A 141158-nucleotide genomic window follows, 5' to 3' on the forward strand; every position below is an offset into this window, starting at 1 on the left:
CTATGCTCGCGAAAATAAATACATAAACTGCGACACTTATAGAGGCAAATTTGATATAGTCAACCTTTGTTATTAAGTTCATTGAAATTAATTAACTGGGTGCTTAAAAGAGGAATTATTTAAGCAGCTCCAATAGTGGTTTTGATCGAGTCGGCCCATCGTATACATTCGGCACAGCTGTCGAAGCCGGCACACCGCTTGTAGGATCTGTGGGCCCACGCGTTCCACCCCCTCCTCTCGTCAACTAAAAAGTTGGTGACATCTTATCAAAATAAATAAATAAACAGTTGGTGACACGTCTTCCACTTTTATTTAGAATTCTTCTAGTCGTGGGTGCGGTGGTGGGTCCAACTGAATCAATTCAAAAGTCAGACGCCCCTACCGCTTCCAAAGTCCACCACATCAGATGCTCGGCTCTACTACGTCCATCCGACGGCCAGGATATCATGCGAGCTCTTGAACGGTCCTAATCGAGAGTTGTACTTCCAGATATATATTCCGACCCAGTAAAAGGTCGCCACGTGACGGGTTCTGCATGCCAAACGCAGAATGTTTGGTTTAGACACGGTCGGATGCAGTATTAACCCCGTAACTTTGCCTTCACGCTTGTACTGCGTACAGTGGACTGGACAATAGAAAAGGTAGTAACAAATGTCTTGGATTATAGAAAATGATAGGAAAAATAATCACAAAGTTAAGTTTGAGTCGTTTGACTTAACTCAGCTGTAGTTTATAAGTTGGTATTTAATATTTATAGATAGAAAAGGAAACAAATTTCATCCTGCTCGCTGATGAGCAAGTAGCAACCCCCCCCTTTCACGGTGCCTCGTTTTTGACCTTCTCCTTGTAGCATTAGATATCATAAATAATAAATAATTCCATCTTAGCATCACTTCTTTCCATATTTTCCATCTCTTTTTACGCCACCAAAATTATTGAAATCAGACAATTCCCTCTCCTTTCCTTCTCATTTCTTCTCCCAAGACGAACTCGAACGGAGTGTTGCATGGATTAAGGCTCAAAGAAGTATTCCGTAATCAGGCGATGGCGTATGGTCACCGCCCGATGGACTCATCGTTTCTTCCTCTCCTCTTCCTCTTCCTCTCTTCAATCCTCGCCGGAGCACAGGACATAACCTCCGACCGCGCCGCACTTCTCGCCTTCCGAGAGGCCGTGGGCTCATCGCGGATGCCGAGATGGAACATCTCGGCTTCGCCCTGCTCGTGGACGGGCGTCAAATGCTCCGGCGGCCGCGTCACCGAGTTCCGCGTCCCCGGGAATAGCCTCTCCGGCGAGATCCCCTCCGGCACCATCGGAAACCTAACGGCGCTCCGAGTCATCTCTCTTCGCTTCAACTACCTCACCGGCACCCTCCCGTTGGATCTCGCCTCGTGCACGGAGCTCCGCGGCGTTCACCTCGAAAAGAATCGCCTCTCCGGCGAGATCCCGCGGGTGATCTTCGAGCTCAAGCAACTCGTCCGGCTCAATCTTGCCGGGAACCTCCTGTCCGGCGGGATCCCGACGGAGTTGGGATCGCTGGGTCAGCTCAGGACGCTCTACCTGGAGTACAACCAACTCAATGGATCGATCCCTGACATCAATTTCCCGAGTAGTCTAGCTTCCTTTAACGTTTCTTTCAATCCGCTGAACGGCTCGATTCCGGCCGGCCTCCGCCGGTTCCCGAATAGTTCGTTCCTCGGCACGTCGCTCTGTGGCGAACCCCTCTCTCTCTGCCCCCATGAGATCTCTCCGGCTCCGCCGCCGACGAATTCCCCGACAACGAGTAAGAGTAAGATCTCCGCCGGCGGGATCGCGGGGATCGTGATCGGATCCGTGATCGTGTTCTTGATCCTTCTTGCTTTCATCTTCCCCATCTTCCACAGGCGGAGGGAGCGGAGAGACAAGGCCCAATACTCAAAGGCGGTGCCGCAGATGGGGTCGCCGAGCAATGATGTGGTGCCGCCCCCGCTTCCTCAGCAGCGCGTCTCGGCAGCGATGCGACCGGCGCCGCCGGTGGTGACGACGACGATGGGGACTTCGAGCAGTGGTAAGAAGCTGGTGTTCTTTGGAAGCGAGCCTAGGGTTTACGACTTGGAGGCTCTCCTGAGGGCGTCGGCGGAGGTGCTGGGTAAGGGGACGTTTGGGACGGCGTACAAGGCGATGCTGGAGATGGGAGTGGCAGTGGTGGTGAAGCGGCTCAAGGACGTCAATATCCCGGAGAAGGAATTCAAGGAGAGGGCCGCCGCCATCGGGGCTGTCAACCACCCCAATGTGGTACCACTCCAAGCCTACTACTATAGCAGGGATGAGAAGCTTCTTGTCTATGACTTGGTCGATAAGGGAAGCCTCTCCTCCTTACTCCACGGTAAGCTTAATTTCTTTCCTCTCTTAACTCTTCGTTTCATACTATTAAGTTATTTTAAGTTTTTCCCATCCCAATTCTATTTAAAGGTCTATCGATAATTTTTGTATAAAAGACTAAACTATAAAACATAAATCTGACATTTTTTATCGTATAATTCTGAAGAATAAATTTCATATTGAATAGAAATAAAGATAATTATGACACGCTCTTCGTCAATTCTACAGGGAACAGAGGAGTTGGCCGTACCCCACTTGATTGGAACACGAGATACAACATCGCTCTCGCCGCCGCCCGCGGCCTCGAACACATCCACTCCGTCGGTCCCGACTTCTCCCACGGCAACATCAAGTCCTCCAACATCCTCCTCGCCCAATCCTACGTCGCTCGCGTCTCCGACCACGGCCTCGCCTACCTCGCCGGCCCTGCTTCCCAACCCCAACGCACCTACGGCTACCGCGCGCCCGAAGTCGTCGACGTCCGCAAAGTCTCCCAGAAGGCCGATGTCTACAGCTTCGGCGTGCTCCTACTGGAAATCCTCACCGGCAAAGCACCACAACACAGCGTCGTCAACGACGACGCAGTCGATCTGCCGAGGTGGGCCGAGTCAGTCGTAAGCGAGGGGCGGACTCCAGAAGTGTTCGACGCTGGGCTCGAGAGCTTGCAGAATTACCTGCAGGAGATGTCGCGACTGCTGCAGATTGCGATGGAATGCACAACCTCGTTTCCCGACAGCCGTCCGTCAATGGACAAGATTGTGGTACGGATTGAGCAGATTCGCGGGTCGACGACCACAGCGTAACAACCGCTCTGTGCATGACATTTTGACCGAGTACCACGTCATGGATTTGTACTTAATTCTTTGATGGTTAGTCCAAAGGTTGGTTTGTTTGTTATTCTTGGGTTTCTATTCGTTCTGGAAGACTGTTGTTTCAATCCTTGATTCTTCGACATGGTTTTCGGTCTATATACGATGTGTATTTGTAAGTTATTTATGCTGTATTCCTAATCTTCTTCTTTTTCCAACTCTTGAGAGATTTCATTATAGCTAATTCTTTGGGCGATCATGTCAATAATATGAATTGCAGTACTGCTTCTGTTTGATTTTGTCTGGAAACTGGTTGCAAATTTACGTCATTAGCTTCTATTGGAACTTCTAGTATCCAGCTTCTGGGACTGGATGGAGGAGTTATAATAACTATTGGATGGACTCCAATAGTTATTATAACTCCTCTTGTATCAATCACATGAGTTGGGGTCCCATGTCCCAATCATGATGTCGTGCGAGCAAGAATGCCAGATTGCCTTATATCTTTTCCTACATAGACTAGTGGATTTTTTGATCATGCAACGTGCTCATCTGTTAATTAGGCAAAATTAAAGTTGATTATATGCTTTAGGAATTAAACTACCCCTAGGTTTTATTAATGCGTAAATCAGGCCGGTTCTGTTCCAACAATCTTATATTAACGAAACTTTAGTAATATTTTAGCCCAACAACACTAGATTTATATCTCGACAGTTCACAAATTGGACAGTTCAACTTGGAAGTGGTACCTTTCCAGGACTAATTCCCTTGCATAGATATGCTAATAATTCCGGAGGAACTAAGATATCCTAGATGTAATGATCTGGGTTGCATGCACGACATTTTATCTTAATAGAAGGGAAGCTTCCACAGTCGCAATTATAAAATTTCTCCCAATTAAAAAAGAGAAAAGGAACACAAGAAGCATCCGAGTAGTTTCATTATTAGAATGAAGAGAGGAGTAGTTGCATCTAAACCATATTATATATGGTGCATAACCAAGTATAACTTAAATACTTTATTATAAGGCGTATACTCGTTATATACCATTTTTCCAACTGCACTCGGTTTCTTCTATTGGACTCGATCGTTGAGTTGGGAGCCACAAACTTTTTCTTTCTACTACTTACTAAAGCTTAATATGGCTTTAGATGTGGACGGACATGCACTCCACGGCATAGGATAGGCCAAGATGTGACGCTTTGAGATTGTTGCACTCTCGCATAAGAAAAGGAGCAAACGATTTGTTCACCGTTGTGTTAGCTCACACTAAAGTTTAAGAACATCACCAAACTTTCTCGTAGTATTTAGAAACATTTACTATCAAAATTTGTTCTAGATATATATATATATATATATACCACTTTGATGGGAAATAATTTCCTAACTATACTTCCATATAAACCACAAATTCTTATAAACAGACTCCATCTCCACCTATATTTTATCCTAGTAGTTTTAGAACATATCTTGGTCGGCCATGGAAGAAGTATATATTCGAGGACAGTGTTCATAAAGACCTCTCTTTTGGTAGCGTCATCGATCCAAAAGGGTGGGGCGGGACCTTTGCTTTGAGTAGTTTGTATTATGGAAAGTAGTATGAATACTGGAGCTGGGTTAGTACGATTCTGGCTTGTGGTGTTCCTTTTAGATATGGTCTTTGATTGTCGTGGTTAAAAGTTGTAGAAGAAACTGGCGTGGATTAATGTATGCCTAAGTTATTGTTACGTATTAATTTTGGGCCCGAATTGCTCTGTAAATATAATGCATGGCTCTTTTGGGCTTAGAAAGGATGGTAACAATTAGGGTGGGCCGAAAAATTCTGGCCCAACACGAACCATAGCAAATTAAAGTTTGACATCAGCAAAATATGTGCATATATACCCATTATTTATCCGAGTTTAGGAGTGACATAGTTGCCTACAGTCCAATGGAAGAGATAGAATGACCCACCCTTTCCCACAAGTCTTCTACTTGCTTATAATAGCAAGCATCTTAATAAATTAAAATACAATATCAAGTCCTAGGACACAACAAAATACATCGAGAAGATATATATACACTAAGGACCTAATATCAACATACGGTTCCATCGTGATCTGACCGTTATAGGTACACAACTATGTAAATATCTAAAAAGCTAGAGAAGAGTCCAAATATTCAATAGAAAGCTACCATGAAAATAGAAAAATAAGTTAAAATACAAAAACAAGTCAAGAAGCAAAATTAAGAGCCTAACTAACACCTATGACCAGAGGCAGAGTGAGATTATCGTTGACAGCTTGGTGGATGGGTTTGAAGGGGAAGATATCAACGGAGGAGAAAGATGTTGACTATGGTCAGCAGACAATGGTGAGGTGGAAGTGACTGCGAACAACGATGAGGTGGAGATCGGCGATGAGTAGCAAGGGAGGGGGGAGATTAGCAATGAGTTAGGAGGAAGCAATAAAAAACTGCACCAACGATGAATGTTGTAAAGAGTACAATATGAAAATGGAGAAGGTAGAGTGTGGGGCAGACGATGACAAGTGAGGGAGAGGCGGACGAAACTAACAAAGAGAGATGCTTAGGAGGGGGAAGGAAAGAGGAGGATCTTGCTGGTGGCAAGGAAATTAATGACCCTCTAAAGGAAGTGGAGATAACCTACGCTAAACCTCAGCAAAGCTAGGGCCAAGTGAAAATAAAATGAATGAGAGAACTATTGCTTAATTTTACACGCACCTCATCATATCTTTTGTTTTATTGTGCATATTGACTCCCTAAATTATAAAAATATATTATACTCTAGTTGTTAGCAAAAATATCAAATAAGTTATTTTACCCTCAAATTAATTTTTTCCTCTAAAATAAGAATAAAATGATCCTTAATGGGTCAAAATTTAATTACATTATATATACTCACATGTTTTTTTAACAAAAAAAAATATATCAATAACTAAGATAAGAGACATTTCAAAAGTTTTCGAGAATCAATATGTCGTAAAAAATACATATAGGAATTCATATGAAAATAAGCAACATGGTGTCTAGGTGTAAGTATCCCTAAATTTTTATTAAAGTCATCGTTTCTTGCTAGGATCTCATTTGATGCAAGGTAGCATGATGGAGAGTGCAATCATTCACAAGTTTTTTTTTTCTTTTCTATACTTAAAACATTATTCACAAGTTGTTCACAGGTGCATCTTGTCTGTATCCAGTAGACACGTCGGATTGTCCCCCCAAATTGCATTGATTAAAATGCTTCATATTGAAAGAAATCTATGGAGCCGTCAAGAATGCTGTGAATCTAAGACCGTGATATATATATATATATATATATATACACACACGTGAATTAAAAAGATCATGTAAATGATTTGGAAGTAATATATGAATCTGGTCTTCAGGAAGTAGAATAATTAACCATCTAAGACTTATCCACTTGTGCATTAAATGTGCTGTTCATGAACTTTGAAGTCAAATCTACTAGAAGTACGTCATTGTTAAGCCTCAATTATTAGATTTAGCTCCTTATGGATTAAGTTTGTGAAATCCTCATGTGTGGAAACGGGTTATAGCTACGTACAAATGATCACAGGGTTAATTCTTTGGCCATTTACTGTAACAGAGTCTCTTAATTAGTGCTGCTGCGGTTATACTTCTCTCAATAATTGACATCAGAATTCGTTTAGTATTAATTAATGTGGACTAATACACATGCTTAAGCTTTTTTGATTCGACCAAATTTCGATATGCAAATCGAATTTTTCTTCCAGTGCTATTTTGACTTCTAATATGTTGCGATTAGAATTCCCTATTCTTAAGAGTACAAGGGTTTGGATCCTCTCCAACCATGAGAGAAAAAGCCAATAAGAATAAAAAAAAAATACAAACTATGTTCTATTTTTATGTTGACCAAGTACGTGGCAATATGGGACCATGCATGGTTTGCATTTATCTAATTGCATGTTGGAACAAAAGTCCAAGGTATACGAGTCTCCTCGCAATAGACGTACCAATTAATATAGATTGGGTGGGTATACTTGCTTCATGGTCCCCCTAGCCATAGTGTGCAAGAAAAACAAAATAGTTTCAAATGACTCCTTAATTATGAGATCATGACTCCTTATCTTACAAACCCTTGATGCTTTGGCCTTCACCAAAAATCTATGGATAATTCAACGGGACAATCTATTTGCATACAAGTTACAAGTCCACAATATCCAAATTCAAAAACAATCAATTAATATAGGTAGCTATGCATGATAATATTCAAACACCACCAAACCAATGTTAATGATGTAGAACGCGTCATATTTGTAGGTCTCACGGCCTATATAAAGGATCCAATCCTCTCCCACTCCAATCATCCAAAGTTAGTTTTCCAATCGTTGTAAGTTTCATATGGCTAAGCTGTTACAACTTCTCTTTGCCCTATGCCTCCTTGTGACCATTAAGGTTGGAACTAGTGACTCAATACTATCTTGTAGCCAAACTCCTTATCCTCAAGTTTGTAGCTCGATGCTAAGTGGTAGTCCTTTGTTTGTCCAAGCCAAAACCCAAACTGGATTCCGTGACTTGATCCTCCAAGCAACCTTGGACCGAGCCATGCTAAGCCATAAGGTTGCGTTAGCCAAGGATCTTGGCTCGTTTGATGACCGAACTAAGCAGGCATGGCTTGATTGCTTAGAGTTATCTGAAGACACCATTAGCCAACTTAGCCGTTCGATCTCTTCTACGTCTAGTGATGATGCTCAAACGTGGCTAAGTGCTGCGATTGCCAACCAGCAAACTTGTAGGAATGGCTTCCTTGATCTCGATTCTCCTTTCCAATTCCTATCATCACCCTTCCTAGCTAGCAACATAACTGAATCGCTTAGCAACTCATTAGCCGTCAACAAGGCAATGGAAGTGGCTAAGGTTTCCGGCAATAATCGCCGGTTGCTCTCTGATGGCTTCCCGAGGTGGGTCTCGGCCGCGGACCGTAAACTTCTACAGTCATCGTCAGTGAAGGCAAATATAGTGGTGGCGAAAGACGGCTCCGGCGACTACACGACCATCTCAGCCGCCGTGGCGGCGTCGGCGAAGCTGAGGGGCGGCTCCTCGAGATTCGTGATATATGTGAAAGCTGGTGTTTACAATGAGAATGTAGAGATTACGAAATCGATGAAGAATCTCATGATGGTGGGAGATGGAATTGATGCTACTGTTGTTACTGGGAGTAAGAACGTGCAGGATGGCTCAACAACTTTTAGGTCTGCCACCTTTGGTGAGTTCTTTAAACCTATTACCATCTCTTTCGTATATAAATATATGATTTTCTTATCTATGAGAAAAAAAAAGTATATAACAGTCGAGCTCTAAAATATGTTACACACGATAACTAACCTAACGACTTTATACGTCACTCTATTAAAATTCTATAACTTCACTACTTACCTTATTACGTTGTCTTTATCGTTAGAATTTTTATTTAGAAAAGTACAATTTATCCTCCTGTGATTAGGTCGAAATTGAGTCTCTATCTAAACTTTCATTTATGTCACTTAATAATTCCTTGTGATTTTGACCTACTCAATAGACATTATCTTTAATATAAAAGAAAAACAAAATGCTCATTTTGATGTATAACAACTAGTTGGTAAAAATGAATTATTTGTAAAAATTTGTCTTACACTTCTTTCATTTAAAAAAAAGAAAAGAAAATTCTTCTCTTTTTTTCTTTCTTCATGATTTTGATCTCTTTCTCTTGGTTTTAGCTATCGTCGGCGACGGCTTCATCGCCCGGGGCATGACCTTCCAGAACACGGCCGGGCCGCAGAAGCACCAGGCGGTGGCGCTCCGGTCCGGCTCCGACCTCTCAGTCTTCTACCAGTGCAGCTTCAAGGGCTACCAAGACACCCTCTATGTCTACTCCCAGCGCCAGTTCTACCGCAACTGCGACGTCTACGGCACCATCGACTTCATCTTCGGCGACGCCGCCGTGGTTCTCCAGAGCTGCAATATCTACGTAAGAAAGCCTCTAAGCAACCAGAAGAACACCGTGACGGCGCAAGGCCGCACGGACCCTAACGAGAACACCGGCATCTCGATCCACAACTCGGTGATCACGGCTGCGTCGGACCTCAGGCCGTCGCAGGGCTCGGTTAAGAGCTACCTCGGCCGGCCGTGGCAGAAGTACTCGAGGACGGTGGTGATGAAGACGTCGATCGATAGCGTGATCGATCCGGCCGGGTGGCTCGAATGGAGTGGAAGCTTTGCTTTGAGCACCTTGTACTACGGAGAGTACATGAACACCGGCCCGGGGGCCGGCACAAGCCGGAGAGTGACGTGGCCAGGATACCGTGTTATAACGAGCGCATCGGAGGCCGGTAGGTTCACCGTGGGGAGCTTCTTGGGAGGGAATTCATGGATTCCGTCTACGGGAGTTCCTTTCACTTCTGGACTTTGAGATGATTTTATTATCTTAATTAGTGAACTAAAGGTGTAACAGTAATTATCTATTTGTCTGGTAAGTATTCTTACAAGTCAAAGGTGCGAATAGGTTGATTAGTAATTACAGATATATGTTCATTGTGTATAGGGTTCAAAGTGAAAGTACTTAAGTGTTTATTTGTCATGAAATTAGAGTTGTATATGAATACTATTCTCTTATTAAAGTCAATGTTATGGCTCTTCTCTTACAGCATGGGCATCAGTCAAAATAATTGATGGATTAATTAGATGTAATGCTACGTCCTGCACCCACTTGGCTGGTAAACATCTCGTAAAAGACCCACCAACCTCATAGACGTATTGCTATTACTAGGGTGTTGCTAATAGCACGCATGGAAATTAAGATACTCGAGAAGATATAACTCTCCAGTTGTTAACAAGTTGCAATCAACTGACGAATAGTTCAAAATTTCCAATCAATGCATCAAACTGGGACCTTTCTGCTCAAATATTATATATATATATATATGTTATAAAGTCTAATTCCCGAGTGAACTATTGATCTTGATTTTTTTCTCATCTTTTTGCTCACGTCTAGTACTGCAGTCTGCAGACATTAACTCATCAAGTAGTACAGATGGATGTGTGTTAGATGGAGGTAGCTAAGCTAAGAAAGTATATCTACATAAAATATAAATGACGTACGGTATAAATTGAAGATAAGAAACCCGATACGCATTTTCTATTTCATTTGTTGGATGAGCAGTACTTATGCAGTGCTCATCATGAAAACTTCAATTAATAGAGTGGCTTGCTCCTTATATTTTTCATATTTAAGTATGATAAGTGACACCCGATATTTATATATATTACATTCGGACAACTTTAATTAAGGTTATATATGTTTGACTGGTATAAATATTATAGATTCTTACAGAATACTATTCGTTACAGGAGCAATGCATTTAAGGAGTCCAATATAATTATTATCGTGGCAAGAATAATCAGCAAAGTTCAGCCACATTCATAAAATAGTACGTGGCACTTCTATAGAAGTCATAGGCTAGATTTGACCAATTAATGGATTCGTAAATTAAGAAGAAAAAATCGAGGTAGATAGACGTCGATCACTTTCGTTGATAAGGACGCATGCGGACTTGACACCAGCAACAAGTAGACGGAAGAACTGAAGTGCCTCCGCCTCTCCTTTCTTTCTACAGATAAGAGCTGGATGGATATGGATTGACAAAGAGTTCATATAATTAGGGACAAAGATGTGTAGGGTTATTAGTTTAGAGAGAGACAGAGAGAGAGAGAGAGAGGACACCCAACCGATGGATAGATGGGCCGTAACAAATAAGTACACATTAAAGATGTAGATGGATGCGTGATCTGACCTCTTTCTTATGCCTATCCATGTCTCCAGGATAAGAGAGATGGTGGTTAGGTTGCTCCCTTTAGATTCTTAGAGTTGTTGACAAAAATATATCTATATTTTATTTATTAATTAAAATAAATCACTCTTAAATATAAATATTAAAATAGAAAATAGTAGTCCCAAGTAAAATATTAATAAAATAAATATTTTATTAAGCAAAATGTTAAGTTTAGCAACGTTTTTATTAAAACACTTTAGATAATATTTTATCTCTTAGTTTAGAACAGTTCAGCATTTTAATTTAGTATACAGTAAAATAAATCTCATTTAATATTTAAGTTTAAGTGTTATATATTTTAATAAATAAAATTTAAAATATAACTAGTTTGGTCAAAATCTCTAGATCTTTAAAGGCATAGCTGGCGACTACTCTATAGCCAATCCCCTGGATAGACCTGAGTCCATTTAGACATCCCATTTGAGCGGGATGTTCAAATAAAATGTCTGTTACTCAGAAGTTTCAATTTAAATAATATATAAAAGTTTTAGCTTTTTCCCGTGTACGGGCTGCTGACATCCTATGAAAGAAAGCTTTACATGCAATCGTACATGCCCATCAGACTAACTTCTAAGCGTACCCTCCTGGAAGTTACATATCTGGGAAATCTGTATTTAGATCAGTACCCAAATCAAATAATTTGGCAAGTCTTGGTTGCTGCGGCAAACAATCATGTAGAGTATGATTTAGTTGAGCCCATCCTGGGGCTACCTAAAATGAGAATGTGAATTTGCAGGAAGAGAGGCAAAATTATAATCGCATTAATAACGTTATGGTAGAACAGTAAATACATCTAAATTTACAACATTTTCTCTACCAGAACAGTAAATACATTTAAGTTAATTAACAACTACAACTCCTCTACCTGAATAGAAAATCCACATGGGCAACGCTTAGTTCGCACTAAGATCTCTTCATCAAAGCTTTCATTCTCCACGGGAAATACATGCTCGTGTTCATGAGATGTCAAAACATACTTTGCCTTCGGTGCAAGTCGTTCATGTGCTCCTCTTGGAAGAACTTCCCTTTCAGAATGAATCTTACTGGAATGAAGTTGAGGACTATTCTTTTGGTCGTCAGGGGATTTATGCGGATCACATATAGATGAACTCACATAAGAATTCTTCAACCGTTGTCTTGTTATGATGGAGGAAAGCAGCTGAAACCACCTAGAGAGAGCTTGGGCTTCATTTCGCTTTCTCTCTTCACATTCTCTTCTCTCTTCTACTTCTACATAAGCCTAGTGAAAAGAAAGAAAGAGATTTGCTTAAACAATAAGAAAACCCCATCATGTTATGGTTAGATTTAATCTCAATGTATGAGTGTTTGGATGCAATGTGAACATCAAACAAGTATTGGTTAATTAGAAAGACTGTTGTGAACAGAACTATCATGCAATTAATGAATTTGTATGCCCAATCTTGTAGTATACAAAAAGAAGAACTACTCATGCAATAAAATTAGAAAGACTGTTATGAACAGAACTGCACATTCCTCTCTGTAGCTAGGTTTTTTCCAATTATTTGGTCAGTTGGAGAAAGAAATATAAGGCGGACCAGCTGGAGAAAGTAAAATCTATCTAAAGAAATGTGCTTCCCAATTTTCTTTTCGGCGCAATTGAGAAAGAATTCACTTTTTCTTGCTACCTAGAAATTATTTCCCCATATTCCATTACTAGATAATTTCATGCAGTTCCAAACAACTGGAAAATATTTTCTTGGATTTTCTTGACATCCATAGATCCTATGAATCATACTTTTCGTAAGCAAGGCAAATGCAAACATATAAAATTTCATCCTGCTCAAATTTTACCTCCAAAATAGCATCTTTGAACTCTGCACAGACCACAATTCCCTCAAATATTGGGAAAGAACGTCCATTCCGAAATTCAAATCCAACCATAGCAGGTGCATAATCGATTTCGAGCCTCTTTGCTACTGGAACCAATCTTGGTAGCCTCAAGTGTACTGCACCGGGGGGGACACACCTCTCAGACCATACTTCAACTTGACCACGCTCATTCTAGATAAATATTGACGTAATAACCAGTTAGTATTAAATTAATAACTGCTGAAACATTCCCAACTAGTACGGTAGGGAAATGAAAAATAGTGAAGATACTATAGCCCCTCCATATTTGAAGTTAGGTCTTCAACTGATTTAATATCTATGTACGTACATATAGATAGGCATGGCACTCTACAAAAAAAACAAAGCAACACAGTGAAAATCAAAACATAAGAAAAAGATGAAAGAGATAAAATTTAATAATGAGGAATTATGTTATTTCACAGAACTTCAAAAGGCTTATCGACAATATTAGCAGTGAAAATAAAAATCAATATAAATGAAGATTTTGCAAAAATCCACATATTGAATCTATAAAGATGTTGGATGCATAAGACACAAGATTTTCATGACATGGAATAAGAAAACCTTCACTGAGCACAAGTATTGAAGAACTTCAGAAGGTTGGTTGTGAAAAAGAACACTACCAGAATTATACCTTAGGTACAATGCCATTTGCAGCATGAGGAAGTTGGAGTGGTTCCAATTGCCACTTCCCATAAAGTTCTACAGTTGGTTCACCTTCATCTTCTTCAGGAACACTAGGTTCATATGACTGAAATCTGACAATCTGTTTTGAACTTTTTATTATCTGAAGAGAGACAAATAGAAGATTATCTAACAGAAACATAATAAAGGAGAAAAGAAATAATTATTTTTCAGTTGCTGAGACCTTTGCAGGAATTTCATTTGGTCTAACTTGCAATCCCTCTCGTAACCATTTTTGTCTTGTTTGTAGTGTCTGAACGCAAGATCGAGGATAAACAGGATGACCTGAACAATAACCAAGTACAGGACCCTTTGGATGAAAAATTTGATTCTTGGTAAGCCATCTTTCGATAGCATAGAGGTGGTGGTTTTTATAAGCCTGCATCGGTCAAAAGCCAAAACTAATGTTACAACAAGCAATCTTGAACAAAATAAAATAATTACAACTCAACAACTTCAACATGCATACCAGTTGATTGGTAGGAAGTGGCTCAGTTAAAGCCCTGGTTTCAAGTTCCATGTCTTCTATACATGAGATTTCAGGGATTTGAGCTGGAGGTTTGAGACCCCTCGATTTGGTAATCAGCTTAGATGCATCTCCGCCACAGACATCATCCAAGTTGATGCTTGTTGCACATTCTTGAGTTGTACTAGTAGGGTTTCCATAATTCATTTCTGAAGGACAGGGTACTTCAGGTTCCTTACCTTTTAGCTTAGATGAGGTCTCTTCTTGAAATGTTTCTAACTGAACCATAACCCCAGTTGCACTTGATTCCAACTCCTTCAATGGTGCCAACACCTTATCCCACCATTCGGAATTTATCCGCCTTGAGGCAATTTTATACCACTGCATGCAATACCTATGAATTTTTTGAGTAAAATTTCAGTGATGATGCATTAACAGGTATTTCTAAATTCTAACACAATAATATCTTTTGCCCTGCAAAAAATAGTGCTCGGCAGTAGAGAGTTGGGTAGACATTATGAACTTCCAAAATTATTAATTCTAATGAAACTATTTAAAAGATTATATGGACATTCATTATTAAAATTGGTGATTACCACTGTAAAAATAGGACATCTGAAAATTTGATTGAGCACTATCTAATAGTATATTTTCATACCATTAGCTCCCCAATTCCCAGATTAACCCAATAAATATAACCACCCTAAGTAAGAAGTGTTCAATCAATGAAGCTCAGCTTTGGGAACATTATTTCACCTTTAAATACAATCACCAATAGGTTATTTGTTCAAGCAGGGCAGCATTTTAAGAAACCCAACAAGTTGCAAATTCTCAAAATTCTGGGTTTCTCAACCCCCCTCCACAATTAATGCAACTCTATATATATTAAAAAATAACTATTTCTCTTTTTATCAATGTTGACATTTCCATATTTTCATTTTCCCATCTTTCAACACTACCCAAATCATCCAATGTATCACATTTTCTAGTTTGCATCTAGCGCATCTCAAGTTCACAACTTTGTGCAGTCTACAATTAAGTTCATTCATCAACCGAAGAAAAATATTCATCTAATTCATAAATCAATTAAAGTAAGTATCTCCATTGTATCCAAGTCACTGGTTTGTTTCTAAATCACCAATAATGAAACAAGGAGACCAGAAAAATTGAAGGCACCATACAGTAACAATAAATTTTGATTGAAGGCGTATGATCTTCAAGCAAAAGAATGACAAACAAAACTAATGGAGTGACAAAAAAGGATCAAACTTGTATATTGTGAATGCTCATAGCCTCATACATACATACATGATATATGATATATATGTGCATATATGTACATGCACCACAGAATCACATATAGATACTCCATTCACCCTGACACACCACCAGTCCCACATGATTACCAATCACCGCACTATATCACCATGTCAGTGGCTCACCTCAATTCATTCCTCAGCCTACACGGAAAAGAAAAACCCAGAAAAACAACTCCCACCATCAGTCTTGGCAGTATAAAAGACTCCATACCTATCAGAAGAGAGGTTAGTCTGCTGATTATTTGCCAACCTATATTCCAACTTTCACTTCACCGGAAAGACCCTCTAGGTCATTGAATTTTTCATCAACCAAGGGCAGGCACCAGTAAACCAACAAACATTTAGGCGCAACCAATATCTAGACAGGAAAGCCTTTTTCATGTCTTCCCACCAGTAGATGCTATCTCTGTCAGGCCATTACTAACTAAATCCAATATATATAACTATTACAAACTTTCTTATTGGATCAGGATTCAAGTTGGGTTATTACTGTTCTACCATCTATTTATGCCTTGTAGATAAAGTAAGCATGCTAGGCCCAAATATAGACTATTTACATCCCTGATTATACCATGTTATATGTCTTATTCTCGCTGGATTAATCAGTCACTCCTGTGGCAGACTATCTGCACAGATAGTCATTTCTTGTGAAATTACTGAAAGGATTTATATTTTTGCTTTCAACTATTATGTACCAAAATTTCTGACACAAATGCAAGATGAACTTAACATACAAAATTTGCTCCATGGTGAAGGCTAAACTATATAAAACAGATACAAATATTACCATAAATTGTTAAGAAAGCAAACCTGCGTGTCACATCTTTAGCACCATTTCCAGCAAAAGCAATAACATATTTCAAAGGCCTTCTGCAGACAGCAGCAGCAGCTTCCACCTTTTCCTCACCATCAATAATCGCATTTGCAGCATCAACATGCACCCATCTTCCAGTTAATGCCTCCCCACTACAATAGACTTCTGCCCAATATAAAGGAGGTCCTGTTCTTCTAGACCAAATTGCATTTGAGCTACAGAATTTTGACGGTTCTCCAGCTTTACTTTTCCTAGATTTCTTTATAGGCAGAGCGAGAGACGGTGAGCTACCAGTTAACTCATTGATCTGTAAGTCTACCTTATTATCCTGATTCCCCGATGCGGTGGCTGAAAGAGCCATCCCCAATTGCAACTCAAACTCTAGGTCCCCTTTTCTTTTTGGTCCAGCACACTTGGTCTCAGAAGAAGGTGAGTTGTCAATGCATGCTTTGCCTGCTGATGTGTAACTGGTTCCATCATCTAAACTATTACCTGATAAACCTTTATAGCAAATTATTCTTGCAGGTTAAAATGTTACCTTTCTTGTCACATTTATATCCTTCCAATGCCCCATGGGTTGTATTATCTTTTGGACCATCCATTGAATTAACAGGAGATGAATAAATCTGGTTGGTGCTTTCGACAGTAGTTGTAGGAGAAAATATCCTTGTGTCCAGCCTAGGAACATCCTGGTTCAAGATTCCAGGTATATCAGCATCTGGCTTGAGGGACACCACGTCAAGGACAGAAACAAACCTAGAAAGGAAGATATGAGTATCTGGGCCTAGAAAATTTCTCATATCAAAAAGTTGCATATAAGTATATGCAAAGACCCAAATTTACCAATCCTATTCTTAAAAGAGATCTACCCACTGCCAGAACTTTGGAAATGCTTGAGGATTAAACAATGCTGACAGATCTGAAAATTGTGAAGCAAATCGCCAAAAGGAATGAGATTTTGTTCGTAATTATTTGGGCAAATAGCTTCTTTTGGATCAATTTCCCTAACAAAAGAAGTAACAACCATTACCTTTTGCCTTCTATATGAATAATGCTACTGATATTCTGGTAAGAACATCTGAAACTTGATTAATAAAATAATAGACCTATATATGAAAATTGGCACAGAAATCCTAATGTCAGAGAATGGCATTGAGAAAATGCTACCCTAAATGCCTTCTTTGGGGGAAGATCTTAAATTCATTCATGGGACAAGGTATGATATCTCAAATTTGCATGTCAAATTTCTAATTTCAGCAAAACCTACTGTCTTCCTCCTAATATTCACTAGAAACTAGAAAACTCAAGCAGTCAAAGAGGACCCTTAAATGGAGTAACATGCCAATCACCAAATGACCAGAATAAAAGGAACGAAACCCTGACACCAAAAAGAGCGATGTAGAACATATAAAAGATTTCTCGTACTCACTTAGAATGACCTGGCATACCTAGTTGTTAGGTTGAGAGCTCTAAACAGTGCCACTGACAGTGCAGCAACCTGTTCCAAATTATTTGACATAAGATATATGTAGAATGTTAACTATTTAAGACAACCATCATAAAGAATCAAACAAAGAAAAAACTGTAGCAAATACATGTCAAAATATAACATATAGTGAGCTATTTTGAAATTGAAAAGATTTTATATTCCATCCTGATATCTGACATATTCAATCTGAAATATAGTAGTTCAAACTTCAAAGTTTCCAGGCAGGAGGAAATATCTTAAACTATAGTTGTAAATAGAAAATATCTCAAACTATAGTTGTAAATAGAATATGTATGAAGACTTATCACCCCCACTTGTGTGGTCAATATATAGAAAAGATCTAAGAGATCTTTCTCTAATTCAAGACAGATCATATCATCATATACATAGTTACATACAACTCATCAAAAAAGAATAGTGGCAGAATAAGCGTGATACTGTGTAACTCCGTGGATAAATCAAAGAGTCAATCCTAGATAGGCCGAGAAAATGTCATCTGAGAGAAAAAGTGGTCAATTCTGAATGTCAAAACAAGACTGTTAGCCTTCTCTACAGAGTTTATTGTTTTGTGCTAGAGGCTCAAGCCACACGAGAGCAGAAAAAATCAATTAAATTCATCATATGACGCTAAACATAGATGTTCATTTCGTATATTTAAAAATATATCATTATATATTTCTGTTCCTTGGAGGCAAGGAATCTTCAAGGTTGCAAAATGAATCAGTAAAACACCACAAATATAAGGCCCATATTGGGCATAAAGCAATAACATTTGTGTCACTGAGAATAAAGTCATAAACCCACAAAAAGTAATACTTATTATGTGCAAAAGAGGATTCGTCAACTCTGGTAAGCTTCCTTCACTATGCTTCTTTGTTAAATTTCTTGGAGCCTTTTCCTATCTTGCCGTCTAGCTTGACTTAGAGACTCGATAAGTCCTCAATGAATACTATATTAACTAGGCTCTATTTCCTTCATGTCCACAGTTAAAACTCTAATAGGCACGTGCTGGCCACAAATACACATTAAATCAATCTCATCTTATATTTTTTTGAGACAATGTGAAATACCATGGTCATATTATTATTATAATTTCCACTTTGGAGTAACAATCGTGTGCCATCAATAAATTCTAAATTTGTTCCAACATCTCAAAGCTTTTATATTAGTTCATTGAAACCAGCACCATGTGTAGGATGATGGTTCTTTTATGATCTATATCAACCTATCACCTGCTTCTTGCACTATTCTCATGCCATTCCTGTTTCTAACTTGTCCTCTAGCCTTGTTCCAGATAGTAGTAATCTTAAAATTACATTTAAAAATTCATTGTTTAAAAGACTCACATTAGCTATCTAAACTACTGCCAAAGATTTAAACACTCCTATACATGAATATTTTTTATAAGTCTGCATCATTCATATTCCCTATCATTAACTATCCAACTCCTAGCCGATTCTCAAGAATAATTTTAGCCGAAATAAAGACCAAGCTCTTCATAGAAGTGCTTCATAAGGACTATCTAAATTACTGCTAGTAGTGCATGATGTAAAGCACAGCAACTGTCACAATTAAGTATCAACAAAAAACTAGATTAGTCTTGCTATTCTCATGTAATTTAAACATGCATGCAGCTATCCAGAGAAACAAAAGATATCCTTCAGAGCCAAGAAAGTGCATAAACTAGCAGACAAAGTAAGACACCTCTTCAGCAGTTCCCTCATGATTTTGAAGAGCAAAGGCAAGATTTGATTCAAATGATCCCTTATCAATGCATTGTGTCGTTAGATGGAAATTGCTCTGGAACTGCAGGAACAAGTAACACGATTAAAAGGTCAAACTAAATTTGACCACAGCAAGAGGATTTAATGGGTAAAGGAGGGTTAGCAAATGCTATAACAGTACCCAATTCACAAGGGACTCTAGTTTATTAGCTGTCAGTTTTGGAACTTCTGCAATCTTCAGTAAATTAGATGGTAAAAGTGAAAGTATGGAAGCCTGCAACAAAAACAAGCTTTCAGAAGTTCCATAAAGTCATTCTTCCATGGCAAATAAATAAGACAGGGGTTACCAAGCATAAACTATTTCACAGTTCAAGAATATATTGTTAATTAGCTTTTTGGAATAGCAATCATTCTCAGTAGATATTCGCATACCAACTGAGAAATAACAAACCAAAAAACTGAATGAATCTCCAAAAAGATTAGGTATGCCAACAGTATACAGTTCCTGTATTTTGACCAAAGAAGAGCCACAATAGAAGGGCAATGAAGGATCATTTCCAGCAAAACCAGCAACATGCTTTATTTTGAAATGGCAGCTTTAGCTTATTCAATATTAGACAGTCTATGAAGCTTCTCACATAGTACTTCCCAGTTCACATAGTAATTCTAAACTATTTTAAGCAGTCCAAATCAGAATAAAGCAATCAAAAGTTGCAATATGAGACTGGGCACAAGTACAACTGAGGACAATGACAAATCATTTTCTCTAAATCAATCAAAGGGCAATACAAGGAATTATCATAGAAAAGCTTTTAGTCTTGATCTTAAACTGGTCCAGAGATCTCATTTTTACTTAACAGGAAATGTGATCCCTTATAAGAATAGAAAATAAAAAATATATACTCCCACTTTTTTTTTCTTAAAATTTATTTTTTTAAAATAAAAAAATTTGTATATAACACTCTATCTTTTAACGAAATTATAGTTTACACCATACATTTTTACTATTTATAAATCGAGTCATATAATTTAACAAATATATGTAGAAAACACTCTGATGTTAGATCTGTTAATTAAACTTAACTAACTTTTGTGTTAAGTTGACTATACTAAAAAAATTATGAAAATACCTTCAATAAAGTCATACTAAAAAAAATTTAGTTATTTTAAAAATAAAGGTATTTTAGTCATTTTAGAAATAAAATATCTTTATTTAATAAAATATTCTCACAGTATTAGTTCAAATCTAATCCAAAGTGTTTTCTGCACATATTGGCTAAATCATATGACTCGATTTGCAAATAATAAAAATATAGAGTATAAACTACAATATCATTAAAAATCAAAGTGTTATATACAAATTTCTCTTCAAAATAATACTCAAGGTTCCTTCATGAGTGTGTTATGCTGTTTTTAATGAATTCATAATTTTGACAGAAATCTTCACATATGAAATAAAAGTAGCTTGAGATAATATTGGCACATGGTAAGCTACAAGATGTCCGAAAGTTCTCCATCCATGCTAGTCTTTAATTTGCTCACACTATGATTCCCTAAAACTTGTAAAAGAAAATGACAATAAACAACAACCTCGAGGTAGATTAAAAGCTGTCTGCTACACTATTACCTTTTTCCTAAGGAGAATTATAAAAGATATCTGCAATTGTTTTGACCTCACCAGAGATCATTAATGATGCACCTGAATCAAAGGGTCGTTGCAGACCTTGTCAACCATCCTACCCCGTGCTAGTAGACATAGTAGATGAACTTTGTGGACCAGCTCTGCTAATTCCTGAGGAAATAAACAAGAGTTAATCCAAAATAAGAGTAACTGTTTAGTAAAGCACAGATGCCGTCAACATTCTTAACCAAAGATTTCAATGTCCTTGCAATATGGCAGTCAATTGGCTGTTGATACGGCATATGCTGCCGAACACATATCAGCATTCAGCACAATTCGCGCACCCACCACGTGGAGCACTTTCAATGTGTTGACATGGATCAGTACAATCAATAGACACACACAGATCAACCGAGGTACGTTCTTAACTATCATATGTTGATACTTCTGTAACTTACCTTTTCCTCAGCAGAAGCCCTTCGAGAAGTCTTCCTTTCAGCAGATGGTGAATCAGTAAATTCAACAGTTACTTCCTTTCCAAGATCATGGGAATGAACTTCTCTGCATTCTAAACTAGAAATTGTACCCTCTTCCCAATCCATCTCACTTGCGTCAAAATGACCGCTAGCCCCACCATCTTCTTCCTTTAATGTTTCTTCTCTTGCACTCCCACTGCTACATCCTTTCACGCCAGCATCATGACTAAGCTCCGCATTAACTTTCCCCTTGCATTTGATTCTCGGTGGCTCCTCTAAGTTCCGCAATAACTGTCAGAGAAAATATGCAAATATGCATATCAGAATTCATCAATATCTAATCTTACCACAATGAGGACTCGTTCTTTTACCCTCCTAATCAAAGTAATCATTCTCGCACTAAAATGATTTTGGCTCTTGGGTTTTGCACGAACGAGGCATTTACCAACAAGGGGTGCTTCTAGCTCGGTCCAGACTTCAAGATGACTACACAGCCCATCAAAGTTCTATCTTTTATCTCTGATGAGTAAAAAGACACATGGGAAAAGAAAAGGAAAGAAAAAACTAACCTTGTATTTTGACTTCTTGATCAATGGCTTACTTTCACGCCGCTGTTTCGCACCCGATTTTTTCCGAGAGGTATCCTGTTCTTCAGGCATTGATGTCGCTGGAAAGAGAACGAGAAAAAGAAAATAACAACAGTAAGCACAAACCCTAAAAGGAAAAGCAGGAAACCATTGCGAACCTTTCCCGCGGCTTGACCGCACGGCATGATCGTCCAGGTGTTCCGAATCATGTGGACCTTTCGAGAAAAAAGAGCGAGATAGAGGAATTAACAACAGCTAAAGGGTGGTGAGGTCAACGAGTTGGGTAAGGGATGAGACGACGCACCGGATTGGCCTTCGACCAGACGATTGGATCGGCTTCTCGTTCGCATGAAGGTTATCGTCTTCTTTACGGGAAGAAGAAGAAGAAGAAGAAGAAGAAGAGGGCGAAGGTATTCAAGAGGGGCAAAGGATCTTGGCGGTTCGCGCTTCGTCCACGATGGTTAAGTAATTAGCAGTGGGATTCTACAAACGGAACGGACTATTCCAAGCGTAGCCAATTTAATAGGCCTTGGGCCGAGCTCTCTGGCCCACTAATTTCAGGACTTGGGTTGGACTAGAAGATAAGAAAGAACAAAGGAAAAGATTTTATAACATACATCCCGCATCTTGTTTTTCAACTATAAAAGCGTATAATTTGTCTCTTAAACTATTTAAAATGTTATAATATCTATTCACATAAAATGGTATCTAGCGTTATAATTTATACGCTTGGGAAGAAGCGAAGTGTAATTAGACCTATATATAAGTATATCCTGCTTTTATATCGGATGCGGGTCAAGTATATTCTGGTCATCATTACGGCTCAATGCTAATTATATTCCACGTTCCGACTCCAGCTGTGTATGCATATTTATATAAATTCATATTATATGTGAGATCTCGTTCCCAGATTGATGCTTGAGTCTTTGTTCTTTATTCCAACAGCATATTATCCTATTGACCATATATTTTCAAATTTGCAGTCTTTGTCTGCATTAATCGTGATTCATGGACCCTCGTGGGCTAAGAACGTACTTTATATTTCATAGTGGTTCTACAGCGGTGTATCTCAATTCTCAAATAGTTTAAATAACAATTTGTGGACAGATCTACCTTTAATAAAGGCAAGTGTAATTATTTAGAGGTTGGAGCCAGGCAGCCATCATATGAAGCTTACACCCATTAAATATATTTATTAATTTGCAAGCAATTCGCTTCATTTGCTTACCTTATCCGAGTTATCCCCAATCGCATTCGTCGTCCTATTTTTATTTTGCAGGTAGTATCAAAGATTCAAAATCACTATAGCGACTACTTCACCTTTGGTACTGTCTATGTTTAGAAGTTGCCAATAATTGCATAGCGAATGGCTCTAGATTACCCACGCCATCCAACCGTGTGAAACGCGGATTCGCCTTGCTGGGAAACGTGGGCGGCAGACCGTTACTCACTCGTGTTTCACCCCCCACTCGATCTATAAAATTAACAGAGATCTACAGGAGAGAGAGAGAGAGAGAGAGAGAGAGAGAGAGAGAGAGAGAGAGAGAGATGGCGAACGCACTGCCGGCATTTGGGTGGGCTGCAAGAGATGCATCTGGTGTTCTCTCGCCATTTAATTTCACAAGAAGGTCTCTTTCCTCTACTATAGATGTAATTGTTTTACTCCACGCTTTATCTTCTATTGGATTTGCTTCGCTTTGTATCTTTGATGGATCCTTTTTAGGACAGACAAGCTACCGTGATCCAAGACAAGATTCATGACTACGTTTCTCTTGGGGTTTTCTAGTGTTCACCTGTAAGGAAGTGAGTTGGTGCTTATATTCTTGAATCCAAGTTGCAAATGGAGCGATCCGATGAGTGTTCTACGTACCTAGCTCAATTTTGATCCGAATCTGTCAAGTAAAAGAAACCAGCTTCCGTTAATTGAAGGAATTGGTGTCAGTGATCTTGATAATTGGACCTGAAACTACTTTGAGCAAGACGTAGAATGTAGGCTAACTAAGAGCAACACAATTTTTTGTAACAGCACATGGAACAGACGGAGAGACAATTTAGCAGGCTATGTTCCTAAATTACTTCCAGAACTATTTTTAGCTCCATATGTTTATGCGTACTCCTTTTTGTTCTAGTTCTCTCTTTTCTTTTCTTTTTTTTCTTTTTTTGTCTCAAGGTAGGTCCCACTTTTGATCTTTATAATTTGGTAGATAATTTGATCTAGCCTTGATTAGTTTGTCTTTTTAGTATGTGTAGACGTAATTCTATAGAGATATTAACTGGCGTACTGTTAGTCAGTAACTTGTTCATTAAGAGTGTCACTTCAGTATTTTTTGCCAAAAGTTCTAGAAGGAATCAATCGTAGCAGTTCTCAGTCACTGAACTATTTGATCTATTAACTAAAAAATAATTTACATCACTTTTCTATGAATGTATTTTATGAGAGACATTATCAACTGATTATTTGCAACATTGTTCTGCTGAAGTTTTTACTTGCCATAATATTCCCCTATCTTGTGTTGATATTGTTTGCATGACATATATCATGGCAACATTTGTAACGTAGACAAGGCCACTAGCACATTGTCAGGTTCATACTTCATAGAGTCGCGTTGGTATTTCGTATGTATTCCTTTCTGATTCACTTTTTTTTTGTAATTACCATAGGAAAAGACAGAAGCATGTTTAATAGAGTTAATTATTTGGCTATATGTAATTGGCCTAATACCACAGCACTTGACTTGGATATGTTAAATGCTAATTTTCTTGTTACATGGAAGGATTTCATGCCTTTATCTGTGATAGAAGTAATTTATGATATAGGACAGCATAATTTAATACTGATAATAATAAAACAATAGAATGGAATTCTGACTACTTTTCATACTGCTATGCAGGTCCAAGAAGGATGACGATGTTACCTTAAAGATACTCTATTGTGGGATTTGTCACACTGATCTTCACACCATTAAGAATGAATGGGGAAATGCTATGTACCCTGTTGTTCCTGGGTACTCTCAAACATACCTGTATTTCTGTATGGTACAGAAGTATCATTTTATGTTCCTGTTTTCCTATTGCAATGTAGCTTTGTTTGTATTCTTCCACAGGTATTTTCATATCATCTGAACATGTGCAGCTTCTTCCAACATCCAATACTTGTAGTTAAAGTCTGCGAGAACAAAGACTACAGTCGAGTAGCAAGACCTGCTGGTTATTTTGCTACACGATCTTCTTAATTTACTTGAGTGTCTTTCTTTTATGATAACTTAAACCCTGAAGGCAGCTAATAGTTGGTTGAAATAGCGGGTGAAATTTAGAGTATCATCAAGTTCCATTTTTCAACTTTACATGATTTAGTTTTAAGATAATATTCTCATCAGATCAAGGTGCAACTTATTGTTCGTTTCAACTGTAACCATGGTTCAAAGAGATTTATATAGCATTTTTCTCTTCCTTCTGCTATGTAGTTGGGATATTAAGGACTGCACATTGTCCATCTTGATTTCTTCCTGTTCCGAGCATTTTTGCTTTTCTCTTTATATCTCTTCATACAAATGTAGATCTAACGATTTTGTAGATTTGTAGAACATTCTTCTCCTCCTTTTATTATAACTGTTTTTCTCTTATAAAATTCCTGTTCTTGCTTACTGGAGAATAATAGAGTGTTATTCTGATATGATTTGCTTCAGATGATAGCTGGGTGTTGAAGGAACAATGTTAGACAAATGATCTCTGCTGTTGTAGGCACTAATAGTTCCCAGCAGGAACTTAATCATAGCTTTTCCTTCCATAATTCCTTGCAGACATGAAGCTGTTGGAGTTGTGACTGATGTAGGCTGCAATGTTCACAAGTTCAAAGTTGGGGAGAAGGTTGGTGTGGGTTTCATGGTTGGTTCTTGCCTTTCTTGTGACAGCTGCAAGCAGGATTTTGAAAATTACTGCGACAAAATGATAACAACATGTAACGGTATCTACCATGATGGTTTGACAACCTATGGTGGATTTTCTGATATATTGGTTGTAAACGAGCACTTTGTCGTTCGCATTCCTGAAAACCTTCCCCTGGACAAGGCTGCACCATTATTTTGTGCTGGAGTCACAGTGTATAGCCCAATGAAATATTTTGGACTCAATGAGCCAGGGAAGCATTTGGGGGTGGTTGGTCTTGGTGGTCTTGGACATGTGGCTGTAAAGTTCGGCAAGGCTTTTGGAATGAAAGTTACTGTGATAAGCACATCTCCTAAGAAGGAAAAGGAAGCAATTGAACACTTGGGAGCTGATTCATTCTTGGTCAGCCGCGATCCTGATCACATCCAGGTAAAACAATAGTTCAGTTACCTTTGATGCAGTCAACCTTCATTCTTTTATTGTAATCTTTCTCTCGGGTGAAATTTGAAATGCTATGTATTGGTAACAGGCTGCAAGGGGTACCATGGATGGTATCATTGATACAGTCTCTGCTTTCCACCCTATTGCACCCCTGCTCTCATTATTGAAGGCCACGGGAAAGATGATTATGGTGGGAGCCCCAAACAAACCATTGGAACTACCTACTTCCTCCCTAATTCAAGGCAAGTATCAAAATATACACTCGTCGATGAAATATATATACATGTCTAAGGATCGGATGATGGAAATTGACAAGTTCATCTTTGCCAGGTGGGAAAATCTTGGCTGGAAGTTGTGTTGGAGGAATGAAAGACACCCAAGAAATGATAGAATTCGCCGCAAAGCATGGCATAACTGCAGAAGTTGAGGTTATTGGAATGGACTATGTGAACACAGCCATGGAGCGGCTTGCTGCGGGTGATGTGAAATATCGATTTGTTATCGATGTAGCAAACACTCTTAATAGCAGTGGAGGAAGTTCAACTTAGGGGAAGTTTTGTTCATGGTAAATGAAATATTATTTACCTGCACTGTGTTGTTTTCTGCATGCCCTGGCCTGGACCGATATATGAACAATGTATTGGAACTCCTGTTAGCTTAATGTTCTGGGTAATTTTAGATTGCTATCTCGCATGCTTAGGTGCCAGAAAATGATTGGCTTCTCTGTATGTGATCGGATCTGATGTTTTATTAATAAGTACTTGGTTTGGCTATGCCGAACTTACTGGTCTATCCAAAATACGAATATCATTGCAACTTCTGAGGTGGAATGATCATCTATTCAGATCATCTCGTGAATCTAAATTTACATGGTCGTAAACTTCTTGTCACGTGCCCATTATTCTGTAACCTTCGTCAGTCAGTCGTCGCATCAATCGGTTTCCAGAAAAAAAAAAAAAGAATCTGTTTTCATAGCCAGACTTGAAACAGAGAGGGAAGAACCGAGGAGCCCATTTATATTTGATGGCCAAATGAGTAAGGCAATTAAGTGAAGTCATGGTGCACTGGTGGACTACCCATTTTGTGATGTTCCGTCTCACTAAGCTTCTGTGGGTGCAAATTTTTTTATCTTTCGTTCCGTTTCTATGTACTTTCACAGATTTTGGAATGCTGTAGTGGCCTATAGATTATAATTCCTATTGCATATAATTGAGTTGATGTGATTGGCAGGACCAGTGCTATGTATTCACCATAGCTCATTAATAGTTGATAACATTTCAGTTTACACTAGATAGTCTGTGTTTATACTCTCTCTCTCTCTCTCTCTCTCTCTCTCTCCCCTTGTTTACCTGTGATCTTCTTTGTGACGAGAATATGATTGTGTGAATGCTGAACTGATTGCATGACCAAACAGAAAATATATCTTAGTAACAAATTTTATTGGTTGAGTTTTATTTGATAACTGAGATCAGCTTCCATCACAATTTAATCAGTGTTTGCTTCTGAATTGTCCTGACAATGAGTTCAGATATCTTCTCAAATAATAGAACGCATTTTCTTAAATACCACACTTCTATAAAATTACTTGAGGCAATATTAACTTGTAGAAGTATTAAGGCAATGGCAAGAAATTAATGTGGGTTGCAACACTCCTCACAAATTCAGTATTATTTAAACTGAGAAACGGATCTAAGTTTATGTGAATTGCCAGTGATAATCAAATTTTTTACGATTCACTTCAATCACTATAACTCAGCACCATTTAAATTCACTAGAGAGAACAAATAATTAATATCATGAGAGTAAACTACTTGGCATTTGAAATCACTCTTTATGTTGTAATGATCTGTTCTTCCTGAGCATGAATAGTTATCAAAAGATTACAATGAATCAAAAGGAGATAGTGGGCACTTGGAGATTACAAGACTGCATTTGTAGACAAAATAGTAGTAAAATTTCAATTAGGTGCAAAATCACAACTAATCATGCTTCCTCTTTCTGCATGATTGATGCCAACTAGTAGAGAAACCATCAAGTGTCATCTGTAAATGAGATCACTCTTCTGCTGTTGTTTAGTCATTGGCTACAGGAAAGGGTTATCTTTGTTGCTCACACCACTTCCAACAGCAGTCACTTGGCCATTTCAGATGACAAATTTTCCTGGAAGTGTGTCACAGCTTGGCCTTCATCAACCAAATTTGTATTTTTCTGATGAGGTATTAACTATTACGTGTGCTGAGTCAGCCAATTGCGATCCCCTTCACTTCCCTCTTGCTGACTAGCTACCTTATTCGCAACATAAGGTTTAGGTAAGTGCTGAATTGGTTGTTTTCTAACTTAATGTTGACGTAGTACCATTTGCTGGTTGTCTGGTCATATCTTGAGATTAGTATAAACTTCTTTTTCTTTAAATTACTCATCCTATTATGTAATAGATTGATAGTAGAAAAATTATAGATTTAAACGTCGTTTCGTACTCCTGTGGGCCAGAATTTGATTTCAGACTTTGTTCTCTTGTCTATCAGAATCATATTATGATAATGTCAATAACTTTAAGGTTTAGAGAAGCAACTTGAGGCCATATTAGTATACTTCAACATCAAGTTGGAAATTTTTTTTTAACTCATTAAAATATAACAGGTGTATCATATTCATTTTTTAAGCAAATATGCCATGTCCTAGGAAAAAATGAATTGTCCTTTCTATACAAGAAGGAATAATAAGCGCTGGCCATTGGCCCTTATCCCTCAGATTCAAAGTGTGGTACCACCAAACCAATGCCAACTATACTAATTGGTAGGTCGACTTCATAAATAGTAAATGTATCTTCCATTCTCAAGGACAGTTAAGTGGGTCGTTGCATCATACGCGAATCTTTTTGTTCTATCCACCAACCCTTTCTAGCTCAGCTTCCATAGTAGCAGAAAGGCTTTTCCTATATTGGATTCCACTTCCAATACATTTATTATGGATTTGATATTTTAGTGGAAGAAGAGTCATGGGCATTTTTCTAGAACTGCAGGTTGTTTAGCTGCACCAGTGTTTGTTTCAGAATCAGAGTTAGTTGCAAAAATTAGTGTGCAGTTGATTGGATTTGATTGATTTGTGATTCAGCTAGAGTTGGTTTGAAAGGAATCATGGTGGATATAGAGAAGCAATAGGATATCCTTAACCAAACAATATTTTTGCTTCCACCTAACACGTGTTCTTATTGTAAGTCAGATAGTTGACACTAAATGAGGGAAAATTGTCACAAGAGTAGCCTCTTAGGTAAGTTCTAAGAAGACATGCAAAGAAGTCACAACTGGGGCCCTGGAATATAACCTGTTTGCCAAACAACCAAAGTGATTCTGAGTACCTAAAGCTCTGTGCCTCAGGATTTCCACAAACAGGGTATTGTGGAACATAAAGCTCTTAATTTAAATATCGTAAGATTCTAATATCTATTAAGCTGATTTTGACGAATTCATACCAAACCAATTGTAATCTCAATCAAATTTGTGTTAGAAACTTTTGATCGGAGTAGTTGCAATCCTGACAAGCTGGCTGTTTTAGAGATCTACCAAGCACTTGAAGTACGATCACCAAATGAACTAAAAGAATCGTCATGCACAGATAAGTTTATAATCAGATACATCACAAGTAAGCCCTTCATTAAAACAGAATACTTCATAATATCAGTCTGTGTTTCATGGTATTATTATTGGAATGCAATAAACCAAGGCAAGGGGAAACAATGAGTTTTAGATAATAAACCCACTTGCCTGCACACTTGGATGCAAATAGAACATGGATCCCCCCTAACTACAAGCCAGAAAGCCAAATACAATGACAAAGTACCCAACACAATGCAAGGCCCCCACTACTAACAATGCTGCAGAAGATAGCAAGAAGATGCCCACATAACAACTGGAGTGGCCTCAAATCTCATGGTTTCCAGAGTATGGTAGTATCAGCAATCAAGGATGTCACAACATAAGGATCCATGTTGGAAGCTGGCCTCCTATCTTCAAAGTAACCTGAATTGCAAAATGTATCCACATGAGCAATGTGATCTTAGGTAAGATATGTGCATAAAGTTGCTTAAAAAAAGAGCATATTTAACCTTTGCCATTCTGCTCTGTCTCACGGCCAACTCGAATTGATGCTCCACGGTTGGCAACTCCCTGTCAAACGAAGCAAGATGTCTTAGCTAATGCATTCTTCCAGTAGTAAATTTATATTATCCTGTATATTTGCAACTATATGTGGCACATACCCATAGGAAGGTGTTCATATCAGCAGTCTCATGACGGCCAGTGAGGCGGCGCTCATTCCCCTCACCATAAGCTGCAATGTGCTCCTTATGCCTCAATCCAAGCTTTTCGATGGCCTTCTTTATGACTTCGTAGCCTCCATCATTTCTCATGGACTTGGTGCTGAAAGAAACATACGAAATGAATAAGATGAAATGAAGGAATGTTGACAAGGTGTATAATAGAATTCTCTTGCCTTCTAGCCCAGGTGAGTGAAAAGAGGGAAAGATTTAATCAAAAAAAAATCTTTACCTGTAATTAGTGTGAGCACCAGCACCATTCCAGTCACCCTTAACAAATCAGAGAACAGAAAATATATCAGATATAACATATTTAGGAAACAAAGGAGCACATACAATATCTGGATTTGCCAAGGGAAAATAATTACCTGGATTGGTTTCGGGTCAAATGAGAGAACTACACCTGCAATCTCGGTGATCCTCTGTTCAAAGCAGTAAGTAGAAGTATAATTAGCATAGCAGTAATTATGCATATGCAAGTAACTAAAATACATAGGCAATATTTCCAAATTGTGTCCTAAATTACCTCAAGAATGTAGCGAGCAACCCACAGCTCATCACCCGCAGAGATACCAACAGCAGGACCAACTTGGAATTCCCACTGTCGATCACAGAATTAAATTGCTTAAAGAGAGAATTCAAGAAAGAAATGCAATGAACAAATTAAAAAAAATCAATATTACTTGGCCTGGCATGACTTCTCCATTTATACCACTTATGTTGATGCCTGCATAAAGACATGCTTTGTAGTGGGAATCAACAACGTCACGACCGAAGGCTTTGTCTGCGCCTGCAGCGCAATAATAGGGGCCCTAGTACACAAACTCTGGTCAGTTAGTACTTGATTATAAGGGTTAAAGTTATTGCAAAGATAAGGCTTCATGGATACAAATCTGAAATTGTTTGCATGGCAGCAAAATGAACACAGAAATACACATGAAAGCCTACTAGATTAAGCCAGTAGAAATAATCAAATGTAACTACCTGAGGACCAGGGAAACCACCAACAGGCCATCCAAGAGGCCATTTGACATCTTTCTGCAAGAGAGTGTACTCCTGCTCTATTCCATACCTGTTATTTGTTTGCAAAGAGAACAACGACACTAACAACTATCAACATAAGGCTAAAGGAATTAAGAACAATTTTCTTTTTTTGTTATCAGTAACCATAATATATTTTACATCTTAGAATAATTTTTTACCATGGTATTTCAGCAGCAACATCCGGATGATTAAATATCTTAGCAGCATTATATCTTTTGTTGGTCGGAATCGGCTCTCCAGCTGGGGTATAGCAGTCGCACATGACCTATATTCATGTGAATAGTATACGTCTTAATTAAACCAATCTTTGAAAAAGAAACCAACATGAATCAATTAATAGGAATTGAAAGAAAGATAGACTTACAAGAATATTGTTCCCTCTCCTGAAAGGATCCTTGAAAATGGCTTGGGGACTAAATCCACATAAAAGCAAATAAGTAGACAACTCAAGGATATGAATACCAAAAATTTGAAGGGAGTTAGGGAATCCACACTTACTACAAGATCACTTCACTGTCCTCGCCAGGAGCCTGGCCTGTGCTCGAACCATCGTAGTTCCACTTCGGAAGCTTGCTTGGATCAGTGACAGGGCCAGGAAGAGTCTGTTCAAGAATTATGAGTATTGATCAGGGGAAAAAAAGAGATCAAATTCCGAGGGTAGTATACGAATTAAACTAAGCATATTAGAATGATAACGACTATCTCTAAAGCTCGTGAATGAAATCTTACCCTCGCTTTGCTTCGAAGATCCATACCAGATCCTCCAATCCTGACGAACACAATAACAGGCACAAGGTGCAAATGATTATCAGAACAAACAACCATGTTTTGGGAAAAAGAAAAAGAAAAAAAAAACAAGCTTTTCCACAAGATCCGGAACTTAGGAAAATTCCCACAGAACAAAGTTCATTGACTTCAAAAGAACCAGAAAAAAAAAAGAGGAAGAATACATAGTCAAAAAGAAAGAAAAATTCTCCGGAAATAAGAAAAAGGATATATACTATAAAGAGTAAGATGAGTGACACAGAGATGCGAAATAATAAAGATAACTACTAATGTTGAGGAAAGGATCCAAGCCAATAGCGAATCACAGGGAAGAGTTGCATATTTAGAACTGGAAACAGATATAGACCAAAGATCTCCACTCAATTCCAACCACAGTGACATAAGATGGGAGAACAAAACGAAATCAAACCCATGTCATAAAATGATCACATAAACCAGAAAGGAACCTCCTTTACGAATTCTACGAACCATTGAACACTCCTCACGGTATAACTCCAACAAAGAGCAACCAAAAAGAGAAGAAACGGATCAATCGAAGAAGAAACCCACCATATGTACTCGGCTATGATCTTGTCCGTGGTCTCAGAAAGGTTAAGGTTGATGAGATCCGTGAGCGTCGACATGGCTGCGAACGAGAGGAGAGAAGAGAAGCTAGAGAACGCCCAGATCTATCTGAAAGATATGAGCAAAGAGGAGAGGATACCAAGCGTTAATATAAGCGAGATTTTCTCAGATTCCGGACTTTTTTGTTGGAATGATATAAAATAGATTACTATTTGTTATCTTATGTCATAATTTTAATTAGAAAATGAGATGGGGTGGATAATTAATTTTGTGCAATAATTCTCGATTTCCAATTCATTTTATTGTTCGTTTCATTTCTCTTTATACCGGGTGGACTTCTGGGTCGCCGGTTTTACCAAACCTCAACCGGCTGGGCCAGTTTATATGTACTTGTTGTCATGGACCCATCATCACCTATTCTGCTCTATTCACTCTTGGTGATTATAATTTATAAACAATATAATGACGGAAATAATCTTAGTATGGGTAGGTGAGTGGACTTATTAATAATCAAATTTAATTTGACAATTAAAAAACTGAGCTCTATAATTCAACGCTGTACTCACCTAATATATTCAAAGTTTTTTTTTGTTCAATTAATGCGGCGGAATCTTATTTAGTTCAATGAATTCGGAAACCAAAAAGGGAGGAGGATGTCAGATTGGAATAATAATTGGGCTCTCTATTGTTTTGCTCAATTTCTGAAGCTTTTGGAGAGCTAAATCAGCTGATGAAATCTTCAAACGAAATGGGATTGGGAACTCATCACTCCTTCGCACGCAGCCTCGGTTCTCACCGACACGTCTCGTCCAAATCGATCAGTCCATTAGCTATTGGCCTCTCAGTGGGCCCCACCCTCGGAAATGGAACAATTTATCGCTGACGTGGAAAGATTCCCCTCGCACGAAATCCTTTATAATATTCTATTGGATTCCCCGTCGCCACCGTATCTATCTATGCACATATTTTAGATAGTATTTAAAGAAGTTAAAATATGTTATCTTTTAACTTCCTTTTGGAAATTTCAAAATATTCCACATTCGAATTTCCTGTGGTCTTTTTTCCAATTTAATTTAATAATATGATTCAAATAGTCATAATATCTAATCCATTAATGATAAAAAAATTAATTTAATAAATTATAGTATATAGTATAATATTTTTATATTAGTTGATTTTAGTGTTTAATATTATTTTTTTTAAACTAATTTGTCTTTCACTGATAGCTTTCTAAATCAAAAACTAGATATAATTAAATTACAAAAGCCTCAATTCACTAAGCACCAAAAAAAAAAAAAAACCAAAGAATAATCACTTCAACTAATCTTTTCAGCACAAGTATGGTAAAAATTTATATTAGATTCATGGTATGCCAACATCTTCATATATATATATATATATATATGTAAAGAATATGATTATGCTATTAAAGCTTATTATTTACATATCATGAATACACATTCATAATATAAGCTAGAATCTAACACTATAATGTAAGGTAGTGTACAGGTTATAACAGCCAATTAATAATTATCAATATCTACTTTCTTCTTTTGTTTATAAGTCTAATTCAAGCAATCTTGGACAGCTTATGGAGTTCACATTTACCCATATTTATGTCCGCAAACTTCCTTTATTTATTTATATATTTATCCTAGAATGCTTTGGAAACATACATACAATTGAATATTAGGATACATAGAATAATGTAACAACTGTATATATTGTTCTCAGCCTATTGGTTTATTTTGTTTTTATTAAAAAAATATCGCCTATTGGTTGTCGATGCAAACATATATTTCTTATCCGATAAGGTGATAATATTTCTCTCTCATAATCAAATAATTAAAATTAAATAATACTAAATAAAATTAATCAGAAATATTATATGAATCAGAAGTAGTAACTGTCACTTTTTAAATTATAAGAATAAATTAGTCGTATTTTATTTATCTCCCTTAGTTATCCATTTCTAATAAACTAATAAAAGTTGCGCTCCATTATTAAGAAATTTTTTATAAAAATAAACAATAAAAAACTTAAATTCTAAATCTAGTCACATATATAAATCATCTTATATACCCCTTAATTTATAAACCAATCAAAATTATTTTTAATAACTAATGGGTGTGTCCTATATTAGTATTTGGAGACATCATATCACATCCTAATAATATGAAAATGTAGTGTGTGATATGCAAAAAAAAATCCTTCAAAAATAAATAGTTTAATTCGTATCTTTAATATCTGGTCACTGGTTGATTGCAAGTCATGCTTGTGAATTATAGCGTTAGCCACTGTCCTGTCTCGGGATATGAATCCCTCGTTGGATCCTTTATTAGCTGGATAAATATTTCTAGAACTCCAGCAGGAAGTCAAAATACTATCAGGATTATATTTATATCCACAAAAACATCTCAAAAGCTTAACGATCATTAATCCTGACCAAAGAAAACAAAATTGAGATGTTGATTAGAGGGATAAGCATGTCCATCCTTTCTTATTCCTGAACCGGATAGAGTATCTGCGTTAGGATAACTTCATCCGTGATCAACTGATACTTTGTAAAAAAAGTCAGAATAAGTACCTTAATTTATATCTATAGTTGACAAACAATCGATTAAAATATGAGAAATTATATTTTACGCACATATTGTTTGGTTCAATTGTACAAATTTTTTATGTATTTTTAACTTAAGTATTTAATTCTTTTTAATTTGGACGAACGTGCAATATTTTTTTTTTAATATTTGATTAAATTTAACATTGAATTTAATTTTTTTTATTATAAATAAAATTATAAAAGATTGAATAAGCTTTCTAATATATGTAAAAAATATTAATTAAAATTTAAACGATAAAAATATGACAAATATGTTAAACGGATATATATTTATGTCATATATTTATCATCTAGATCCTATTAATTCAAGCAAAGGCTAAATAATTCTAGAATTCGTAGCTGAAAGTCAAAATACTATGAGGATTATATCCAGAAAAACATCTCAAAAGCTTACTGGCCATTAATCCTGACCAAATAAAGAAAAATTGAGATATTGATAAGAGTGATGAGCATGCCCATCCCTTAATTTTTTTTTTCATTATATTTGACTAATATAAAAATTAAATTTGAAAATTTTATTGAGACAAAGTCATAGAGGATTTAATAAAATTTCTAATATGTATTGAATTTTAAATAATAAATATATTAAACATATATATGTTTTATCTTTTTTTGCCACCTAAAAGTCAATATGTATTATTTTATATGTATTAGAAAATTTATTTAATTTTTTATAACTTTGGCTTTAACGAGAGTCTTCAAATTTGACTTTTAGGTTAGTCAAATATGACTAAAAAAATAATAATCGATACTTTAATTTAGATCATAAATAATTAAGTGTTTAAGTTGAAAATATAATAGATTTTCATAGTACCGAAGTGCAATGAACCCGCTAAAAATAACATAGCATAAAAATAAGAATTTGCCAATAAATCTTAAAAAAGTTTAAGTTGCCCAATCAAACCGCAAGTCTAAGCCCACCATTAGCCAGGGCAGGCCTGGCCAAGAGCCAGTTCAAGACCCAAGAGGCCCCCAATTGGCTACATAAGGTGTTACAAGTGAAATAATCTGGAAGGTAATAACAGATCTAATATTTGCCGCATTGTTTGCTAGTTGTCTTGCATAGTGAAGGACTAAAGGGCAATAGAGGAGCTTGTTGTAATGCTCATAAGCATAAATTCAGAAACCAGTTACACTCAAGAGACATGATATGTTAATCCAAACTTATCAGTTCATTTGAAAGCAAGTAGATCTTGCATCTGAAAGGTGATGGCAATATTAGAAGTAACGTATTGCAAATGATATTATCTCAACTACAAAGAGTTTGATATCCTTGTTACATATGTATATCTGAAAGCTGTCACAAGCCCACACCTTTTTTTTTTTTGGCTGTAAGAAAGCTAGTACATGTACAAGACTTCAGTTAAACCAGAAACACAGACAAGCATCTGCATTCTGCAAGTAAAACAACTATACTTGAGCAAGAGGTTGCATCAGCTCACTGACAAAAGAGAAATGAACTTCTGTAGACTATAACTTGATCATGGAACATCACTGCCCTTTGAGGATGTTATACTTGCAAAGAGGGCAGGTTGCATGTATCCGGAGCCATTTGACTATGCACGCTGAATGGAAGTGATGATTGCAGGGAAGAGCATGGAGCTCTACGCCATTCTCATACGATGTGAGACATATACAACATTCCTGAAAAAGGAGGAAAAGAAGAAGAGCAGTTGGAGAAAAGTGTGACCAATAGTTCTGTGCGAAGAAGATATAAATTTCTAGACATGAAGTGCCCCTTCATAGCACTGTGACAGTTGATGATAAAATAGATGTCTCAATAGGTTAAAAAATCAGAAATACATGACATACCTAACAACATATACAGTTAGAACGATTATAAACAAGGCATATCAAATAGATGTGTAAGGAATTGAATCACCTTTGATGCTGAAAATATGCAGCAAAGTTTGCAGGGTAGAAATTCACTAATTTTGAGAATAAACTGAGAAACAAACACTAAATAAAAAATATATTTGAGCACATTATAATACTTATAAATGTAACAATTTCATTTGGTGAGGGGACTATATGCAAGTAGTTATTTACAGAGAAGTATCATAACAACCAACAAAAAGGAAAGAAAAGAAAAGAGACCAAATAAAAAACTTACTGCGTCCTCGTGTAGAAGAACACGTTCATTAGTTGAAGTTCCACTATTGTTGAGAATTGGAATCATTACTCCTCCATCAGTTATCTTTGGCCCATCATCAGAAGACTCAACATACCTATATCTTGGAAGAATACTAACATCTGCATCTGATGCACCGTCCTATTGGTTAATGACAAAAGCAATGAACATCAGTAGCAGTTGCAGAGATCTTGAAAGCACATTCCATTTTGTTTACCATTGGATTTTCTTATTCTTACCTGGCCTGCAACTGCATAGAGAATCGCAATTATACAAGGGAAGCAGCAACAAAGTGCAATACCGATTACGCAAGCCAAAACCACACACAAGATGGCAAAGAGCACATCAAATGCGAGAAAAATTACTGTCAACCTGTGCAAAATCATCATGATAAAGACAGATAATTAGGTTTCCTATCATAGATATAGAGGGATATTGGCTATTAAAACAAATGCATATCAGTTTCATTGCAAAGGTTAACAATCATGTGGATCAACATGAGCTGATAGCTCGATAGGATCTGGAGGAAAAGCAGTGTATGAGACTTTGCAGTAGCTTAGTCACCTTTAACTAAAGAAATAAGTACCTTTTAAATTTTACATAGAAGAATTAAGAGAATTATGAAAGTTTATATATAAAATGTTAGAGAAACTATGATATATTTTAAAACTCCAAAATATGTAGCCAACAAAGGAAAAATCATGGCAGACAATAACAATTGATATTAACAAATTGGAAACTAGGGAACTACACTACACCATCGATGTGAGAATTTTCACTGACAAACTTACACTTTTCAATAGTAGATTTCAAAGGTCATTTTAGGAAAATTGGGTCAACTGGGAGCTTCAGATCCATCTTCTAAACTATTGGACATAGCAGTTGCACACGGTGCTAGTGAGATTTTAGTATATTTAGTCAGATTTTATAGTTATTGTATAGCTGCAATCAAGTTGTCACCAGTCAATAGGATCGGATATCAATATGGGTAAGATTAAATGAGCTTCTTGGTGGCAATTAGTGAAAAAGAAAATTAATAACTAAAAGTTTAATGGTCAATTGGTCATCAGTCACCACACCATTTGTCAGGATACTACTGAGAAAGCATCATCTTACATCCCTGTAATCAATGATTCTGTTAGAGCAAATCCACCAAAAGCTAGGCAGAACAGAAGATAAACTCCTCTCTTTCTTCTAAAGCAACTTGAAACTAAACCAGATGATTGTTTCCCCCTATCAGAAACCCTTCAATTCCTTGTGGACACAATTAGACAACACCTGCCTGCATTTTTCATCTCAACAATGAGAAAATAAACAACTAACTATGGGTCAAGGTTCAGAAAACATCCCACGAACAGGGAAGATAAGAACAATCCTAAATGCCTATTTGAAACTAGGTAATGACTAAGCAAAACAATGAATACCTCATTCATAATGCTAAGGTCTCATGTCTTAAATTTATGATATAAATGTCCAATCATCATACCAGTAAAGTCTTGGAGCATTTTGCATCAGTGCCTCACCACCAGAGACCACCCAATAAAAGCCAATTATCCACCAGAGAAAGGACGCCATTGTATTAAAAGATTCACATCGTTTCGCAAAACTGCCACCAGTCACCACCAATATTAAAAATTGAACAAGTTAAAGCAAAACAAAATCCACATACAGAACCCTCTACTGCTAAGAACATGTTATTTCCTTACTCTTTTGAGATTATGAGAACAACAATTTCCTCAGATAAATTATAGACAAAGTACATACAATCACGCCAAAGTAATATTGACCAAGGGTGACTTATTTTAAGATAATTATCATTTCTAAGATCATAGCTAACAAGAAAGGCTTCTCTAGATGCACATCTCAAGAATTTAGTTTTATACTGCAGAATCTCTTGGTACACTATGTGATAATAATCATATTGGCACTGATCCAGATGGTACAACTCTGCCTAATATTGGATTGTACATTTTTAGTGATCACGCCAACAGTTCTTTCCGCTTTTCTCATTTATACTCGTAGTGCATATGCCCTAGTTTTGTTTCGAAAAATTTACTAATGTTATTGCCGAAGGACAATTTCTATTATATCTTATGATCCAAGAACTTGTTCCGGTGTCTTTAGACAGAAATAGATGCAAGATAAAGGATATTTATACATGAGATACAGGTTGAGCAATCCATGAATGATCAGGCTAAAGTAAGAATTAGCTTTCCAGTGGCCTTCAGCAGAAAATTTCTAAAACTTTTAACCTATTGTCAAATTGGTGCATGTTGTAGATGAAAGATATTTATGGGAATGTAATTTCCTACACGGGTGCAAAAAGAACATAAAGAGGAAAAGAATTAGAATCCCTAACTCCCAACAAACCAAAGAGTAAAGAAAGAAAGAAAGAAAGAAGAAAAAAAGAAAAAAAATCCAAACTAATCACCAAATCAATTAAATTCCATGTCAAAATCCCCCCAACATATTAAATTTCTTTTTCAAATTTCATACCTGGTTTGCTGTCCTCTCGCTTCTCCTACCTCATCTCGATCCTCTTCACCGTTGCCTCTCTCCTCCGCCCCCACCACCCTCCTCTGTTCTCCACCCTCCCCAACCCCTCTCCCCCCACTCCTCGTCCTCCTCTTCCGGTACTCAACCCAAACCAAACCTACATGAATCACGCACTGCAAAGCGTACCCCGCGACCCAAATCCTGACCGGTGTGTTCGGCCTCTCGCTAGTGGTGGCGGCGAGCGTGGCGGCGGAGACGACGACGAAGGCGAGATTCCACGCGATGTCGACCGCCACCACGAGTCGCGAGTAGGCCCACTCGGCCCGCCGTTGTTCTAGATGCAGCGCCGCCGTCTCGCGCACCAGCATCGATGGGCCGCGCCGGCCTGCGGCCCGGCCCATGATCGAAGCCAGCCGGCTCGGCCGCGCCGATTCGGGCGGCGGTTGGACCGGACGGAGGAGTGGCTCGGTCGACGCCGACGCCATTTCCCAGGGTGCTTCGTTGGCTTTTTAGCTGAAGAGAAGTTCAATTCCCCGCATTGGTACCTTTTCGGGATTAAATATTTGTAGGTGAAGGGAAGGATTGAAGTGAAGGTGTGAGACAGTGAGAGGTCCTTTCATTTATTTATTTTTTGTTACCCACCCGGCATCCTTTTCTCTGTCTCTCTAGAACTTTTGCGAATAGCATCCTACATTAGAGATATATTACGAAAGACTAGCTCAGTAGCTCGGTCGGGCTTAGAGGCCACCCAATTAGACGTCGTCGCGTCAACCTGAACTTAACCTGAGCTGGCCCGGTGGATACCAACAACCGGAGATTGACCAACAGATGGGAAGGAAAGGTAGATTTTGGAATTTGAAGGCGCAAAAGATAACTGCGTTTACACATAAGAATTGTTAAACTAACTTTCAGCCTATGGCCTTCACGAGATGGTGTCTAGTTCGGGGGGCTTGACCTACCGTTGGTAAGGTGTGGTTTTACTACATAAGATCTAGGCCGCTTTGTATTCGTGTTTCTTATGTGAAAGAATTGTAGCTATTTTATTGTCGGTTGCAATTTTGCAATTGAATTGTGAGGCGATTGGTTTCAGATCTACCAATGTCAGCTCAACTTTTGGGTCGAAATTGATTGAAGCTTAATTCAGCTTAAGCTTGAGTCGTTTGAGAGTGTTTCGTATATATAAAGACGATTCTTAATTCTGCGTTTCTATGAAAATTTAGAATTTAGATCCATATCATCCATCCTACTTGATATTAAAGTGCATTATCTACCATGCTATAATTATATTACTATAAATTACAAAAAAAACATGGAGCTAATTTAAGCTGAGCTTGAACGAGCTAAAACTTGCTTAGCTCGGCTTGAAAATTGCTCGGTTCCACTCTTTTATAATAAAGTCTAAATAAGAGACTGAATGCACATACCACAGTTATAGGATGTTAATCAAAATGTATGATGCAAAATGTAATCATCCTTGAGAAATGTCAGATCGGGTCCATATATGATATGTCATAAATATAATATTTATACAAACTTGTTGTATGGTACAACCTCCCACAAGTAATAAATTAACAGAAACCACTGAAAGGCCGCTGGCAAGAATCTATTAGTATGAAGCATGATATAAAGAAGCTTATAACATGATCATTTCCCCAACATTAAAATAGCACAACAGCAGGAGAGATGAGATCAAGGTAGGTAACTGACAATTAGTATCTACTATCTGGCACTACACGAGCATTAAATTTAACCTCTTCTATATCCAAGAAGAGAAACCTGTGACTTTCCAAAATTGCAACCACAATCTATATCAGCCAATGATTCCCATAAATGACTTACACTGAACCGAGAACTAGGGCCCCATACCAGAATGCTGACAGAACTGAATCCCCAACGGTTTCCTCAGCTACTTCAAGTATTCTTTGTCAAGCATGACAGTTATCACAAATGCAGACCACCAAGCTGATAGCTAATGGGAAATAAGACGCCATGGCAGCTACTCAGTTCTAGGTGCCTCTTGGACAGCCAAATCCAAATCTTTAATAGCGGACAGACACTTTTTGGCCAGCTTTTCATCGCGCATTGACCAACTACAACAAAAGTATATTGTTGTTCCACCTGAAGATCTATTTTGGTTCAGCCGATACGGGCAATCTTCATCTAAACAAACTCGGATTTGGACAGAGTCTATCTTGAGATGATCAGAAGCCATCAAGATATATTTGCATTTAATTTGGTTTCTCAGTTTCTCCTGCAATAATTGAAGTACAGTATAACTGGTTGATGGATTAATATCTTTTGCTACAACATAATGTGAACTTGCCTCCTCAGTAGACTGTCTTGAACAGCCACCTGAGTGATGCAATAGTTGTTTCCTGTTGCTTAGATCGACTGGGAAACAATGAGCAAACTGGATTGTATGCTGCTCCACACCTAATATCTGTAAAAGCTCATCCTCGCAGACGATCCTTGCAGCCTTGGTCTTCTCCATCATTAGGATGCCTTCAGCTAGCTTTTCATCTCTAACCAACTCTGAGATTTCATAGCCACTCAAACTACAGGTTGACATACAAGGATTATCTAGTGCAATATTTGAGTCACCACCAGAGCAACTTTTAATAAACTTCTTAGTAGCATCTACTTTCACGTTCTGGGTTGTCGGGATGAATACTGTCTCGTTGTTTGCTGGATAATAACATTGAATTCCCAGTTCAGATTGGATTTTTTCCTTCAGAGAAGCCATTTTAGGTTTCTCTCCATGCACAAGAATGACATGTTGTGGGGAAAGAAATCCAACTAAATCCATGATCCCTTTGGAATCCGTGTGAGGACTAAAAGACAGCTGATGAATCTGGTGAAATAATACAGTCAACATGAGAACAAAATAATAACAATTACCGCATTAGAGTCAGGAAACTACAACAAGGTGTTCTGCCAAAAATGGGTACTACATGCTTAATTAGTTAATTTTGTTTCCTTCTACTGCAGAAACTTCAAAAAGCAATGAAATAAGCAAATAGTCCCTCTCCTTGAATCCCCATGAATGTTTTGTGCTTAAAATACTCCAATGCTATAAGTAAGCAAGCAAGCTTGTTTATTTCAAATAACAAGAAAATATATAAAGAACTGACGAACTATGAAAGAAACCCTCAGTACAGGAAAACAAAGAAATTTCTTATCCTTGATGCGCTTACTACAGTGACAATCTTAATTCTGGAGACACTCTTGAACTCTTGATGTACTAGAGGATCATTGAGGATATTGTTTATGTGCCACTGGATGTATTATGATTTATGACCATAGAATTGAATGAGATAAATATAGAAGGGTACAAGGAACTTACATGCATTGTCTTTGTTGAGTATGGGACAAATCTAAGTGAAAGGAAGGCTTTCTAGCAAAATAGCCATTGGCACATATATTGTGAAGATACCTTGACATCTTAATTTTGAGTACAGTTAAGCCGCTTGTATTGAAAAAGAAACCATTGTCAAGTGTGACTAGAAGAGAGAAGGGGCAAGGACACCATAACACCACAGAATTTTAGGAACTACAAGACTTTTTAAAAGCCATATGATTAAAGTATGTTTCCTATCCCTTTAAATCCCAATTTATACCCAACTGATTTAGCTATTCAAATCCCAATTAATTAGAATAACTTTCCTAATTAGTAAGCTATTCAAATTCTGGTTTGGGTAAGTTCCTTTCATAGTTAGTTTATCCATTGAAATTCCAATTGATTAATTGGTTTAGAATTCCTAAAATTTCTCTCTTCCTGAATTAAAATCCTATGTTTCCTCATTGGTTAATAAGGCCTAAAATCTCTCTTTTAGATTTCTCATTTGCATAATTAATTCAAGTTATTATTATACTTAGAAAGGGAGGAGACAAAGTGTTATATCCAAAAAAGATGGGCTTTCTTCTCCCTCTGGGAGAAGTCTTGCGTGCAATTTCTTCGACGGATCCATCGAGGAGAAATTGTGCTGATCTCTTAAACCCTCTTCTATAAAAACCCTAGCCTACTTCCTTTCTCCCTAGCCGCAATTGTCCTCTTCCTCTTATTCTTCTTCTTCTTCTTCTTCCTTTCCCCTCACCAGAGTATGAGCTATTGGAGTCGAATGCCTGAGCACCGGCGGAGTGATTGGAGAGCACCACGATATCCACATGAGGGTCTTTCATCTATCACAGCTAATTTCAGTATAATTAGGTAGTTTCTTAATTATGTAGTTTCTTAGGAGTTGAATGTCTGAGCATCAACGGAGTGATTGGAGAGCACCACGATATCTGCCTGTGGGTCTTTCATCTATCACAATTAATTTCAATTTAATTAGGTAGTTTCTTAGTGGGTACCTTCCTCGGGCACTCTAGGCATCTAGGGGAGGCTACACCATGTAGCCTCCCAACAATATGTTCCTTTCTTGCATCTGGCCGTCAGCAGCGGTATCGATCACGTCCACCCATTTGGATCGGTTATCCTCCTTGTGAGGAGTCTATTGAATCCTTTTTGGGTAATTCTCCTTTCACCCCTTAAACTATTACCATTTTCTATGATGATCCCCTGAATATTTTTTTGGTACATAATAACCCCATGACTTTCTTTGGTATATAATGATCCCCTAACGGAAGGGGTCAAGTGAGGTATTTCTAATATTTTAGGGGGTCATTATGTACTAAAAAAAACTTACAAAGTCATTGTGAAAAATGGGTGATAGTTTAGGGGGTGAAAAAAAAATATCCCATCTTTTTTTCGATATTCTTGTGGTTTTGTTGGAGAATTCGATCATTGCCTTCGCTGACTTCCCTCCATCTCGTGTGGGTTATTGGGGTTGCAAGATTTGCATTAGCATTGTCAATTTAGGGCTAGAGTCCCAATAGAGGGCTTGTTAGCTTGCATCCTCCCCCTCTCCTTATCCATCAAGAGAGAACAATTATAGTTTAGGATCAAATGTCTCAACTTGCAAGTGGTTTTGCCTAAACCCAAGTTGGGTTTGGGTGAGCTTGGTGATTGGGGGCTTAGAAGGGCCCAATCTGGGCTGAGATTAGCAACCCAACCCAATTTGGTTTCAGTTTGGGCCTTGGGCCCAACCAATTATAGAGTGTTGTGGGTTACGAGCCAGTCAAGTATTGGGCTTTATTTTAGCACAATTAAAAACTAAGCATTTATCGTTAATTCTAGAATTGATGTTTATTGTTAAATTATAGTATAAATTTTATTGTGAATAAAGGTGAAGAATTTTACGTCGATTATTGATTTGAGCTATTCCACTAAGACCTCAAGTGAGTGGATTCACTAACATATTTAATTGTTTCGTAATATGTCATGTATTTCATGCTATTATACCATTGTACTATATTTTTGCAGTATTATACTTCGTGCCATACACTATTACATGAAATATAATAGCTCATGAAATGCTATGTTCATGTATTATTATTTTCATGTAAGTGGCAAATATTTTCTATCATGGATAGCTAGCAAAACAATAGTAATAACTAATAAGTAGGTAATATTTGAGAATAGTTTCAGGCTAGATTTTCTCTATGCATATCTCTATGATGACTTAAACCTATCTTGAAATCCAGAAAACAGACCTATGATCCGTAGGTGACTTTAGTGAGGTTAATGAATACTCACATGCTGGACTAAAAATCTCCTTAAGGTGACTTCAATCTTTCTCAACGATTAGTGAAAAATATAAATTAAGTTTATCACGTGATGACACCTCTTAATGATCCTAACCAGATCAGCTATGAGAAAAAGACTTAAACGCCATCTCGATATGACTTACAGTTGATGTGGATCAACGAGCATAGTCTCGAAATGAGACATTTGACATTATTGAGATTGAAAAGTTATGCATAATAAAATTGAGCATGTTATCAACTTATTAATTAAATTATTGTTACTTGTGCTTATTATTCACATTATGAGCATGCTAGTTATTGTTATTAATTGTCGAGTTCTGGTTAATATCGTATCATATAAACTTTGGTTTTACTGGCTTTTGGGTGGATTCACCCACTAAGTTTAAGTTGTTAGCTTGTTAAGCTTATTTAATATTTTAGATTGTAGTAGTTTTAATTTTAAATTTTAGAAACTATTTGTTGCCTTAGTTTCATTTGGAAAATATTGATCGTATAACTTGAATATCTTTATATCTTTAGAAGCATTTAGAGTTATTAAATAAATTTTGAATTCTTTATATTATGGAGTTTAACAGTTACTGTTAAAACGTTGTGTATCTCAAGCCTATTCGGGTACATCGCCGGTCATAATTCCAAAATCAAGTTGACACAAAGCTTCTAAATTTTAAGTACGTGCTTATTAATTTCCATGGGAAATTTTGCATTTGCTTCTTTATGCCATAATCAATAGTCTTCCAATTACTTGGTTATCTTTCTTTGGACAGCTTGTTGTGGCATGGAATGTACTAGGTAGATATCCCTCCTTCCCTCTCTCCCCTAAATGACAACCATCTTCTTAAAGGAAAAGAGAAAGAAGTAAAGAGAAGCAAAGAGTTAAGAGGTTATTTGGGGGGGTCGTATATAAAGGTAGGAATTTAATACGAGTAGTTAAATGATACTTTAAGCATAGTATATTTATGTTGATTTATGAATTGTACCTAGAGAGTTATTATAGTCATATTGTATTTATTTATTTGGATTTGTATAAATAGGGCTAAGGCCCCTTTTTTCATTATATATATAATAATTTTCACCAAATTCTCTCTTCTCATTCTCTCCTCTTAACCCATTCTAGAATTAAGCCTCATATTGTTTCATAGTATCAAAGCTTCTCGATCTCTAGGGATATCTTCCTTAAGTTAGATCTCTCATTATCCAACAACCTCTCAATATTCACTACTTGAAATCCCTCTTCGATTTATTTTCCTTCACCCTCATCGAGCTTGAGAGCTGCCACCAACTTCGTTAGAAGCATGTCCAGCCTCCTCAAGCTCACCAGCAGCTACAGCCGCAGCAATTGTGAGTTTTTCAGCCTCATCAAGCTCGAGAGCTGCCACCAACTTCGTCCGGTCTTCTTGCTGCCTTCCTCCCCCTTGGTTGAAGTTTGGGCATCTCGTCATGAGCTTTCCAACCTCTTCAAGCTCAGTCGAAGTCGAGGCATCTCGTCATGAGCTTTCCAATCTCCTTCGGCTCAGCTGAAGTCAAAGCATCCTGCCACTTTCTCTCTCTGCGCGTGCTCTATTCCTCACCGTTCTTTGAAAGTGTAGCAAGAACCGCTGCAGCTGTAGCAACCACTGTGTTCAGCACAGCACAGCCACCATTCTCTGTCCAGCCGCAGCAGCACACAACAGCCTTTCCAATAACCACCACAGCTGTCATTTATTATCGAGCAGCCACCGTGGTCTTGTTTCTTCTTTTCAGCAGCAATACCACTGTTTTCAAGGAGTGCCCACCAAATCTTCGAGAAAATTTCACTGCGTCAAACTTTTATTTTTCAGCAGCTCTGTTTTGAGCAAGTGCTCACCAAATGTTCGACAAAAGTAGCTCTCTTTTAGCAGCACTATTCAAAGTTTATGCTCATAAATGTTCGACTAAAGGCTTGAGTAGGAAAATTTCAAGATGTTTGATAAATTGCCATCTCTTCCATTGGTGTCTCATGTTCCAGTCGATTATGAGAGCTTATTCTTGGTTGGCTTTCTACTTGTCACTCAAAGTGATTGGATCACATGGATATCCTCTATTGAGATAGTCCTCTGTGCGCGATGTCTCTTCGGGCACATTGACGGCATCTCTGTGGGATGTGCACCCCCTCGTACTACCATTCAAACCATCACTATGACTTCTATTGAGTCTGACACCCCTAAAATTGTTCAATCGGAGAATCCTTCCCCTGAGTATGCCGAGTGGACTCTACATGACATGGAGGTTTACACCTATCTCATCTTGTAGGTCGACTGATCGGTTCGACCTCAATTTCAAACATTACCTTCAACTCAAGCTGTCTGGACTCATCTCGGTCGACGATTCAATCAATCGAGTCTAGTTTGTTGGTTTCAGCTCCGTCACAACATCCTGAAGGCTAGACATGGTTAACTCTCTATTCAGTAATTTTAGGCTCACATGATTGACATTTAGCATGAGCTTACATTAATGAAGCCTACTCCATGCTCCTCTGACTCCGTGGCTGCATAGTGCCACCACTGCGAGGATCGATTGATGGATTTATTAGCAGCTCTATGTCCAATGTTTTGGGATCTGAATCGCCATCTGTTGCACTGCTCCTCGAGCTTGGAAAGTGTCATCGCTCATCTACAGGCTGAGGAGCTTAGGCAACTTCTTCTTAGCAGGTCTTCTATACTCCACCTTTTGCTATCAGAAAGAGTGTGCTAGGTGTTTCTCTTGCTCCTCTACTAATCATGACTCATGACTCATGACTAATATTCCCACTACTACTTGCGCCACTCATGTGTGATGAAACCATCGCTCATCGCGCCCCTTTGTGCACTCGTTGTGGTCATCTTAGTCATCTTGCTGCTCATCGCTACCGTTTTCATCCTAAGCTCGCTCTCCACTCTGGCAAAGGAGGATGAAGCAAGGATGAGAATTGCTTGACTCCTTTAATCGATGCCCCAAGAATCGATTCATCGGATCTTTCCACTAGTTTCGCCTTCAGCAATGCAAAGCTACAGCAAATTCAACAGCTCATTCACAGAGCTCTCGGCTTTACTGGTGCCTCTAATTCTGATTCTACTGCCTCTAGTATGACTAAACCCTGAGTTTTTATTCTAACGCTTCACATTATATGATTGGTGGCTTCTATTTTCACTAGTCTCACCCCTACTCCTCTCGTACTTCCTCATGTTCACACTGTTGATAGGACCTATTACCTGACCTTACATTGGTTACATTACCCCCACCACGGATATCACTAGCCATTTTACTTTAGCCGATGTCCTGCTTTTTGGTCTTACCATGAGTTTTGTTTCTATTACTCAAATTTCTGACTTGTTACATTGCGTCTTTCACTTCTACTTCTTGTGTTGCGCAAGACTCATCTACAGGCCAAAAGATTCACGGGCTTTACAACTTCGATCAACTTCATCTTCCTCTACTTCGTCCCACAGCTTGTCTTGTCACTCGTCTCTCTCTTTCAAACTTGTGGTATTAGCATTTAGATTATGTATCGAGTAGGTATCTCAAGACCTTATCCCTGTTTAAGTCCTTAGGTAGTAATCGTTTTTCTTATTTGTCTCCTTGTACTGGTTGTAGGTTGGCAAAATACCAGGCTCTCACTTTTCGTCTTAGTGAGTACTTTTCCTCTACCTACCCTTATCTTTCGTTCCCTTAGATGTCCCTAGTCCAACCCCACCATTTGCCCCTCACATGCTTGATACTCCTCTTCCCATGGACACTCTCTCTCTACAATTTTTCTTTGCCCCTCCAGACCGCTCTCTTATTGAGTCCCTCACCCTTCATGAGTAACTTTATTTTATTGGCAATTATGTGAACAAAATTCTATTTTATTTGTATCGATAGATTTTTATAAAGAGCATGGTATAATAGAATTGTTTAAAAGTCACCGTCAAAATGTTCTAGTGTTTAGGCGTTCAAACGGCCTTTGGAGGCGTTCAAACGCAATATCCCGAGAGGAGCAGTTCAATAGGCATTCGAACAAAACTAGAAGCGTTCGAAAATATTTTCCCGAGAGCAGCGGCATTTAACTAGCATTCAAACGGCCTCAAAAGCATTTGAACATGTTTTTCCCGAGAGCAGTGGCATTTAACAGGCGTTTGAACGATGTGAGAAGCATTCGAACGCGTGTTCCCGAGAGAAGTGGGGTTTAATTGGCGTTTGAACGCGCCTTGCGGGCATTAGAACGACCTTGGCTGTTTGGACTACTTATGCTATGTGTGTTTGAACGGTTCTTCTTGCGTTCAAATGCACCTACGAAGTTGATCTATTTTGGGCTGACTTAAATTAGGTTTCTCATCTATCCTTGGAAACCTATATAAGTCTTAAGAGCCTTGAAGATGAGAAATGATTAGAGAACGAGAATTGAAGCTTTGGAAAAGATTTGAGTGGAAGTTCTTCATTGATCAAGAAGCTACATGTTTTGAGCATTCAAAGATTGTTCTTTATCGTTGCAGCGTCGTGCAACTTGTCTTGAGGGTTACTAAGATAAGATTCAGTTTAATCTCAAGGGTCAAAGAGATTGGAGTCATCCACCACTAGAAGCAACTCATCGCGGGATCTAGCAAACAAGAGATCTTCAAATATAGCTGTGGGTTTCAGCGAATAATATGTAAACAGTTCTTGTACTTGCTTTTGATTAGTGGTTGATTTGATCCTAGCGTAAAAGATCTTCAAATATCATCGCGGGATCTAGCAAACAAGAGATCTTCAAATATAGCTGTGGGTTTCAGCGAATAATATGTAAACAGTTCTTGTACTTGCTTTTGATTAGTGGTTGATTTGATCCTAGCGTAAAAGATCCCTAGTTTTTACCCTAGTTTGGGGTTTTCCACGTAAATCGTGCGTGTTTGTGTTGTTTTTTTAGCTTTCTTTTTATTCATCGCCAAGTTTACTAGTTAAAGGTTCTATAGTTGAGATTAGGGTTTGCCCTGAAGCTTTTTTCTCAAGCTCATTATGTTGCTCTCATGCGTATTTTTCGATATCTTCATGGCACCATCAATTGCCCTCTTTTCATGCTATCAACTTTCATTTTGGTATCACGCGTTTATTCCGATGCAAATTATATTGGTGACAAATCTGATCAAAAGTCTACTACTAGCTTATGTATTTTTCTTGGAGACTCTGTGATTTTCTAGCATAGCAAGAAGCAGAATGTTGTCCCTCCAAAACTAATTCTGAGTATCGTGTTGTGTTGTGACTAAGGACATTTTTTTGGCTCCATCGCCTCCTTAGTGACATAGGTGTTCTCTTGCCACTCCCAACTCTTCATGTCGACAATGACAATGCTAAAATGCTCGCTGAGAAGTCTAATTTTCATGAGAGGATGAAGCACATTGAAATCGATATACACTACACTTGCCAAGAGTACCGGGCTGGCATAATTTCTCTCCACTGCCTCACGCTGAGGACCAAATTGCAGACCACGAAATCTTCCTCTTCCGCGTTTTGAGCGTCGTCTTAGGAAACTCGATTTATGATCCACATCACTTTTTTTTTTAGGTTTTTAGAGGGGGTGTATTAGAGTTATTAGTCATATTTTATTTATTTATTTGGATACATGGTGGTGTGGTATAAATGAGGTATGGGCAGCAAAATTTAACCCGACCCAATAACTCGACTCTTAATTGGATTTGGATTTAGTATAGTCGAGTTTGAGTCGTGTTCGAGTTTATATTATTGACCCGTTTAAGTATACGGGTCGGGTCGGGTCAACCCGCTAACCCGAACCCATATATACATATAAAGTAACTAAAAAATAAAAACCCTAACTATTCTACCCTACCAAACCAACTAAGCTATCCTCCACTCTCTAGCCGCAGCATCCAAACTTTCAAAATGGGGAAAAATTTTCCTGTTGCCTCCTCTCTCGCCAATCTCTACAGCCGCCCCTATCTACCGCTCTCGTCATCTTCTCCAGCTGAGGCAAGCTCTACGAGTTTGGAAGTGTTGGGTAAAACCCTATGATTCGTCTAGCTTTCGCTTTCATAATTTGAAAAGTTTTTATTGCTTCTTTTGTCTGAACTACTTTGATCTTTTCTTTTAGCATCCTTGTCTAGGGTTCCTAGCTCAATTTATTTAGTTGTTCTGATGAAAAGATAACAGCTCTCTTGCTACCTTTTTACTCATTTTTTCTTGAGAAAGAAGAGCTAAGATGAGTTATGGAGTAGCTTGCCTCCTTGTGTGTTTCTTTTTCAGATGTATCATCTAGTATCGCTTTATTTACTCACAACAATCTAGGTTAGCTGTTCATGTTGTCATTGCTAGATCAGAAATCTTTCCTCCTCCGATCTGTAAACACTAAACTTATGTTTTCTTTTCTCTTCTTTGTGTACTAAAAATGAGCGGCTAGCAGTAAGTAGCTCATCTTCTATGATCTTGTCGTGGTAAGTGGTAACAAATGTGAAATGCCCCGCAAGAAAAGAAAAGAAAAGGCGGCAGATGTTCTTTTTTTCTTATATATTGGTGTCTTGATTGTTCTCAGGTCATTTATGACCACACGGAATTTGTTGACTCTTATAACATAAATCTTGGCTTCACTTTAGTAACCATTTTAAATATATGAGACAGTCCAAAGCTGGCTTAATTTGTTTACGCACGCCTATTTTTAAATAATTTCTTTGTTCTTAATTACCACTATAAGGTAAGGATATCCCACGAGTGGAAGGTCAATCCCCTATAGTTTTTCATCTGACAACAATTTCAATATTTGTTTCTTGAAGTTCATGTTTATGCCTTTTGTTTTTGCCATGTTTATTACTGAGAAAAAGATCAAGTACTATATTTGCATTTGGTTACTCTATTGTGCCATATATCAGATTTGCTCATCATTCTCAATTTGGTATCAGAATCTCAATTTTGCCTCTCTTTATCTTATATTTTGGTTATTTATGTTCTCTTTTTTTTTTTGACAAGGTGAAACGAACCGGACTGATGAGGGATATGTTGGATATTCAGATTGAAGGGAGTTCTTGATGGTGATGGGAGTGGTAGAAGAAGATATCTGGATAGGGATATTTGCGCTTAGAGAAGGGAATCAGACGAAGGGAAAGAAGAGTCGCTCCTAGAAGAAGTAGGGCTGCGACTGTAACACTCCAATTTAAATTAAAAAAAAATATCCCTGACGCACGCGCAGAGCCTGCCACCCCCCGTTCTCTCTTCTCCTTTCTTCTTCTTTTTCCCTTGCCGTGCACGCCACCCTCCCCACCTCCATTATCTCCTTCCCCTCACCGCAGCCATCCCAACTCCCATCTTCTCCCCCCATCTCACTACCTCTCTCCCTCTTCTCTCTCTCGGGTTGCCGACGTCGGAGCCACCGAAGCCGAGCGCGCGGATCGCGGTAAGCCTCAACCTCGTCATTAAAAATTCGGTAGCTAGTTCCCCTCCCTCTCGCCATCACCTCGGCGGTCGAGGACCCCGCGTCGGTCTGAGATCTCCGGGAAAGGGGCTCTCTGGACGGGCTTCGAGCCTTTGTGTTGGAAGGAGAGACCTCCATGGCCGCCGGCCATGGAGCTCATCTCGCTGCCTCGTCGGCCACCACAACCGCGGGGCGAGCTTCTCCCGCTCCCCCGTAGGCGAGGAGGACGGGCGGTGGCTCCTCCGCGCCGTGGGTTACGCCCGTCGAGCCCTCCTCTTTTCCTTCCCTTCCCTCCTCGTCGGCCACCACAGCCGCGGGGCGAGCTTCTCCCGCTCCCCCGTAGGCGGGGAGGACGGGCGGTGGCTCCTCCGCGGCGTGGGTTACGCCCGTCGAGCCCTCCTCTTTTCCTTCCCTTCCCTCCTCAAATGGGTTGCGAGCTGCCGACCCGAGGGCGGGCTACCGGCAGCGTGGGCCACCGACAGCGCTGAGCCTCCGCTTCTCGTCTCCTCTGTCTCCCCAAGGCTCTTTTGCCTATTGGATTAGGTTTGAGCCTAGCCCAATTGGGACCAATTGGACCTTATAACCCTATTTATCTACTTCCACTTGATTAATCAGCCTAACCACCCCCCGTAATGACAATTTATTATCATGTGAAATTTAGAATTGACACTGTGTGAGGAGAATTTTGGTATTCCGGAGGAGCCGGCTGGCTGAGGAGATTTAATGTACTGTGGAGACCTCCAAGCGAGTAAAGTTGATACAAGTCTAGAATAATATAGTTACAGTTATTATACCTTCCATGATATTGCAGGAATGTTAGTATTAGTACATGCATTTAGTGTACTATGATGTATCTTGACATGTGCAGTTATTGATAGATTACTCATCATGATTTTATGAGAATGCTAGCATATGCATTAGTAATGATGCTCTACATGTATCTTGTATGATATACCCTTGCATAAATATCTATTGTGAATATAAAATGTAACGATCATGATGACTATGACATACCTTATACACTTACAGACACTGCACCACTTTCACCTATCATTAGTAGTTAAGTTCTGACTAGGCAGTGCCCCTACTCACTCATCCCAGGGTTAAGGGTAGAGTGTATCTTATATGACTATACTATTAGCGACCTACACCTGAGGTCGGGAGCCTGTGTGGCGTTCAGATAATTATACTGCATAGTCAGGACTAGATTATAATGATAGAAGAACATGATTGTGAGACGGGGATATATCTCTAGTAGTACCCGACGACACAATGTTAGGGTGTTCGTTGATGAGCCGAGGGCTCCCGATTCTCCCGCTGAGGGCGGTGATGATTTAGAGAGAGTGAGATATGGGCTTACGACCGGGGTCCTTAGTCTAATGGCCACAGACAACCGGTCACATGTAGTGCCGCCATACACGTGTAGATGGCGGTAATGCATTACCGCTAGATGTGTATATATCCCCCCTCGATGTATGAGATGATGGATGGTTATGTGATGGATAATTTTCTTGAGAGTATTTATCCTGTGTGGTAAATAGCTCGGTGAGCTATGATAAATATGATTAATGCTTTGGTAGGCATGACATGACTAAAATACTCTTTTATTGCTATGCATAACATGTAAATACTATGATTGAGATTTGTATGAATAAGAGATTGTATCAAGCCGTATACATCTGTGTGGACTTATCCTGATACGTTTATGAACTAACATGTTCAAGGATAGTGACTGGTAATATTTATCGATTGCATTGATTTAGTAACTCATGATAAGTCATTTCAACAAGCATATTGTTATTGCTAGCAAATATAGGCATACATTGGATATGCACATGTGATTTCATTATTTTATATTATATGGATCCTACTCGTTGGGCTGTGAGCTCGCCACCTCTTGGTGGCATTATTTCAGAGTTAGGGGACGTAGGTATGGGTAGCGAGGAGTAAATGTCTTTCTATTTAGTATGTCTATTAGTTTTATTGAGCCCCTGCGAGGGCGTTATGGTTGACAATGTATTTTGGACTTTAGCATTATATTTTGGATGTGTATCTAGAAGGCTTATTGTGGCCTGTGGAACTTGTATACAGACTCTTATGGCTGAGTTTATTTATGGTATGAATTTGTGTTGTTGTGTGCCTTGTGTGAAATCCTATTACTGACAGGTCATGTGATACACTGTGTGGGGGAATTTACCCACGCGGTTTACACGTGTATTTGGAGGTTTTGGTGTTTCAGCGACAAATGAGAAGGATCTAACCAATGTAGGCTAAGGGAAGATAAAAAGTTAAGGCAAGAACAGAAGGAGAGAGAGAGAGGGAGAAAGAAAATTGTTTTCATAACATAACCTAACTAGGGTGCTCTCCACAATACTTAGAGGCTACCCTTTGGACCCAAACAACAAAAATAAAGCTCTAAAAATAAAGTGTTCTAGCCGCGACGCATTCGAACACGCCTGAGGCCTTTCAAATGTTAAATTTCCGTTGTCTGTCTTTGTGAATGTGTGTAGGCGTTCGAATAAGGCCGTTCGAACGCACAAATTCCATTCTCTATTTTTGTAAATGCATGCAGGCGCTCGCATAGTGCGTTCGAATGCGGTCCTAGGCGTTCGAACGCCCCATGACAAAAAGCCTTATTTTCTTCTAAAATAAATTTATTTCTTCCAATACAACTTGATCCAGCTCTAGTTATATCAATCCACTACGCTTCCGTCACCTTGACCTCAAGGTGAGATGTTCGGAAAGTGTTCCATGATGTCCTCCTCAGACTCCCATGTCGCCTTGTTGGAATGCCGTCCGAGCCACTCCACTAAAATCTTAGTCTCTAGTCGACCTTTCCGATGACGCCTCCATCTCGCCAACACATGCACTGGCTTGTATGCCTGTATCTCCTCCACTGGATCGGGTATCAGTGTGCTCACTGCCTGATCCCCCCTACTCTCGCTCGCAGTAGCGATACATGAAACAGTGATAGGAGCATGAAAGCTTTGGGAGGAGGTCAAATTACCTCCTGGGAATTCATGCTGGTCGTTCGGATAGGATGATGATTGGTATTCATGATTACAAGTTAGAGGTTCTAGATAGCGTGAATTTTAAAAATGCTATGGCAATGCATGTGATGAACAGAGATAATAAAATGGAATGGGTATTGGCAAATGTGTATGGGCCGCAGTCTTGGGAGGAAAAGATCACTATATGGGAGGAATTGAATAAAATAAAAGAGTGGATAGGAGAGAAGTGGATTATTGGTGGTGATTTTAATGCCCACCAGATTCAGCACAGATAGAAAAGGTAGGGCAGGTGGTAGAAAGGAGAGGAAGTATTTTAACAAAGCATTAAATGATCAGAAATTGATTGAGCTTAAGCTGTGTGGAAGGAAATTTATGTGGTGAAACATGAGAGGGCCTCGGTGCCGGCCTTGTTGGATAGAGTTTTTGTGACAAATGATTGGAGCATTATGTATCCTATAACTTTGCTCAAGGCTTTGCCACGCATTTGCTCTGATCATGTTTACTAGTTGATACTGGGTTGAAGGGATAAAAAAGTAATATTTTTATATAATTGAGAATTATTGGTTTCGTAAGGAAGATTTTGAGGAACTTGTGAGAAAATGGTGGATAAATGTAGTTCCTGAGGGAGGTCATCTGGCTATTGAAAATTGGACGATGAGAATAAAGAAAGTTCGATAAGGACTTAGAGGGTGGAGTAAAAATAACAGGAAAAAGGATCAGGCTCAAAAAAAAAATTGGCTTGAGAGCCTGAATGGTATGGAAATTATTGAGGAGAGGCAACTTACTAAAGAGGAGTTTGATTTCAAGGCTGATTTAATCCTTAGATTAAATCAGCTTTATAAAGAAGAGGAATTGCTTTGGCAGCAGAGATCTAGACATAAGTGGCTGTTGGAAGGTGATAATAACACTACTTATTTTCATATGATTGCAAATGGTAGGAGATGGAAAAATACTATTTGTTCAATGTTAATAGATGAAGTGTATGTGAATGACATGAGTATAATTAAAAGTCATATAATTGGGTATTACCAAAAGTTATTTGGTGAGGTTGATATCTGGAGACTCAAATTGAATGAGGATATTTGGGAGAATGGGAAGTTAAACGAGGATAAAAGCAGGCTGATTCAGCCTTTTATGGAGGAGGTTAATAAAGTTGTTTTTGATATGGCTGCTAATAAAGCTCCTGGCACTGATGGCTTCAATATGAAATTCTGTCACAAATTCTGGGGTCTGCTAAAGGAAGATTTATTGAAGATCTTTCAGGATTTACTTGAAGGAAAGAAAGGATTGCATAGATTAAACTATGCAATGTTGGTGTTAATTCCTAAGAGAGTTGGGGTTGAGAAAGTAGAGGAATACAGGCCAATTAGTTTACTAAACTGCAACTATAAAATTGTGACTAAAGTTCCGACTACTAGACTCTGCAAGGTCAATGGTGGGCTGGTTTATAGAAGATTACCAGAGTGCTTTCATCAAATAAAGATATATTTTAGATGGAAAAGCATGTGCGCATGAAATTATTTTTGAGGCTAAGAAGAAAAAGGAGGAAGGTATTTTACTGAAATTGGACTTTGAGAAAGCATATGATAAAGTTAGGTGGGATTATCTGAGTGATATTCTGGTTGGAAGAGGGTTTCCGAAAGATTGGATTATGTGGGTGATGCAGGTAGTGACTACTGATTGGTCAGCAGTTATGCTTAATGGGGATGCAGGCAGTGACTACTGGTTGGTCAGCAGTTATGCTTAATGGGGAGTTAGGCAATTACTTTCGATGCAAAAATGGTTTGAGGCAAGGGGATCCATTATCCTCTTATCTCTTTGTCTTAGCTGCGGATGGCCTGAAGAGGCAAGGCAAAAGAGGCAGGTTTGCTGAGAGGTTTTGGAGAGGATGTGACGCCTAAGAGCAACTTCAACCGGGCTCTAAATTTCAAATTTGGAGTCCGGTTGAGCTCCAATGGGGCTCTAAACCTAGCTCCAAATTTGGAGCTAGGAATAGTGGGGCTCCAAATTTGGAGCCCCACCATGAAAATGGAGCCGGGCTCCATTTGTCATATGAACTTTTTGAAAATGCCAAAATTGCTCAATACTTGTTATATTCAATAATTTTAATTCCATTGGTATCCTTTATTAAATAATTTAGTTAGTTAAACAGAGTATATAATTAGTTTTACTAATCGGTTTTTAACAAAAATAATACCATTAGAAAGGTCTCATCGAGACCTTTAGAATGAGTCTAATATTAAATTATTTTTGAGTTAATTTAAATTTTAAATTTTTTATTATTTATAAAAATGAGTCTAATAAATTATGTATCCTAAAATATAATTACTCAAAATTATCCCCAATGTAAATATTAAAAATTAAAATACATTAGATATGAAATACATCAAACATGAAATACGTTAAAAATAAAATACATCAAATAAAAATTACATTAAAATTTATATTCATTCATTCCCGTGCCTCTGCCATAAGTGTTCAATTAGTGCATTTCGAAGCTCAAAATAAGCCTATCTTGGATCTTCCTATGTCGAGCATGTAATTTCGATGCGTTTAATTAAAAAATTAGTAATTTAAAATTACTTCTAAAACTATTGAATATTAGTCTTATTTTAAAGATCTCGATGAGAATTTTCTAACCATATATTTTTTACTAAAAAATAATAACGCTAAGATGGTCTATTAAGTAATTTAAAATAGCTAATATAATAATATATATTATATTATTATTTTAACATATATAGAGCCCGGTGCGTTGGAGTGCACCAGGCTCTTGCTCCATTTTTGGCTCAATATTTGGAGCCTCTCCAAATATAGAGCCAGCATTAGAGATGCTCCAAAGTGATTATAAATTTACAATATGCTGATGATACTCTGATTTTCTTGAGAGCGGATGAAAAAGAAATTGGAGTGCTGAAATTTATTTTATACTGCTTTGAATCTGCATCGAGTTTGAAAATAAATTTTGCCAAGAGCTCTTTGAGGGTTTGAAAATAAATTTTGCCAAGAGCTCTTTGAGGGTTTGAAAATAAATTTTGCCAAGAGCTCTTTGATTTACATGGGTAATAGCCCTAAGCAAGAGAGAAAGTTTGCAAACTTACTCAATTGTAAAGTGGAAAAGTTGCCTATAAAATATTTAGGTTTGCCTTTGCATGGCAACAAGTTGAGAAAGCAAGATTGGCTCCCTGTAATTGAGAAGATTGAGAAGAGGCATGCGGGCTAGAAGGGGAAGTTATTGTCCCTTGGGGGAAGAATTACTCTAATCAATTCGGTTTTAAGTGCTACCCCTTTATATTATCTTTCCTTCTTCAATAATCTAGTGTGGGTGAAAAATAGAGTTGATAACTGAGAAGAAATTTCCTGTGGAAAGAGACGTAGGAAGAAAAGAAAGGATACTCTCTTGTTAATTGGAAAATGGTGTGTAAGAAGAAAGAGTTTGGTGGGCTGGGAATTGGGGATTGGATATGAATAAGGCTTTACTGGAGATTGCTCAAATCTGATAAGTAGTTGTGGGCTGAAATAATCATGCAAAGGTACTATCAAAAGAAAAAAGTGGTGGATTTCAATCCGATCAACTCTCAAAGGGTCTCTCCATTCTGGAGGGGAATCTTGCAAACAAGCAAAAATTTTCAAATTGGGGCTAGTAGGGAGGGGTCAAGAATGGTAAAAACACTAGATTTTGGACTAATATTTGGTGTGGGGAGTGTAGTATGGCTAGTAGGGAGGTCAAGAATGGTAAAAACACTAGAGTATAACTTTTTGATATTGTTTGGGAGAATAAGGTTAAGGTAAATGAGGTCTTTGATGGAATTAATTGGAAGCTTTGATATAGAAGGCAACTCACAGAACAGAACAAGAGGGATGAGCAGGATATGATAGATATGGTGGAAAGTAGGGAGGATGAGATAAAGTGGAGGTTCCCGAGTAATAGTGTTTATATTGTTAGATCCCTTCATTAGTTCTTAAATAATGGTGGTATTATATCTTCGGCGTACCAAAGAATTTGGAAGATGAAAATCCCATTGAAAGTCAGGGCCTTCCTTTGGCTAATGTGTCAAAATAGGATCCTAACTAAGAATAATTTGCATAAAAAGGGATTGACTAGTAATATAGGCTGTATGTTTTGCTCAAAAGAGGAGACGGTGGATCATCTTTTTGGTCGGTGTAAATATGCAAAGAAGCTTATTGGTTGGGTGGTGATGACCACAGGAATGACTTGTATTCCGAGTCATGCAAAAGACTGGTTTGTGGAGGATATAAAGATTAAGAACAAGGAGTTGAAAAAATGGATAACTATTTGGGTTGCGGCCCTTATATGGAGCATTTGGTTGGGACGTAACAGTAGAATGTTTACTAGAAAGTCCTGAAATTGGAACGAGATCCGATAGAAAATAACCTCGCTCTTCTTTTCCTGGGCACGGTTACGAGGAGAAGAAGGGATAAATAAGGCAAAGAAACTGGTTAAGGAGGTAGACATCTCGAATTAGAAGGTGGATTTTGCACCAGCATAATCGGGAAGGATGTTGCTTTGGTTGCAGACTATGTGTTTTGTTGTTGTTTGAAACTAAATAGTTTGGGTATATGTTGCTGGGATTTTTGGTTCCCCTGTTTTGGTTGTTTGAATTTTGAATATGTTTGATATATTTTGTAGTAGGGGATATTCGGTAGTTTGCTGGTACCCTTTTGAACTGTTAAGTTCAGGGTCTCTTGTGTTGTTATGGTTTGGTTAGTTTGTTTCAATGAAGCAGGGCTCTTGCCTTTTGTCAAAAAATAATAATAATATACCAACTCTATTGGATTAATAAAGGTAAGAATTTTTGGATGAACCTACTCAAACCTATATCGGATGTTAGTAGGGTTATTTAATTATTCAGTGGTAGAATTGTTATGCTCATATTTTATTACTTTCATTATCGAGATGGACTCCGTGCTATGCAAGGATGATCCGTGGCGCGATTGAAGTTGATTAACTTGAAAACTTGTCAGACAAGTAAATTCTCTGTAGTCTAAGAATAGTGTAACATTGATGTGATGTTGACTTTATGAATTCATGACATGCAAATCACACGTGTGCAAATATTTAGTTATTGTTCAGCATAATTATATTTACTTTACTGCTTCATAGTTATTCATGGATTGTCAGTGCATACCTGAGTATGATAACTTGATGTACATGCCATATGATTGATAATGTTGATCATTGCACTACTTGCACGTATTACCACGTAGTTAATTCCTGACTAGGCAGTGCTCCTCACTAACTAAACCCGAGGTTAAGGGTAGAGTTCATTGTATGGTGCCTATGAGATAAATGATCTATGTCTGAGGTCGTTAGCTTGAATGGTATTCAGGCAATCACACTGCCCTGTCAAAACTAGACACTGGTGATATGAAACTATGATTGGGAGGTAAGGGTTTTAGACCTAGCGGTACCCTATGACGCAGGGTCATGGCGTCCATTGATGAGCTGAGGGCTCTTGACTATCCCGCTGTGGGCGGTGATGATTGTAGAGAGGGAAATATGTGTCTACGATTGGGGTCCTTAGTCTGTTGGCCACAGACAACCAGTCATATGCAACGTCGCCAGGCATGAGATATAATGCAATTGATTGGTTGAATAATGATCCTCAAGTGTATGAGGTCTTCCTAGGTAAAGGATTAACTTGGGAGATGGTGACAGAAGCATCAAGTGCGGGAGAATTTTTATCATCAAGGAGTGCTAGAGCTACTGCTAGTAGCACTCCTTCCACTTCTCTAGATGAGCAATTGATCCAGTCAGATGAGGAAACAGACTGTTATGAATTTGATAAATTAATCTTTGATCATGTTATTTGTTTTGGATATTTAGTTGTGATATTTGTCAGAATCAGGAAAAAAAAATTGAGGTTGAGAGAGGAGGGTGCACATGCTCTGCACGTGCAGCCTCTCTTCTCTCTCTCCCTCTCCGGCACGCGATGAGGCGCAGAGAAGATTTTCTCTAATCCGAATCGGATTAGAGTTGATCTTCTTATAATCTACAAATTAAAACCCTAAAAATTATTTCCCCTGCTAAACCATCACAGCCCCCCTTCTCTCTCTTTTTCCTCCCCTCTTTCGCTTTCTTCTTCCTTACCATCGGAGTCACGCAGTGGAATCGGCCTGCCGGAGCGTCGCTAGAATCAGTGGAGACCACCACGTGACTCCTTGGTAAGCCTTCTCCCACCCCTCAAGTTTAATTAAAGAATAATAAGATTTAGCGAAAATACCTAATTTGGGGGTTCTTCGGCTTCATCAGCAAAGTTGGCCGGCCGACGGCTTCGGGTCACAGCCGCTCCGTCTGGAAGCGTCTTGCCGTTGGCCTCGTGCCGTGGGCATTCACCGTTGGAGCCCTCGTGGCTCCGGTCGCCGTCGGTCATGGGATCGACCGCCGTTCGCGGGTTCTCCCCCACCTCGCGAGGACGGCGACACTGTATGGGTGTTGGGAAGCTGGGGGTGCGGCCGGCGAACCGTCGCCGCGGTGGCCGCCAGCGTCTTCCTCTTTCTCTTTTCCTTTCTCTCTCTTTTCCTCTCTCTTTTTCTCTCGCTCTCTTCGGCTTGGAGAAGACAGACTCGGGCAACCTGAGTCTGGTCTTCTCTCTTTTAGTGTTTGGATTCGGGTCAGGTTGGATCCGAATCCAAGGAACCCGACCCGGTTCCATTAGCTAATTGGATTGGGCCTTGGCCCAATCCATTTAGGTGATAGTTGGGTGGGTTGTGGGCCAATTGCAGCCCAGCCCAACTGATTTGGACTTATTTTAGCCCAAATTAATTAATTTTGGGTTAAATTGTAGAAAGATTTTAATATTTGTTTTAATTAAAAATGTTATTGTTATTTATTATTAAAGGTGGTGATTTTTTTAGCACGTGAGCTAGAGATTTGAGATTTCGGTTGTCTTGCCTAGACTTAGGTGAGTGGGTTCACTCACATATTTATTTTATTATATTTCATACCTCTGTCAGACCATGTAAATTTTCTACGTGCAAATTATTTATTTCACCCTTACGTGCAAAAATTTAATTATTACAATTCTTGTATGCAAATCTATTCATTTTATCCGTACGTGCAAAAATTTAATTGTTATATTTTCTTTGTGCATTTAATCAGTATACTCAATGCATCACCGTATTTCGTGCAAATATTGAAATTTGTGAAAAGAAAAATGAGACTAGTATTGATACGACTTAGAGAACAGTCCCGGTATAAATCGCTTGCGATTTTCCGTGGTGACTCAAGTCTATCTGGAAGTCCAGGGGAAAGTCCTAAATTAGATCACTGCGGTGACTTTCTTAGGTGACTCTAGCGGAGTTAGGAAACAGTCCTAGAATGAATGAGAAAATTTCCTATGTGACTCTAACTTCTCTCAACGGTTAGAGGAAAAGACAGAGTGTGTTGATCACAAGGTGACACCATCTGATGACCCTAACCGGATCAGCTATGAAGAAAAGTCCCGAGCGTCATCTCGATGTGACTTCTAGTTGATGTGGATCCACAGGGTTTAGACCTATTGAGACATATGACAGTACAAATAGTAAAAGATGTTAATATGTTGAAAACGTGCAAGGTTACAAGTTATGACATCTCTCTATTGTTATCATTGTTATTATTTAGAGAGCATGTCTATTGCATATTGTTATGGATATTATTGCTCTTAGTTTAATTTATTCAGCATTAATATGATTTAAAATTTATTTGGTTTTCAAGTGGATTCCACTCACTGAGCTATAGTTGTTAGCTCATGGATTCTATTTTTTTTTTGTATTTGTTTATTTATTTCAGGTAATAGTCAGCGGAGCGACCGAGCGAGATGTACTTGGACTCCACCTCCACTTAGGATTCACCTATTTATTTTTCCGCTCCTTTAGATTTTATGCTTTAGATTAGAAGTTTTATTTATTTAGTTTAGAGACTCAAAAATATTAACATTGTTTTATCTTTATTGCAATTAATTTTAAAATTTAATAAAGCAGATCTTCATTTTATTTATTTATTTTGCCATCGTACACGTAGAAAGTACTAATAAGGCTTCGTGTATCTCAAGTATATTGAGATGCATGGCCGATCATGATTCCTATTTTGGGTCGTGACAATATTTGTGAACTTATTATAGTTATGAATTGTGATTATGTTATTTGATATTGTGGCACAGTGCATCATTACAAATTATATATATATTAAATTAGTATTAAAAATTATAGATATATATTATATTTATTTAATTATTTATTTTTATATAAAAATGCTAGATCGCATTGTCACTTGCCTTCCACCTTGGAGCTAGGCGGTGGGGTGACCGCTCGCCATCCGCGGCCGCCTTTTAAAACATTGTGGAAGATACACAAATTTAGCTTCATATGAATGAAAAGGCACTGTAAATGCATTGTTTACACCATAATAAAAAAAGTACTTAATTAGGATCACGAATAATAGTGTCCCACGAATAATAGCGTCCCACTAAATCCGCGGCTGCCTTTCAAAACATTGTGGAAGATACACAAATTTAGCTTCATATGAATGAAAAGGCTCTGTAAATGCATTGTTTACACCATAATAAAAAAAGTACTTAATTAGGATCATGAATAATAGTGTCCCACTAAATATAGCTGACACTAGGATTTGAATCTGGGAACCCTCAAATAATATGAGCTCCTTTAATTATCGGAGTACTATCACATTGACAGTTATGAGTTTTTATAATCAAATAAAGGATTGAAGCTTGACCTAACTTATATGATATTTGACTATCTGGCTTGGCTTAAGTTAATATGTTTAACACTAAAACAACTTCAGCAGGATTAGAGTTCAAGATATTAAGATTTTGAAGACAACCTGACATCTCACATCGATATGTGTATCTTTGTCCAAATCAATTCTGGTAGGTTTACCTGACATCAGTTTATGGCCTATTGTTCCAGCAACACAATATCTGCAAGAATAAAACAGATATAAAGATCAACTAATGGACTACTAACCTAGTTGCATAAACAGAAGTAGGAAAATGACTTGGTAACAAGTTATAAAATGTTTGATTGCTGCCATTTGTAAAACTCCATGGTAGGTACAGCAAAGAAATGTTCTACAGGTCATAAACAAGAACCATGATAGCATCATTTTTAACAATTGAGGCAGGTCAACTCCATGGTAAGTATACCAAATAAAGTAGTTCCATCATATGATAATTTAATATTACACAATAATAAGGATGGTTGTGCTGGTTGCATGCCCCACGCCAAATCTCTAACACTCTGTTTAGATGGAGAGAAAAAGAGAAAAGAAAAGAGAAGAGAAGAAAAAAGAAGAGAAAAGAACTATCTCATTTTGTTTGGATGTAATCGAGAGAAGAGAAGAGAAAAATAAGTTTATTATGTTTGGTTAAAGGATAGAATATAACAAAAAATAGCATGTTTACCATTATACCCTATATCTAATATATAAACTAGCACAAGTTATAATATCCATAAGATTACTCTTTAAAATAAATAAAAGTAGCATAAACAAGTTATAATATCCATAAGTTATAATATCCGGCACAAATTATACTATTTAATATTTGATTATTCTCCTTTAAATTTGTAAATAGAATCTCAAAAGATTAAGTAAATAGTATAATAGAATAGGAGCATATTTGGAATGTTAAAATATAAAAAGCGTATGTTTCTTTTCTCTTCCTTTCTCTCTACTTTTAGAAAGAAGAAAAAAGTGACCATTAGAGGATTTTTTTTTTCTCTTCCTTTGTTCCTTTCTCTCCCTTTCTCCTAAAAATTCAATCCAAATAAGAGAAAATCATTCTGTCCTAATTTTCTCTCCTATTTTCTCCTATTCTCTCCATCCAAAGAGGGTGCAACTCCAAGGTCATTTTTAACAAATGAGGCAGGTCAACTCCATGGTAATTTATTCTCACTCTCTCTCTCTCTCCCACTCTCTAACTCCACCAGTTACAGTGTTTTCTTTTTGGTTTTTTTCTCCACATTTTTTCTCCCTTTTTCTCTCTCTCATAGTCTCTAACTCCCCGTACTTATCTTTCTCAGCATCCGCCAAATAGTTCTCCCCTTCTTTCTCCATCTCCCACTCTCTAACTTAGCTTCTATGGTAGTTTTTTTTTTCATTTCTTCTCTCTCCCATTTCACTAACTACCCCTTTCTTTCTCTATAGTGATGAAGAGAGAGGGGGAAAGAGCTTTATCTTCATCTCAATTCTGCATAACAGAAATCTCTTATTTCTTCCTTTTTAATCTCAGTTCTACAACAGTAAATCTTTCTCTTCTTAATATTCATCAACATTTTGAGTAAATAAATACTTTATTTGTTTTTAGACTTCATATATGAGTACTTTTTTATTTTTTTATTTTTCTGCCATTTTTTCTAAATTTTTAGAATTTTTTTATATATTTACAAATAATATTTAAATTTTTACATAATTAAAAAATAGTCTAATCCAATATGAGCATCCATTCCTGAGTTTAAGAACTTTGGTTGTAAATATATATATGCATACATATATGTACACATACAAACATATAGAAACATACATAAATATACATGTAAGCCTCATCGAATAATAGATATGATTTTCTATGGTTGTGCTTTTTTAATAACTAAATTATTGTCATATCATGTGATGTATCTATTAACAAAGCTAACCATTTATAACAAATTGTCACTTAAAGAGCTAAAAAAATTGATTTATAAATCATGAGCTGATTGTGTCATGAAATCCAAATATGTCTGTATGATACAGCAAGTATCTGTTCTTCTAGACCAACAAGTGCCAGAGTGTATGTCATATAGTAAGTATGCTATAACTGACAAAAGAGATTTCATCAAAAGAAAAGTACCTTAATATCTAGGGTCTAGACAAGCTTCTATCACAAGAAAAGGCAGTTACGATATTTATACTCCATAGATACTCTACCAGTATATATGACTTCACATTTCACAAGTTGAGCATTTATAGAATAATAATATAACAAAACACAGGCAAATAATCATCCAATAATTTAGCTTACCCATTGGCCTCTACTATTTTAGTCATCTTGGTAGCTATGAGCCATATATATTACAGATCTAAGAAAAATAAATGAATGAAAAGTGACAATAGAGTACCCAGGAAGTGTAACCAGGTTCCTTTCAGATGGAGCCCATTGCTTGAATACCTCAAGGGAAAATCCTCCACTAATCATACCAGGTGTCGCAAAAAGAACGCAAGGTCCAGGTGCATTTACAAGAGAACGTTCAAAAGAGCAAACTGTAATATCAAGAACGATCGACTTAATCTTAACTGAGAAAAATGAAACAAAACCCATTAAAAAAATTAGATCTTGCTATATCTTATCAATTTCTTGTAGTTCTACAAAGAAAGAGGATAACAATGAAATTGAACCCTACATAACATGACTAAAATTATTAGTTGAAAATAGAAAAGTTTAAGAAGTATCTTGGGTTTGCAGAATAACACTTCAAAGCAAATGCATCATATAAAAGAACAAAAAATAAATGAAAATAAAATAGCAGTAGCCATGTAATTGACTGCCAAGATTCTAAATATCTTGATATTCCAATCAACAGGCTCCAGTACCAAATGCCCCAGAGGATGCAGCAGGAGGGAAAAGTAAAGCAGTGTGCTTATGGGAAGATCGATGCCTTTTACTAACCTAAACACTCATATGTTACTAACCAACTTCCTATTATTTAATTCGCTTATATTCTAGCTTAAAAGATTGCTGAGTTACTAAAAACAATTAAATCTACAACATTTAGTGATGAAATAGATCTAAAGTCACTAGATCTGTGTCACAAAATTCTTCATAGTTAGCGAGTCATATATCTCAGTACTAGATCTAGGTAATTCTTAAATTCTTTGTAGTAAGCAAGTTACATCAGGTCAAAAGTTCTAAATAAGACAACAGAAAATGAATTCGATCTGGAACTTTCAATTAACCAAGAATACGCCCGAAAAAAAGATACTATGCTTCCTAATTCAATACTTTGATATTATATTTGTTAGCTAAATGGCATCTAATTATTTATTTTAAGAAAGTACCATGCTTGAAGTCAAATGGGTTCCGTATTGTGTAACTATCTTTGATCTTTTGGCTGGTCCATCCAATAAGCATTTTGTAGTACATATTGGCTTGAATAGTCAAACCTGCAAAATACCATGAGAGAATTAGTCAAGATTACGAGAACAAGGCATGGTGGGTAAAAGGGGGCAATTTGGATATGCTAACTCATACTAGATCTATCTAGTACAGCAGTGCCACTGCAAAGAATATTATTGATAGTTGACTACAAAATATACACTAACTTTAAATTCTACTCCTTTGATCTATTTGCATCTATCAAGGCATTACAAAGGTTCTAAAATTCGATATCAGGATTGGGATCGGCTATTCGGAAAAACGATACGTATCGACCATATCGGTGATATCGACTGTCCGTCGGATCGGATTATTTTTTTAATCATATCAATTATAAATATTATTTTAAAATACGGATTTTTTTTAATTAGAAAATTATAAAAATAATAATTATTATTTACATATGAAGTCTAAAAACTAAAAATTACATTAACTTATTCAAAATTTTAATGAATAGCGAGTTGGCTCTCTTTTCTTTTTCCTTATCTCTCTTTTCCTCCCTTTCTCTATTACTACCAAGGCAAATTTAATTTTTTCTAATTTTGTTTCCTTTCTTCTCTCTTATTGCCACAAGGTAAATTTTTTTTTTATTTCTTCTCTCCGTTCTCTTTTTTTTTTCTCTTTTTTTTTTCATTTCTTCCCTTTCTCCTTTCTCTTTCCTTCTCAATCTCTTCCTCATTCTCTCTGTTACTCCCTCTCAATCTCTTCCTCCTCCTCTCTATCTCACTCTCTGTTATTGCAGCAGATTTTCTGCTGCAGTAACAAAGACTGAAAAAAAAAGAGAGACAGAGAGAGATTGGAGAAAAAAGAGGAAAAGGAAGAGGAAGAGAAAGGGAGATGCTAGAGAAAGAGAGTAGAGAGAAATTAGAGAGATGGGGCACTTGAGAGAGAAGAGAGATAGATTGAAGGAAGAGAAAGGGAGAGCCCATATCGAGTATCGACCGATCCCACTCGGGATTAGCCAAAACTTAGTACCATGGGCAGTACTAAACAATGGATATCTAGATCACATCCTGAAGAATTGAAAATCTCATTTATTATCATGTATTCAGCAACCTAGAAGGTTGTGGGTAGAGTGAGACAGAATTAAGTTCTTAAGAGAGACTGAACAATTGGTGAAAATAAATGTGTAACTGCACATAGTTTGTATTAGAATAAGATATTGACATAATGCGAGACAATAAATGAGTTCCATGACCATAACAAGACAATCAGACTTCTCATTGATCTGCACTTTCAGATGATTCTGCTCTATGGATGCTTAAGTTTCATTTCAAAAGGTTGTACATCTAATTTCTGTAATCTGTTGTAAGCACTAAGCATCTCTTTCTTTCTTCTTTCTTTCTTTCTTTCTTTCTTCTCTTGTTTTCTTTTCTTTTTTTCAATTTTTTGATTGCTTTTGCAATAGGCTGATTGGACTGGACAATGTAAACCAAAAGCTTTAAGAGTTTGGGAAAAAAAGGATAACCAAACATTGCATCACTATGAGTATTGGTTCATAATACTTGATTGGTACAAAATCAAGTCTGCATGAAGATTCAAGTGAAGCCATGACCATGATCAATGCATCCTCATTCTGTCCAAAATCCTCGTGGCCGATAACGATAAGTGGCTTGATCCAAAGTGGGGTACTTTGTAATGAAAAATATATGTTTAGGGGTATTAACTTATGCAATGTATTATATATATAATAAATTTAAGTAAAAATAGGTGATACACACAGATACGAGGGAAAATCTAAGTTACACTCCTAGCATATCTAGGATGAGAATGGTCCAAAATCTGAACAACAATCAGTCACTCCGAAAAAACTAAATGAATAGAAAAGCTTAGCACAAGAGTACCATACCGGCAGACAAGTAAATAGGAACCTTTAAGTTCATTCTTTCCCAATAGTCATCCAACAATATGCAAAGCTCCTGATACACATTAAAATTAACAGAGTACCAACTACAAGATATAGAAAAGCAAGTAGAAGTGCCTAACGAGAAATGGCATCTTTTTGCCTCTAATGTCTCAAAAGTTCTGCCGAACAGTTTTGTTGAACAAAATCCTATTTACTGAAAGAAAAATATTGACAATAGTAGAGAGTTACTGAGGTATATAACTAGCAATGCTTGTAAAAATATTTATGGATGTACTTCTCACATAGAAAATACTAAAAAGCAGGTTGAAGTGTTATACAAGAAAAAGAAAGATTTGTACCACTGACAGTTCCGTCACTATCTACAACACCTGGACAAATAGATCAAGTCTAGTTGATGGCTATGATGCATGGCATGCTGCTGGAAACACAAGTATCATAGAGAGCCATGCAAGCTTTGTCGAGGCATTGACTCAAGCTGTCATCGTATCGCGGCATCACACCATGAAAAAGGAGGCCCCCCTTTGCAACAAGACCTTCCACCTCCTCCGACACATGATGGACGACCCTTAAGGCATACACTACCACAAAGGAAACCCTCGTAGCCCACACCAACAGCTAGGGGTCCCATAGTGGCCACCAATCGCCGCCAACCTCCGCCCAAGCCACCAATGGAGGGCATGGACTATTAAAAAGATTTCGAGGATCCGATACCTCAACAACTCTACCCCTAGGGCCATGGCCACCTCCTCACTGTGGACACGCCCTTGCAGGCCTTGGATGCGCCACTGGTCCAGCGGCTCGAACCAGCCCACGCGCACACCCATCAGCCCAACCGAAACTTCTCCTTGCGTTTGGGTCTTGCTAGAGTCTAAATGAGCTGAGTCATAGTCTAAAACTCACCAATGTGCGCACTCCAATCATCCCACTAACAGGTCTAGACTCACCCTTTTTGACCGACTATTTGCATTCAAATTGATCGCATTCATGGCCTACCGAGTTCACCAGCTGAGTCCGAGATCGATCCACCATCTCCCTTGAGTCAAAAACTACTCCAGCCCTTCCGAGGAGTTCACCCTTTTTGACCGACTATTTGCATCCAAATTGATCGCATTCATGGCCTACCGAGTTCACCAGCTGAGTCCGAGATCGATCCACCATCTCCCTTGAGTCAAAAACTACTCCAGCCCTTCCGAGGATGGTGTCAACCACTCTCAGCCACTCATAACCCAAGGACATAGCCGCATGGACTCAAGATGCTTGGATTAATCGTGATCTATCCTACCGAGCTCATTTCAAATCTAGACATTGGTTGTCTCTCAGATCAATTAAGTCCAGAGTATGGTTATACCTTCACTTTGCTCATAACCAAGATTACTACCATTGGCGGACACCTTCCAAGCCGAAGTGGGAGCGGTTCGACCATAGTTACATGCGGAGCACTTCCACACGGTTAGGATGATAGTAGAGAAGCTTTTGAGATGAAAGGCTAGAAACTATAGATGTTGTGCCGACTAGCATGGGGGCGTGCGGCGGCGTACCAACACATGGCACGATGGGTGTCACACGGCACCCCTCCTAGTAGCTTCACCACTCGTCATTGACCTCGTTGTCGAGCTCTGATCCAGATCTACAACTTAAATTTTTAATCTCTCTCGACCTTTCTTCCTCCCTCGAGCTAGGGCACCCGATGAGTGGGGGGGGGTGTGAGCTCGAGCGATGGCGACTCATCGCACAGTAACGGCGAAGGTGAGTAGCCCCTTACCTTTTTCTCTCCCTCTCTTACAGGATGTGCCGTGCCGACCGGTAGTCGATACAGTCCATGCTTGTGGCATAGCCATCGTTGTTAGAAACTACCATGGACACCTTGAGGACAAGGTGGTTGAAAACATGGTGGAATGATATGATCCAAGTTTGGATTAAAATCGAGTGCGAAATTAGTACAAATCCCAAAATTGCAAAAATTTACAATATGCACAATTTTTAAAAATATTCATCTAATGTCTGAATAATATAAAACCAAATGAATTAGATTGATGACATCATTATCTATACTTTTTGTATTCTAACTTTCAATAGATTTAGATTCTATCTAGGGCACAACAGTCATCAAATCTGATGGAGAGATGAAAGATGGATGGATAGGATTAATTTTTAGTTTGTTTTAGTTAACTAACAACTTTTTATTTTATTCTCTATAAATAAAGCCTTATGGGCTTGTATCTTAGGCATGAATAAATGATTATTGAATCATCTCCATCTCTATCTCCTCTCTATCTTGTCCCCATCTCCCTCAAGCCCCATAGAGCCAACCTCCATCTTCTTCTCTAATTTCAGATATACCCACCACGCCACCTCCATCGACCACACCATCTCCCTAACCTAAACCGCATCGCCCCCACCACTGCCCTACTTCATCCGCACCATCTTCCACCAATCCACTCTAGGATCGGCCCACAAGTCCATCCCCCCTAGGTCAGTCCATATTAGATAGCAGGATATCAACATATGATCTAAATCTAGATAAGTTTGATATATCTATATACAAATCAGAGAAGTTCTCCAGATTCGAGTTCGAGTTGGATATCAACATATAATCAGATAGCATGATATCAACATATGATCTAAATCTAGATAAGTTTGATATATCTATATACAGATAAGAGAAGTTCTCCAGATTCGAGTTGGATGGGATAATATGTGTCCCATTTTCACCCAACATTTTCTATTGGAAATGCTACTTGAGATATCACACTCCAGAGACAAGGCAATTTCATAGCGCAATACAATAAGACTAATCACATAAGAATGAATGAGTATGTAGCTATACAAAACGCTAGAGGTCTAAAAGAATTAACTAATTAAGGAGTCCTATATGTAAGATCTTACCATCACATTAGAAGTACACTCACTCGGTTGTCGTTTTATCATAAGAATGAATGAGTATGTAGTTATACAAAACGCTAGAGGTCTAAAAGAATTAACTAATTAAGGAGTCCTATATGTAAGATCTTACCATCACATTAGAAGTACACTCTCACTCGGTTGTCGTTTTATCATAAAGCCCTTTAAGGATACAAAATGTCTTCGAAGAAAAAGTTGCCTAAGTTGTAAACTGTATGTGCCCAATTGAAGTCATCTATAGATGGCTCCATTTGAAAGTAATTAACCTAAAGTGGTTGCACTAAATGAGAACTTAGACCTTTGAAAATTGTTTTTCTATCAATTGTCGAAAGGCATAATTCTAAAGAAAGAGATTCATATATGCACAAAAAAATACCAACAAAAACACAAAACTGATGATACTGAAACTTAGTCAACATACTGTTTCTCTATTCAAGAGAAAGAAATGATGGTTCAGCATAAGTTGGATACATTTTAAAAGGAAATGACAATTACGAGAATAACAAGTATGCAACAAGAGAGGAGCAAAAATAAGAAGATTTGGAGTATCACTACCTGTGCTCTCCCCAAGGCAAATGTTGGAATTAGAACTTTTCCTCCTCCAGCGACACATTTATGAACCTAAAAGACAGGAATTACCATTCAAACCAACAAAAAAAGTAATGGAACCATATAACTAACATTTCTAGAATTTTGTTACAAAAATATTAGCAATATTGATTCAAATTCTATTGTATTGTGTTTACCTGTACAACATAATCTCTAAGTTATTAATAGCTAGAAGAGAAGGCTATATTCAAGTCATTTTAGGACTAAATAGACCATCTATCATCAAAGAAAATTTTTCTACGGGGGACTCCCAGAATCTAACAAACATTACATGCACAATCATGCTTATTTTACTATTTTAGCATTAGGTTTTAAGACTTAAGAGAATAATCACATGAGCACATAGGTAAAGTTCTACGTACAGCTTTCAAGAACTCCCTCTCTCGAGCATATTTTGAATCCCGTATAGTTGTTGCATATGTGGATCTACAAGAAAGGGAAAAAAACAAAGAAAGTGAAAAAAAAAACATGGCCAAAAATATGCTACCAATAGGACAGTCTTAAAATGCAAGTAATAAAGATTAAAGATGTCACTAAATGGATCTGACATATATGAAAGAAAAACAAAAGGAATTCACTATATAAATCTGCATACTCATCAATAACTACAAACAACAACTATTTAGTTTACTCGATTCTTCGTTGCCTCACATCATTTCATTTGTTTCTTTCCAGGATCCAAACAAATCAATCTTTATTATAAGGTGAGTAGACAAAATTTTAGATATATTTTGTTGCAAAGATATATTTTAGACAAAATTTTCAGTTAATTTGCATGGTATCTAGTAATCATCAGAATATCATTGTCTTTGAACATTGTGAATAGAAGCAAATAGATGAGGTAAGATGAGGTAAAATGTCTATATTTCTGTTTACTGTTTTTGCAAAGTAAAATGTCTGATTTTGTACTCTGTTATAAGCAGATCCAAGTGCAAACGATCAATTTGAGCAGCCCCAAGATGTCTATCTGGTGTCATGTTATAATCCCCAGTGTAGACCATAGCAATATTTCCAACTTCTGCATAAATCATTGCAGCTCCTAGGACCTTGCATTTGATACAATCAATCAAAAGTTTAGAAGAAATAAACAACCATAACAAAATCTGATTTTCAGAAAAAGGTCAATAAAGAAAGAGGACATCAGCAATCAATTATTTATAAAAATAACCATGTCACTAAGGCTATAGAAGTGGTCAAGCCAAGACTATACAAAAATTGCAAAGCATACTTTTGTTTAGATTATAGTCTACGAAGAAATTTCTCATTCTCCTGTTCTGATCAACTAACCAGAGAAAATATAGGTCTGCAATACATTCCAAGCTACCGAATATGATAAGCAATATTTCCGTACTTCCTAAAAAACTTTGCAACAGCTGACAGATTTCTTGAGACACACGTACATGTCTGCATGAGCACACATGCAAAAGGCATGACGATTGAAATCAGAAGCATGTAAACCATCACAAATAATTTCTATCCAGGCAAGCAGTAGACTTCTAGATAGCAGTAGAGTCATAGATGATGTCAAGAACCATAAAAGGAAAGATTATCTAAATAAAATGGCATCATCAATCTGGAATACGATACTCTAGATCTTCTTTGGTCATATATAAAAAGCATGAAATTACCTAATTAAGTATATGAGGAAATAAATATGCCATAACCAAAGCTCCAATTAGATGAAGGAGATTGTAAGAGAACATCATACATGCCCAGCATAGTAAGCACGAATCTGAAGATCTTTATCAACATGAATCGTCTGCTTCAAGTCTATTGGTGTAACTGCAAGAAAATACTATACAGTTATATCTTACAAGTTAATCTAAGCATGCAGATGGATATGTAACAGAAGACATAATTATAGTAGTAACTAAAATGTCTTGAACCTGCTACCTGTGAGCATACACAAATCTTTTTCTTGTAAACTTCATCAATCTCTTTACAACAAGATAAGAATATGTAATCAAGGTAGAAGAACATAATTTGAATGTAAGTAACATACACTGTGAATGCAGAATGCAAGATGAAATTTCACTTACCTATCAGGATCAAAGCATGAATAAAATTATATGATCTATTATCGTGTTACAAAATAGTCTTATAATTTATGGCTTGTCATGTGTTAGTCACAATAGTCATGCCTACAATAGCCATGTCTTAATCATGAATGGCCGTGTCGACGGTGTACCGCCACATGGCACAAGGGGTGCCGCACGACACCCATCCTAGTAGCTTCGTCGCGACCTCGTCGTCGAGCTTGCCGTCACCGATCGTCACTCTCTGAGTCGCCGCTCGTCGCCCGAGTTCGCACCCCCGTCGGGTGCCCTAGCCAAAGGGGGAGAGAGAGAGAGAGAGAAAATGCAGGTGAGTAGTACCTTACCTTTTTCTCTCCCTCTCTTACGACACGGCCGGTAAGTGCTGTGACACGGTTGGTGCCTGTGGCACAACCATCGTTGGTCTTAATCACAGAATTGCCACATATTAGTCATAGTATCATATCTAAAGATAAAAGATTAATGGGCTAAATTGAACAAGAAAAATCTTGTCACATCAATATTTTCTAAATTCAATCTTTTGCAGTTTCGTGCATGAACCAATGTATAATCTCACAACTACATAACCTACTTGGAAAAACTACCCTCAAGGGGAAGTGAATAGACATTGGCAAATTCTATTGAACATTATTTAGTAGAAAGGACTGTTTGAAAGCATAACTAAGTAGCAAAAGTGATTGCTTAGGTAGTCACTATATAACAATAGAATGCAAGAAAAAGATGATTACGACAAACAAAAATTAGTGATCTCTTTACTTGCCAGAAATATATAAGAGGAGGTTACCAAGAAAATCTAATAGGAAGTGCAGGAAGTTACCACAATGCAAAAGGATACGTAAATATTAGAAAGGAAAAAAAAGACCAATTAAACAGTAAATCCAACTCCACAACCTATGCAGAATTCATCCACAGATGGTTGACAGTTGTTTGCTACAACAAATGAAGATTTAAAACAAAAGAAAACTGGCAATTCTATTGAACATTATTTAGTAGAAAGGACCGTTTGAAAGCATAACTAAGTAGCAAAAGTGATTGCTTAGGTAGTCACTATATAACAATAGAATGCAAGAAAAAGATGATTACGACAAACAAAAATTAGTGATCTCTTTACTTGCCAGAAATATATAAGAAGAGGTTACCAAGAAAATCTAATAGGAAGTGCAGGAAGTTACCACAATGCAAAAGGATACGTAAATATTAGAAAGGGAAAAAAAAAGACCAATTAAACAGTAAATCCAACTCCACAACCTATGCAGAATTCATCCACAGATGGTTGACAGTTGTTTGCTACAACAAATGAAGATTTAAAACAAAAGAAAACTGGCAATTACCTTTTTTCATACATTCTACAATATGAGCATAACTAAATTGCTCTTCCTCTCCTCTCCGTTCTACCATAACTTTTCGGTAATCTTCTAACATTAATGGGGCCAAAGCCTTAGTTGGATACTGCTTTAAAATAACAAAGACAAAGCATTATCATGGATATAACTGATCAAGCAAGGTGTAATTTCCAAACTTCAACCCAAAAGATAAGGACAAAGGTAAGAAAAAGAATATTATCCTAAACAAATATATGGATAATGATATATTGTTACATAAACATCTCTTGATGTGCAGAAGGATGTGAAATGGCAGTGACAGACTCCAAAATTAAGCACTCATTTAAAATGACAGCAACAAAAAAGCATTGAAGTTTCATTGTTCATTAAAAATGCCTCAGTTGCTCATCGTTTGCAGTCACACGACCCATTAATTTCCATCCGCATTTGTAATTAGCAACTTACTGGGAACACCAGCTTATTTGCCCACTCAATAAGACCTTTCAAGGCATTATCGATAGGAAACATGTGGCCGCTTTTCTATCGAACAACAAGAATTCAACTAAAAATAAGGCAAAATATCAGGAATAAAAAAACTAAAAGAGATAAAAACATAAAGACAAAGGAGATAAATAGGCCTTCTAATCTTGAAGAATTATCAGAAAAAAGATAAAAGAGTTAATACATGAGATCTAATCACTTCTCATTAATTTCATTTGTAACAATAAACAATAGAATAAAATATTAGAAAAAGAATATAAATGCTATAAAAATAATAACGCAAAAATAGACTACTAATCCAAGCAAAGATAAGAAGAGTACAACAAACTAACACTAAGAACTACAGTTGATACTTGATACAGTAAGAAATTACAAGTTAACTATGAACACACTGTGCAAGGACAGAAATTTCAGACAAAACCCTAAACGAATGAAAATGAGAGAACACAAGAAAAAAATTTACATAATTTAAAGGACAGCAGAAAAGAATAAAAGAAACTAAAACAAAAGGGCAACACAGGTAGAGTTCAAAAAGAAGGTAAAAGAATAATGCAAAACAAGGAGGATAATAGTATCAGAAAGAACATATATGTAAAATAAGTCAAACAGCACGAGGCACAAAACAAAATATAATTACACAGAAAATGTGAAGTAGAAGACAGCTGAAAGAATATATTTACAAGAAACAGAAGAAAATGAGACATGAAAAGAAAGGAACCAAAGAAGACAAGAAGTACATTTACTTGGTTAAAACATTAAAGCTTGAAATTTTAACAAAGGAAACATACAGCCCTAGAGCTTTTAGTTCCAACTATTTCAGTTGGCTAAAAGTAAAACCATAACAAACAAGTATAAAATAGAACCAAATTTCAAAACAAATTAAAACATAGAAGAAAAGAGTTTGATATAAGCCAGTCAAAAAAAAAAAAAGATTTTTAACGAAGGTAAGGCAAAGACAGATATTAAGTATAATCTGCAAAAAAATATCAGATCACATAATGCAAAATGGCAGGCAGGACAAAAATAGATGAAAGGAAGGAAAAGAGAAAAGAAATTAGAAAAACAGATAGCTAGTAAAAGAATAATTAAATAAATTAAGGAAAAAGGGAGGGCAAAAGAAAACGATAAAACACTAAAATAACCTAGACAGATATTAAAAGCTAGTAAATTCAAATAAATAGTAACACAAAAGGGAAAAAAAAAAGGAATAATATAGAGGGACAAAGATGGACAACATCATTTAATTCAATAACTCAAACATCAATTTTCATTAGTAATAGAAATTAGCAAATATAGAATATCCAGCAAATCTGGAAGAAAAATGTTATACTCAAAGTAAGAGAGCAACGGAAAGGTCAAGTAGTCTGAAATGAATTTATGAATGATCAGGACAGCTAATAAATTTATACACAAAAAAAAGGAAATAAAATTAAAAATTAACACAACAGTAAGTGATCCATAGAATAGTGACCAGACAACGGAAAAGTAAAGTAAATTTAACCAGAAAAAACAATGACCAGTGAGAATAATAGTTACCAACAAATGATGTTATGAACGCATCCACATAGAGAACAAAAAAGAACGGACCACCAAAAGGAAAGAAATGAGAAAGAACGAGAAATTTATATTAAAAAATCACAAATTTAAAAAAAAAGTCAAAAGAATAGATAGAAAAGTAGAGGTGGAAATCATAACAAATGAAAATAATTAATAGACAAAAGGAAACAAACATAAATAAAAATGTTTAAAAATCAATAGATACAAGATAAATAATTGAATAGAACAATAGAAGTAGAAACCAAAAGATTTAAAAAGAGATCAAAAGAGAAAATAATGCTTAGAAGTGAATGGAATATATTTAAACATGAGTTCAGTAAACGCACAAAAAGAGAATGCCCAAAAAAATGTATAAAAAAAGAGCAAAAGAAACATACATAAAGAGAAAAAGGGACATTTGGTTCCATATATTTATAGATGCTGCATATGTAACTCTAATGACAAATATGAGCAAAAACCTTATTTTATTCCTTCTTTTCATCACACTCAAGATTGAGAAACTGTGTTTTGACATCCCTTTGATTTAAGTGGATGCCAAGATGATAAATATAAACCCAACTTAGCACTTGGGAGACTGACTTTTCATATTGCACATATGATGAATGCATGCAGCTTTTTCAAGTACATGAAACCAAACAACCCCGAAGTGGAAGATAAATGAATCATTAAAATAGAATAAGTTTCAAGAAATTTTGAATGAAAATCATACATTGATATAAAAGATAACATAAAAATAGAAGAGAAATGCAAAAAAGGAAAAAACATTTCAAAGGAAGAAAATTATGGAACAAAAAAGATAAATCAAAAACAAATTGGAAAATGAAACAAATACAACAAAAGAAGAAAGCCTGAAGATGATTAAAGGATAGCATCCAACCGAATGAGAGAAGCTCAATAACACAAGAAAATAAAGAGATAGAAAGAAAGTAATGAAAGTAATTACTTTTCACTTAATTCAAGCATAAAAAAATCAATCAATTAGCAATCCCAAAAGATTGTAAAAAGATAATATAGAATTTTGTAAACAGAACAAGTATTAATCAATTAAAATTCATGAAACTTGAAATTAAACACGAATGGAAAAATTGACGCACGAAAGGAGAATAGATAAAGATGGAAAGAAAATGATAACAAGCGTAAGGTAAGTGCCAAATGGAAAATAAAATATGATAAAAAAATGTTTTAAGGAAAATAATGCATAAGCACCAAATAAAAAAGAGAAGAAAATAAGAAAATAACGGACAATAAATTAATTAAAGAAAAGAAAAATAAAGAAATAAAATAGATTTAAGAATCTAAAATAAAATAAAATATGTTAGAGAAGAGAGACATTACAATTCAAACCACCAATTGATGTCTCAGTGTGAGTAGCCACAAAAACGAGTAGCAAGAGGAGACATAGTCTTATATAAAATAAAAGGTCGGATTAGTAGTGAGTGGCACAGAATTGGTGAAAAATTAAGATTGAAATAGTAATAATAGGACAACAAATTAGTGAAAAATTAAGTAAAGTGAGAAAATGATAAATTAAGAAAAAAATAAGTTGAATAAAAAAAAATAAAAATAGCAAAGCAATAAAACATGTACAAAAAAGCACATATGAAATATAACAAATATAACCAAAACACCAAACGATATGAGCAATTTAATTTATACAATAGTTATTATCATATCGACAACAAAAAATATTTCAAAAATAACAAAAACAGAGGAAACTTATAAAGAAAAAATAAGAAAACTATAAATTGCAAAAAAATAAATAAAGACTTAAAAGAAAATGAGGGAAAAATTTATACAAAATAGAAAAAATAACAGTAACAAAGAGTGAGGTATAAAATAATAAAATGAAAAACTATAAAATCAAGCTAAATGAGCAAAAAATTATATAAAATAGAAAAAATAACAGTAACAAAAAGTGAGTATAAAATCAAGCTAAAAGATTAAGTAAAATGAAAAATTAAGAAAAGTGAGAAAATGATAAATCAAGAAAAATAAGTTGAATGAAAAAATAATATAGCGAAGTAATAAAATATGTACAAAAAATCACATAAGATGAAAATGAGCATTAATAATTTATACAATATTTATTATCATATCAACAAAAAAAAATATTTCAAAAATAACAAAAAAAGAGTAAATAAAAACTTAAGATGAAAATGAGTGAAAAAATTATGCAAAAAAGAAAAAAAAACAACGAAAATTAAGGTATAGAATCAGGCAAAAAAGGAAAAAGTAAAATAAAAAATTAAGAAAAGTTAGGAAATGATAAATCAAGAAAAAAAGTAAGTTAAATAAAAAAAGAGATATAGCAAAGAAAAAATATATATACAAAAAATCACATATTAAATATAACAAATGTAACCACAGCACAGAACGCTATAACCAATTAAATTTATATATTTATATAACAGTTATTATCATATCTATAACAAAAAAATATTTCAAAAAATAACAAGAAAAGAGGAAACTTATAAAGATAAAATAAGAAAATTATAAATTGCAAAAGAAATAAATAAAGACTTAAAAGAAAAAATGAGGGAAAAAATTACACAAAATAGAAAAAAAAATAACATAAACAAAAGGTGAGGTAAGGAGAAAGGATTAAGTAAAATGAAAAAACGTGATAAAATAATTTGAATAAAAAAAGAAAAAATAATTTGAATAAAAAAAGATATCCACAATAAAAAAAGATATCCACAATAATTTGAATAATTTGAATAATTTGAATAAAAAAAATAATTTGAGTAAAATGATAAATCAAGAAAAAAAAATTTTTGAATAAAAAAAGAAAAAATAGCAAAGTAATAAAATATGAACAAAAAAAGTACATATAAAATATAACAAATGTATCTTATTATCATATCCACAACAAAAAAAATATTTCAAAAAAAATATATAAAAGAGGAAACTTATAAAAATAGGAAATATTACAAACAACAAAAAATAAAGACTTAAAATGAAAATGAGTGAAAAAATTATGCAAAAGAGAAAAAATAACAGATAACAAAAATTAAGGTATAGAATCAAGCAAAAAAGGATAAAGTAAAATTAAAAATTAAGTAAAGTGAGAAAATGATAAATTAAGAAAAAAATAAATTGAATAAAAAAACAAAAAAAAATATTTAAAAAAAAAGAAAAGAGGAAACTTATAAAAAAAATAAGAAAATTATAAGTTGCAAAAGAAATAAATAAAAACTTTAAAAGAAAATGAGTGAAAAAATAATGCAAATGAAAAAAAAGTAACAGACAACAAAATGTGAAGTAGAAAGAGAAGAAAAGAAAAGAGGCAGCAACTAAACAGAAGAAGATTTTACGCGAGTAAATTTAAACAAGAAAAAAAATCAAATATCAGTTAGAAAACAAAAACATAGATAATTAATGAAAAAATATATGACAAACCATATACTAAAAAAATATCGTTGAACAGTCATATATAAGCATACCACTATAGCATTAAGGTATATATAAGAAAATATTTACAGTTGTGAGATTAAAAGAAAAATTGACAAGAAGTTAAAATTTAGAAGTTAAGTAAAGCTCAAAAATACAAAATATTGAAAAAAAAAATTATAGAAAAATATGATGAGGACAAAAGAAGATATAGAAAAGAAATCACATCTCAAAAATTATATGATGCGAAACTGAAAATAACTGGATAGAAAACTTAAAATAGACAAAGGTAAAAGAAAATTTTAATCTAAAAGGAAAATAAAAATGAGAGATAAGGGGAACAATATCTAGAGTAGAAGTTAGCTAAAATATTAAAAGTTGATCACTCAAGAAAAGAAAACTGTAAGAAAATGTTACACACTTAACACCAGCCTAACAAAAGCTAAGTAGAATCATATGAATAAATATAAACACAGAAAGAATATAATAATGCATATATACCTAATATAGATAAATGGAAAAAGAATACAAGTGCCTTATACTCCATATGAAGATGATATTGAAGTATAACAAACTTTAAAGGCATTAATTAAGAAAAATTATCAAGACAATGAAGAAAAAAAATGGAAGTGAACATAACGGAGAAATAAAAATTAGAATAGAAAAAAGAGAGGAAAGCAAAGAATTGAGAAAAATAAGGTAGGACCATTAGAAAACAAAATTTAAAAAAAAGGTCAGATCACATGAAAATAAAACTCAAGAAGAAAGAGAGCTAAAAGGTGAAAGAAAAGTACTGGAACAATAAGAAAAACACAAAAAGGTCAGAGAAAATGGCAACATGCATAGGGAAAAGACAAAAACCAAAAAAGGAAAGGAACATGAAAATACAAGCTAAAGATCTCTCTCAAACATCAAATAACTTTATAAGTAAATAATAATCATTCAACAACATTAACATACATAAAATTAAAAATTTCAGAGAAAATGAAATGATTTCAAAAGGAAAAAAAATGAAAATAATAAAGGACTACAGTAAGAAAAAAATATAAGCAGCAAACAGTAAACCAGAAAAAGAAAAAGAGCAAAAAGGAAGGAAAAGAGAGCAATCTTCATTTACAAGTAATTCTAACATCCAATTTCAGTTATTAATAGAACTGTTATAAGAACTGAAATAAGTCCAATAAATTATAGAAGTCCACCAAACAAATTATAAGAACTGAAAAACGAAGAAGTAAAAAATAATACATAATCAAGTTAGCTAAAAGGCTGTTACATCAGGAAATAAGTCCAATAAACTAAGAAATGTTAAAGCAGTATAAGTGTATAACAAACAGATCATCCCTATCCAATCCCTTCGCCTCTTGGAAGGGGAGCGTCGATTTTTACAAGAGTCTATTGAAACCATTACGACCAGATTGGACGCCTTCAATACTCATCTTGAGGCTATTGAGATAGGTCGTGACTAACATGAGACCAGGAGTGATGTCAGTGCGTCCAACACGGGTGCCACGCATGCCGCTCCTAATGTCGAGACCAATCGACAGGCTCCATACTACCCTCACCATGAGAGAGGTCCTGAGACAAAACCCTATAGGCAAAATTATTATGAAGATATATTTGATTTTCATAATAACATGGGGTTTAGAGACAATGTCGCCTTTAGAGAATCTCAAAACCGTGACAATCAAATTATAAAAAATATTAAGGTGGATGCCCCAACTTTTGACGGTCGCTTAGATCCTGCTGTATTTACTGACTAGTTCCGTGAGATGGATCACTTCTTTGAGTGGTATGATTTACCAAAAAATCGACGCGTTAGATTTGCCTAAATGAAACTAGTCGGCCGAGCTAAACTGTTTTGGCAAAGTATGGAATAACTTTTAGTGCGACAAAACCAACCTCCTATAATTCACTGGCATGAAATGAAAGAAAAATTAAAAGAAAAATATTTGCCACATTCTTATCTTGGTAACCTTTTGGATCAATGGAATAATTTTAAATAAGTAAATAGGCCTGTGAGCGATTATGTCTCCCAATTTGAGGATTATATGCCGAGGTGTAATGTTGTGGAGGATGAGAGGATGGCACTGAGTCGTTTTAGGCATGGCCTTAACGACGATATTCAATGGGAGTTAGTTTTCCGAGAGGTTACCTCCTTGGACCAAGCTTACACTTTTGCATTGAACTACGAGATGGTTAATAGGCAACAATTGCCTAGGCGACCAATTGGGCACACCCCTCCCAGTTACGCACCTGCTGGCGTAAACGCTCCACCACCATCGGTACCAACCAGAACTACCCAAACTGTCGCACCTGCCCAACCTGACAAAGTAAAGGGGCCCTCCATGAAACTGCACTTGTTAATGACCCCCGTCGATGTTACAAATACAGACAGGTTGGTCATGTAGCCTCAAACTGTCCTCGAAAGGACTTTTATCTTAGGGAACAGGATGACATTATCGAGAAAAATGAGCTCGATGAACAAGTTTATGAACCTGACATTGATGATGTCCAAGATAGTGACGAAGATCGTGATTATGGAGACCATACTATTGGTGTCGTTCGTTGCGCTTTGACGCAACCCCGGGAGATCAATTATTGGTGAATGAATGCAATATTCCACACTTACATTAAATGTGAGACTAAAGATTGCAAAGTCATCATCGACAATGGGAGTTGTATTAACGCCTTCTCTTCTAACATTATATCTCGCCTGGCGTTAAAGTCTACATCCCATCCGACTCCTTATAAGGTATCTTGGGTAAATGATTATTCCATTGCTATAAATGAGAGATGCCTCATTTCTATCACTTTCCTTTCTTATAAAGAAGATGTGTGGTATGACATTGTGCCGATTGATGTAAGGCATATCATTTTAGGCCGCCCTTGGTTATATGATCATAATGTAAATATTTTTGGGCGTTCCAACTCATGCTCTTTTAATTTTAAAGACAAAAATTAAGATAAATCCTATGCGCCCTACAATAATTAATAAAAATAATAAGAAAATTGCTCGAAGTAAAAAGGGTTTGCACATAATAAATTCTGAAGAATTTGAAAAGGAAGCAAACCAAGGCTCTATTGTGTTTGCCTTGGTGGCTCGTGAAGTTGGGAGCACTACCCTCACTCCATCATCCGACGAATCTGCTCCTATACTAAATGAGTTTCAAGATGTGTTTCCGGATGATCTGCCGGACCAATTACCTCCTTTACGCGATATCCAACATGCAATTGACTTTGTCCCTGGAGCGTCTCTTCTAAACTTGCCACACTATCGAATGAGCCCTAAAGAACATGTTGAACTACAACATCAGGTAAATGAACTTCTTATGAAGAGTTTCATCCACGAGAGCCTAAGCCCTTGTGCTGTGCCTGCCTTGCTCACGCCAAAGAAGGATAGGTCCTGGCGTTGTGTGTCGATAGTCGAGCCATCAATAGAATAACAGTCAAATATCATTTTCCTATTCCACGACTTAATGACATGCTTGATATGACGGCGGGAGCTTCAATTTTCTCTAAATTCGATCTTAAATGTGATTATCACCAAATCCGAATTCGCCCAGGCGATGAATGGAAAACTGCTTTTAAAACTAAAGACGGGTTGTATGAATGATTGGTAATGCCTTTCGGTTTATCAAATGCCCCAAGCACTTTCATGCGTGTTATGACACAAGTGCTTCGCCCATTCATGGGAAAATTTCTTGTGGTGTATTTTGATGACATTTTGATTTATAGTCGATCAAAAGAGCTTCATTTGGACCATTTGCGTCAAGTTTGTCTAGCGCTTCATGCTGCTCAACTCTATGGCAATAGGAAGAAGTGTTATTTTCTTGTCAATCAAGTCATCTTCTTAGGATTTGTGGTTTCTTCAGAAGGAGTTCGCGCTGACCCTGAGAAGATCAAGGCAATTGCTGATTGGCCGAAACCACGAAATATTCATGATGTCCGTAGCTTTCATTGCCTTGTTACTTTTTATCGCCGCTTCATTCGAGGATTTAGTACTATCATGTCGCCGATCACTACTTGCTTGAAGAAAGGAGATTTTCATTAGAGTAAGGCAGCAAATAAGGCTTTTGAGGAGATTAAGAAGAAAATGACAATAGCACCCTGTTTCCGACTTTTCTAAAGCTTTCGAGGTGGAATGTGATGCCTCAGGCATCGGGATCGACAGTGTCCTTAGCCAAGAACACCATCCTGTTGCCTATTTCAACGAAAAACTAAATGAGGCTAAGAAAAAGTACTCCACTTACGATAAGGATTTTATGCGGTTATTCAAGCTTTACGCTATTTGCGTCATTATTTACTTTCCGCATAAATTCGTGCTTTATTCCGACCACAAAGCTCTTCGATTCCTAAATTCTCAGAAGAAACTAAATTCGAGACATGCTCGCTGGATCGAGTTCTTACAAAAATACACTTTTGTACTCAAACAAGAGCTGGGGTTGAGAATAAGGCGGCTGATGTGCTTAGCCGAAGGGTTAACCTTCTGTCTGCCATTAGCATCAAAGTCACTGGGTTTGACAAAATGAAGGAAGATTATACAACTTGTCCGGACTTTGGCGAAATCGTTCTCACTTTGCTGACTTATCCGAACTTAGCTTTGGACAATTATTCCCTCCAAGACGGTTACCTGTTTAAGGCTAACAAGCTTTGTGTTCCTCGTACGTCCGTGCGTGACTTCCTTGTTTGGGAGATTCATGCCGGTGGCCTATCGGGTCATTTTGGACGTGATAAAACCATTGAGGAAGTGGAGCGCCAATTCTACTGGCCAAGTCTCAAACGTGACATCGCAAAATTAGTTGGTCAATGGACTTGTTAGTTAGCAAAGCACAGAAAATAAAACACTAGACTTTACACTCTGTTATATGTGCCTGATCACCCGTGGTAGGACGTTAGTATGGATTTTGTCCTGAGATTGCCTCGCACATTTAGAAAACATGATTCAATCCTCGTGATTGTGGATCGCTTCTCTAAGATGACCCATTTTATTCCTTGTGCTAAAACCTCTGATGTGTCACAAGTGACCAAATTGTACTTTGCCCATATCATCAAGTTATATGGTCTTCCAAAAACTATTGTTTTCAATCGGGATGTTCGCTTTATGAGCTATTTTTGGAAAAACCTTATGGCACATGGTTGGCACAAAATTAAAATTTTCTACTGCCTATTATCCTCAAACCGATGGTTAAACCGAGGTTGTTAATCGTAGTCTTGGAAATCTTTTGCGCTGTCTCATGGGTAATCATAAAAAAAATTGGGATGCCATTCTTTCTATAGCCCAATTTGCATATAATAACTCCATTAATAGGTCTATTGGCATGAATCCATTTGAAGTTGTTCATGGTTTTAAAGCACGCAAACCTCTAGATATGTTGCCTATATCATCTCATTCTAGAGTCTCTGAGTCTGCCGAAGCATTTACACATCATGTTCATTATTTGCATCAAGAGATCACTAAGCGAATTAAGGCGAATAATCATCAGTATAAAATACATACCGACTTGCACAAACGTGCCAAGGAGTTCAATATTGGAGATTATGTTATGATTCGTCTCAAACCCAAACAATTCCCTTCGGGAGCTGTTCAGAAGTTGCATGCCCGTAGTACAGGACTTTTTCAAGTTTTGAAACGTGTCGGTGCTAACGCTTATATCATTGATATTCCCCCTGATTATGGCATTAGTTGTACTTTTAATATTGAGGATCTAGCAGCCTACCATCCACCTATGCATATCCCTACCGAACCCTATGCTACATCTACTACCCTTTCAGACATCCCTGTTGTGCCACCTACCACTTCTCCTTTCCCATCCACATCAAAAGAAAAGATAGACGTTATTTTAGATGATCAAATAATATCTACTCCAGAATAAGGGGTTCACCATTTTCTCGTTCGATGGCACGAGTGACCAGAGTCTGATTGTACGTGGATCACTCGCGAGGAGTTACAGTAGCTTGACCCTGACATTTTAGAGTACTATCAGAGCCACTCAACTGGGTTGAGTTTCTTCTACCCTAGGAGAGTTGGTAGGGACACCACTTTTCGTCACGTTTATTCTCGTAAGCACAAAAGGGATGCACCCGTGGCCCTTTGGCTTAACGAGGGTTATAACTAATCACCTACCTTCTATGGCTATTTTCGTCTTTTGTCTTTTACTTTATTTTGCCTATATAAAGGCTTGTAATCATCTTTTATGGGTTAATGAATATTTGGAGAGTTTTTGCCTATTGAGTGTTTGTTGGTGGATTCCAATGTCGGTGGATTCCGATACCCCGATTGATTGATTCCATAGGTTTGATTATTTCTCCCTACTTTTCTTCTCAACTATACAATCAAGACGTTGTCCTGCATCACTGTCTCTATTTCTAACATTTCAATTAGAGAAGTAACTATCTACTAATCTGTTGAATGTTTATGTTTCTATTGAATGTTTTTTCTCTATTTCTGTTAATTAAGATTGTTAATTACTTAATTCAGAAATTAATTCAATAATTATCTGATAATATGTTTTTCTATGTTTCTTATTACTTAATTCCTCTAGTTAATTCAGAAATTAAGATTGTTAATTACTTAATTTTCTCTGTTTTTGTTGAATGTGTTTTTTTAAGGAAAATGTGTTATTGTTAAATGTTAATCACTTAATTTGTTGATTAACAGTGAGTCAACTTTTAGTGTTAATCTTTTTATGACATTTATGTTGAATTAGTGCTATTTAGTATTTTAGTTTAGTACACTATTAAAATTTTTGTATATACTATATTGGTTACAACTTACATATAAGTATATAATATATATTATATATCTGTATTATATATGTTTATTTTTATTTTTATTTTTTTATATTAAAAATGCTAGACCGCCTTGTCACCCGCCTTCTGCCTAGGCGCTAGCCCGTGGGGCCCGCCACCCGAGCCCGTCTTTTAAAGCATTGATCAGAATATAACATATTTAGAGACTGAAAAAAATCCAAAATAAGAGACAAACTAAAGCAGAATGTATCTAAAGAAATAGAATTCTATAAAGAAGCTATGCATTTAGATATATCAATTTCCTTATATGTGCCAAAAAAAACCAATAAGTATAAATCTCGAGCATTCCAAAAGCCATGCTACATCCATCGCACGAAAATTATGGTTTTACTCAATTTACTTCTAGTTCCAACAAATCCATAGTGGTTTTTCTTGCACATAAGTTGAGGAAATATGAAAAGGATCTACAAGACAAATAAACCCCTATAGGAAGTTATTTTCAAATTTTTAAATGCTAGGCTTTGGCTTGCCTAATAACAACTGTGAATAAAAAATATGATTTGATGAGCATCAAGTTGCAGTCATATTTTCATACTTTATTATGTTAGTATGAAATATTTATGCATATATTTGGTTTTGGAAAAAGGGCAATAACTTAGTTGCAAAAACTCCTTCCCCAAACAAATCGACAGTAATCATCTGGCTATGTATGATTGACATTTTAGAAAATCTAAAAACTTTTACGAGCCAAGCTTTTATAACCGACATTTTAGCATTCTTATAATCTTCAACAGATTCCAACTTTCAAGCCAGAAAATATGAAATATATATTACCATGAATTTAATCAATACATGTGACCTAAATTATATAATATATTGTTCCTGAAATACAGATTTACTGGGGTGAAAATCCCATGAACCCAAAACTAACAGAATCAAAATTAAAACAAAAGACAAGACGAAAAACATAATTTTAAACTATGCAATTACCCAATACTTGTTATTATGTAATGAACTGGACTGTATAAATAAAGATGATATTCAGCTCTGCACACATTACAAAATAAAAATTTAGCTGACAATTAAATGTTCATCAAAAAGTTTATACTAAATACATGTGACATATCACTGTGATCTTCATACACCAAGCACTGTGATACATGAACAGTAAATCAATAACAACAAAAGTTAGCTAACTGCATATATGAAACAAGCAAAAGGTACTGGTTATTTGAACCATCCTTGCCTATATCATTGTTCTTATTCTTAGTATCAAGCAATGTGAATACATGAACAGTAAATGAATATCAACAAAGTTATCTAACTGCAGAAATGAAACTAGCTAAAGGTACTGGTAAATTGAATCATCCCTGCCTTTATCATTGTTCTTGTTTTTAGTGTCAAGCAATGTGGATATTAGAACAGTAAATCAATAAAGAGCAAAGTTATCTAACTGCATAAATGAAAGTAGCTAAAGATCCTGGTTATTCGAATCATCCTTGCCTCTATCATTGTTCTTATTTTTAGTATCAAGCAATGTGATTATATGAATGGTAAACCAATAATGACAAATTTTTCTAACTGTATAAATGAAACTAGGTAAAGGTACTGGTTATTTGAATCATCATTGCTGATATCATCGTTTTCTTATTTGTAGTATCATATTTTTGTTCTCAGAACAAGACTACTAGTAGTCTAGTACAAATAATAAATGTTTTAAGAGAGGGTAAATGCCATGACATCAACAGGATTATAAGAAAACTTCTCATGGTCAATTGCAACGTTGCAAAACATAAACAACTAATATCAGAAAAGGTAAGAAAAAACAAATAATCCCACCGTCATGTAAATGGGCCCCTGATACCCGCAGACCTCTGTAAAGTAAGGAAGGGCTCCAACATGATCCAGATGGCTGACAAACAATAACTACCCAAAATCAACAGACCAAGAGGACAAATAGTTATAAGTTTATAATTAATACAAATATTTGGAGCACCAAAATATGTGCTTGGTGAACTTGTTATATCAACTTGAAAATGCTACGGAATTCATGAAGGCAAAGGAGCAAAATGAAGCCGAAGGTGTTCGGTCCAATTCATAGTATAAACGCTCTTCTTACAAGTGAAAAGATGGTCAATCTTTTCTTGATTTCTCCTAACTAAATGATTCTTCAAATATCTAGATAATCAAAATAAAGAACACAGCATGATTGTCTCAGTAGTTCAGATAGTCCTCTCACAATTGTTAGTTTCTGATCTTCTTGTTTTCACTACACTACGATGTTGCCAAATGCAACCGTAGCAGGTCAACTCGTAGGTCAAATTTCTGAATATGTTGCTAATATATTATTGTATGCAAATAAGAACTAGCTATTTGAATTATTATAAAGGTCAAACAAATCAGGAGGAGGATAAAGAAACAGAACGATAATAATAAACTTTACAAATGGGTGATAACGATGCATGTGAGAGCAGAGTCGAAGTCTCCTGTCCCCGAGATGAGAGAGAAGTCCGGATAGCGTCTGCCATCAAGATAACCCATGTGCATACCGCAGTCGAACATGATTCTCTTTCCACCGATCGAGACCACAACGCAGCTTTTACCGACCTCCTGTCCCGCTCCTGAGCGACTTCAGGCATTAGGGTTTGATCAATAACAGATTAAAGAAGAAGCGAGAGCGGAAGGAGGAGAGATTGTCTTCTTGGAAACCCTAGCAAAGGGTTTCGCTACGAGGAAGAAGATACATAGAACAAAGCATTCGATTGCCATCAATAGTAAGGGTTTCGCTACGAGGAAGAAGATACCTAGAACAAGGCATTCGATTGCCATTGATGGAGGCTTCTTGGAAACCCTAAGGAAGGTACAGCGACGAGGAAGACGGTAGCGTCTCCGAGAAAGCGAGAGTGGAGGCGAATGGGACTGACAGCCATCGGCGATTATTTATATAGGGACGAATTCTTGGAAGCTCGTGCCACGTGCCCTCATCACATTATTTGACCGTTACAGGAATTCTTTTTTCGTTCCCTTCGAATGACACATGATTTCTTATTGCCGTTGATCTCTGAGGGGCTTCTAATCTGAGCCGCCCAAAGTATTGGTTTGCTTTGCCCTTTCCCGAATGGCAGTAGGATTTCTTTACCGCCGCTGGATCGGTGATAGATTTAATCTAAGCCGCTGGATTGTTTATTAGACTCGGTCAAGGCCCAATACTTCATGGCTGAATTGGAAATATTAGGCCCAATCATTTTTTGCAAATGTTTTAACTTGTAAATATATCCATACACACGTCTTATCTCAATTTTTTTATCAGTTATGTGTACATTACAAGGGTGCTCTCACTAAAGTGAATTTACTCAAAAAAATAATTATTATTAAACTCAGATCTGAGAGGTGCAAATAATTAAAGCTAGTAAACTTCACTATTATTCCATTATGAGTTAATTAATAATATGGGTATATTCAACCGCAGTGAATTTTATTTTATTGAGATAAGTGAGAAACTAATAATATCTCATATTAAATACCAATGTCGCTAATAATTAAAACTAGTTATCCTCGTACACAACAACATGAGCCATTAAACTAAGTTCAATTGTGATAAACTTGTGACCCTATTTTGAGAAACCTTGCTCTATTTATAATTTAGTGAATGTTCTTTAATTTTATACTCATCGCATTTATTCAGAGAGAGTCAGCCAGATCATTTTAAGAGGCACAAGTTTACCGGGTAACACATTCAGGTTTTACTAGTTCTATCCTAAATCCTAATTCATAATTGTGTCAAACAATGTCCCAATTCCTAATAAACGAACTGTACGCATTAATTTTCCACAGCATCAAATTCTCGGGCTTTAAAACATTCAGGCCCATCATGAGCCCAGCACGGCTTCTATTTGCTCACATTTACAAGAGAATCATAATTGCCGAAAAGGCTTTCGAGTTTATCATATATTGATTATATTCACATTTATCTCAATATAAAAATTGTCTGTAAAATCAATTTATATTCTGACAGTGATTTATATGTAAATTACTTTTATCTGACAACGATCTATATTAAAAATAATAATTTTAATGCATTGGGATACTGATAAATTCACTGAAGATTACTGTATGTGTTAGTAGTTTTAGAGATAGTTTAATCATTGTTATACTTTTGGGAAATACTTTTTCCACTTACAGCAGTACTTTGGTCAAACTTGAATGTCATGGGTTAAAATGTCGAAGCTCGGCAGCGCCGCCTCAAGTCTTCACCGAGTCTGGCCTGCTTTGGAGGTATCTCTTCTTTCCCCAACTTCACTCTTTAGTTCTAAATGAACTAGTATATTTTGCTGATTTGTGTCTCGGATGCTAAAACTAAGTTACAATTTACAGTTCCATTCCAAATCCTTTGCCATAATCTTGTGCTCGTAATGAGTTCTATATATTGGGATTTATCTGGAGTCTCGCGTCTTTTGTTCATCTGATTTGTAAACATCACCACTCAGATGGCTTTTCTTTATTGGGCTGTTGTTGGTTGGAATGATCCTTTCTATGCCCAAATTATTGTTAAATAATATGATATGTCAAGTAATTAGTGAGTATGGATTGTGTTATTCTTGATGAGACAAGTTTTTGCAATGAATTTAAGCACGTAGCTATGTTTGTTTGCTCACAATATTTTGTGAATTATGTCTATCACAGTAATATGCGGTTAGAAACTCCGCTCCCATCAAGCAAATATTTGTTGTTGAGTTCTCTGTTTAGTTTAGGAGAACCATCTAATGTTATCCGTGAATCTGATTAAGGCAATGAAAGAAGAATAGTTAGTAGAAGAAAAGGAGACCAAGAAAAACAGGAAGAACAGAGAGAAATGAAAGAATTCAAGTTTTGGGAGAATTTCCTCGGTCTTGGAAGACTCAATGAATAAGTTAAGCTGCACAACTCCTCTGCTGATATGCTAGAAGCTTTTCCTCTTTCGTCATCTATCTTAACCTGTATCTGAAGGTTTCTTAATCTAATCTAGTGTCATGTAAAGGGAATGATCCGTAATATGTCTAGAATGTATCATGCTTCAAGCAATAAATTACCTCATGGAGGTAAGAGACACACATCAACAATGATATAATGCGATGGCCTTGCATAACAATAAAGCTGGCATGTTTTTTGTTAAGCAAGCTGGCATGTTAATGAGCTGAATTATCATATGCAAACTCACGATGCTGCAAAATAAAAAAAACTATGATTTATGTCTAGGCTGACCTCACTTATGTTATTTGTCCACTGAATATGGTTTAACCTGCTGAAATTTAATGTATCAAACTATTTAACCACGAAAAGGAGTATCATTCCGTGTTATTTTGCCCCTTATTTCAGTACTGGTATCTTGAATTGTCATGTACTTATTTTTTATTTTTCATTTGTCACCTTGTGTGTTACATCAATTACAAGGAAAGCTTTCTTTGCACATTGAATAGTTGACCAATAAGATGATGTCTAGCGAGGTTGTTCACAATGGCGGGTGCCACTGTAGAAGTGTCAGATGGCAAGTTGAGGCATCATCAAGTGTTGTTGTGTGGAAATGCAACTGCTCGGATTGTTTCATGAGAGCCAATACCCACTTTGTTGTACCTTCTACAAAATTCAAGCTCATAGGGGATTCAGAGAAGTTCCTCACCACATATACCTTTGGAACACACACAGCAAAACATACCTTCTGCAAGGTGTGTGGCATAACCTCTTTCTACATACCAAGATCAAATCCTGATGGTGTTGCAGTGACGGTTAATTGTGTAGATTCTGGTACCCTTGCTCATGTTGAAATTAGGAAGTTTGATGGAAGAAACTGGGAAAGATCCTATGGCCAAAGTTCTATATCTTCATTTTCAAAATTAACTGGCTAAACTGCCGATAAGTGTGTCTAATGTCTGTAAGCAGCAGCTATGGACCAGATCTTTCTAGCTGGTGAATAAAGCAGCATGGACATAATTTGTCAATAACTTTTGTTAAACATCCAAACTATAAATGATGACCTATTAAAAATATGAAAGGCATCTGTGCCTAGATGTTCTCCATATTATTCATTCCATAATCACGAAATACTATGAAATAGGATTTCCAATTTCATTATTATTATAATCAATCATCTCCAAGGGAAACTTTTATCTTCCATTACTTTCAGACTCTGTTGTTCATTATATAAATTGGTTTTGCCGGATTGTGTAGTAAAATTAACTTTTGTGCTTAATTAAAATTGATCAGGGAAATGTATATGACCATTGGATCAGCATTGCTGAATATATGGGATAATTGATTCAAAACTTTTGCTTTTAAGCTATTGCACTTTCATTGTTGCATTGTATAGCCATGTAACTGGCACAGATGTGCCTCGTTGTAATTTCTGCAAAATGTGTGTAGCATAACCTCCTTTTACATTGGACCCTTTTATTTTGTTCCTACCTCCTATATTTTTCTTGATTTATCATAGAGATCTTGCTAAACTATGGGTGGTCCAGCAAGATACATTTCACTCCAACTAATTTGGCTGTTATATGAAAATTGCTATGATACCATTAGATGGTGGTCTGGTGGATAATTTCTTATCTGTGGCATAGGTATTGCCAGTTTTATAGTTTTCTCTGAAGTGCTTCACTGTCTATTGATAAGGTCCCAAAATCTTAAAACAGCATTATCTCGCCAACCCTCAGTTATGCTGTGCTTTTGAATTCCAATGAATTTAAAGAAATATATGAATGGGCCTAACAAGGAGATTTTCAGCAACCTAGGGTCTTGGAGAAGAGAAGGAATAACTCGTAATTTGATAAGACGAAACAATGATAAAGTATATAAAAAAAAGCTTATAGCTAAGCTTTAGTTTGTTCTTGATGGGAATAAATTGGAAAATTAAGATAGAACCCAAATTCATTTGCAGGCTGCTATTCTTTGGAATGATCTTATATCCCATTACAGTTTAAATTGACCTAGATTAGTTAACAATTCTCATGGTACAGTAATGTTAATCTTTGATATCATTTTGCTTATATCAATAAGGATGTTTTCTTTAGTTTTTTTTTTTTTTTCCAGTGCCTGCCAGCATTTGGGAACATTATATGAACGTTGATTATATCTGTCTACAAGTACCTACTTTACGGCCATCTAGCTTGTTAACTCTGAGCTATAAATCTACACCTGAGGTTTGTGAACAAATTTTATGTATAATACATTGGTGACTACTTCAAGTTTGCTGCTTTATCTTGCAAAAGTTTCAAGTCTGCTATTCTCTGTTATTTGCTTGATGCTATACACAATGGTCCAAAGTCTACCGCTTATGCACTCTGTTGTCACATTATGTGTGTGTGCGTGTGTGTGTATGGATATGGATATACATAAATAAGAGTGGTTCTTGTGTGTCGATTATATTGTGATTTCAGAAAAGTATGAAGCCCCAGTTTTTCTCAGATCACATTTTTCACTGCAATACACTTTTAGATTTGATCATTTATTTCTATGCCTTTTAAAATGCTTATCTCTACTATTCCTTAGTGGTAGTTTTGTTCTCTCAAGGGGTAATATCTGCCATTTGCAATTAAATTGCCATATGAGATTGTACCTGATGTAGCACTGCACTTTCGTTTCTTATCTAGACTTAAATTTTTGGACTGGCAGCAATGACATCCTAATAAGGTCTGAATCAACTCACTGCTATCCAACACAGTGGACTCGATTTATCCCACTTGTTGATAGCTTTTACCTTTCTTCTCGTCATTCCCCCCCTCCCAAATTTGTTCTGGCATCAGCTTTGTCTATCAAATGGAAGCATGATGTGATATTTGTCAACCTGTACATGAACCTAAAGTTATTCGTATCGGAAAGTTCTTCCGTGATCTACATAAGGTCTTGTTCTCCCAGAGTTATTTGAATTAATATGAAACAGTGAGATATATATATATATATATATATATATATATATATATATATATATATGCTAATTGAACTATGAGAAAGGAAAAGTTGTCCAATAAAAATTATTTTGTTTTTATGGTTGTGACTCTATAATAGATATCTGCTACTGATACTCTTGTTGTCTTTCCTACTCCGAGTGCAGCATACCTTTTCAATACTGTCAGTGACTGAGCATTAATTGCAAAGAGCTCCAACATTTCCATCAGTTGATGGCTGCACATCACATCTTCATGACATTGTTTCACTATCCAAATAGCCTTTTCCTTTGATTTTCAGGATAAACTACCTTCTGTTTCCAACTTTCCTCCAAGAAACAATGGAAACGACAAAGCTCACTGGCTGCAATAGATAGAGCAACATTTGATGGTGATTAGAACCTGTTAATGTTAGCATGCAGCTGGTTAACCCATCTCTATCTCTCAGTTGCTCTTGCTTTCATGACAGCGATATCCTCCACGATAGGGACATATGTAATGAAACCTTCATGCTGTACTAAGTGAGGCTTCTTTGCATGTTTAGATGATTGGGGAAATATAATGTTAGTGTCCAAACAAGAACGTTATCACTCTTTCAAAGGGTTTAGCTCTATCTGATGTATAAAAGTTACTGACGTTTGGTCTAGTATTACGTGGAAGAAAAACAATTTGCTAGAGATGATTCCTTTTCATAACCATCCACTAGTGTTTTCCAATGGGAAGCTAGAGCCCCATGAGAACGGGACGTGACGCAACAGTTAGAGTTACAGTTACTTAGATTTGGTGTCTTAGGTGGGTGGTCAATCAACAACATTGGATTCCTGAGCAAGTCAACATCTACGGCCTTGTGGGGTTTAGGGCAGTGTGTCAGGAACAACTGGGGAAGATCGGAACTTGCCCACTTTAAAGTGGAAGTAAAGGCACTTGTACAGTGGAGTGGGCGTATTGGCTCTTTAATCATCACTGCAATGTGCACTAGTATAACTTGCTCTTTATTTAGATCTTGATCCTTTTCTATGGCTTGCAAGATAAGTATAGTCCACCCCTTTCATTCCAAAGTACCTCTCTCTCTCTCTCTCTCTCTCTCTCTCTCTCTCTCTCTCTCTCTCTCTCTCTCTCTCTCTCTCTCTCTCTCTCTCATATACGAGTATTTTGTCAATTTGCTGAAAACCAAGTAGATTCTTGAAGGGAGATCAATGCTTTCACAGTATCTTTTTCTTTGACAAGTACGTGCGACGCAAGCTATCAGCTGTTAAGGACGGACTCCTTTGGATTGACGTGGGGATTGGGAGGACTAGGGTGTAAATGTGCGAGCTAAATTTAAAATTAATTTTGAGACCTCTTTATGTTTAGACTCGGCTTAGCTCAATTCAAGCCCAGCTAGGCTAATCCTGTCTCAAGCTCTAGCTTGATTAGAAAAGAAGGAGGCGGGGCAGCTTGTCGAAGGAGGAGGAGACCGATCGAGGAGAAGATGGCTAAAGGAAGAGGAGACAACGACTTGCTAAGGACGGAGGAGGCTGACGGAGAGAAGAAGACGGTGACGACTTATCAATAGATGATGAGGAGATCAAATGAGGACATAAAGGAGGAGGAGGATGAGGAGGCGACGGCAACGACAGAGGAGATTGAGCGTTGGTTTATTGTGAAATTTTTATTAAATTTAAGGATAGATAAAGGTAAGATAATAGTAGTTATTGGATCAAAAAAATTAATGGTTATATATATATATATATATTAATAAATAATATATTTAAGTTGAGACTATTAAATCTTATAACAAGTCTCATGCTTGTCTCAGTTTAAGCTAAATCAAGCTGAGCCTATGCCGCACATTTATTTTGACACGAGGACTTAGTAGTTACTATGAGTTTTCCTATCAAAGTTATCGATAGCTTACCGCAGGTGAAAACGAAAGGGTACCTAAATAAACCATAGTAACGGTTGCGAGTGTATGGGCTCGTGTTGTCATAATCCTAGACAGAAACATTAACACAATGATCAACGCTTAGTCATGTTAAACACTGTCTTCGTCACTCAAAAGAAATCTGTCTGCAATTCTGTTCAACACACCATGCACGCAATAAAAGTAACAATATGTAGGTCTCTTTCTGAGGTTGGTGTGAAGATAACAATGAAACAACTATGGAAGCTTATACCGAATCTAGCTTTGCTTTGTTGTTACTTCTCGTATGGATTGGAATACAACTATGGAAGTTTTTGACTAAATTCGCCTTTGGATATGCATAGTACCATATAGGAATACTGCAGTATATTACATTCTTTTGTAAATGCTAACTGCCAACACTGGGAGATTGGTTGGGGTTGGTTTTATAATAGTTGCTAAAGACACTCAAATATTTCCCTTTTCCAATCATTTTGGTGTCGTTTTGGGACTGATTATGTAAGCATATTGTTTCTGCTATTTTTTTGATAAAAAAAGAATCAATGATTAAATCCTTGGATATCTTTGGTCAAGTGACTAATCATAGTCTAGGAATCCACTAATGCTTATGTGAAACTAGTGATATGGTATTGAGTGGCCATCATTTGTTGGCCTGAGCTCCCCCTGTCATCCTGGAAAGTAGAAGAACCATTAGGCATGTGAGACCCAAGACACGGTCATCACAGTGTGTCAGTAGTTGGAAGAAGGGATAGGGTTTTTAATTCTGGCTTTACGTCAGATGATGCTTATTAGAGATGAGTCCAATATTCCAGCCGGTTAAGGGCACATTTAAAGACCCTCTCAGGTCCTTAAACAATCTTAATTATACCACCCCCCACCCTCTGTGCTATTCACTGCTTGGATCTAACTTCTATGGAGTATTTTGTTTAGGGATGCAGAGTGCTCAATGTTCAGAGTTTCTCCTGACTTGTCCCATGTTTTTTTAAGAATATAATAGACATCAAGAACTCATTGAAATTTGTCAGGTTTCTATAAGTCAATAAGGTTGTTTGCTGTTCGTACCAGAATAGCAACAAAAGAGCGAGGGACGGCTACTCTGATTTACACGGCTTCTCTTCGCCGTTCCAACGGGGTATCTTGGTATAATGTCATTGCTAAACCTCGGGTTTATAATAATTTATTATTTTCTCCAACTTCACAAATAAACTATAACGTGTAATGTTGTTAAATTACTATAAAAGACCGCCCTTTTCACACTCTCATCCACTGTTGAGATCTCTCTCCGGATTTAAAACACACTCAGGAAGAAGACAACGAGAAGCCAGAGAAAGAGGGAAATTAGGGTTTTCTTTCTTCTTCTTTTTTTTTTGTCGTTTTATCGATCGAAGAATCGAAACCCTAGAAAGCCCTAAGCAGTTCAAATCGGAGCTGAGGCGGGATCGAGTTTCTCGATTAGAAGAATCTCATCGGATTTGGATGTTGTGTTTGAGGGGAGATTAGATCGGAGATGGCCGATATGGGCACCGGCGGCGAGGGAGTTGCCGGAGAAGTGAGCGGCGTCGGCGTCGGCAATGCGGCTGCGTTGTCGGCGTCGGCGTCCTTCAAGGGGGCGTCCAGGCGGAGGGGGTCGATCCGGCCGAGCTTGGATGCGGACGAGTTCATCAATCTGTTGCACGGATCGGATCCAGTCAAGGTTGAGCTCAATCGTCTCGAGAATGAAGTCAGAGGTGGGAATGTGGTTTTATCTGATGGATTTCTCTTGTTTTTGTTATTTGTTCTATATGTGACATAGATTTATGAGATGCTTGATAGTTGTTTTGCTGAATCTTAACTTTGTTTCTCCAGATAAGGAGCGAGAATTGGGAGAGGCACAGGCAGAGATTAAGGCATTAAGGTTGTCGGAGCGTGCAAGAGAGAAGGCTGTTGAAGAGGTTCCTTTTTTCTAGCCGTTATTTTGTTGTCCAAATTTTAGCTTCAATCTTCGTCACTTATCTTATTATTATGTCAATCGCTTGGGAAACAAATTTTTTTGTCAGCTGATTTGTATGAGTAGAACGAGAACTTGAACAAAAGAACGTGGTATTGATTCTAATTTAAATATGTTGATTTTAGAAAGGTCAGGTCTTAATTCTCAAAATTGTCTTCTTTTCCTTTGTTTGAAGTAATGCTGAAGTTGATCTGTTGTATAGACCATGTCTATAATTTCAGTTTATTGACGGAAATCATACCCAAGGAACATTATTTTTTGTTTACCTTTTGTGATTGCTTCCTCCAAAGTAGTGATATAAGATATGAGCTTTTCCATGTATATCTTTTGTCAAGGTATAAAGTCCTTGCTACATCCATATTTTGTTAAGCTGGATTTTAGTAAGTTCTGTATTTCAATCACTTGAGCTCTTTTAGCTGGAATTTCGTCAATATTATAGTATATTTATCTGTTTTAGATGTTTACAATTTGATGTCTGTGATTTAGCGTCAGTTCATTTTTGGATTCTCAAAACAATTTGAACACTAATTGATCGATTCATTTTATTGATATATTCCTCATCTTTTTTGCACCTGCTTATGAGAAATTACAAATCTTTTGACTTTTGTCTCTTCTAGAAATTTTCTGTTGTAGCCTGTCACACATGCCAAATTGGCATTCTAAGTTTCTTTATCTTTAATAACTATGATATTAGATATTACATAGCCTTCATCTATAATTGGAATGAACATAGATGTTTCAATGGTTACTGCCATTAATTTTCTCCATCCTAAGGCTCTACCAGCTGGTTTTGACCAGCCCAGCATACAGACTTCTTTCGTGCTCCTATTTGGGAGTGCTAGGACGTCAAATTTATTGATTGTTTAGTATGAACAATGGCAGAGGGGTTTGTAACTTTGCGCTGACTGGGAGGTTTTGGATATAACCTAAATTATTGCTCCTTATTGATGTACTTGTAGTGATCTTGCTCTTTTACAGCTTTCGGAGGAATTGGCAAAGTTGGAGGAGAAACTCAAGTTAACAGAATCCAATCTAGAGAGCAAAGTACCTAGACAGTACCTTATCTTGAAATTCTTGTTTTACTTCCCATTTGGAATAGAATATGATAAGCGCTGAATTTCAGAATCTGGAAATCAAGAAGATTAATGATGAGAAGAAAGCCTCCATGGCTGCCCAGTTTGCAGCAGAAGCCACACTTAGGCGAGTTCATGCAGCTCAAAAGGATGATGACATGCCTCCTATTGAAGCCATTCTTGCACCATTGGAGGCAGAACTAAAGCTTGCACGTCAGGAGGTACAGCTATACTGTCGATACTTTCCTCTCTTGTGATCTCTGCAACTTATGGAAAAATTGGCAACTGTCTGCTATTCTTTGCAGAAGATGTTAGATAATGTTCTTGATGCTTGTGGGTCGTAATGAGCCATATGCTCCTAATATCTAACAACTTATGAAAATTCGAAAAATTGTTTAAACTTTAAAGGATACTCCTGATTAGATCGGGTACCGCTTGGTAACTTCCATTATGGGTTTCTTTTCTGTTTTCAAAATTTCCCAGCATCACCTGCATTTTACTAGTGAAAATCACCATTGTACAAATGAGCGTTAGTTCCTATGCCCACTATGGATTGCAAAAGTGCAGAGTTGACTTTGTCAGTGTTTGGCTATTAAGATGTTCAATTTAGACAGAATCTTCTGGTTTCTTGTCCCTATGTTTGAAGTCTTTTGACCAAGGTTCCAAAAATCGATATCGGGATTGACCATCCAGAAAAACGATAAGTATCGGCCGTATCGGCCGCCTGTATCGGATCGGACTATTTTAATTAAATAAAATTCTAAATATTATTAAAAATGTTGAAATTTTTTAAAAATTTAGAAAAAATTATAAGAAAATAAGAAATAATAATTACTCATATATAAAGCCTAAAAAATAAAAATCTCTCTTCCTTCCTCTCTTCTTTCCTATCCCCGTAACTGTTAGTCTGAAATATTCATTCTCTCCCATACATTTTTTTCCTATCTCTCTCTCTCTCTCTCTCTCTCTCTCTCTCTTTCTCACCCTCTTTTTCTTATCTTTCCCTTTCCCTCACTCTCTCTTCCTTTCTCTCTCTCTCTCTCTCTCACCCTCTTTTTTTTTAATCTCTCTCTCTCTCTCTCTCTCTCTCTCTCTCTCTCTGACAGCTATAGCCGATTCCGATCCGTTTCGGCCGATCCCACTCGGGATCGGCCGAAACTGGAATCCTTGCTTTTGACAAGGTTGGTTTGTCAAAGTAATACCAAATTTTGTCAAGTTGCATGCTGTTATATAATTGTTGTATATGGTAGTAATCCAATAGGCTAATCTATTGTGAAGGTTGGCATTCATTTTTAAAAAAATTTCAATTCTTTGAGATAGCTATGATTTGAATTATTATGAAAGAGCACCTTATTTTCTGTAAAAAGTATGGATCACTTTACGTAAGAGTCAGGCTCACTTTAAGTGGAAGGTTGTCCAAGTGCACTTATTTTCATGTGCATTTCTGCTGCCATCATAAAAGGAAGCAGCAACAAGGTTTTCTACAGCTCTACTCTTTTGCAGATTGCAAAGCTGCAGGATGACAACAGGGCTCTAGATCGTCTGACCAAATCAAAGGAGGCAGCATTACTGGAAGCAGAAAGAACTGTTGAAATCGCTTTGGCGAAGGCTTCTATGGTGGATGATCTACAAAACAAGAACCAGGAGTTGATGAAACAGATAGAAATCTGCCAGGTATATAGGTGCATTTTACCTTGTACCAATTTAGAGTATCTGGTCTTGTACCCATGTGCTGACTTCATAACTAAATATTGCCATTTTTTAAATTCCAGGAAGAAAACAAGATTTTGGACAGATTGCACAGGCAAAAAGTTGCAGAGGTTGAAAAGCTTAGCCAGACTGTCAGGGAACTAGAGGAGGCTGTTCTTGCTGGTGGTGCAGCTGCAAATGCTGTTAGAGATTACCAGCGTAAATTTCAGGAAATGAATGTAAGATAAACTGTTCAAGTTACTCAGTAGTCAGTACTTTAGAATAATCTATATCATTGATTTTTATCGCATTTTTTATATAGGAAGAAAGAAAAACTCTTGATCGGGAACTTGCCCGTGCAAAAGTTACTGCAAATAGGGTTGCCGTTGTAGTTGCAAATGAATGGAAAGATGCTAACGACAAAGTAATGCCTGTTAGACAGTGGCTTGAGGAGCGAAGATTCTTGCAGGTAAGCAGAGCAACATAATTTATCGTTCTTTCCAAATCAAAGCTATTTTTTAGTCCTTTCCGTCAAACAATTTTCCTTGGTGCATCCAATCATAATTTCTTGTGATGAATTACTTTATCATCATAAATTTTTTGTAAAACAGGGAGAAATGCAGCAGCTTCGAGATAAGCTTGCTATAGCTGAACGAACTGCAAGATCTGAAGCTCAATTAAAAGTAAGACATCACAATCATACCACCTGAGGTGCAAGCTAGTTTTTTATTTTAATCTATTTGTGAAATGAATGAAATGTTTTCTTGCCATTAAAAATTCTCAGGAAAAGTGTCAGTTGCGCCTCAAAGTTCTAGAAGAGGGACTGAGGACGCCCTCAAGTGGTTCCACACGTACTAGTGTAGAAGGGAAGGGTTTAAGCAATGGTCCTTCTCGTCGCCAATCACTAGGTGGTCCTGAGAATGTCTCCAAGTTGACTCCCAATGGCCTACTGACTAGGAGATCACCATCTTTTCAGTTCAGATCATCTCTATCTAGTAGCAGTACTATGGTACTGAAACATGCAAAAGGAACTTCAAAATCATTTGACGGTGGTACGCGGTCACTAGACCGGGGGAAAGTCCTGGCAAATGGGGCAGGTCATGTGCTGAATCGATCTTCAGATGACATTAGAGACAATGGGACAACTTGGAAAGGAAATCCGGATGAAAAACCGATTGATTCCACCAATATTGATTCAAGTGATTCTGTCTCCGGATTATTTTATGATTTGCTGCAGAAGGAAGTAATTACCCTGAGAAAAGCTTGCCATGAGAAAGATCAAAGCTTGAAGGACAAAGATGATGCAATTGAGGTAGATGATCTCCTCTTCACTTCCATGCGCTGCTGATTTTTTAAAGCTTCCTGACTTGTTTCTTTGTTGTAATTTCAGATGTTAGCAAAGAAAGTAGATACTTTGACTAAAGCAATGGAAGTGGAAGCTAAAAAAATGAGAAGGGAAGTTGCCGCCATGGAGAAAGAGGTTGCTGCCATGCGTGTGGAAAAGGAGGACAACAGACCTAAGCGGTTTAGTAGTTCCAAGGGACCTGTGAGTACTACTCAGCTGCTTCCTGGGAGGTGAGCTTGATAATTATCATTCTGTTGCTATATTTAATCTCATGGTCGCGCTCTAGCAAGTTCATAATGCAATAAATTTATCTCATGCCTTTCGCTTTCTCGTGCATATTTCCTTGGAATGCAACATGCATGCATGAGCTCATGTAGTCAATCTGTCATGCTCTACTAGCCATAGTTGTCCCATCCAGGACCAAAAGTAACAATGGAGAGAGTAAATATTAAATTGCTGGTGATGGATTGTGCTGTCAAAAATACTCGTGAGCTCGTGAGGCTCATGGGATCGCCGTTTAGAGCTCAGCTCAATACAGTAGCACTATATATATATACACGCTGGATGCATTATATTGTATAAGTTTACATGTATTATTAGAATTTTTATGTTAATTATTTATTTTTTATTTGTATCAGTTTATATGTTTGTATGAGCTAATTTTACCTTATAAGATTTATATTTTTTAATTGTTTGGCTTGTAGAATTTTTTTTAATCAATATCAGTCTTCAACCCATTAAGCCTTAAGCTCAAAAGAGTCCATCAAGTTGTCGAGCCGAGTTTGAGCCTTGTCAAGCTAAAGATGAACCGAGTTGAGTCAAGTTTTTCTAGCTTGATCAAGCTCAGGCCGAGCTCGAGTTGGGAAAATTCTACAATCAAGTCGTGCCAAGCTGACTCCAGGTCGGCTCATTTACACTTTTACAGCCCCCAGTGATGGGTTATCAACATTACTTTTCCCATTTTCTTCCCATCGACCTGTTCCCTCTCTTTTTCTTCTTGTTCCCCAATACTGTCTGCCAATGAAGACACCTATTCCCATCCTCTCTCCAAGTAGTTCAACTGCTCCCAACGTAGTGAGCTTTTCGATTTTCATGGGTAACTTAAAGCCCCTCTCAAGAAGGAGATTTTGTTTCTCTTCTTGATGCCCTTACCTCTGCTGTATCAAGTCATTGAACCTATTCTTTGTAGTCCCCTCACCTCTACTCCCTTCTCTGTGGGTATCATTTTCCTCCTGCAGCTTAAAATAAGTGGCACCGCTGATCCCTTGTGATGATTCTCCTCACTACCCGACCTTCCCCCCCCCCGTAGCTAAATAGCTGTACTACAAAGATGACTGGATGTTTTGGGAGACAAAGGATCCATGCAATTGATTCTTTATATTCAAAAGTATTTTGCTGAATAAACTAGCTCATTCTAAGAAATAATGGCTGTACAGTTGGTCTTCATCATTAAGTTTGATAGAATAGAGTTTTCAGATTGACTGCAAACTCTTATGTTAACAGTGAATGTGCCAATGCCATTGTGCTGAGAGTTTGGATAAGACTGATAATTAGACACCGCAGATGCTAGTCATCCAAGATCCAATATGTACTTTAGACAAGACATGAGGAGTTTGCTCAATCAAGAGCAGCAAGGATTGATGCACTAACTTCTCGTTATTTCTTTTTTGTTCTTCTACTTCGTCCTACTGCTGCATATCACAATAAAAGGGTATCATATCACATTATTTAGTATAGTATATTGTGCACTGCATCTCAAACGCTTGTTAAAGGAAGTTCATTTCAAAAATGATTGTAAAATATTTCTGGTCAAGGTTTCATGCTGCCATTGTGTTTGCAGGAATTTGGCACGAAGCGGATCTACACGCAACCTTCAATGACAAGGAGCTCAGACTGGGATTGACAGAGTTCTTAAATTGACTGTCTCCCAATTTGCTCATGCTCAGTTTTCTTTTTTTGTCTTTTAATCAGTATTCATTTTTAGACTAAAATCAGCATTGAAGATCCTCGATCATCAGGATTGACAGTGAAGACTTGGAGATAACGGTCGGTATGCATCTGACATGACTTTTGCTGTAATGTAGTGGGTATGGTGTTGAAGGCAAGCTAGCCTTATGGCATGTTTTCTATTTGATAAGGTGAAGCTTGTTACGGTTGTATAGTTGGATCTTTCATTAATTCTGTGTAAGTTTAGTATTGTGGTGGCTTTCTTTTCTAGACAGGTTGTGAATATTCTTGTAATTTTCGATGACTACTCATGTTATTTCATGTTGGCTTTCTATTGGTTTTATCAAGTACCATTTACTCCTGACGATGGCTGTGTTTTGCTTTGATGCAAAGGCCGTCATTTGAATATATGGTCATCATGGTCTTGATTGTCCTGAATTCTGATAGTTAACTTGACCGAGGGTTATTTGCTTTCCCCAGTCCTCATTTCTTGCTGAAATGTGGAGGATTAATTTCGAAGAGTTAGATAATCCTAAACTCAAGGCTCGGATAAGCTAGGTCGTCAATAGACTATATCGGGATGGCTTTAGTTATAGTTGGAAATCTTTTATTCGACGATAGAATAATACAGAATCTTTAAACATACACATTAATAAAGAATATTTCGTCAGCGTCTTTGCCTTCACGCACATTACGTGCAAACAACAACAAAACCTTCAACTAGATTTGGTCAAATCCGTCGTCAATCCCCTTCTCCCCTAACATCACATGCTACCCGAGATATGTGAATATTTGGCAACCCATTCACGGCCTCACACGTATCCATCTCAGTGGAGCCCACTTTTTAATGCCTCATGGGCCATGGCACTAGCAATGCTCGACCTTTGAGACCTCCACGGCACCACGCATGCTACCCGAGGGGCGAGAGTTCCTAAACGTCACTTGAAGCGTCGTAGATGAATTTCGCATAAAATACTCTATGCGTAATCGTGCAGGGTGGTACGCAATTTTGTCCGTTCTCCATCCATCTCTCTCTTTTTCGAGTTTCGGCTTTCCCTTTGATTGATCAATCTCCTCTCCTCCGACCTCTCCCACCGCGTCTCCCGCCTCCGGCGGGACCCATCTGGTGAGTGGATCCGATTCATGTTCTGTTGCGGGGTTCGATTTCCATCTCGAGAATCGTTGCATTTATGATTTCGTAACTTGGGGTTTGTTTTTGAATAGCAATCTTAGTTGAGTCTTTGTAGGATCCGGTCGGGTCCGTCGGGATCTTGTTGCTTTGTCGTTTAACTTGGTATGTTCAAGTTTTAGGTGAAGGTTTGGCGATTTAAGATGAAAGGCTTTGGAATTCTTTTGGTTATTTCTTTCCTTTTGTGGTGATTTATGTTGTTTGATCAGTAGGAGGAAGTTCTGCATTGGTTGAAATCTGGTATCAGATGCAGGAGCTATGTTGTTGATATTTTGATTCTTTATTTTATTTGCTATTCTAGTGATAAATTTGGATATATATATATATATATATATAGATTTTCTTTCTTCTCTTGATTTGATTCAGAAAATATCTACGTAGTTTTTATCGTAAAGGCACAAATCGCTTAATTGTGGGTCGCTCTAATTATAATCAATTAATAGGTCCTAAGGTGGTTTTTTTCTTAAATTCCCTGAAAAAATAAAATTTTAGGAGCACCATTTTACCAATCCTTAGGAGGGCCATCTGTTTCTTTTGTTTGGTTTCGCCTTATATCTAGAATATCCCTCATCTGCAACTTAGTTGGAACATGCACATTGAGATCCTTGTGCTACTTTATCTATTCTCTTAGATAGCTTGTGGTTGAGGAACCTGCTATAAATTGTTTTCTCTGGGATCAGCTTAGACATGGACTCAGATTGCACTGCTTCTAACAACCATTTGTGATGCACCCAAATTTAGCCTTGTCAACCTGAAGGAAGATTGCCCACAAAAGAAGGCCTATGCTTCCATTTTATTGTTGTGCACTGAATGGATTTTGGGGGCTCTTTTGATTTTGCTCGTGTTCTTAATTGCCAGTTATTTGTTAAGAAAAGAGGTAGACTTCTGTGGCCATGTTTATGGCTTTCCCTTTCAGGTTTTGCCATTGTATGACATGAATTCAACTTATCAGCATATTTTAACTTGTTATACCACTTCATCTTGTCTATTAGCTTTCTGTAAGACTTCTGCACAGCATATAGAATTTGGAATGGTAATAGAACACTTGGTGCGAACCAGAGGGGTCAATTCAGCATAATGGGAAACAGCTGGTGTGGAGTACTCACTGCATAAGGATATTCATGTAAAATGCATATCTTACTACTTATTTCTGTTCAGATGGGAAGTTATATTCATTAAGTTTTCTTAGTTTAATAAGGCAATCTGGAAGAAGAGATAAATCTTTTTCCTTCTTTCATTACATATTGAACATTTGGTACTGCAAGACCCTGGTAATTGCTAAAGTTCATAACTTATCTAAGTTACTTGTTCTTCCTGCACCTTGAACATGATGTTTCTTTTCTCTTTTGTCTTTAAACTTGATCTATTAGGCTTGCCTTTTCTTTGTTAATCTTTGAAAGAAATGCATTAGCAAGTTCCTTTGGCTTGTCCCCTTCTATATTTTCAATCCTTCTTATTGTAATGCTTTTTTTTTTTTAAAAAAATTCCTCTTCTTTCATAATTGGGAATTTCTGGATTATATAATTTTTGTTAGCTTTTTCCTATTTCTTGATAGATGATCGAACTAGATATTTTCTTAGACATTCAGGGCCAACAAATTAGCTATCTTGGTGTTCGCCTTTACATGACTCTTGAAAACACTAATCTGGTTTTATGTAATTTCAGAATTTTATTTCACAGTACCATTATTTGCCACACTTACTTTTCAGTTTTCATACCATGTCATAGGTTTAGAAAAGCATGATTTATTTATTTCCTTTTCTCTTTATCTATGTGTTGATTTGATGGATTGAATTGTTCCTAATTAGCTATATACAGTGCCATCACTTTAACTTAGAAAATTGCAGTCTTTTGCAGGGGGTGCGTAGAAATTCTCATGCCATAAGCTATTATGTTACCTTAAAGATGTATCAGTAGCAAGATCAGGTTTTAGGCTATCTGTGAAGATGAAGAGTGGGGGTCTTCATAAGTTAAAAGGGAATAAACTCCTTTCTGTTCTTGTCATTCTTATCTTTGCAACATTTTTTATTTGGGCATGGGAGAGAAACCCACTTCTCGCTTCTTTCAGTCCATCTATTGAGCAGTTTGATATTATTCGTCAAGGTATGTCCTCTAATTTTTAATGCTTTCTTCATTCAGTTGGCATTACTTTATTCCATTCTGTCTATTTAGTTATCTTGTGCATTATAGTGATTCCCATTAGAACTCCTTCGTCGACTCTCTCAGACTATGCACATCAGGAGCCATCTGCTGAGGAAGATTCATCAGTTGTAGACAAATATCAGAACCCACAAGTGGAGAATGCAGATCAAGCTCTTGGTATTCCACCATTGGGCTTTTCAACAATAAGCTCAACTGAAAAGGGAAAAGAGAATAAGGATTTGAAAAAGGAGCCTATAGAGAAGAAAGGTAATTTACTATATTATGAATTCCTGGTTGTTTCTCTCATGTTTCCATTTATTGTCATATTCGTCTTTTGTTTCTTTGTTTTCCTGCTTTGCTTCTTTTATAATGTTGAATATTGCTAGAAGTGTTAATATATTCCTCTGTTCTTTTATAATGATATGTGAGCACTAACTTTTCATACTCCGCTTATTCCTATGTTGTTAAGTGTTCAGTCTTTTCAGAGTTGTGTGCATTTTCATGTATTTATACGTGTCTAAGGATGTTCCTTAGAACACTTTTGCTGAAAGTGCCTTGTAGCGGAAAGTTGGTTTCAATTTTGACCCCTAGAAAAAAATCAATATTTAGGCCAAACTAGAATGGTTTTAGCCTATATTATAGTCCAAAATATATGTCAAAACTAGAAATCTTGATAGTTTTGGCCTTAACCAAGGAGTTTTGCCTTCAGTTTTCATTAATTTTTGGTCTGAGAGTTTCCTCTTTAGTTTCATTAACCAACCTGGAAGATGTTTTCCTTAAAAGTTCTTTGTACAATCTGGATGTATCTAAGATATTTTGGTTCTCATTCTTCTAGATTGTAACTATGCAAAAGGGAAGTGGGTCGCGGACGAGAAGAGACCATTATATTCTGGCTTTGGTTGCAAGCAGTGGCTATCAGAAATGTGGGCTTGTAGATTGATGAAGCGCAAGGATTTTGATTATGAGAGTTTCCGATGGCAGCCAGAAAATTGTCAAATGCCAGAGTTTACAGGGTCTGAGTTTTTGAAAAGGTGTATATTCCTTTTGTTTCTTATAATCCTGAAATTATAAGAATGAGTGAGTGCCTTTTAGGACTTTGTTTAACTAGTGCAAATGTTATGTTCATGTTCCAGGATGCGGCATAAAACAATTGCTTATGTAGGGGATTCCTTGGGAAGGCAGCAATTTCAATCTCTGATGTGTATGATAACTGGTGGTGAACCTAGCCCTGAGGTTGAAGATGTTGGAAGAGAATATGGTCTTGTCAAAGCTCGTGGTGCTATTCGACCTGATGGTTGGGCTTATCGATTCCCGAGCACCAATACTACTGTTCTTTTTTACTGGTCTGCAAGTTTGTGTGAATTGGAGCCCCTGAACAGATCAGATCCAGCTACTAGTTATGCTATGCATTTAGACCGCCCTGCATTTTTCTTGAAGCAGTATCTTTACAGGTTTGACGTTCTAGTGCTTAACACTGGTCACCATTGGAATAGAGGAAAATTCAGGGGGAATCGTTGGGAAATGTATGTTGGTGGGATGCCTGTCACAAATAGGAAGCTTGCAGAGATAGCAACTGCCAAAAATCTTACCGTCCACAGTATTGTCAGATGGATTGACTCACAATTTACACAATATCCAGGACTCAAAGCCTTTTTAAGGACGTTAGCTCCTAGACACTTCGTTAATGGAGACTGGAATACTGGGGGAAGTTGCGATAATACTGTTCCCTTGGCTGGTGGAAGTGAGGTCTTGCAAGACGGTTCCATTGACACTGTTGCTGAGGGTGCAGTGAATGGAACTGGGGTTAAGCTTTTGGATATTACTGCTTTGTCACAATTGAGGGATGAGGGGCACATATCCAAATATAGTAAAAAATCTTCAGAAGGCGTGCACGATTGTTTGCACTGGTGCCTTCCTGGAGTTCCTGATACCTGGAATGAAATTCTTTTTGCACAACTTTAGGCTATATTTTAGACAAATAAATAGACAAGCTGTATGCTTGACAAGGCTAGGTTTTCATCATGGAAATGAGGTGATACGACAAAATGGACCACAAGAGGTGCATGAAGGAGTACTACTTTTGTGGTCCTTTATTTCCTCTTTCAGAAGCTTTTGCTATACCTTAATTCCTCATATTCAGAGGAAGTTGTTTGGGCCATTATTTCAGAGGCAATCAATTTTTGCATAAAGTAACATCATTTCCAGAGATGATCTGCATTATAGAAGTTGGCTCGAGTCGGAGATCTTGTTTTGAGATAGATCATATGAACAGAACATATGCTTCCCGTTGGGAGTATGATGGAGGGCTTTCCAGGCACATTGGCTTGTAAAATTGTGGCCACCCGAGATTTTCCTCTTATCACTTTAACAAGTGTAAGTGATGCGTTAATTCTAGGAATGATTTGCAAAATTGTATTGTTCTATTAAAAACTACAAATCCTTATTCAGTTTAACTTTCTCTTTTTGAGACTGCTTGATTTGTCTGGTATTCTGCGGATGGTATTTTCTGAATGTGCAAAGTTAATAGAAGAAAATATCAAACAAACAAATGTTTCTTTCTAGTTATGATTCACGCTGATAGTTCATGGTGATCGAACTTCTAAATTCTCTACCAGCTTTCTGCTGGTCACTCTTGGTGGCATAGTTATAGATTCCAGACTTTGTTATATGACGTTGTTCCAAGACACTGTTAATTTTGTGCTTTGAATGCAAGCCAAAGACTCAGTCTTCCCCTGCGTAGCTACCAAGTTAACTCCCTTTTCCGACCAACACCTGGGAGAAATCGACCCCAGACCAGGCACGCGGCGAGGAAAGATAAGGAAGGAAAGCTTCGAAGAGAGCCAATAACAAGGCAACTCATTTCTAAGCTAGTTAAGCCAAACACAATCAAGCACAGCAACCACAATTTTGCAATGAATTGCGTTACAAAAGTTTTTTATGTACATGTAAATCAAAATGAAATGAAACAGCACGAGATGCTCAGAGACAACTACCTCCAACAAGAGAACTTGTTATTTACACCTAAAAACTCGTGAAGAAAGGATGATATGGCTACACTCATGCTACAAGGTTACAACAATAGGCTGCTCAAGCCAAAAGAATCCACTCCTCGCCTTGTCTTTGGAAAGGCTTTAAAGTTTAGAATAAGGCAGGAGGGTGAGAACTCCCAAGTGCTTGATCCGAAACAGTAGCTAACCCCTGCATCAGCCTAACAACCTCTGCTGTATCATCCAGATAGTACTTGGCTTTACTGGGTTTCTTTCCAACAGTGCAGGCAAAAACTTCAGCTTCTGGAGCTAAAGAAGGACCAGAGATTGATGTGCTGATCACTTCAAACATATCTTCATCTGATCGGTCATCCCCAATACAAAGAACAAAATTTGGTACCAAACCTCGCTCCTTCATAGTTGAAAGAAGCCGTTCAGCAACAAGACCCTTGCTAACTCCCTGCCAAGTGCAAACATCAAATAGGTGAAAATTAAGCATCAAATGAACAACTTCTTGAGAGACTATAGCTGAAAACCTCAGCTTTAGTACCTGTGGTTTCACCTCCACATAGTTAGGACCACTTTTTACTGAGACAGGCTCATTGGCAAGGACACTCTCAAGATGGTCAAGAAGCTCCTTGGCTTGACAAGATCCGAAATCAGGGTCAGCATCCTCATAACACCAGACAAGTGCCGTCTCCTTGTTCTCGATGGTCGAACCATCAGTTGTTTCAGTGTAGAGCTTCATTACAGGCTCCGCAATTTGTTTCCAGCTACAGTCTGCCACTGGAACACATGTTTCCCATTCTGCATCTTTCCTTAGCCTGGAAGTAGATCCATAATTTTTATAAAATTAACTATGAGGTAAACAAATGTACATCCAGTAAGATGGAAGAGAAATTTGAAGTTACCTCAGAAAGTAGCCGTGCTCTGCAGCTATTCCTATATTTTTGCATGGGGAAAACCAATCACTCAAACTTTCCCGACTCTTTGCACTCACAAGAAATACCATGTTGTTCCTATCACGACACAAACTGTTTAAGATCTCAATAGACTTGGGACTTGCGCTCTTGTCGATCGATGCTTGTGGCATCAGTGTACCATCATAATCCAAAAGAATGGCTCGAGTGGTGCTTCTACGATAGGCTGAAACAATGTTCTCAATTGAAAGCTTCCTAAAGTTTAGATCAAGGGCCACAACCCTAAAACTTAGTCCAAACCCTATGCCCCAGGATCTCCTTCTGTCATGATCCCTGCAAGTTCTTTCCAGATCCTGTAAAAAACTGTTTGCCCAGTAACCAACATCATGCGTACTAACGTACTTGTAGTGCTTCTCATGCCGTAATTGCTTCTCTTGTTCAGCCATTTCCAAGGCAGAATCCATTGCATCAGCCACCGCATCAATGTTCCACGGATTCACTCGAATGGCCCCACTAAGAGAAGGAGAGCAACCTACAAACTCTGAAACCACCAACATGCTCTTCTTTGGAGTGGATGGGCTCAAACCCAAGACCTTATCCAATTTATCATTCCCTTGCCGAGCAATGATGTATTCATACGGGATAAGATTCATCCCATCTCTAACAGCAGTCAATAAACAGGACTCAGCAACCACATAGTAAGCCATTCTCTCATAAAACTGAAGCGGCTGATCGATCAATACAACTGGCTTGTACCCAGGCTGACCAAAAGCTTCATTTATCCGTTTCACCATCGCATAGCTTTCATTCTGAACTTCCTTCACGTCCTTCCCTCGACCCCTAGCTGGATTAGCAATTTGGACCAAGACAACTCTTCCCCTCCACTCTGGATGCTGTACTAGTAGCTGCTCAAAAGCCAACAACTTCAAGCTGATCCCCTTAAATATATCCATATCATCAACTCCAAGTAACATTGTGCGACCCTGATCACGGAACTGCTTAATGAGCTCAGTGACCTTCACTTCAGTCTCAGGAAGGCTCAACACCGACTTAAGCTGTCCCATATGGATCCCAACAGGCAATATCTTGATACTAACTGTGCGACCATAATACTCAAGACCTATGTAACCCCTCTTTGATTCATAGGTAAGCCCTAGCATCCTGCTACAGCAGGATAAGAAATGACGGGCATAATCGAAAGTGTGGAACCCAATTAGATCGGAGTTCAACAGCGAACGCAGGAGCTCTTCCCTCACAGGCAATGTCTTGTAGATCTCCGAAGACGGGAAGGGGCTGTGGAGGAAAAACCCAAGCTTCACCCGGTTGAACCGCTTTCTCAGGAAGGTCGGGAGGACCATGAGGTGGTAGTCATGGACCCAAACAAAATCATCATCTGGGTTGATCACCTCAAGGATCTTATCCGCAAAAATCTTATTAACTGATACATAAGCTTGCCATAGATTTCGATCAAAGCGGCCACCGAGATCAGGCGAAAGTGGGAGCATGTAGTGGAAAAGAGGCCAGAGCTGCTGCTTGCAGAAGCCATGATAAAATCTCGACAAGAGATCAGGAGGAAGGAATGCGGGCACGCATTTGAAGGTCTCGAGAAGTATTTGTGCAACCTCATCCTGGTCGGAGATCGGGATCTCCTCACGGAGGCAGCCTACATAAATGAAACTCATATCGGCACGGTCACCTATGCTATCCTTGAGCTGGAGGAGGAGGGAATCCTGGTCCCAAGAAAACATCCAGCCACGACCATCTGGACGCCGGGAGACGCGGATTGGGAGCTGATTAGCCACGATGATCGTGCGATTGTGGGGCGAAGGGCATGACTCATCCGACGACGAAACCGACGCATCGTCCGAGGATTCTTCTAGGTCAGGGATTATTCCCGGGGTTGTTACCACTCGGGGAAGATGGCAGCTCATCCGTCCGAACGAGGGAGACTCGCCGGAGGCCAAGTCCAGCAGATTGGAATAGGAACTTGACACCATTTCTACCAGGAATCAAGTTACAAGAAACGAATTGCCAAATGGGTATATATTTCGAGGATGAAGCTTCAAGATGGTTTTTTTTCTTAACTTTTCTACTGACAGAAGCAAAAACACAGAAGAGCAAACAAGATTTTCAGATCGTAGAAACACAAAGAATTAAATCTCTTGTGATTTCCTGCCACTGCGGAACTGGGTATGTCACAGATAAGACTTGATTATAAGAATAAACATAGGAAGAAAACCAAACTAAGTAAGAAAGGGATCGAACAGTGAGGAAGCCCCGGAATTGGACAAGTTTTGAGGGACTACGGCAAGAATCGAATCAGAGCACAGGATAAAAAAAAATTAACTTTTTTTCAGAGAAATTTCTTACAAAATGGAAGAACTCAAAAACCCATGATCCAAACTTGCCATAGATTCAATTAATCTAACCAAAACAGTAAGCAGACAACTACAAACTCTCTAACTCATCAATCATTAAATATACCACCAAACAAGTACCAAATTCATCAGAAATTTGATAATTACCCACTTCCAAGAGGCTAAAACTCGCTTACTTTAACCTCGAGCTCCAAAAAAAGAGAAATATTGAGAGAGAGAGAGAGAGAGATCTACTAATCACTCCTCGCAGTTTTTTGTTCGGATTATCGGACAAGGAGCTGCCACTTGAGCTATAAATATACTTGATCAACACCAAATGACCGTCTTGCCCTTTCCCTGTCGAATTCAACGATGGATATGTACTCCGCATAGAAACCTCTATGAGTTCATCTCGTACGAATAGCATCCTCCCCTTGAAATATCCGCTGGAGGGAGAGGGGGAGAGAGAGAGAGAGGATGAGATTGAACTCTTCGCGGGTCCCACAAAACGTCGCTTTCCTGCCCTCATCGTGTTCCACGTACACGTGTCGACCTCCTGCGTACCGTTGCACGTGCTGCGTACAGGGTGCCACTTCGCCGTTCGTGGGCCCCGCTAGATCGTCGAACCGAGCGAACCACATGGCGCCACGTTACACCCACCTGATCATCTCAAACAGCAATAGTTGCCCAACTCTGCCCACGTGGCGGTCAACATTGCACACCCTGTCCAGTGGTTGGTTATAACTTGCCTTCTCGAGTTGCATGTGATACAGCTGATCCGACTCCGGCCTTTGGGCTTCTGAAGACAAAAGGAGGGAGAAAGTGGAATGCAGTCAACTGGATAAGGTTAAAGAGGGATAATTTTATTAGCTATAAGGAATAATATTTTTTAAGTCCTTATTAACTTAAACGTAATTTGGTAATTTGGCCTTAGAACCGATGGTGTTACTTAATTACGAAAGGGAACCGAGCTTGAGCTTGCTTGCTTGCTTGTCCATGTTAGCTGCCTCTTCTTTGACTCTTTGCTATTCGCCTATGCTGTTGATAAGGTTGTTGTTGTCCATCTTTTTGGATTTATATATGTGTTCTTAATTGCAACGGTTGATTATTTTGACTTCTTAAATATAAGCTGTAAACAAGTCGTCTCTTAGATATTACGTAAGTATTCAAATATTATACTCGTCGATAATTAGCTAAGTAGCCAACTAATGCTCGACGCTTTGATTGGCTTAATTACGTTACAACAGTAGAGTGAAAGCTACGAAACCCAGAGTATTTGCATGCAATTTTAACTTTTATGGAAACATGCGATAGGTACTTTTTCACTAGAGTTCAATAAGAAGTACGTTATGAAAATTTAGCGGACATCATTTGTTTGATTGCTAAGAATTTGACTTTAATATTGTAATTAGATTTTAATAAATAACTCCCTCATAAAAATGAAGAGGTTAAATTATATATAAAATAAGATTGAGTTCTATATATATATATATTCCAGTTCACGGAATATTCTAAGAGCTTATATATCTATTATAGAATTATAGATTCAAATGAATTTGTGTAAAAGGAAAAAGATTCAAACGGACCAAATACTTGATTTTCTAAGTACAAAGAATCAACACCAGATATAAAATTAAATATCCTACGTTTATAAGTAAACATACAAGAATAGTACAATTATAGCCTTAATTACAGACCGTTGAGATTGATACGTAATCAAACTATCTTTGTCAATTGTTATTAAACATATGGAAACCTCTTTCCGCCCCCCCGTTTCACTTTGATCCATAATATTTTAATGGGCAAACTGTATCAGATGCAAAGAACCTGAAGCACGCAAAAAGTCAATATCCAGGAGTTTTACTTGAATCTGAGAAAAATAATATACTTCCTTGGTTCATGGTAAATTTACATACAGGAATTTTTTTTTTTTTTCTTCTCTAACGTAGATCTTTAACTATGCATTAATTTCACCATCACGCGTTAAAGAAAAAAAAGTTGGACTCAGAGCAAGAAAAGTTTAAAGCATGCATGCATTGCATGCATGAGTCATGAGTGCTTTAGAAGATCGAATAACATTTGAAAAGCATGAAGAGGTTAATGAAGGAAAAGAACTGGATCTTGTTACCTAAAAAGCGAAAAAGAGCAACCTTCCACTGATCACAGCCTTTTCTCATCCATTGCCAGACCTTCCTTTGAGGCGACCATTGATAAGATAACTAGTATGGCATTCTCCTTTTCTTTTCTTTTCTTTTCTTTTCTTTTTTTCACTTGGAAGGTGTCATCTTAAGGAGATGCCGCATGTCATGTGGACCTCATGAATTATAAATAGTTTTCCAACATTAGTGGCAAGCACTATATGGTTGATGTCATAGAAGATCAGAGATACTATCTCGAAGCAGTATATAGATTCTCTTCTTTTTTATTTTAATCAAAAGTAGTATATATTGATATGGGAGCAAATCTTTCATATTGTTAAAGATCGAGGAGGATAGAAATGGGGATGAGTGGGTGATTCATCTCCATAGAGAGTCTTTGGTTAGATAGAATAAGTTACTAATTTCAAAATAAATTCTCTTTATTTCGAAATAAACATACTAAACAACATGATTGATATAAAAAAGTTAGAATGATTCACCAACTTATTTCAAAACTTAAATAGCCCATTTGTCTTCTCGAAGATATAGTAGAAGATATTGATATATTGTAGTTTACATAACTACATTTGGTTGAACACTGTAATGTAATTATAATATATTAAAATATGTTTGTAGTGAAAAATATTTTAATTATAGTAGTTACTTATAAAATTTCTTGTTGATGGCATTTTTATATGCGTAAATTATGATAAGCTAAATTTCTATAAAAATAATGATGACAAGATAATATAATAATTATGAAATAAAATTACAATTTATATTTTAAACCTAGTTCTTATCTTCCTAAAAAAATGCTTATTTACATTCAACTAAGAAAAATGCTATAAAATCAATTTGATCACTTTTATCCCTTATTCTAACTATCACATCTAAACATCATCTAAATCCATATTTTAAATTAGCACTTATTTCTCCTTTTGCAACCAAACACCAAATTATCTTTTATTACAGAATAATCTCATCTTATTCTAATTCTAATTTTTTTCTTATTCTGCAACAAGATGGAGTAGGGTTTTCTTATTTGATTCATCTCCAAGTTGATGGGCTTCAGAATGCTTCTATGGGGCTTAAAGTGCATAGGTCTGGAAATCCAAGCCCAATCAATATATTATTAATTCATCTTGGGCCTGAGACCCAACTAATTTAGCCCATTACGTACGATGTATCAGACTTCATTGCCACGTTTTGAGGAGCATCCACATAATTTCTATACGACATTTCGAGTTACTACAAAGTATGTAACGTAAGATTTAATTTGAAACAATGTTTATTCCAGGAGGTGCATAAACTTTCGATATATATATGCATAGATCTACGAATTGAATTGGTTTTCGTGCACAAATGGACTTGATATATATATATATACACCTTTTCTCTCTTCTATCCTTCATTCGTTTTGAAGCCTTCAGCTTTTATCCTTGTGATCTCTTATTATGGCTTGAGATAACTATTTTCATGTGGTAAAGAGGAAATACTGCAGTCTTGAATATTAGTTCTTGATATATAATGATATATACTTTCTTCTACTCCTCGTCTTCCTCACAAATCGCTACCAGAATTTGAGACCCCATTACATACCAAGGCGGAATTTAGTGGGAGATAGGATTTATTAGTTTACATAGCTATTCTCCGGAAGCTCTTTCTTTCACTCTCTTCTCCATAAAGGACCATCTTATATATATATATATATATAATTTTTTTGCACGAATAGTTTCAAAAAATCTATATGCGATTCTAAAATTGATATTTCCATATTGGAGTTAACTAAGAGTTAAAATTGAACAATTTAAATAAAAATAAAATAAAAAACTCTAAGTTAAAGATATTTTTATCCTTGGTATTAAAGTACTGAGATTGAACTTAAAAAAGAAAATAAAAGAGTATCTATGCCTATAATATATAATTTAAGGTATATATATAGCATGTGGTACATATTGGAGCTTTAGTATGTGACTAATTAAAGGTGTCCCCTAAAGAGCTAGCGCAAGTACCTTTTTAACCACCTTCTTTTGCTAGGATCCACAAATATCCAAAAGAAACTGATGATATCCCCACCAAGTGCGAGATCGGATATTATAGCTTAAATACTCCCTCAAAAAGATCAAATACTTTCCCCTTACTATACTATTAGTATATGTCCACCAGATCCAAGATAAAGAGTACTAAATTAATTCCAGATAACAAATCATTAATTATACACCGACATCAACATCAACATACACACTTAAAAACCATGCATGAACAACACTTTCGCCACATCGACGATATGAGTACGTCCGTCCGTACGCACGTAAACTTTATTTTAAAAATCTTAGAAACCTTGCACGGACTTGGCCATGGCATAAGCGGCGGCGGATGCGATGGCGCCGATCAACGCGGTCTGGAGCGCGCTAACAACCGGCCGGTTTCCGGTGAAGTGGCCCTTCACGTAGCCGAAGAAGAGAAGAGCCACGATTGTAACTCCAATGGACGTGAACATAGCCTTCTGAGCTTTTCGAACAAATACGTATGGCAATAGAGGCACCAATCCACCCACTACGTACGCTATGGCTATTGTTAAAGCACTCTCCAATGCCCTCCTCGGCTCTGGCTTCTCTAATCCTAGCTCAAATCTACGTAGATTAAAGTAACTAATTAGTAGACATTTCTTTTTTTTTAACTTTAAAAAAAAACACGAGAAACTTACTTCATCATGAACTCGAGCCAAGCTTGTGGGTTTCTTCTGAGAGAGTTGACTACTGGGGCATATTCGTGTGGCTCAAGCCCGTACTGGGATAATATCTCCGCGATCTCCGCCGCCTCTGATCAGAAGAAATCCCAGGCGTTAGATCGTAATCACGATTAGCCTTACTAAACTAGAGTAATTACCCGTATCAGGGACGTTAATGATCTCCTCCTGCTCCCGCTTCAACTCCCGCATGTAGTGGTCTGCCTCGCTCTTGGCCGCCAGATACCTACGAGGTCGATAAGTTTCACGGATAAATAAGTATAACATGGAACTGAAACTATTCTTTCGTATCTTCTAGGAGAAGCGCCGAGTATTTGGAAACTACCCGGCGGTAGTTATTTATTAGAGTGAGTAGTTAGTTACTGAGAAGCAAGCGGATATTATACCCTCCGAGGCCCATGGAGATGGCGCCGGCGGCGACCTCGGCGAGACCGGCGGTAAGGATGAGCGACGACGGTGCCTTGGCACCGGAGAGTCCAGCGGCGAGGGCGAAGGGGACAGTGAGGCCGTCAGAGACGCCCATGATGACGTCCCTCACCACCTCCCCCGCCATGAAGTGCTTCTCCTTGTGGTTCTCCAGTAGCAGTTGCTGCTTCTCTCCCGATTGCGAGGTCATCGTCGCCGACTTCGCGCTTTCCAACACCATCTCGTCCTTCTCTTCTTCTACTAAATTAAACCGTCGCCGATTTCAGTTTCTAGAGATTAGGGGCGAGGTGGTTAAATTTATAGAGGCGAGTGTTCATAAATTGGACTCGGTGAGAGGACATATTACGAGAATGCCACAATCTCTCTCAAATAACAGGAGAAACGGCTGGATCGTGGTTAATTTCGGTGTTAGGCTTAATTAAGTTTATATAGGTTGGGCTACTAGCTCGGAGCTGGTGCTGGTAGTGGAAGCCACGTGGCGAGAGTTGCATGAAGAGCATCGTTAGGTCGCGTGGCGTCCACGAGCCCCGAGACAAAACGATAGGAGGCGTCGCTGTTGCACCACTCTACTGCCACGGCCCATCATGCACAACCCTCATTATTAATTAATGGGAAAGAAAGTTAAGCATCTCTACCTTTGAGCTTTTCCAACACAAGAGAACGATGGGGTGATGACAAAAGCTAGTAGGAAGTGGTTCGTCCTTTTGTGTTGGATGGATCATCAATACATATTATTATCATCATCTTTTCTTTGGGAGGAAAAAATATTAGGGTTCATTTGCCACTCTAATTATGGATATTAATATCGCATTTATATCTATTTTTTAAAGCTTATAAAATTTGGACAGTTTGAGAGGCCGTGCACGATAAAATCAATTAATTTAGATTGATACTGGTTGATCCACTAAACATATAGTTGACAAAATATATATATATATATTTTTTAAATATATAAAATCTAGCACGTACGCTTAGGATTTGCAGCTTTTGACCACTGGCTTATACAAAGCTTATTCTAAGTCTTAATTAATAAATTTCTTTTTTTTAAAATATAAATATATGGTCCAAAGTAAAGGGTGCTCTAATTAAGTCGCATTAATTAATTATTAGGTATCTCCTATAATAATTAATGTAATCTGAATCTTATTAAATAATCCTTTGTTACTGGCTCTTGGAACTCGGAAGAGACGAGGAGTAGTCTATGTGTAGTGGGTGTGCTGTCACAGGAGAAAGCATGGATCCCACGTCAAAAGAGAGACAAAAAATGAGTGATCGACTTTATTTTATATGATGGATTAGAAATAAATAAAAATTTGAATTTGAAATGTGTTGGTTCTTATATTTATTTATTTATTGCATGGAGATCTAAGTATTTATTGTAAGGTTGTTGTCAAGCACGTGTCCTCCACAAGCCAATTTAGTTTGGTTGACCACCAGTATGAACCAATGTAAGGGTCATAGATGCTGCTGCTATCTTCAGATTGGGTGCTCATAACTTTTGACTCTATGGCAGTAATTTATCAGATTCATAGCATTCAGGGAATCAAAGTTAAGCCATTAGAGAATGATGATTAAGGAGCAAATTTATTGTAATATCATACATACAAATCTAAGGTTGATTTGCATGTAAAGAAAAAAGTAGAAGAAAGTAGTACTGAAAACAGGTAGATAATTAATATTAGTATTCAAGTAAACATTATTAGCTACTAATATATGTTAATATACTATACCAAAAGGAGCTGCAAAGGCATTTAAGCTATACTACTATGACAAACAATGATATCAAAATTAATTAATTAATTACTATGCAAATAAGTTTATCCTACAACTTATCCCTAAGCTTCTTCCCTACTAGCTTGCTTGCTTAGTTAAGCTTCTTACCTATATTTTCCTCTGGCTTGTCTTAGTAAACAAAGAAGTCATCTTCTTTTGGCATTTTACCCCCGTCTCTTCCTACAACGTTTAAAGAAATTAAGACTCTTAAATCATCAACACCATACCAATAAAGATCTCTTAACATCTATAGACAGAGACACAGGAACTAGAAGCTATTGTTTATTTCACTAACAAGAACTAGAAGCAATTGTTAACTGATGCGAGCTTGACAGATGAAAGAAGCACTTAAGTGAGAATACAAAATTAAGAATTAAAACTAAAAAAAAAATTCTTTGGGAGGGAGAATTCATCTTATTACAAAATGCATCATCTCGGTTGGTCGATTAATATTCCAGAACTATTTGATCTAATTCTTATAAGTATCAAGTAGATAAGGGAGGAGCGTGGCCGCCACAAGCATATGGGTAGCTCCAATAATGCCGTACTGCCTTTTTCGTTCAATGATAGTGATATCCACTGCCTTATTTCTCAAGAAAGAGAGGCAGGAACGAAAACAAGGGACAAAAAAGAATGAGTAAGAGATGACACGTACAATATATTATCACACTTTAATTACAAACGTAAAGATGAGTCACGATGGCTTATACTGCAATCATTCTTAAATAATTTAGTATTACCAGCTAAAGGAAACACCATCTGTTTGTCAAGTAAACCTAACTCTATCTCTCCGCTAAAGATCAACAAAACAAGTGCAGCTTCAAATACCATGAATTAGTGGCAAGATAGATATCCTCCTTCAGAATCATTTTTTTGCGCCAGCCCATGGTCTACATTCACTGTGTGGTCCTTGGACATCTTTTTAGTGCTAGATTCGTATGGATTCTCTTTGCGTGTGTCCTCCACAAGCCAAATCAAATTTCAAATTTTTTAACACCCAAAATGCATTTGATGAGGTCTAGAAACAGCGACAAACAATTATTGGTGATGAAACTAGGGATTCAAGACTCTGATTGGGTTGTCATCTTGTGTTTGTGATATTCCTGGTATGGGACTGTGGATTGGTTGCAACTTCTCACAGGGCCCTTGACGTTAAGATTTCTGCCAGTCAGAAATGCATTTAATTGTTGGAAGGAGTAGGTAAGGAATAAATACAGCCTTTAAGCTCAAGAGATCAGCAAATAAATAAGCATATGTTGTATCTACTCCATTAATCCATTTATAAATCAGGTCTACTTAGAAGGGCTTTCTACGAAAATGCTGCATAAAGGATTACACAAATGGCTATTACTGAAACAAGCATGGTCCAAGACATTGGAATACATCTCCAACATCTCGATTGACCTCCTACCAATTATATGAATAATTTTGAGGAAGGACATTAGAAAGTGTCAAAGAAGTAAAGTTGCAGCATAAGATCATGAAAACATGGATCATTGCAAGTCTGAAATCACACTTCATGTTGAACAACAGAACTTACAAACAAGCTTAATTGGGGACTCATCCCCATTTCTTCTCAAAAAAAAAAAAAAAAAAAGACTCGTTACGTCAGTTCTCTTTGCTGTGACATTTTAATAGTCTCATAACTCTCTTAAGTCCATGTTAGAAAAAAATATGAATTCGAGGGACATGTAAACAATGGATTCAATAGAAGATTGAGTGTTTAACTTGAACACTATAATTCATGACAAAGATTGCAATAAAGCTAATGGTCCGCATTTCTTCCCCATACTACCAAAAAGGAAGAGAATAAATGACTGATGGCCAAGCAAAAGTATATATGTCATCAGGTAACCAACTTGTTACTTGTCATCTAGCTGACTAGCTCCCATTACTGTTCTCTACATAGATGAACAGTGGAGGGCGGCTCTCAGAAAAGCAGGAATTGCGAATGCCAGCATAAATCTAAGAGTCAAATGAAGTCAGCCTCACTGATATCCAGCAGTAAGTAGTCTTAGTCATGCTTCATAGCCTTCGCTAGAGAAGCTCTGGCAACAATCACCATGACGTACGAGGCGATTGTAACAGTCACGCCACCAAGAAGAACAAACCGGTCATAAGTTGCACTCTGCACTGTATAAACTCTAAGACCAATAGTATTCCAAAAGCTTTCAGTCCAAACAGGATCTACTGCCCCCATAGTATCAGAGGAATTGGCAGGCAAGACATGCCATGAATTGTCTACAAACTTCAGCCTTGTTGAATAAGCTGGAATGTACCTGAATTGGAAAGATTATCATAAGAAGCATTAGAGAAAATAAAATAAAAAAGAGGCTTGAAACAGATACTAAAAAATAGGAATGTAATTGACAGCCATCCATCGCCATAGACACTGAGAATGGAACTGATTAGACAAGGGCAATATGTGTTCCCTGAAATAAGAAAGAATCAACAGAAGAATGTACTGTTTCTTCTCTGTGAGATCTACAGAAGAATGGCATTTCTTATGCATGAAAAGCAATGTTCAGTGTACTCAACAGCAATTTCAATCTAGAAGCTGTACATAGTCAGATGTTGGTGGAGTTGCTCCCCAGGGCGGAAAGCCCTCATGATTGTAATCTTATTGGTAAGAAAAACTACAAATGAATATGGTATACCAATAATGGAGTAAACATGGAGGGAAAGGAATGGGGCTAAGATCCCTTTCATCTCAAAGGAAAAACAGGAAGCAACTAGGGAAATATCTGCTAGTGTTCTAGGTGCCATAGGATGGAACCAAAGGAAAAAATGCAGAGGCATCTTGCATCATAAGTAATAGAGATTCGTTAACCATTGCATACTGGTATGCTAACCAAGGGGAAAAGGAAATACCTTGTTGTAGATTTAACACATCTACCTTTGCCCTCAATTTCTGCCCCAATGCATATTTCCCCGACGTTACTGCACTCTCCCGCACATGGAGTTATATTGTCCTTCTTGATAGCAGTTTTATCAGCCAAAAAGTTCCACACAAACCGAGACGTATCATCAGCATATTGAGGGGATTGAGTCTCAGAAGGTGAATCAAGAAAAACACCGACATAGTGACTTGGGCAATTGTTGCTTGGAGAAATGAATTTTCTTACAATGCCACAAGACAGGCCCGGTTCACAAGTCAAAAGGCATCCCACTAATTCTTCAACCAAGGAGACGTTTACTTTTATAGCATTCAGTGTCATAAGATCCAAGGGCAAGTCATCAGTTGCAAGAATGTACAATGCCCGGGCAACCAAAGCAGCAGCAGCTGCTATTGATGAAGAGTTGATATTTGCTGCGTTTCAAGTAAGGAGTAGGATGGACAACCAAATCTCAAGGAAATAAAGTCTATATTCATGTATCATAAATGCTCGACTTACATGGATTATCCAGATGGCTGTGGTAAAAATTATTGCTGAAGGAAGAATCAAAGTCCTCCAATACAATTCCAGAAGTTGATGGGTTCTGCACAGATGACCAGATATATCAACAAATGGCAAGTATATGTATATATGAAAACATAGAGAGAGAGAGAGACCACTAAGAAGAGAAAATAAGGACTTTCCGAAGTCATGGCTACCAAGAAATACAGTTATGGACATTTGGATTTTTAGCATAAAATTGACTGTCTGAACTGGTGAAGTTTTCTCATTACTGTCATAAAGTGCATAAGCCTGAATGCTGTTGATGCAATCTTCTTACTAAAGCAGCCGAATTAAACATACCAAGCCTTTAAACAAAGCTGAACTCTTGTGCTCAAGTGACTCAAGAACTTTAGAAGGCTATGCAGATTTCATTTGGACATGATTCTAAAATTTGTAATATTCAAAAAAAAAAAAAAAAAAGAGGAGAGGGGCACGTGCCTCACCCTTCTCCTCCTTTCTTTCTCTTCTCTTCTTTCCTTCTCCAACTCAAGTTAGGGGCGATTGCCAGATTTTCCACGATGCCCTAGCTATAAAACCTAGCAAACCCCTCTACGAGAGGTATTGGGATTTTTCTTCTCCTTCTCTTCGTTCTTTCCCTTAACTTTCCTTTTCTTCCTCCACCACCGAAGTCGCCGTTGTTGTGGTTGGGTTGTCGGAGCGCCGCTGGAGTAAATTACTATCACCAAACGAGCCGCTTATGAGTCCTCTCCCACCAATTTTAATTTGAGTTTAATAAGGTAGATTGAAAATACCTAAATTTTGGTGTTTGCGGTTTCGACTAAGCTCGTTGATGGGCAGTTTTGGGTCACTGCAACCCTTTACTAGAAATTTCGTGTCGTCAGCATCGTGCCATAAGTACTTCCTTTTAAGAGCCCTCGTGGCTTGGATCGCCACTCCTATGAAGTCAACCCGACTTCCTCTCTTCTCGAGCACGTGGCTACGGTGGTGAGGAATCGTCGGGTGCTGTAAGAGGACCACTGGTGACGGTGATCACTGGTGGTCTCTCTCTCTCTCTCTCTCTCTCTCTCTCTCTCTCTCTCTCGTCGGTCCCTTTAAGGAAGAAGACAGTCTGGCAACACGAGTCTAATTTTCTTCCCTTAAGTTGAGGGGATTCACGTCAAGTTTGGATTTCAAATCCAAAGGACACGACCCAACTCAATTAGTTTTATGGGAGTCAGTCTTTAGCCCAATCCATTTAAATTGAATTTCTAGGTGCTCAGCTGTAGCCTAGCCCAACCCTTTGGGCTTGAATCAGCCCATTGTAAAAATTTAATTAGTTTTAAATTCAGAAACTTTAGTTATTGTTAAATTAAAATAAGAGTTTATTTATGGATGACAGTGAAGATTTGCACTCATCTCTAGATTATTGACCGCAAGTGGGGATTTACTCACATATTTATCCTCTCATGTTTTGTATTATAGCTTTATTATATTGTCTTCATACTTCGTGTATCATTATTGTTTTCATGAAGATACATGCCATACATTAATTCATAAAAATATTATTCTTTGTGCAATTAGCCAATATATTGGTCATGAGTAGTTTGCTTGGCATGAGTTATAAATAGGTTGGATTCTGATAACAAACCCAGGCAAGATATTCTTCGTACATCTTCCTGTGGTGATTCAACTCTACCTTGAAATCCAGAGAGACAAACCTATTCCTAATCCTATAATCCGTTTAGGTCACTCTAGCAGGATTAGGAAACAGTCTAGACTAGACTAGAAATCTCCCTGAGGAGATCCTAATCTCTCTATGGTTAGTGAAAAAGACAGGTTAAATTTATCATATTATGGTACCTCCCCATGATCCTAACCAAATCAATTATGAAAGAAGACTCAAGAGTCATCTCGAGGTGATTTTTAGTTAATGTGAATTCAAGTGCAGTCTCAAACTGAGATAGTTGGCAATATTGAGATTGAGAAAACTTGTAAATTAAAATCGAGCATGTTATTAGCTTATTAATCGTACTATAATTACTTGTGCTTATTATCCATATTACGAACATGCCAGCTATTGTTACTAATTATGAACCTTTGGTTAAGATTTCATTTCCTATTAGATAAAATAGGATTTATTCTAGCTTTTGAGTAGATTCACTCACTAAGCCAAAGTTGCTAGCTCATTAAGCTCTTTTATCATTTCAAATGCTGGTCACCGCAGCGAATGAACGTGGGAGCTGGGACTCTACCTCCATTTAGAATTTTGGCCTTTACACCTTCAGTTGTAGTAGTGGTCTTTAGTTTTAAATTAAAAAGCTAAATATTGCTTTAGTAATATTTAGAAGACCTTGATTGTATAATTTTAATATTTTATATCTTTGAAGGTTTTTGAATAGAAGTTATTAAATATAATGAGTTTTATTATATTACAAAGTTCGATAACTGTTAAGGCTTTGTGTATCTCAAGCCTATAGGAATACATGGCCGGTCATGATTTCTATATTGAGTCCTAACAAAATTCTTGGAAAATGGGAAATACAAGATTTTAAAACTCGACATGCAATCACACAACCAGATTTTAGATAAAAATGACTAACCTCAGGACTCAAATTCATCATGGTCTAACTCGTAAAATGCCTAAACAACAACTAGAAGGCAGAATGCCTTTGAGCTACTCTTACAGTTTAAGATGTTTAGGTAGATAATCAAGTCATCCAAAATTAAATGCTCAGTCAGATCTCGACTGCCATCATGAGAAAGCAATTGAAGCAGCGAGCAGAGAGCAGCGGGTATGTATTTTAGCAATACACTAAATATAGTTGGAATAACAATCTTAAAAACCATATTACAAATTTCAGTAAGAATCTAGTCAAGTAATTTAGCCATAAATACAAACAAAGTAGAACTGACATGAATTGTATGTTATACAACAGCTCACAGATTCCTAAAGATCATGTTGTTTACTTCTTTCTACTAACCTTAGCCGGCACTTATGAAATAAATCTACAAAAATACTGTAGGGAATAAAATATACAATTAAGAAAAGCTTTCAATTAGACCAACCTTTCTAAGAAAGGTCATCAATGAAGATGGTGGAACACCAGGATTTGATGCATCTGCAGTTCTGATCTTAACATTATCTGAACCAAGTGAATCACTGGCACTTTGTAAGGCACTCAGCATTTCTTTTCTAAAGGATGAACCCTACAAAATATAGCAAAGGAAATTCTCAATGGAGAAAAGGTTTCAACCATTCAGCTATTTAGGTCATCCACTTACTGTAAACATGAAAATGAAGATGCATAAAGTTGCCCATCTATCAGATTACAAGATGCAACAAAAGCCTTAGTAACAATAAAAATGACCACTAACTTCTTTATAATACTCAAGGAATGTAGTTTTCATTACAGTGTAATTCATTCTAATTCAGTAATTTCATCGACTGGCTCCTACCAATGAGTCAGCTTAAGCAAAACTAAAGATAAGAAGGATGATGGTACTTGACATGTATTCTCCCCAAGCATCAGAAAAGCATGAAGTACATAATGTTTAGAAATTGAAATTATTTTAACCAGTAATGAAAACTCTACAGAAGACACACCAGATTAGTAGATCAGTTTGATATTAATTGACAACTACGCATTAACTATTTGGAAGCTTGCTCAATATCAGTGGCTGCTCCCTTTCATCTCCATCAAGGAAATCTGTAATTATCATTCCCTAAAATATGCTGCAAAATTAATCATCAAAGAGCAGTGATAGGGACACTGAAAAGGATTTTTCTGCTTGATTTTATATAGGGTGTCTATCATTCACTTTCAATTATTTTTCTATTTTTGCTAAATCACTATTCATCTCCATGAGGATCCTATTTATACTTGGTCATTTAGCTTTCCTCAATTATATTTTTATTTTATTTCCGTTTTATGACTCTGATGAGCCAAAGATAGGAAAAACTGATCTTTCAATATGACCTGAGCAAAAGACTAAGAAATACAACACAGCCTCCTCCAATACTCAGCATTCTTGCCATTTGCCAACAATGCTCAGGAATTTTTTTTAATCTCTTTTTCCATTGTAAACATCACTTGCTCCAAGTCGTGGAATCACCAAAGCTTGATTCATCATGAAGTCAAGCATTTCTCTCCACCCACCACACCCCAGAATTTAATCTTGTAAATTCCAATACTTAAATGAAATTTATGTCTAAGATAGGACAGCATGGGAAGGAAAATTCTTAGCTCTCTATGCATAGCCGCATAGGCCAGACTCACCCCTTCAGAATGTGCATAAAAGGTTGTACCCTCTTGACCTAAGCCCTTGCCAACAGAACCTATCTCAAGTACCTGAAAAATAGCATAGGTTACATCTCCATGATAAACAAATAATATGGTTAAGAAAATGTCAAATGGAACCATATTAAAAACTTTGACACTAAAAAGAGAGTAAATTTACTAAATAAATCTCTAGTTTAATAAAAAGTCTCACGATAAAAGACTGAGGGATGGGCCAACTCTGTCGCTAAAGGTCATGAAGAGATTCAAGAGAATAGTCTGACAAGTCTACCCTGTCATCGATGAAACCAGTTATACATAAAATGCCAAAGTTGGTTACTTGCCAGACTAGTACTCTTTCTCTATATTTGAAGACCAAAGTAAGAGTCCAGTAATAAAAAAATTCCACAGATAAAAAAAAATAATATGGAAAAAGGCACAGAACCAGTAGATGATACAAACTTAACTAAAATAAGAAAGCCAGAGCCAATGACAAGAGTTCATTACAAGGAAAACCAAATTAATATCAATTTATGGATGTATCCTATTAAAGGTTTAAAAAAAGGAGTCAAGTAGTCAACAGAAAAACTCATTAATAATTACCCAAGAAATATTTCTAACATGAATCATCATGCTGGATTTCCTACAAAATGGATAGGCTATCAATAGAATAGAGTTATACAACAGCTCTTTATAACCTATATATGAGTTTAGAAAATCGAAAGATGAACTTCTACCTATATATTTTGGATTTTAATAAGTAATAAGCAAGAAGAGTCAGTTGTCATAGGAAGAACACGAGGAACCCAAAGCTTCAAAGGTTTGCAAGAGGTTCAGGGATTGGATCTGATTTCTGTAAGACTTGGTGTAAGGCTTCAATTAGATAATGTAAAACAATGATAAGAGTATAAGACGAACTCTTTAAACTTGAGACATCCTTGCCATGTATCTCCTACCTGTTCAATCATACTACTGTTAAGGCCATTAACTGCATCTGCACCCATATCTAATTCCTGCAGAAATTTTCGGCTACCAAGGTAACCCCATGCCTCTCCGGTAAATATCACAAATACAAGCTGCATATAAGCATGGATCTTATATTAGAATACAGAAATATGACACAAATTAAACAAAGGGAAAATAATTACATATCACATTCACATATTTTTGTCCTAATAATAATAATTATACAAACACACACACATAATTACCCATGTGTCGAGTTAAAACTTAAAACAATGCACTAACACATACATAGGTCAATGACTACTAAAAGCTAAAAGGAAAAAATCAAGACAAAAGAAGAAAAAGGATCTTAGGATTGCATAGAAGGTTGCAAAGATAGATATGGGACGCAAAAGCAATAGTTTGTAGCACAATCTAATTATAGTTTGGTGTTAAAAGGTGAGCTACCTGTTTCCTGAGCTTGTTTAAACCATCAATACTAGAAAGGGCATCAACTGCAGTCAGCAGAGCAACCAACCCCTGTGATTGGTCAAACAAATAATCCCTCCATTCTTGAAAACATTTGTTGAAAGTAACATACAGATTTCCAATACAAGTAACTTACAGATATGGGAGAATCGGCACCTAGACTTAGGTCACGGAAAAATGATGCGGAATCCTGAGATGCCACCGTCATTAATATAGGTTTGGGAGGTTTTGTTGATGAAATGTTGAGAGGTGGCAGCGAAGACCATACACTGCCCTTAAGATGTCAGAATAATATAAAAGAAGATTAAATATTCGAAGCAATATATATATAAGATGACTATTGAGAGTACTATACGAAAAGATAACAGTAGGTGATATAGATTCCAAAAGAAAATTGTATCTGAAGAAGGTGAGCATTGTTGGCGTGCATGGCAGTTAATTTCTAGTCAGTTTGAAACGTATTTCCTACAGTGTTAAGTTAAAAATAAGCAGATCCAGGCAAGATCAGAAACTCCTGAGATGTAATTTCTTTTTTTTGAAAAATGAGTTCCAACAAATTGTAAAGGAGCTTGTGAAACTGCTAAGATGTCAGTATTTACAATACTATAGCATGCTTAATGTTAAGCTCTGAATTATTCTTCTTCACTATTCTGTAGAAAAATAATGCACTAACAGAGAAGCTACATAATTCTTGATTGACAAGACAGAAGAAAGAAGGCTGCAAAAAGATGGATGAACTAATAAGTCTTATCACCAGATTTAATTGAGATCATATTAACCAGAAAGACCGAAAAGGAGTGCTTGTTTAGAGAGAATAAATACGCAAAGGAAGCCGACTTCTAAATACTAGTGGGTTTATTTTTCCTCTTTCCTGTATTAATAGTAGTATCCTTCAACCAATAAGAGAAATTCAAGAATAAAAGTTCAGATGCTCATGATCAAGATTATCAGTCCCAACTAAAGCCAGTACTCTCTATTGAAGAGAAGAGCTCAATTTCAGATTGTAATGTAAGAATGGAGCACAGGCATCAGGTGCATTGTGACAAAATTATCGTAAAATAGTTCTTGCTGATAAGAGAAAAAAATCACCTGAATCCACCTAAGGGCAAACATGACTGTTCTCTCAGACAAGATTCTGAATCATTAGTGCCAACTTTTGTAGTCTGAAGTCGAAAATAGAAGACAACATTTCAGTCAATATTACTACTTCATAGCCATAAAGTTACTACACTACTCGAATAGAAATACTTGAAGAGAACTCTCAAACCTGCATGACCAGGTCAAATTCAGCAACATTTGCTGGATATGCATCACTGTTCTTGGCATTGTTTTTGGCAATCTGGAAGGACACTAACACAAAAATAAGAGTTGCAACACATGCATGAGGAACATATGAAACTTAATATTTAATTTATAAATAAACAAAGTACAGCTTTGACATGTAACACCATCACTTGTCCAACCAGCAAACAAGTAGCACGAACCAATTATCTAGATATCACACTAATAAGAAACAATCATTCTGAACAAAGCTGACATAGCATTAGAGCAATCTAGAGAATCATGACAGAAGAAAGAAATACCTCTCGCAAAATTGATGTGCTCTCCATGGAGAGTAAAAAGACAGGAAAGTTGTAACGCTTCCACATTATACCAGAACCCTACGCAATGATATGGGCACAATTAATGCTTTTATCTAAGAAACCATGTCAAGTTCTATGACACAGAAAGTAATCACAATCAAAAGAACTTAACAATATGGTGATCAAATGAAAGATCAATCTCTAGTAACTTACAGCAGGATTCCATTCATAGCTAAGGTTCCGGTATGGTGCAAAATTTGCTTGTGGAAATTTTTCAACTGGCGAGAATCCTACATTATCAGAAAATTTTGCATGGTGATTTACTTAAAATGGCATGCAATGATAAGGTCATCAATGACAGCTTCAAAACATCCAAAACAAGGTTGATGAAGATATCTAACTGACCCAATGATCTGTTTTTCTGATTGCTTGACTCAACCAAAACACCAGCTATTCTTTTGGAAAAATCTGGATCACTGGAAACCCTGAACAAAAATTTGGTGTTTATTATGATATTATCTTTCCTGAGCATGTAGTACACGTTCTTTATGTATAATCATTCTATCAAAGTGATGTATACATGCATCCACAGTATCACAAATGGCAGGCAGGCAAACAAGAATATCAGTTTTTCATCCATTGAGCAAAGAAAGGAACATACAAAAATGCTCTTAAAAGTGAATTACAAGCTAAAACTCCAAATTTCGGGCCTTTAACAAAAAGGATGGCACAATATCCGCCACCAGGGCTATATAAAATCCATAATATCTGAAGGGATCATCTGCTCAAAAGTTTGATACTAGAAGGCATGCACTGATGCACTTGAAGACCTTATTCATTTGATAGTTGAGCTGGATCTGGTCTTGCACAAGAATTTCATGGATCCCTCCAGGTAGTGCATTTTTAGCTAATATAGGTGGAGTAAACAATTAGTTGTCTCGCTGACCATATATCGGCACCAATACAGAGAAGTCTCCACAACACCCACTTATCAAGGTATCAAACTCAAACCAAGTGCATGAAAGGATTAGAAGGCAGAATTTTGGATAAAAAGGGGGAGAATCAACTTCTCACATTTTCTAATTTTATATTCAAAATAAAATCAGCTTGGATAGGTAGAATTGGTAATCATTGAGGAGTAGATTGTGCAGATCTATGCTTTAGACTTCAAAGAATTATGTACTAAAATTTTCTCAAAAGTTTTTAGATGCAATTGGAGAAATAGATCTTCCAGTTTTGATTCTACCTTAATCATTGAAAATATATTAACAGGACTATATAAATGCATATAGATGTTGCTTAACTTACTTAGATTATGATGAAATAAGAAGCTAATTTATAGAAGACACATAAGGGCAACTAATGCAATTATTATTGACATCATAATCCATGCAAGACCGTAATAGATAATCAAATGACTACTACAGAGAGTGAGAAATTGTCATGCCTCCAGAAGAAATTCTGCATCTGTTCTAAGGGAAGCAAAACTGCAGCTAAATGAATCAACTGCTCATCACTTTTGCTGTATTGTACAATTGGTGCAACAATTTTGTCCCGGCCAGGATCTGATTACATAAAATTTAGATTGGAAATTAAAAAGTAGGCATGGTATCTCATTCTAGTCTATGATATGAAGAACCAGGTGCTCAAGCATATAAGGACAGTAGATATACCGAGAATTAGTGGGACTGATTTTAAATGGATAATTATGTGATGCTACTTTATCAGTTTAACGGTAACATCTGTGGCAGGTAATCTTAAAAGGTAAGGAGATGGAAATGGAAGCAATTTGCATACTTACTAGAACACCCAATTTCACCGAAAAGATTTAAAAGCCTCACACAAGGAAAACTTTCAACATTCAAGTACATTGTCTTCTCAAGATCCGGAACTGACTCCAAAGTGCCAACAGCTCCTGATATAGTAATTAAAAGAATCATTTCTCTTCAGACAGGGATGAAAAGTATAAAAAGCTACATGAACAAAGCATCTGACAGAACAGAACAAAGAACCCACAATTGTAGATTTTATTTTCACAATCAAAAGTCAAAACAACACAGAATCTTTTCCCTTCTACTCCTTCCCTACTATCATAATAATCATCACAGATTTCCACAATTACTCTTGTATTGTGCCGAGCAATATTTAAATCTTATCGTCACTATAGAAAAGTATAAGATCATAGCCAGTTAGATAATGAATTACTCCTTAGGTAATTATCTTATTTAATGCAGTTAGTAATAGGAAGCACCTTAATATTTATATAAGTAGCTATTTTGCTAATATTAACTACTTACAGACCTACACTTGCCAAAAACTTTCCAAACAAAACAAAACTTGCTATGACTCTTAAAAAGCCCACGTGTAATAAGAAAGACTCTTGAAACGACACTGACATTAAACCCATATTAACCCTCATGCTAACGAAGTTGGCAGAATCAAACAGCAAGAACAAAAAGATCCAACGCTAACCTGTAAAGAAGTGTTTATAAACCCAAGAAAGGCGGGAAAATCCTATGATAGAAATACAATAGACTCAAAAGAAAGTTCAGGTAATGCACACTGATGCTAAAATTAACGGCTCTAATCATCTAGTAATGCTCGTCCGATCAGAAAATGCAAGTGCTAGTAACGACCAAACCGATCAGTTCTACCAAGAGTCAACTTGCATCAAAGTAGGATTTTTCATCAAGAACTGAAAAGATCGACGGAATTCCACAAACCCTCCATACTTCCCGAAATTTGTAAACAGTTCACCTCTCATGGTGGAAGACGTTCGGTAACGATCGGTTCTCAAGATCGGCGAGACATCCAAGAAGGGATCCTTACAAAGGTTCGAAGGAAGGAGTAGAGAAGACTTACCCGGGATTAGGACGTGAAGAAAAGCAAGAAAAAGGGGAACGGCGGCGAAGAGAACTCTGGGAGCCATGGCTAAGCGAAGACGGAGGAGGAAGAGAAGATGCGCCCTAACCAAAAGGGAGCGGTCAAGGCATGTCGTCGAGAACGCTTTCGTCTTCCCTTGTGTTAGCGTCTGTTTTTCTTCACTTGAGGATGGAAAAATAATTTTAATTTCTTTTATATTTTGGTAAAATTTTCAACAGGCGCATCTGGTGTAGTGGTATCATAGTACCCTCCCACGGTACTGACCGGGGTTCGATTCCCCGGATGCGCATTCCTTCTTATTGGGTGTTTTTTTTAATCGAGGAGGAAAAAAAGAATACCTTGCATGCTTTTTATTAATTTGATTTAGAGAATCACCTCCAGAGTCCAGATCTGATGAAGCACCTTAAATCAGCAGTAGGTTAATGCCTACTTCCCATCATGTCTTTATTGTTAACTTATTGCCTTCCACATAAAATGCACGCCAAGATCATAATCAGATGTGCTTCGATTCACTCTCAACTGATCTTAAAGAAGATGTGAGAGTGATGAGTCTTATGAAGAGCAGCTAAAGATAGCGGCAAATAGTCCACAATCTGAATTCTGAAGAAGAAAACACGTCGATGTGTACAATTATACATTATCTTTTGCATGTATTCTTATTCATTATGGACGATGTTGCATGTGAGACGTAAATTCCAAAATTACAACAATGAGCACTCAAGTGCTCTGATTACAAACATCTTGCTGTGCTTCAAAATTCACTAGCAATCTCTGCATGACCACAGATCATGTAACAGTTTAAACATATGACACTAAACACATCATAAAGAGGAAGGAGGTGACTGTAGAGTGTAGACAGCTCAACAATTTCTTTTTTCTTTTCATTTTTCTTGTGCCTTTATTGTGGAATCAAGGATTAGAGTCAATCCCCGTAAATTTGGAGTGCGTAGATGTGAATGTGAACATGAAGAGACCCACTTCCATGATGCCGAATAAATCATTGCCATTCTTGAGACCCAAGGGTCAGTATCAGATGTGACTTTGGTTTCTATCCACGTGTAACTTTGGCTTTGCTACTTGCTAGTCTAAGGAAAATTCTCCATTGCAATACCTGCATAAATAGTTGCATTTTATCAGAATAAATAGACACACATTTCCTACTACCCTGAGAAGCGGTTAAATTGCTACAAAATTAGCAGTTAAAATTGGCCACAAGGTTTTCCTTGGTTTATGACTAATTGAAAATCAATAATTTGTGATATCAATCTTATAATAGTAAAGTGTACAAATGAAAATTTTGTAGCATAATTAAGTATGCCAAGTTAGTTCAAAATTACTACTTCACCCAGATAATATTTGTAACATGCAAACAAATGAAAAACATGAAAATTTTGTCATATAAACTTAAATCCATATAGTGTGGATGTATAAGAGATATATGGTAAGAATTGGGATTCAAAGCTACTTCACTCTGGAGAAATAGTATTCCAACTTTCAGAAATCAGACCAAGCTACCATTGAGTTCACATTTTTCACATTGTTTGAATTGTGCCACTGCTGAACCTAGACATAGAATAACTACTAAACCATGTTTTATGACATGTCACAAGCATAAGAGAAAAAAGTATTTTAGGCACCTCTAGGGAAGATAATAGGACATTAAACTATCACAATGAGAGTTTCTCTTGTATAGAAACTAAGGCAGTTCCAAAACACTCAAATCAAGAAAATAATAAATGCACTAAAAGTCCAAATTAATATGTAGAGAAGGTAAACTACACGATTAGAATTATGCTAAAACATAGCAAGCTATAAAACTCTATTGATTTGGTGTTAACTCTAAGTAGTATGAAATTTAATATCATTCACATTTAGTATACTAAAACACAATGTGTTACCTATTGCTGAACTTTTCAACAGCATCAGATGCATAAAGAAGTGTCTCATTGGCCTTCTCTAAGACCATATAGAGCTCCCTTCCTCTGATAATCTTAGCAATTATCCAAGCATTATTTTTGGCTCTAATGCAGATTTCAAAATCCTTTTCATGATTAGGGTTATCCCTCCCTGCTTTTGACTTCTCCAAATCCACCTCCTCTCTTAGCCTATTAAGCGCAAGCAGAGAGTCCTGCAAAGCACATACACAAAAGAAGCGATATAGATCAGTGTTCAAAGGTAGTACAGAAGTAGGCATCTTGTACAGCACGAAAATTGTATTGCGAATACATCTACAAAAGTTACATGTTGCACTTTGTATAATAGGACCATGAAATATTTCAACCAGAATCGTGTGCATTATGTGTTTACCTATTGAACCTGCAAAGAGATAAGGTGAACTCTCCTAACAATCTAATACATTCATCTAGGATTCCCTTGAAATCTTAAACAAAAATGATAGTTCACAATAAGTATGAGATACAGCAGTGAGCAGTAAAACTAGTAAAGGGAGATAATGTAGCATAAAATACTCAAACACCCCCCCTTGCATGAGATGATTCGCCAAAGAGATTCCATTGAAAAAAGTACTTGCAAATAATTAAAAATAACTGTCACTCAGGAAAATGGAGAGTTAGGTCATATAAATGGCATTTATATTGACGGAAAGAAGTTTATCAAAATCCGACATTGAATATGTCTCGCTGTAGAATGTGCTCCAGTAGGGAACTTAAGTTCAACTCTGTCCGTTCCTCCCTGGTCTCCTAAGAGATGTATATCTCCATTGGAAGCATAATAGGCAGAAATCAGAGTCCAATCTGAACAATCGAGTAGACTCAGGTTCTAATGAGTAATAGTTCATCAAGCTGTGATGCTACAGATTAATTAAGTGATCGACCATTATAAACAATGTTGCATGCAAGAGTTACTTTTGGTGAGATAAGCTGAACTCCTAGTATCTCGATGTCGTTATTGTTCATGCAAAAATGTCATTGCTAAAGATTAAAGACTATAAAACTGAAAATCAACAAACTTTAGGAATCTTGAGGATATAATAAGGAAAATGGATCCCAAGAAGTAACCCAATACACTTGCATACTTCTCGTCCTGCCGACAAATTGAAAGTTGTAAAATGTTATCTAAATGAGTGAGAAGGGACAATAACACTCAGTCCATACAAACTTTATGCTGAAGTCAAACCTTCGTTAGGGTTGTGACTTTTCCAGGTGGGGAAGCTCTTGATACATTTCTATCATTGTCGACAAGTAAGTATCGATATCCACTGACATGATAAGCATTTTCGCCACCCCAACCTCTAGATAATTTCTGTTCAACAGTTACAAATTTCTCTGATGCCTGTAAGGAAATGAATAGAGAATGAATTTACATATGTCCTGCATCACCAGATGCAGGAAGGAGCACAAAAGCATGAAGCGGAGATTATAAAAAACCAGATAAAAAATCATACAACAAATATACTTACATTTTCATGAAGCTGCTGCTTCACAAGAGTAATGTCCTGTTCTCCATTCATCAAAGAAGAAACAGGAATGAGGAGTACAACTGTCAAGTTCTTGTGCTGGTAAACACAAATATATGCACGTTCTTCTGTCTGCTGGAGCCACACTACAGGGGTTAGAGG

At 37.1% G+C, this 141158-nt stretch overlaps 14 protein-coding genes and 1 non-coding gene across 33 annotated transcripts in view; 7 read left to right on the forward strand and 8 right to left on the reverse strand.

Annotated features, from left to right (window-relative positions):
* Positions 1-778: 778 nt before the first annotated feature.
* LOC140796128 (probable inactive receptor kinase At1g48480) lies at positions 779-3463 on the forward strand. Its single transcript, XM_073149009.1, has 2 exons — positions 779-2365; positions 2590-3463. The coding sequence occupies exons 1-2, from the start codon at positions 1045-1047 to the stop codon at positions 3162-3164; spliced, it is 1896 nt and encodes a 631-aa protein (XP_073005110.1). The 5' UTR covers positions 779-1044; the 3' UTR covers positions 3165-3463.
* A 4041-nt stretch (positions 3464-7504) lies between these two features.
* Positions 7505-9832, forward strand: LOC140781566 (pectinesterase-like). The gene is made up of 2 exons (XM_073127602.1): positions 7505-8418; positions 8909-9832. Exons 1-2 carry the CDS (start codon positions 7554-7556, stop codon positions 9598-9600), a joined length of 1557 nt encoding a protein of 518 aa, XP_072983703.1. The 5' UTR covers positions 7505-7553; the 3' UTR covers positions 9601-9832.
* Positions 9833-11749: 1917 nt separating this feature from the next.
* On the reverse strand, positions 11750-22491 carry LOC140780461 (DNA repair protein RAD4). 4 transcript variants are annotated; one of them, XM_073126038.1, is made up of 16 exons: positions 22377-22491; positions 22231-22287; positions 22055-22152; positions 21468-21776; positions 21088-21180; positions 19570-19662; positions 19369-19470; positions 17624-17673; positions 17045-17179; positions 16714-16931; positions 16172-16628; positions 14046-14436; positions 13761-13955; positions 13527-13679; positions 12833-13042; positions 11750-12260 (listed from the first exon to the last, which is right to left on the reverse strand). In XM_073126038.1, exons 1-16 carry the CDS (start codon positions 22420-22422, stop codon positions 11871-11873), a joined length of 2997 nt encoding a protein of 998 aa, XP_072982139.1. In that variant the 5' UTR covers positions 22423-22491; the 3' UTR covers positions 11750-11870. The 4 variants fall into 4 exon arrangements, with proteins under 4 accessions (XP_072982139.1, XP_072982138.1, XP_072982140.1 ...); XM_073126037.1 differs by having other exon boundaries at positions 16172-16631; XM_073126039.1 differs by lacking the exon at positions 17045-17179 and having other exon boundaries at positions 16172-16631.
* Positions 22492-23331: 840 nt separating this feature from the next.
* LOC140795929 (probable mannitol dehydrogenase) lies at positions 23332-27197 on the forward strand. Its single transcript, XM_073148754.1, has 5 exons — positions 23332-23700; positions 24964-25077; positions 25873-26386; positions 26487-26640; positions 26729-27197. Exons 1-5 carry the CDS (start codon positions 23621-23623, stop codon positions 26944-26946), a joined length of 1080 nt encoding a protein of 359 aa, XP_073004855.1. The 5' UTR covers positions 23332-23620; the 3' UTR covers positions 26947-27197.
* A 2851-nt stretch (positions 27198-30048) lies between these two features.
* Positions 30049-33445, reverse strand: LOC140799609 (glutamine synthetase nodule isozyme-like). Its single transcript, XM_073153996.1, has 13 exons — positions 33093-33445; positions 32487-32526; positions 32256-32359; positions 32122-32170; positions 31916-32022; positions 31698-31785; positions 31397-31525; positions 31240-31314; positions 31082-31135; positions 30946-30983; positions 30657-30816; positions 30504-30564; positions 30049-30417 (listed from the first exon to the last, which is right to left on the reverse strand). Exons 1-13 carry the CDS (start codon positions 33164-33166, stop codon positions 30326-30328), a joined length of 1071 nt encoding a protein of 356 aa, XP_073010097.1. The 5' UTR covers positions 33167-33445; the 3' UTR covers positions 30049-30325.
* A 3503-nt stretch (positions 33446-36948) lies between these two features.
* LOC140780731 (E3 ubiquitin protein ligase RIE1-like) lies at positions 36949-41024 on the reverse strand. Its single transcript, XM_073126459.1, has 5 exons — positions 40358-41024; positions 39348-39467; positions 38101-38233; positions 37844-38002; positions 36949-37374 (listed from the first exon to the last, which is right to left on the reverse strand). The coding sequence occupies exons 1-5, from the start codon at positions 40840-40842 to the stop codon at positions 37222-37224; spliced, it is 1050 nt and encodes a 349-aa protein (XP_072982560.1). The 5' UTR covers positions 40843-41024; the 3' UTR covers positions 36949-37221.
* Positions 41025-41810: 786 nt separating this feature from the next.
* Positions 41811-92394, reverse strand: LOC140780730 (cleavage and polyadenylation specificity factor subunit 3-II). 7 transcript variants are annotated; one of them, XM_073126453.1, is made up of 13 exons: positions 92288-92387; positions 91927-92112; positions 91323-91395; positions 77295-77412; positions 75618-75691; positions 74819-74955; positions 74272-74335; positions 73856-73921; positions 70382-70451; positions 68436-68540; positions 67499-67640; positions 65226-65322; positions 41811-43208 (listed from the first exon to the last, which is right to left on the reverse strand). In XM_073126453.1, the coding sequence occupies exons 1-13, from the start codon at positions 92299-92301 to the stop codon at positions 42354-42356; spliced, it is 2001 nt and encodes a 666-aa protein (XP_072982554.1). In that variant the 5' UTR covers positions 92302-92387; the 3' UTR covers positions 41811-42353. The 7 variants fall into 7 exon arrangements, with proteins under 7 accessions (XP_072982554.1, XP_072982553.1, XP_072982558.1 ...); XM_073126452.1 differs by having other exon boundaries at positions 91927-92104; positions 92288-92382; XM_073126457.1 differs by lacking the exon at positions 77295-77412 and having other exon boundaries at positions 91927-92104; positions 92288-92394.
* A 1225-nt stretch (positions 92395-93619) lies between these two features.
* On the forward strand, positions 93620-95506 carry LOC140782572 (uncharacterized). 3 transcript variants are annotated; one of them, XM_073129213.1, is made up of 2 exons: positions 93620-93758; positions 94940-95506. In XM_073129213.1, exons 1-2 carry the CDS (start codon positions 93687-93689, stop codon positions 95363-95365), a joined length of 498 nt encoding a protein of 165 aa, XP_072985314.1. In that variant the 5' UTR covers positions 93620-93686; the 3' UTR covers positions 95366-95506. The 3 variants fall into 3 exon arrangements, with proteins under 3 accessions (XP_072985314.1, XP_072985322.1, XP_072985331.1); XM_073129221.1 differs by having other exon boundaries at positions 93678-93758; positions 94914-95506; XM_073129230.1 differs by having other exon boundaries at positions 93736-93758; positions 94919-95506.
* Positions 95507-100197: 4691 nt separating this feature from the next.
* LOC140797554 (microtubule-associated protein 70-2-like) lies at positions 100198-107690 on the forward strand. The gene is made up of 11 exons (XM_073151110.1): positions 100198-101029; positions 101148-101233; positions 102268-102333; positions 102413-102583; positions 103866-104036; positions 104135-104290; positions 104374-104520; positions 104663-104734; positions 104836-105363; positions 105442-105626; positions 107237-107690. The coding sequence occupies exons 1-11, from the start codon at positions 100810-100812 to the stop codon at positions 107274-107276; spliced, it is 1842 nt and encodes a 613-aa protein (XP_073007211.1). The 5' UTR covers positions 100198-100809; the 3' UTR covers positions 107277-107690.
* Positions 107691-108266: 576 nt separating this feature from the next.
* On the forward strand, positions 108267-113141 carry LOC140787142 (protein trichome birefringence-like 14). 6 transcript variants are annotated; one of them, XM_073135940.1, is made up of 6 exons: positions 108358-108469; positions 109525-109655; positions 110380-110635; positions 110723-110941; positions 111510-111705; positions 111808-113141. In XM_073135940.1, exons 3-6 carry the CDS (start codon positions 110479-110481, stop codon positions 112634-112636), a joined length of 1401 nt encoding a protein of 466 aa, XP_072992041.1. In that variant the 5' UTR covers positions 108358-108469; positions 109525-109655; positions 110380-110478; the 3' UTR covers positions 112637-113141. The 6 variants fall into 6 exon arrangements, with proteins under 6 accessions (XP_072992056.1, XP_072992026.1, XP_072992064.1 ...); XM_073135947.1 differs by lacking the exon at positions 108358-108469 and adding an exon at positions 108496-109409; XM_073135955.1 differs by lacking the exon at positions 109525-109655 and having other exon boundaries at positions 108267-108469; positions 110759-110941.
* Positions 113142-113545: 404 nt separating this feature from the next.
* Positions 113546-117342, reverse strand: LOC140787133 (alpha,alpha-trehalose-phosphate synthase [UDP-forming] 6-like). The gene is made up of 3 exons (XM_073135915.1): positions 114573-117342; positions 114212-114485; positions 113546-114121 (listed from the first exon to the last, which is right to left on the reverse strand). Exons 1-3 carry the CDS (start codon positions 116576-116578, stop codon positions 113813-113815), a joined length of 2589 nt encoding a protein of 862 aa, XP_072992016.1. The 5' UTR covers positions 116579-117342; the 3' UTR covers positions 113546-113812.
* Positions 117343-121257: 3915 nt separating this feature from the next.
* Positions 121258-122521, reverse strand: LOC140797572 (vacuolar iron transporter 2). The gene is made up of 4 exons (XM_073151135.1): positions 122212-122521; positions 121966-122051; positions 121784-121898; positions 121258-121709 (listed from the first exon to the last, which is right to left on the reverse strand). Exons 1-4 carry the CDS (start codon positions 122469-122471, stop codon positions 121409-121411), a joined length of 762 nt encoding a protein of 253 aa, XP_073007236.1. The 5' UTR covers positions 122472-122521; the 3' UTR covers positions 121258-121408.
* A 3182-nt stretch (positions 122522-125703) lies between these two features.
* Positions 125704-137716, reverse strand: LOC140786395 (nicastrin). Its single transcript, XM_073134792.1, has 16 exons — positions 137561-137716; positions 136500-136613; positions 136146-136263; positions 135104-135183; positions 134912-134988; positions 134699-134776; positions 134383-134454; positions 134205-134278; positions 133252-133384; positions 133095-133166; positions 132638-132757; positions 131682-131753; positions 130471-130611; positions 127420-127504; positions 126896-127334; positions 125704-126303 (listed from the first exon to the last, which is right to left on the reverse strand). Exons 1-16 carry the CDS (start codon positions 137625-137627, stop codon positions 126039-126041), a joined length of 2007 nt encoding a protein of 668 aa, XP_072990893.1. The 5' UTR covers positions 137628-137716; the 3' UTR covers positions 125704-126038.
* An 83-nt stretch (positions 137717-137799) lies between these two features.
* On the forward strand, positions 137800-137870 carry TRNAG-CCC (transfer RNA glycine (anticodon CCC)). The gene has a single exon. It is a non-coding gene; the product is annotated as a tRNA-Gly (tRNA).
* A 334-nt stretch (positions 137871-138204) lies between these two features.
* Positions 138205-141158, reverse strand: part of LOC140786402 (vacuolar fusion protein CCZ1 homolog) — a 7478-nt gene continuing 4524 nt past the window's right edge. For 2 of the 3 annotated variants that reach the window (XM_073134814.1, XM_073134805.1), the window contains exons 7-10: positions 141000-141158; positions 140717-140872; positions 139480-139709; positions 138205-138692 (exon numbers count right to left, since the gene is read on the reverse strand). The exon at positions 141000-141158 is cut by the window's right edge and continues 306 nt beyond it. In XM_073134814.1, the coding sequence (XP_072990915.1) occupies positions 138662-138692; positions 139480-139709; positions 140717-140872; positions 141000-141158 (576 nt within the window). In that variant the 3' untranslated portion in view covers positions 138205-138661. Of the gene's footprint in view, positions 138693-139479; positions 139710-140380; positions 140624-140716; positions 140873-140999 lie in introns of those variants that run through there. The other variant, XM_073134824.1, reaches the window with a different exon arrangement.

The sequence above is a fragment of the Typha latifolia genome, chromosome 1, assembly GCF_019914945.1.
Source record: "Typha latifolia isolate L0001 chromosome 1, TyphaL0001v2, whole genome shotgun sequence".
Lineage (NCBI taxonomy): Eukaryota > Viridiplantae > Streptophyta > Magnoliopsida > Poales > Typhaceae > Typha > Typha latifolia.

Bases quoted from the DNA above. Each gene is read 5' to 3' on its own strand.
- LOC140786395 (XM_073134792.1), bottom strand. From the start codon at position 137,627: ATGGCTCCCAGAGTTCTCTTCGCCGCCGTTCCCCTTTTTCTTGCTTTT. The intron at 133,167-133,251 runs GTAAGTTACTTG...GACCAATCACAG, and splicing joins GTGCCGATTCTCCCATATCT to GGGTTGGTTGCTCTGCTGAC. The intron at 131,754-132,637 runs GTAGGAGATACA...GCTATTTTTCAG, and splicing joins ACAGTAGTATGATTGAACAG to GTACTTGAGATAGGTTCTGT.
- LOC140796128 (XM_073149009.1), top strand. From the start codon at position 1,045: ATGGCGTATGGTCACCGCCCGATGGACTCATCGTTTCTTCCTCTCCTC. The intron at 2,366-2,589 runs GTAAGCTTAATT...TCAATTCTACAG, and splicing joins CCTCTCCTCCTTACTCCACG to GGAACAGAGGAGTTGGCCGT.
- LOC140799609 (XM_073153996.1), bottom strand. From the start codon at position 33,166: ATGTCGACGCTCACGGATCTCATCAACCTTAACCTTTCTGAGACCACG. The intron at 32,171-32,255 runs GTAAGTGTGGAT...ATGTGGATTTAG, and splicing joins GACAGTGAAGTGATCTTGTA to TCCCCAAGCCATTTTCAAGG. The intron at 30,565-30,656 runs GTATGTGCCACA...TTCGTTTGACAG, and splicing joins ATATGAACACCTTCCTATGG to GGAGTTGCCAACCGTGGAGC.
- LOC140782572 (XM_073129213.1), top strand. From the start codon at position 93,687: ATGTCATGGGTTAAAATGTCGAAGCTCGGCAGCGCCGCCTCAAGTCTT. The intron at 93,759-94,939 runs GTATCTCTTCTT...CACATTGAATAG, and splicing joins GAGTCTGGCCTGCTTTGGAG to TTGACCAATAAGATGATGTC.
- LOC140780730 (XM_073126452.1), bottom strand. From the start codon at position 92,312: ATGGCAATCGAATGCCTTGTTCTAG. The intron at 75,692-77,294 runs GTAATTGCCAGT...ATTTTCTTGCAG, and splicing joins TGTAGAATGTATGAAAAAAG to TTACACCAATAGACTTGAAG. The intron at 73,922-74,271 runs GTACGTAGAACT...CCTGTCTTTTAG, and splicing joins AGAGGGAGTTCTTGAAAGCT to GTTCATAAATGTGTCGCTGG.
- LOC140797572 (XM_073151135.1), bottom strand. From the start codon at position 122,471: ATGGTGTTGGAAAGCGCGAAGTCGGCGACGATGACCTCGCAATCGGGA. The intron at 121,899-121,965 runs GTAATTACTCTA...TCTTCTGATCAG, and splicing joins CATTAACGTCCCTGATACGG to AGGCGGCGGAGATCGCGGAG. The intron at 121,710-121,783 runs GTAAGTTTCTCG...TAATCTACGTAG, and splicing joins TGGCTCGAGTTCATGATGAA to ATTTGAGCTAGGATTAGAGA.
- LOC140780731 (XM_073126459.1), bottom strand. From the start codon at position 40,842: ATGGCGTCGGCGTCGACCGAGCCACTCCTCCGTCCGGTCCAACCGCCG. The intron at 39,468-40,357 runs GTATGAAATTTG...GACTGGTGGCAG, and splicing joins GCGAGAGGACAGCAAACCAG to TTTTGCGAAACGATGTGAAT. The intron at 38,003-38,100 runs GTAAGAATAAGA...ATTAACCAATAG, and splicing joins TCTATGCAGTTGCAGGCCAG to GACGGTGCATCAGATGCAGA.
- LOC140795929 (XM_073148754.1), top strand. From the start codon at position 23,621: ATGGCGAACGCACTGCCGGCATTTGGGTGGGCTGCAAGAGATGCATCT. The intron at 23,701-24,963 runs GTCTCTTTCCTC...ACTGCTATGCAG, and splicing joins CCATTTAATTTCACAAGAAG to GTCCAAGAAGGATGACGATG. The intron at 25,078-25,872 runs GTACTCTCAAAC...AATTCCTTGCAG, and splicing joins ATGTACCCTGTTGTTCCTGG to ACATGAAGCTGTTGGAGTTG.
- LOC140787142 (XM_073135925.1), top strand. From the start codon at position 110,479: ATGAAGAGTGGGGGTCTTCATAAGTTAAAAGGGAATAAACTCCTTTCT. The intron at 110,636-110,722 runs GTATGTCCTCTA...TGTGCATTATAG, and splicing joins GTTTGATATTATTCGTCAAG to TGATTCCCATTAGAACTCCT. The intron at 111,706-111,807 runs GTGTATATTCCT...TTCATGTTCCAG, and splicing joins GGGTCTGAGTTTTTGAAAAG to GATGCGGCATAAAACAATTG.
- LOC140780461 (XM_073126037.1), bottom strand. From the start codon at position 22,422: ATGCGAACGAGAAGCCGATCCAATCGTCTGGTCGAAGGCCAATCCG. The intron at 13,956-14,045 runs GTATGCATGTTG...TGACCGATGCAG, and splicing joins CACTTCCTACCAATCAACTG to GCTTATAAAAACCACCACCT. The intron at 13,680-13,760 runs GTCTCAGCAACT...GTCTCTCTTCAG, and splicing joins CAAATGAAATTCCTGCAAAG to ATAATAAAAAGTTCAAAACA.
- LOC140787133 (XM_073135915.1), bottom strand. From the start codon at position 116,578: ATGGTGTCAAGTTCCTATTCCAATCTGCTGGACTTGGCCTCCGGCGAG. The intron at 114,486-114,572 runs GTAACTTCAAAT...ATCTACTTCCAG, and splicing joins GAGCACGGCTACTTTCTGAG to GCTAAGGAAAGATGCAGAAT. The intron at 114,122-114,211 runs GTACTAAAGCTG...TGCACTTGGCAG, and splicing joins ATGTGGAGGTGAAACCACAG to GGAGTTAGCAAGGGTCTTGT.
- LOC140781566 (XM_073127602.1), top strand. From the start codon at position 7,554: ATGGCTAAGCTGTTACAACTTCTCTTTGCCCTATGCCTCCTTGTGACC. The intron at 8,419-8,908 runs GTGAGTTCTTTA...TCTTGGTTTTAG, and splicing joins TTTTAGGTCTGCCACCTTTG to CTATCGTCGGCGACGGCTTC.
- LOC140797554 (XM_073151110.1), top strand. From the start codon at position 100,810: ATGGCCGATATGGGCACCGGCGGCGAGGGAGTTGCCGGAGAAGTGAGC. The intron at 101,030-101,147 runs GTGGGAATGTGG...TTGTTTCTCCAG, and splicing joins TCTCGAGAATGAAGTCAGAG to ATAAGGAGCGAGAATTGGGA. The intron at 104,037-104,134 runs GTATATAGGTGC...TTTAAATTCCAG, and splicing joins AACAGATAGAAATCTGCCAG to GAAGAAAACAAGATTTTGGA.